A 144,179-nucleotide genomic window follows, 5' to 3' on the forward strand; every position below is an offset into this window, starting at 1 on the left:
GGTATGTGCCACTATGTCCAACAGAGGCCATATTTTATCCATCTTCCAATCATGGCATCTTCCTTGTCTCACAGTAGGCAATGAACACTGAGTAGATGAATAGATCATTTGAATTAACTGAATTACAATGACATACCACACAAAGATAACTCAAAGAATTAGCCTGAAATGTACAGACCACTAAAACAAGACAGATCACAATTTGATCTTTTCTTAATGATCTTCTTACCCCTATATTTGTAAGCAGTAATTATTGTTGATAATAATTCCTTTGCCACAGGATGCTAGAAGAGTTTTCTGTGTAGGAGTTTGGGTACATCATACATCAGATCATATTCAACTTGACTTGTGTCCACCATAATAAGAACCTGTTTTAGTGCAGCTTATTCTTACAATGGAATTCTGGTCTGTTTTCCTAGTGTTGAGAAGGGATTTGGTTGTAGCTGTAATGCTCTAAAGCTAGTATTTAAAAAAAATTTCAGGCCAGTAATAATTTTCTCTTTACAGAAAGATTCATAAGACTCTTCCAAGTAGTAAACGTTTAATATCAATTGAAACAAGAGTTGACTTTCATTTTCAAAATTTTAGGTTTTTTTATGCTGGGGATGGAACCCAGGGCCATGTGCACGCTAAGCATGTGCTGTACCACTGAGCTCTGCATCCTACCCAGATTTGATTTTTGAAGGTTAAGTAATTTAAGTCAGCTATGGTGGCACATGCCTGTAATCCCAGAGGTTCAGGAGACTGAGACATGAGGATTGTAAGTTCAAGGCCAGCTTCAGCAGTTTAGTGAGGCCTGCAGCAACTTAGTGAGACCTTGACTCAAAATAAAAAATAAAAAGAACTAGGGATGTAGCTCAGTGGTAAAGCACCCGTGGGTTTAATCCTCAATACAAAAAGCAGAAAAAAAAGTAATTTAAAATGCCAAAAATGAGTTGACTTATGAAACTTTGATTTGTATTCCCTGATCATTTATATATTCTAGAGAAAAGTTATTGAGAAGGGTGGGTCTCTGGTTTGGGGAACAGCAGGTGGACAAGTCAAGAGATCATGAGCTCTAAGGAGTCCGTCTCTAAGTTTAGTCTTGAAGCACCTGGTTTATGAACCCTTCTTTCTCTCTGTTCTTCCCACTGTATGAGTAGTTAAGTTCTGGAACAGGAATTATTCCAGGTAAAGCTGAGTCTATTTGTTCACTCATTCAACAATGATTTATTAAGCACCTACTGTGAGCCAGAGTCTGTGCCATGTTCTGAAGATATAACTGAGCAAGATCGTAATGCCACACATGGTTCCTGTTCTAGGAAGCCATGGGCTAGCATGTAAGACACAAAAAACAAGGATCAGGCATGGAAGGGTCAGGAAAGTCTTCACTGAGATAGCAAATTTCCCTAGAGGAAGGGCAAGGGTCACGTGCTGTAGACAGAGGGATCTGGAAGGAGGAGGAAGAGAAGTTTAGGGAATGATAGGATTTAGAGTGTGGAATGGGGAATACATGGCACAGAAAAATCATGTACTTGATAGTAGCTCCAATTTGCTTGCTTTCTGATAGGCACAGCTTTTCTTCCTCACCAACCTGCCCCCTTTAAAAGAACAAAATTTAATTTAGAAGAATCGGATTTTATTTCATGATATGAACATTAAGAATTTGCCTACATGGTTGAAAATATTCACAAAGAACTCGATCATTTGCACTCATACACACAGTCTGCTGAATAAAAAATGTTCCTTTGCCCATCCAACCCATTGTTAGGGACTGAGAAGTTCTTGCCTAGTCCACTGTGGCCCTTCAATCTTCGTGAATATTGAAGAGTTTGGCTACTTCATTGAGATCTTCATGCTGCTCACCATCCTTAATGATCTGAGGGAGAGAGTAACAATAGGTCTCTAACTCACTCCATGTGCGCCAGGCCTGGCCCACACAATAGGGCTGTCTGGGCCAGGCCCCAGCGCACACTGGGCAGGAGTTGTGGGAACAGCTGTCTGCTAACCCCAAATGAACAGCTTACTAACTCCCAGGCCACCCCGCCAAGTCCCAAGTAAAAAAGAAATGTTCCTGAGCCAAAGCTATACCTTTGTTCTGCTTAGGCACAATGTGAACTGGGTAGACAATGCATCTCAGGGCACTGGATGAAGTCAGAGTTTTTCAACCCAAACTTCCCACCTTCCTCTAAGAGTTCTGATAGACACCTACCTTCCTTGCTATTGGCATTCGGTTAAAGATGTTCCACAGCACGATCCCCACTACCACTTTGTCCCTGAGATAGAAGATGACACCTTTGCCATAGTCTTCTCCTTGGACAGGGGCCTGTGGGACCGCAGGGGTGGTGGGAGGAACAGCAATTTCAGATGCCTCTGCCTCTGTTTCACTCTCTGAGCGGATACCAGTCCCTGTGGACAATCCCCCAAACGCACATACAAATAAATCCAAAATTCAGTTATTATGAGCTTGGAAAATTCTAGAAGGCAACTGTCTTTCGAGACTTGCTTCAAGCTATTTTCAGATGATTTGCTTTTCTATGCCCCTCAGTGCACTCTGGCCTTCTTCAGCCTCGGTCTATTGGCAAAGCCAAGGGAAGTTCTTCCTTGCCAGCTCCCAGGCACTGGTCAGTCTGACCCTGAACTTCCCTCACTATCTCATTTTAAATTTATGCTATGGGTATTTCCTGGTATCTGGATTCCTTCAGAATGCAGAAGACTTGCTCTTGTTCTGTGAGAAATATTCTAGAGCTGCATGGTTCAGTTCAGTAGCCACTAGCCACATGCAGCTATTTATATGAAATTGTGTCAAATCGAATAAAATACAGAACTCTGTTCCTTGTTTGCACATGCCACAGTTCTTCTTTAAACCAATTTTTGTGGTACTTGGGATGGAACCTAGGGCCTTGCACAAGCTAGGCAAGTGTATCACCACTGAGCTATACAAATCCCTACTTGTTGTATTTCAAGTACTCAACAGCCACACATGGCTAGTGGCTAATGTCCTGGACAAAGCAGAGATGGAACACTGCCAGCACAGCAGAAAGTTCTACTGAAAAGAGCTGCTAGAGGAACACATTAGCCAAAGCAGAAGGCACTTCCATGTGGAAAAGCACAGTGGAATTATGGGGACGAAAGGGAATCAGAGCACAGGAAGCAGCCACTTTGTCTTCTGAGAAGCACGAGGCTTCAGGTAATACTGCCCAATGGACAGAGCTGTGACCTAGAGTTGATAAGTATCTGGGCCTCTCTTTTGGATCCACTCATCAGGAGAGAATGGAATTAAGGAATACGGAATACACTTGAATTACTCAGGAAGAGGGCGTACAGATCCATAAAACGTCTTACTTTCTCCTTCTTAAAAAGCAACTTGCCCTTGAAACACCTCTGGCAAAAAGACACAGAGCCAAGGTCACGGAACAATGCTGAGGAGTTAATGAATGAGACCTGTGTGGGAGGGAAGTCCATTCCAAGAGCGGTGCTCCTGCCTGAAGCAAACCTGGCATTCAGATCTGACAACTGGAACTGGAAGTAGTTCAAGAACTACTCAGCCCAGTGCCTCATTGCCTAGGGCCCACGAGAGACAGAAAGTCCTAAGTTAGGGTTCTCAGGCCTAGTTCTTGAGATTAGTGTGAAGAAAGAATTAAAAAAAAAAGTTCAGGTTTACTTCATCATTGAGGTCTTTTCATCACCTCAAGACAAACCAAACAACAGAGGTGCTGAGTCAGTTGCTAGCCACTGTCTAGGACTGATACAATATTTGAGTCTATACTTTGACTAGGATACCTGATTTTGCCAGACTCCAGACCACTGAAGAGTAAGGACTTTGGGTTTGGTTTCTTTTAAAGCACAACATGAAGAGAAATTTTGCTGCCAGTTCCCTCTGGCCAATACAGAATCTTGTTCAGGAAAACTCAGGCCACTGTTTATGAATATTCTTCTAAGAGAAGGGGCTACGTTTTCTTACCTGACTGCTCGGTGGCAGATTTTGGGTTATCTTGTGCAGTTGCTTTTGCAAAAACACCAACTGTGGGTAAACTACTGTCCACAAGACCAATAGCTTCATAGCCAACATCGGGGCCCAAATCACTCCTATGGAAGGATACAGAAGACGGTGTTCTGTCAAGGGACTGTAAGGAATGATATGACAGCACATATATTCCACAATGCTGCACTCTCATGTCGAAAAGAACTTAGGATGTGTAACAATAAGAGAAATGCCAAACTGATCTGCTGCCACTAGGACATCTAGGGACAACATGAAAAAGCAGGATTATCCCAAACAGTCTTTATTTTTCCTTAAGAAGCTGCTATACATATCACATATCCATACGATGATCTTTCTGAAATTTATTTATGCTTTCAACTTGTGCCACATTTGGGGAGGGATGGGTTCCCCATTTTTGCTATTCACTCCCTTCCTTTAACTTATCCTAAAATTGCCTTTTTTGTTTGTTTTTTCATTCCTGGGATTGAACCAGGGGCTTTATACCTCTGAGCTATATCCCTGTCCCTTTTAGAAACAGGGTCTTACTAAGTTATTGAGGGTAGCCTGAAACTTGTGATCCTCCTGCCTCAGCCTCACGAGTCACTGGGATTGCAGGCTGCACCATGGCACCTGGCCTAAAATTTTCTGTTTTTGTTTGTTTTGATACCAGGGATTGAACCCAGAGGTGCTTAACCACTGAGCAACATTCTCAGTCCTTTTTATTTTTTGAGACAGGGTCTTGCTGAGTTGCTTAGGGCCTCACTATATAGCTGAGGCTGCTCTCAAACTTGTGATCTTCCTGCCTCAGCCTCCTGAGTCAGAGATTAGACGTGCATGCCACTGTGCCTGGTAAAAATGCCTTTTGGAAGCTTAGAAGAGTATTCCATTTTTGTGGAACTTAGAATTTGAGATATTTTATGGTTTAATTAGGTATTGTATTTACCCTTCACCTTCATTTTCAGAGATTAGAATACTTTCTATAGAGGCCCTGTTTATCCACTTGGCCATTTTATTTTAATTGTTCTTCTTAGAAACTTTTCCTATCATCATCACACCTTTCTTAATATGCTAGGAACTTCTCAGAATATTTGAGGAATAGACACATTGTCACCATGGTTTCAAGTGATAATCTAAGATATTCTGTTTTGTTTCTGCAGCTCTACATTTTATCTCCTTGGCCACAGTAGCTCATTGGACTACTATGTTCAGGTAAGAGTCTCCAATGCCTCCTTGGAATCTGTTCCTAAGCCCTAACTGATAACTGTATTTTTCTTGACTGCACTATCTTATGTGTTGACCCTGAAATTCATTTGTTATTTTTTTGCTGCTCACTCATAAAACTGTCTGTGACTGTCCCAAAATGTGCTTCCATCAGCTAAGAATATCCCCAATAGCAACCACTTAGAGGCTTCTGAAACCTTGAAGTTTTTTTTATGTATTCCATCTTTTAAAGTAATAAGATGAAAGTGTATTTAAAAGGCCAGCTTTGGGATTCAGGACTGTCCAGTGCTAACCTTTATCCAAAGAACTGCCCTATCTGCCTGATTTTGAATCGCTGATTTTAAGGGTTACATATAAGTGGACTCTTTTTTTTCTCCCTTTGTATTGGGCTGATTAGGGTTCCAGTAAAGAATAAACCAAAACATACTGTTGTCTATTCCTAATACTGCACTTTTGTATCACCAACTATAATTCAAATTCTGCACTCTTGCCAGAAGTGCTGGTGCTATCTCCATCCATTCACCTCATCTAATCTATGCCAAACAGGATACTTTTACCAGATGGCTACTTGGGAATGGATGTATGAGCATGAGATGGACCTTCCACCCATCCATATGACGCTAACTGGTCCACAAGGAAACTAAACCATAACTTTGTGTTATGACCTTATTAATACCGAGTTCTAAGCAAGGGAGTTCCCGAGGCACAGAACTATTACCAGAACATTGATTGATGCCAGTATGGCTTAGCAGCTCCAGTCATATTTTCTCCAGCCAATCTTCCACTCACAACAGCATGATCATGGTGTTCTACTCGCCTCCTACCCAACTTTATATCATAGAAGCATGCAGCATCTCCTGCCTTTGGAAAAAATATATAACATGGACACGTGATCTTTAAAAAATCAAATTAAAGGTAGAATAAACTTCGGGGGCTTGTAGAACCTTTGCGAAATTAACTAATTCATGTTTTACATCTTAAGGTTAGAATCATACCTAAATTATTAAAAATAGTTGAGATTTCATTTCCCCCCAGTATTAATGATTAAACCCAGGGGCACTCTACCCCTGAGCTATATCCCCATTCATTCATTCATTTATTCACCGTAGTACTAGGGATTGAACCCAGGGGGCACTCTCTTACTGAGCTATACTCCCAGCCCCTTTCTTTTTTCATTTTGAGAAACGGTCTTGCTAAATTGCCCAGGCTGGCCTCAAACCCTACTGCCTCAGCCTCCCAAGTTACTAGGATTACAGGTACCATGCCCGCAAGATTCTATTTTTTTTAAAAGAAGACCTAGTCTATGCATTCACAAAGCTAACCTAAATCTCCTTTGCTTCAGTTTATGTATATCTGGTTTTTTTTCCTCATTCTGTCTTTAGCAGACAGGCTCTTTAATAACCATGATTTGCAGAATATTCTTTTCTATATGTGGAACCAGGTTTAGATGTGACTGCCTCTTATTAGAAATACTTTCTAAGATAAGGATTTTCATCATTTAGTATTCATTCGTTCATTCAACAAATATTTATGGAGTGCTTATTATGTACAAAAGCATTATGCTGTCTGGGTTGCTGAGATGAAACTGACATGGACTTTGCCTATGAGGAGTGTATACCCTAGTACAGGAAAATGCAGTACTATTCATAACTACAGGGCAATGTAAACAAGTGAAGTTTCCTACAACAGGTAGAGACTCAATGAGCTAAGTGTTTCAGCCAGAGGAAGGGAACCCCCAGCTGGGGGTGAACAGGGCCAGCTTCATGCCCGATGTGGTATTTGCACTCTTGAACCCTTGTTCATCTTTATGGCTATTTAGCCTTCCCCAAAGCAACCTAAAAATCCAACAAGTGAGCAATGGCAAAGTAAACTATGAAATCCACTTAATGGAATATTACATAGTCATTAAAGTGTTTACAGAGTCTGAAGCAACATGGGAAAATGCTTACATTTATGATGTTAAGTAAAAAACCAGCAGAATACAAATTTTATATATAGTATTCTCATCATGACTGTGCAAAACAAAGAAAAAACTTAAGTGCAAGGAAACAAGGGAAGGAAATACACTAAACATTCATGGTTGCTGCAGGTGATTGTTCTCCTTTCTTCTTGTCTGTGTCTTCTACACTGAGCACATATCGCTTCTATTACCAGTTAAAAAATATCCAGGGGCTGGGGCTGTGGCTCAGTGGGAGAGCACTTGCCTAGCATGTGTGAGGCACTAGGTTCAATCCTCAGCACCACATAAAAATAAATAAATAAAATAAAGGTATTGTGTCCATTTACAACTAAAAATATTTTTAAAAATCCAGTACATTTTTTGCAGTTCTGGGGATTGAACCCTGGGGCACTTTACCTCTAAGTTGCATTCTCAGCACCCCTCCATTTTTTTGATACTGAAGATTGAACCCAGGAGCACTTTATCACTGAGCCACACCCCCAGTCCTTTTGAAAATTTTTGATCTTGAGACAGGGTCTTGCTCAGTTGTTTAGGGCTTATGTTGCTGAGGCTGGCCTTGAACTCATGATCCTTCTATCTCAGCCTTCCAAATTGCTGGGATTATAGGCCTATGCCACTGTGCCTGGCTCTCCAGCATTATTTATTTTTGGTTTTTGTAATTTTGAGGCAGGGTCTTGCTGAGTTGTTGAGGCTGGTCTCAAACTTGCAATCCTCCTCCCTCAGCTTCCCAAGTTGCTGGGAGCTTAGGTGTATGCCACCACCCCTGGTAAAATCCAGTACATTTCATCTTTAAAAAAATAAAAGCAGTCTTTGAAAGGAAAAAATCCTTCCAAGGCTCCCATGTCCTCAGTTGCAGAGTCCATAATCAAACACAATACACTTGTAATGATTTAGTAAAGGGGAAATTACCTCATGGTTCCTACACACACTAGAGTCTTGTTTGTGTCATAATAGGTTTTTAAAAACAGCTAAATATAGTACTCAAGGAAAATGAAAACAGAGTGATTTTCCTTTCCAGGGAACATGCAGAAAATTGCTTCATCTTCCATTCCCTAGATTCACGTTTGAGCTATGGGAACAGCAGATCCATCTGTGTTATGCACATGCTTGTCAGGGGCTATGCCACAGTTATTGCCAACAAGTAGAACTGGAAGAATTCTATTTCTGTAGGTGCACACATTATTCTCATCTTCTAATAACTTGCAGATGAGGGCATAGTTCATCTTCTGTTTTTTTTTTTTTAATTTCTTGATCTTCTAAATCAAGCAGTTCACAAGATTCTATTCTCTCCCCTTGGCCTCCAAACACTTCAACCCTATTTGGGTAAGCTGTCAATGAACTTGAGCACACCACCTGGAAGACTTGCCCACAGACTGGAGACAATGACTTGTGCTTGGTCATGCTATAGCACACTTACCACCCAGATGTTGGAGCGTGCTTGTAGCTCTGCATTTACCCTGAAGCCACCAAAATCTGAGTCTATTTCTAGGCCACCAGTTTTGGCCAACTCAACATTGGGCTCCAGGCCCACAGCTGCTACTATGTGGTCAGTTTCTACCTGAGGCAAAAAAAAAAGAAAAAAGAAAATTCAATTACCACAGTTGCCATTTATGCCTATTGACATAACAGCTATAACCATGCCACTAAAAACAGAGGCTTTAAAAAGTCATGGGTTAACTTACCTCTGGTAAATAGATTTTAAGTTCCATTTCATAAGCACCCCTCTCAGTCACACACACACATACCACACATCATCTGAATGGAAATCTGCTACCCTAGCAAGGACTCAAATGATACAGATAGGAAGGGGGTAAGAGAAAGTGGTTCACAGGTGCCTACTCTGGCTCTCATCATTCATTTTGTGTGTGTGTATGTGTTGCTGGGGAGGGAACCCAGGGCCTTCTGCAAGCTAGGCAAGTTCTCTACCACTGGCTACAGACAGTTTTCATCATCTGTTTTAATGAAGGGACAGTTAAATCTACACAATTATCACAGTTAATGGTGGCTGCCAAGAAAACAAAAACTAGTGGTGTCAAGTGGAGTTAGAATGAGGAAAGGGAAACTTGAGGCTGAGGTAGGAGGATCCCAAGTTCAAGGTCAGCCTCAGCAATTTAGTGAGAGCCACAGCAACTTAGAGATACCCTGTCTCAAACTAAAAAATGAAAAGGGCTGGGAATGTGGCTTAGTGGTAAAGTATGCCTGCGTTCAATCCCCAGTACCAAAATGAAAGGCAGGGAGGGAGAAAGAGAATGAATCAGTGACCAAAAGGGAGGGGAAGGTTGGAAGGCTTTCTGGCTGTCTGTCTTCCCCTCCTTACCTTCCTGCCATCTTTCAGCTTGATGAGTAACTTGCCACCACTGACTCCAACTGATTGCACAATTGCATTGGGCATCACCTTCACCCCCTCTGTAGAAGCAAATGAAAGAAAAGGCTGAGTCCAAGGCCTATCACCTTCGTAAAAAGTGGGGAGCCAACTAGAGGTCTCCCCTGTAATCAAATCAGTCATTGTAAGTATGCAGGCAGCCTTGGAGAGTCACAAGAACCTCTACCAACAATCTGTTTTTAGTACTTCTGGGAATCTGGTACACCAGATTCAGAATCCTGGGTGAACTTGGCTGACTGGGGAATGGTGAAACACTGCATCTGCCAGGTGATAGGCCTTATGTCAAGGGAGTTCTCAAAAAAGCTGACTTCCGCTTGGCCACTCTCAAAGGAAATGGAACAGCAGCATATGGAAACAGTCTCTCTACCTCGTCTGACTTTTTCCATGGTCCAGTTGCTGAGGTATTCGGGGAGGATCTTTCCCATATTTCCTTTCTCAGGGAAGAGCTGAATCACTTCTGTTCCCAAGGCTCGAGCTGGGAAGAAGAAAGGGAGTAGTTATAGCAGGAGGCAAAAGCCAATCCCAAGATGAAAGAAAGGGAAGTATAGGAGCAGTAGATAGCTCTTACTAGAAACAGGGCAAAGCTGCCAACCAGGCCAGAGCCCTTGCCTATGGGACACTGTGGCATGAGGGCCTTGGTGCTTCAGTTCACTCACAATGCAAGAACAACAGGTACCAGAAATGCTGTCCCTGGATGAAGCTACCAACTGAGAACTCAGTACATTTCCACCCCCGCAGACACTTGAGGTTTACACAAATGCTTTGTGACCTCTGAACAGGAAGTACCCTCCTGAGAAGTTACCTGAGCTCACATAGCTGAAAAATAATATTAAGAAAAACAGGTGCCATGAAATAAACATTCAAACTGGATCTCAGAGACCTGTCAAACTGGGAACCATCATATGCCTGTATTTGGCTTTTACAGGGGAAGCAGTTCAAATATACATAGAGTTCTATAGTCTGCACTGCCCTTGTCATCATAATAACTGACTTCCCTTGATATTTTATTTTTAAAGTATCCTGGCATAGAGACTTGAGGAAAGGAAAGGAGGTACTGCTGTCAAGTTGCTCAGATGACAGCTTTTTGGTCACCTATTTCATCCTCATTGGGACTAATCTCAGTGCTTAGCTTTTCACTCTACAAACTTTAATCAAACTCGTTTTATTCCTCCTTGCAAATACATCTCTGAAATTTGTGACAGTCAGTCCACCAAGATGCACGTGATGTAAAACTAAAGAAAGAAAATCAAGGTCACTCCCCAATACTCACCCTTTCTGCCAAGAGCACAGGCCAGTTCACTACCAAGGAAACCCCCACCGATAATTGTAATTGACTTGACCTCCCGGGAGATCTTCTCCAAGGCTCTGAAGTCTCCAATCTGCAAGATCATACCAGCTTAGTCCACTGATTTCCCAAAGGGGCAAAGGATAATAATCCAAGGAAATATTTTCTTCTAAATCTTTCACAACAGTAATTTGCACATAAAATCTCTTTGTATAAAGTGGTTCAATTATAGCCTCTGTTATTAATGCAAATTCCTTTCTCCTTTGTAACATGCCTTCTAGTAACAGTGGTTCTCAACTGGTGGGGTTTGCCCTCTCTTCTCCAGGGGGACATTTGGCCGTGTCTGCAGATATTTTTGGTTGTCAGGAGAGAGAAGTACTCCCAGCATCTAGTGGATAGACAGGGATGCTGCCAATATCCTACAATGCACAGGACCCCCCCACACACATACACATACACAATTATTCAGTATAATGTGTCAACAGCGCTGAGGCTGACAAACCTTCTTCTTTCAAGAACTTGAAAGGATAGCACAAACCTTACCAAATATCCCAAAGTAAACCACCCTGCTTCCCTTCTACTTGGGCATTCCTTTTGTGGTTTTTTCTGTTGTTTGTTTGGTACCGGGGATTGAACCCAGGGTAACTTAAGCACTGAGTTACATCCCCACCCTTTTTTATGCTTTATTGTGAGACACGGTCTTGCTAAGTTGCTTACGACCTTAGTGATCCTCCTGCCTCAGCCTCCCAAGCTGTTTGAATTATAGGCATGTGCCACCACATCTGGCAATTTTGTTTTTTAAGTTTTGAGACAAGGTCTTGTTAAATTGGTCAGGCTGGCCTTGAACTTGCAATACTCCTGCCTCAGCCTCCTGAGCTGCAGGGATTATAGACATGTGTTGCCATGCTTGGTAACGTGGGTATTCTTGATCTTTCTACTCCAAGTCTCTACACAGCACTTGCAATGAAAAATGCCAAGAGGCTATAAGGAGTTCCAATGAATCAAATCCATCAGGGAAAACCAACTAAGGATGGGCAGTACAAAGGAACTATAGCAAGCAATAAAAACACTGACTATATTTTCTCCTAGGACCTGAAAACCCTTGAGTGAGGGATTTGAGGGGCACAGAGAGGAAGTGACTTGCTCAAGGCAAGCTAACAAGTCTGAAGAAGAGGTATACACTGAACTCAGATCTCCCAATTCCAGGGTGGGCACTTGGGGACTACAAGATTGTATTACCTCTTCAAAACAACACAATGAAAACACCGAAGCAGACAATTACCTTTCTGAAAAGTGTCGTTCTGCTCTTTACTTCTGCTCCAGCCCTATCAATGGCAGACAGACTCCTTGGAGTGCCTCCTGGAAATAAGAGGAGGAAAAACCTTTAGTGCAACAAGCAGGACTTAGCCCAAACACCTCCCCAGGTACAGCTCTTTCTTTAGGACTGTGGCATAAGTGTGCGCCCTGCTAGTACTATGGCAGCCACTACAAGATAAGATGGTTTTGTGTTCTTTCAACTCTCATCACAGCAGGCTTTTTGATCAAATTCCTTTGAGGAGCAGATGTGAGTGTCTTTTTAGGGGCCCTCCCTGCCCATAGCAGGCCTGAAAGCCTCACTCTCTGCTTCCACATCCTCTTCTAGCTTCTCCGGCATGCTCACCAGCTTGCAAGGCTACACTGCTTGCAGTAGCTGCTTCAGTCTCCTTTTGATTTCTGATTGGAAAACTGGCAATGACACCACAAGGCTATATCACTTTCAGGGCACAGAGTGACTGGTAAGAAGGGAGAGGGGAAAAGGGCAACCTCTTCGTGCCTTTATCAGAAGGCAAGGCAAGGTCAGTATAGAAGGGCCAACCATCTAGGATGCCTGGAACTTAGCCAGGTTTGGCATCAAGAGAAGACATCCACTTCAGGGATGCTAGGTTCCAATTTTCTTAACATGAAGTAGAAATGCCTTCTATGGAGAAGGCTGAAATCTAAAACTTAAATGAGCTACTAAAGTTGGGAAGACAGACATCTCCAAAATACTAACCTGTTGCAATCAAGCACTTTTCATAGGTGATCTGAGAGCCATCATTAAGTTTCACCATGTTGCCTCTCACGTCCAGCTGTACCACCTAGGACAGTCATACACAGAGAAGAGGTAGAGATGGAATTAGTTTTGAAAAGCATTTTATTGAGATGATATTCACGTAACATAAAATTCATCATTTTAAAATATATAAATCAGTGGCTTTTACTATATTTATAGGGTTGGGCAATCATCACCACTATCTAATTCTAGAATATTTCCATCACTCCCCAGTCCCCCAAAACTCTGGACCTATTAGCTAGTTGGCCCCACAAGGATTAGTTCTGGACCTAAAGTTACCCTTAAAAAACATTTCTTAGGGCCAGGCATGGTGGTGCACACCTACTGTAATCCCAGCAGCTTGGGAGGCAGAGGCAGTAGGATTGTCAATTTTGAGGTTAGCCTCAACAACTTCGTGAGGCACTAAGCAACTCAGCAAGACCCTGTCTCAAAATCAAAAATAAAAAGGGCTGGGAATGTGACTCAGTGGTTAAGTGCCCCTGGGTTCAATCCCCAGTACCAAAAAAAAATGCTCAGTAGTTACTAGAACCATAGATTCTAGTATGCAGTTTCTCCAAGTTGTCATAAGTTACTAAGTGGCCAGCAATAGGGCCAGTGAGTCCTCAAGATTCTAACCTGACTTTTGGGAGTGGAGAACAGGGACCACCTTTTCTATTTGGCTATTTGGAAGTCTTATTTCTTTGTTAACAATTCCCCTTCACCTACAACATCTTAATAGAACGCTTTCTCCACTGAAACTCAGCTCTCCCTCAAGGATCACATACAGAGAAATGGTTCAATCACCCACACTCCACATCACAAGAGCAGGAAGAAGTGTTGGCATCTTGCAGGCTTCTTGAGGTTGCCACTGCTGCTGCTTCCAGATTCCTGTATTTTTCCTCTGATGGACAACAACCTATATCCCTAGAATCGGTGTTAATGAGTCACCTCACGGCCACTCTCCCTCATTCACCAAAGACCTTGGGACCTGGTTTATTCTTTTCCTCTGTACCAAATCCAGTTTCTTGTCATCTCTGAAACCACTATTCCACCTTAAATATATTATTCTTAGACCACAATTTTCTATCCTTCCAGTTTTCTCCATCCCTCTTCTATACTTGCTTCCAATTTTCTGTTTACCTGGCTGGATGTTTCATTCCAACTAATCTGGACAAATGATAGATCATCCAAACTTTTTTCTTTACAACACCCTTCATTCCTTCACACCCTTCTCCTTCTCAAGGTTAAGAGCTTGAGCTCTGGCTAGGCATGGTGGTACATACCTATAATTCCAGTGGCTTGGAAGGCTGAGGCAGAAGGATCACAAGTTCAAGGCAAGCCTCTGCAACTTAGTGAGGCACTAAGGAACTTAGTGAGACCATGTCTCAAAATAAAAAAATAAAAAGGGCAGGGGATGTGGCTCAGTGGTTAAGTGCCACTGGGTTCAATCCCTGCTATCAAAAAACAAAGCTTGAGCTCTGGAGTCAAAGACTAGGCTCTAGTCTCTGTTCCACAACTTACTAGTTGTGAGACCATCCATTAAGAAATTTCTATGTGTCAAGGGCAGCGCTAAGTGCTGGGGACACATGGGTAAGCAAGATAGGTATTCTTCTTGCCTTCAGAGTTCAAAAGTCAAAAAATAAAATTTAACAAGCTCTAATAATAATCGAGAGTGACAAATATGACCTGAGTAGTCAGGGCAGTGCAGGTAGGAAGAAGAACATAGGACAGGTATAACACTCTCTAACCTGAACTCTGATGAATGAGTAGCTTCTTTAGTCTCCTTTGATTTCTCCTTGGTAAGCCCCTCTTCAGTTCAACCCCACTACTCATCATCCACACTGCTCAAATAACCACCTTACATCCTGTTTTATTGAGAATACTAGTGAAGTCATTAGATGTGATCTTCAGCTTCCCATAAAGGCTCTACTCTTCCCCATTCTCCAAATAAAAACTTATATCTATTGGGATGAGGTGTCCTTTCTGTTCTATTTTTTGAGCCTGATCCCCAGACCTCCCTTATCTTCCCAGAACTTTCCCATATCAATCATCCACTCATTCCCCAATCTCTTTCTCACTTCTGAAAATGGATATCCATATCTTGTTAACATGCTTATCCCCTCCAGTAAGCCCCATTCCTGACTCTATGTCTTCTTTATGCTTTGTTCAATAACATCTCCCTTTTCTCGTTTATTTTTCTTCTGGTACCAGGGATTGAACCCAGGGGTGCTTAACCATTCAGTCATATCCCCAGACCTTTTTATATTTTATTTTAAGACAGGACCTCACTAAGTTGTCAAGGTTGGCTTTGAACTTGCGATCCTCATGCCTCAGCCTCCTGAGCTGCTAGGAGTATAAGTATGTGCTACAGCTCCTGGCTCATTTAAAATTTTTAAGAGTAGTTTAGCCTCATTTGTAACTTTACAATGATATCTAAACTAGCAAATCAAATGGGAACATTTTAGAATTCTTATCTTTTCCTGGTGCTGGGGATTGAATCCAGGGCCTTGTGCACACTAAGTATGTGCCCTACCACTGAGCTACATCCCCAGACCTACAGTTCTTTTCTTACCAGATTCCTCAATCATAGTAACACTGTGGATCACCTCTCTCTTCTTGCAGCTCTGTACAACCTTGGTTCCTGCCCTGGATTGTCCTTATACTCCTCTGTAAACTCTGTCCTTGACTCCATTGTGGATTCTCCTTCTTAAGCGTGCATTCTAAAGGATGAGATTCCCCAGGGCCCTCTTTTTTTGCCCCACATTCTCACAAGGTAAATTCCTCCTTGAGAGGCTTCACAAACTCATGATTTCAATTCCTACATGATTTCTGAATTTTGAGTTTTTTTGTTTTGTTTTATCTGTTTTTTTGTTTTTTTTTTTGGCACTAGGGATTGAACCCAGGGATGCTTTATCACTGAGCCACATTCCCAGCCCTTTAATATTTTATTTTGAGATAGTGTCTCGCTAAGTTGCTTAGGGCCTCACTATATTGCTGATGCTGGCCCTGAACTTGCAAAAACATCCTGTATGGGCCTTCAGAGCCTCTGGGATTATAAGTGTGCACCACTGCACCCAGCTGATTCCTGAATCTGTGTGTGAGCCCAGGCCTTCCCCAAGTGTTACACCCATATGACTGCCCAGAAGACATATTCAGATATTCCAGCTCATACTTAGTAATCCCAAACTTAACTTTCTTTGTCTTCTTCCCTTAAACTAGCTCTTAACTTTTTTTTTGTACTGGGGCTTAAACCCAGGGGCACTTTACCACTGAGTTTTTTTTTTTTTTTTTGAAACAGGTTCTCACTAAGTTGCTTAGGGCCTCATTAAGTTGCTGAGGCTGGCCTTGAACTTGCCATCCTCCTGCTTCAGCCTCCTGAGTCGCTGGGAGTACAAGCATGTGCCACCGTGTCAGGCTAGCTCTTCCTCTTGTAATGTGTTTCTCACTTGGGGGTCCACCACCATCCATTCAGACACATAAGCTAGAAATCAGAAAGTCATTTTTGTCACTTCTCTCTCCTTCAACTTCCACCTTCAACCAACCCCCAGGCCTTGTCAAGTCTGCCTCCTAAGCATGCTTCAAGTCTATTCCCCACTATTCATTCACTTTTTTTTTCCTAGTACTAGGGATTGAACCCAGGTCCTTGCAGATCATCAGATTTCTATCAGGAAGTAATACAACACTGAGAATATGATCTCTGGAATCAGCAAGTGTGAGTTCCAATTCTGCAGTCAGACAGACCTAGTCTCAAATTCATTTCTTTCTTTTCTTTTCAGTACTGGGGATTGAACCCAGGGGTGCTATACCACTGAGCTATTCCCAGCCCTTTTTCCTTTGAGACAGCCTCACTAAGTAGCTGTGACTGGCCTCAAACTTGTGATCCTCCTGCCTCAGCTTTCTCAGTTGCTGGGATTACAGGTGTGGACCACCACACCTGCCTTAAATTTCTGTTTTTGTTTGTCTGGGGTAATAGGGATTGAATCCACGGACACTTTACTACTGAGGTACATCTCCAGGCCTTTTTACTTTTTATTTTGCAATAAGGTCTCACTAAATCACTGAGGCTGGCCTCAAAACTTGCAATCCTCCTGCCTCAAGTCATTGGGATTACAAGTGTGCCAGTGTGTGCACCACTGCACCTGGCTTCAAATTCTGTTTTTTGTTTTTTTGGTACCAGGAATTAAACCCAGAGTTACTTAACCACTGAGCCATATCCCCAGCCCTTTTGCCCATCTCAAATTCTGTTTCTGTCACTTATTAGCTGTGTGAATTTAAGCAAATTATTTAACATTTATTTAGTAAAACATTCAACTGCTTTCTCTGTAAAATGGAAATAATACCTACCACCTCATAAGATTACTGTGAGAATAAGAGGAGATAATGCACATTTGAAAACTGTGCTTACAAGATCAGAATAAGTACTATATAAATGTTAGTTCTTATTTTCTTTTTCTTCTTCTTCTTCTTCATCATCATCATCATCATCATCACTGCCCTACTTTGCGCCCTAATCATCTCTTGCCTGGATTGTTACAATAATCTTCAAAATGGTCTATCTCTAGTCTTATTCCTCTGAAATCTATCCTTGTCATAGTGAATAGTGATTATTGAAAATCCAGTCCAAGTGTTTTATATCCTTGCCTAAAACTTGAGAGCTCACTACTGCAGATAAAACTCAAGCTTATTCACACAGCAAACAAAGCCCTTAATAACCAGGGTCCTGAGTAACTTCTGTTTCATCTGGCAACTCCCTAACTTGAATTTTCTGCTCTTTTAGTACCTAGTAACTTATTTTTCTTATATCCAATATGCTTTTCCACACTCTTCCATATTTGCTTATGCTATTTATTTTTACTTGAATGGTTTTTACTTGAAAGTTCTTTGCTCTTCTTTATCTCTTCATTCCGTAAGACTTCGTATTCTATAAGATTTCCTTTTCTAGGAAACCTTTCCATTGCCATACTGGGTATTCTTCCCATGACACACTACATCTCTCTCTTATACAAATCTATGTCTTTTGATTTGTTCCTGCCTATTACCATTATCCCCTAGTGAGCAGGGTCTGTGTGTTATTTATACACAGGGGACACTTAACATATAATACCTCATTATCAGTTTTTCCACAAATCTATATCCACCTTTTCTGCCTAATGCCCCCTGAAAGGAGAAGTCTGCCTGTCCCTGTCAAAGATAAAATCCTCCACTTGTGCTCTGGATCCTACACACTGAACTTTGTTCCTTCAGCAATATATTGTCACCAATAATCCCAGAGAGAAGTTAGTATGGGAAAATAGGAAGGAGGAAGAAGGGCAGAAAAGTAAATAGCATCAGTAACAACTTTCAGAAATATGGTTCCCCAAAATCTAACTTCCTCAAGAAAGTTTAGCCAGCCTGATTTCCTAGGCTTTAATATTAGTGTTTTCCCCCAGATAGAAATACTAAGCAATATTAATCCTAAAATGACTTGGTCCTTCTTTGATTAACTCAATGGTAGGACACACGTGGATGACAGTGGAAATACACATGTGCCATACTTGCTGGTTGGCACCTACACAGAGCCTGACAAAGGAAGCAGCCTACTAGCTCACCTTCTTCCCAGTGAGGACGGCCACACCGCCATTCTCAATATGAGGCAGGTCCTGAGCAGAGACATAGAAAGAAGGTGGCTGGAAATATATGCTGTATGGAAAAGAGGCAGAAAAATGTTATAAGTACCTGGAACTGCTCTAGGTTCGCCCTACAGTTTTAGCAAAAAATTATGTTTATTATGAAAAGATTTTAGGAACATTTTTCAGAGCAAGACTTTGCCTGATATCTTCATTGTGACTTGCATATATAGAGGTATTCTAGATCAGTGGTTCTTAATTGGTCATAAGTTTGCCCCCAGGAGATATCTGATAATGTCTGGAAATATTTTGCTTGTTAATGACTTGGGTAAGGATGCTACTGATACCTATTGGGTAGAGGCCAAGGATGCTGCTAAACTGTCTTTGATGCACAGGACAGCTCCCACTGTAAAACAAAGAATTATCCTGCCCCAAATATCAATCAATGGTGCTGAAGCAGAGAAACCTAGTTCTAGATTTAGATTATTTCAGACAAAAAGAGGGACACCTAAGGAGCTGGTATTCACAAATCCACCAGAATAATTTGTTCAGAATGGTGCTGGTCAATGGAACAACAAGGATTAGCTCCTAGATGATTCTGTCTGAAACAATCCAGCTGAATGTGGTGGTGCACCAGGTAGTTCCAGCTACTTGGGAGGCTGAGGCAGGAGGGTCATGTGAGCCTAGGAGTTCAAGACCAGTCTGGACAACACAAAAATATCTGGTCTAAAAAAGGGCAAAACAAAAACCAGTGAATTAATTGTGATATATTAATTAAGAGGTGGTTAATTTATTTGGAAGCCTGCATCCTGCTTGAAAATGGAACATGAAAGTGAGAAAGGGAGTAGGTAGGTTTGTAAAATTTAGTTCAGTGTCAAGGGGATTACTAATGAGAAAAACATTGAAACCAAAAGAATATAGTACTGGAATCAAGAGATCTAAGGAGTCCTTTGTAAGGGAAAGGCTTCTGGACCTGTAGCTCCAAGTCTCTTAAGCAAATATTGTGATAAAGAGGCTCTTCCTTTCTGTCTTCCCACCCTATTACTGAAATTCTGAATGCAGGTTAGGGTGTCAGAGAAAGGGCCATTAAACAATTTCTTTTCCTTTTATGGGACATGCCCAGGCAAGTATGAAGAAGTGGTAACAGAGGCCAAGTGGATCATCACTCAAGAAATCTACCCTAAAGGTCCCAGAAATAGGAGCATTAGTATTTCAGAGACTAACATTACACTGCCAACTGTTGGCAGATCTGGTAACAGTATCCAGAATGTACTTTGTAGCCTGTTGCATCTCAACTGGATCAAGTATATACCATAGCAAACTCCAGCATACAGCCAAGTCATCCTTCCTATTCATTGCACACAGTGGCAAAATCCTAACCTGCTCCCTGTACTCAGCTGAAGTGGCTAGTTAGGCCCATTTTACATAAGCAAACACACCTTCTTTCCTTTCCATTCCACTGTTTGAATCGCAGTGTCTTTGTGACATTTGGATCATCTGAAAACCACAGTTCTTTTGAAAGAGGAGGTCGCATGTATGGCAACTCAGGATCTTCAGATACGATTAGTACCTTTAGACACAAAAATAGCAATACTTATCAGAGCCAAGTTACTTAAAAAGAGGCAAATGTCAAAGTATTCACATAGGCTGAGTGCTAGCAGACTATACCTCTGTGCCAAGCAAAATAACATGCAACTTACCCTGGCCCCAGGATCCCGAGCCCGGATGGATCTGGCTGCAGCAAAAGCAGCAGTGCCTCCACCGATTAGTAGGAAAGGAACATGACTTGGTACTCTGACCTGAGGAACCGGCTCGCCTTCTGGAGCTTTAAGCAACAGACCAAACAGGGTGAATCTTTTGGTGGTTGTTGTTACTGGATATTGAACCCAAGACTGCTTTACCACTGAGTCACCTCCCCAGCACTTTTGGCTTTTTATTTTGAAACAGGGTCTCTCTAAGTTGCTTAGGGCCTTGCTAAATTGCTGAGGTTGGCCTCAAACTTGTAATCCTCCTGCCTCAACCTCCTGAGGTATTGAGATTACAGGTGTGGGCCACTGTGCCCAGCCAGGGTGGATTTTATAGGCTCAGGTGACTCTTTTCTATTATTAAAAAAATCAACTTGTCTCAATCTTTTACATAAAGGTAGCAAACAGCTGGGTATGGTGGCACATGCCTATAATCCCAGCAGCTCAGGAGGTTGAGACAGGAGGATCACAAGTTCAAAGTCAGCTTCAGCAACTTAGCAAAGTCCTGTCTCAAAATAAAATACAAAAAAGGGCTGGGGGTGTGGTTCAGGGGTTAAGTGCCTCTGGGTTCAACCCCCCAGTACCAAAAACAAAGTAGCAAAACACAGCACCTACAATAAATAAACTTGCTGGGGTGTGTCTAAAGCACTTGCCTAGCATGCTTGAGCCCCTGGATTCAATCCCCAGCAATAAAAAACCAAAAAACTTCACAGTAGCTGGGTGGGAGAGGAAAACCAAGTATTCCTTTCATTTCACAAGTGAAAAATTACCATAAAAAGGTCAATGATTTGGCCCATGTCATTCATTCATTAGGTCTGTAGTGAATAAAGGATCTAGCTTAAATATTTCGGTATTTCTAAAATATATTAGAAAGTATATATTAGAAGGCCTATACCCTGCTCATTAATTTCCTATTGACCACCAAGAAAATTTCAAGTTCAGTTTCACCTTTTGTTAGCAATTGAAGGAAGTCAATTGGGGATTATTTCACAAGGTTCAAGAATAAGGAGGTGTTACTGGAGAAAGCAAGGCAAACCACCCACCTACAGCTGAGGGGTTTATTAAAGGATTAAAACAATTCCTCTCTGAAAAACCAAGACTCAAGAGGGGAACATAACAGACAAAAAATTTTTTCCTTAATGAAAAAATGACTTTCATCTCTTTTCCAGTAGTTTCCCTCACCAAGCTTGTGTTTTAAGAGTCTAATATATTAGGCACAGTGGCATATGCCTGTAATGCCAGCCACTCAGGAGGCTGAGACAGATAGACTGTAAATTTGAGGCCAGCCTTGGCCACTTAGTGAGACCCTGCCTAAAAATAAATAAATAAATAAATAGTGGGGGATGTGGCTTAGGGTATAGTGCCTCTGGGTTCAATCTCCAGTACCCTGCCCCCAAACAGTCTAATATAAAGAAAAACAAGCAATCATAATCACCACTAATTTTATCATCAAGCCCAAATGCCAGCCAAACACTTTAACAAATTGCTCCTGGTTCTGGGGTAACACCACGGTTTCTGGAAGTTATGATCTTACACTATCATCACTTCCAAAAGATAATTTATAAATCATGGCACCCAAACCACTTATAACTTTCTCTTCATGAGTTTCACATTACACATAGTGAGACCTCAGGGCATACTCACCAGATGATGTGGCCCTTCTCTTTTTCTCTTCTGGTGTCAGCCCTAACCCTGATATTCTTTCATTATATCTTTTTTTGTCATCTTTTATCGTTTTGTAGGCCTGCAGATCCAAATACAGAGAAAAATTATTTTAGCATAAAGTTAACTCAAACCATAAGGAATATCATCTTTCAATTAAATGAGAAGCTTTTGTCTACATGAGGTTAGTTACTCTCTGTTAAAAATATTGGGTATACACACACTTAGTGTTAAGAATATTCAAAATCAAATGAAAATATGCCAGTTTCAGAATTTGAGGCTCTCTGTAAAGAACTCTCCTCATATTTAATTCTGAAAGTACAGATAAAGGAAAAAATAATTGATACTAATAAGTGCTAGAAAGGGCTAACCTTTATATCAGTATAGAAAAGGGCTTTGGGCTATTGCTGGACACTGGTTGTGATGTCAGTCTCCATGGTCCCAAGCAGAAGTTGGGAAATAAAATTTTCCTGGTAGACCTACCTATTCCAGGTTTTGCTAAGGCACTCAGATAATTGCTTGGACATGTGGCCACCTGTATCCTATTCTTATAGAGGAACTCATCTGTCCCTCAACAGCCTATCCTTTTCCTAAACTGGTGTAGTAGGAGTCTCACTGAGAAATACTATACACATACATTACGAAGGTTCAAACACCTTGCCTAAACAATTGTTATACCAAATAAACTATCTTTTCTACCCTTTCATATTGAAGAAGGGTATCTTAGTATTATGAGTAGGTTTTGTTATTGTTGGTTGTTTGTTTTATAACACACAACACCAGAGAGTTCTTATTAGTGACTTTTTATTTTTAAAATTTTTATATGCTTATTGGTACTGAGGATTAAATCTAGAGCCCTGCACATGCTAGGTAAGTGTTCCATGACTAAAGTACATACTCCAGCCCTAATAGTGACTTTTTAAAAAGTAGTAGGCAAGAACATGAATTTAACTGACCATATGTCAAATAAAGTCCCAGATTAATTAATTAATTACAGAAGTAAAAATCAGAGTATCATCAAACATTCTAACAATATTCCTATGACCCCCTTGCAGGATAGCCTGTTAGATGACATGTTAGAAGTGGGGAACTTGGACCTTAAGAGTTGAATTTAACATCTATCAATCTGAAAAAACTTAACATGAGACAGATGGAGGAGAAAGTAATGTATAAAAGATAATAGGTACTCCTTCAATTTACCACTAAATTTATCAAATAAGTAAACTGAATTCAATTAACTTAATTTCAGGAAGGAAGGTGTTTTTATTTTTTAAATCTTGGCATCAGGTTACTATCTATACACAAGTCCAGTATTTATCCATATTTAATTTTTTTTTCTTTTTAAGAAAGGGACTTTTGGGCTGGAGATGTAGTTCAGAGGTAGAACACATACTTAGTATGTACAAATTCAATTCACAGCATCAAAAAAAAAAAAGAAAAACTGTTACCAAAAGATGGTTTAATCTGGTCAACATGAATGAACAGATAAATAAACTAGGGTCATGTTCATATTGGGAGAGATAGCCAAAAATGGCCTAAATCTGGCTCATACCTCCTAATGGCTTCACATGTGGAAGGAAGAGCAGAGCAAGAAACAGAGGTTTAGTAGGAAAGGGGCAAGAATGAAGTTATAGCTGTATGTGTATCGGCTCTTAAGCTAAATGTTTTAACATACAAATAAGCTTACAGGCATACTAAATAAAAATTTACCTTTCCAAGGGTTTCTATAGTCCCACTTTTGCACACATTTCCAATTAGTGACATAAATACATACTGGGTTAAGAAATACTACAAATTTGTGAAAAGTATTATTGGAGACAACCTTTCTAAAAAGATGAATGTGGTGCTATTTATGTGTCTTAAGCAGATTTGGAACCAAACAGGTCATTTTTTGGATGAGGTAATGTGCTCCTGTCAGTTGAGTAATGGCAAAGGTCCAAACACTCAATCTCATTAAATATTCTAAAGGCCACTTCGGCTATAGCAGACTGAGATTAGGGGATCTGCCTGGGGTTGGAGAGAAAGTCACCAGCAAGAGGAAGAAACACTCTTTAAGTGAATGCCAATCAGAAGTTCATGTTTACATCTAGGCAGCAGAAATGCTGTTCAAGCCAGTTTCTTAGATTGTGGTTGCAAACCATCAGTGGGTTGTTAAATCAATCTGTAGGTTACCCCCAACTGGCATTAGGAAAATAAGGGAAAACATTAGAGGATATCACACTTAGTAAAAGTATCAGTGCTTGAAACTTGCAGTTTTATATATTTGTAGCTATATAGGTTGAGTTGCAAGACAAAATTCATTTTTTACTGTGGAACAATGTGAAATTCTTTTAAAAGATTCCTTCCTTATTGGGGGAGGAGTAAAGTGGGAAGATGGTAAAGAGCTTCCAATACAGGAATTGCTAAAGCAGTGATTATATTCATTTGTTTGTTATTTCCACAATCCCAGAGTACTGGGGACTCGAACCCGGGCCTCCAGCATGAGAGGCAGGCACTCTACGAGATGGGCTATATAGCCTGCACTCAGTGATTATATTCAAATTAGGAACATTTTATAAAACAAGAGAAAAAAGTTATGAAGGAATAGTTAAGGACTGAAAGTTTGTGTCCTCTCCCCAATTCATACTCTGAAGTCTTAACTTCCAGTGTGACAGTATGTACACATGGGGCTTTTGGGAAGTGATGAAGGTTACATGTGGCTGGTGCCTTTATAAGAAGAGAAGAGCCCTGCATAGTGACAAGGGAAGCTAAGGAAGAAGGACTGCAAGTTCAAGGTCAGCCTCAGCAAATCAGGAAGACCCTGCCTCAAAATAAAAAATAAAAAGGGCTGGGGATGTAGCTCAGAGTGTCCCTGGGTTCAATCTCCGGTACTGGGAGTGGTGGAATACAGATAGACACACCAAAACTACCTAACTTGCTCTCTACCACCTTCCACCATGTAAGGACACAGCAAAACGGTGGCTGTCTGCAAGCCACGAAGATAGCCCTCACCACAGACTGAACCCTGTCTGACCAGGATCTTGCACTTTGCAGCCTTCAGAACTATAAGAAAATAAACTTCTGTTGTTTAAACTATGCAGTCTGTGGTGTTTTGTTATGGTAGCCTGAGAAACTAATACAAACAATAAACAACTTGCAGTCATATCTCACCAAACCTGGACTCTAATTTTAAGTGAACAGTTCCTTTGAGACTAAACAATTTCAGAGAAAAAAAATCTAAGTCACTTCATATCAAGGTTTCAACAATTTCAAAGCTAAAACACCAACTACCCAGAAGGCTGAGGCAGGAAGATCACAAGTTTGAGGCTAGCCTCAGCAACTGGTGAGACCCTGCCTCAAAATAAAAAAATAAAAAGGACTGGGGATATAGCACCCCTGGGTTAAATTCCCAGTATTGGATAAAATAATTAAACAATAGTGTACAAAGTAGTTCAATAACAGTTGTAGGTAGACAAGAGCTTATCATTTAATGTGGTTCTACTATAATATAATAACTTTATTACCACCAGTGTTGGATAAGCACAGAGGGAAATGAGGCATTTAACTGAATGGCTTGAGAGGAACTTGTGTTTCTTTGCTATTTCTAACACAGGAGAAAGCAACAGTGATGGTCCTGTCTCAACATGGCATCAAGAAAATTTGCATGGTCAACTCTGTGGAGGCATCCAACCCTGGTAAGGCAACAAACCAGAGGTTTAAGAGGTTTAAATTATTACAAACACATCTGTTGCAAACACTTCCAATCTATTGTTGAATGAATGGAGTGGAACTGATGGGAAAAGCAGAGACATGAAATGGAAAAGTTAAGGCTCAGAGGGTAGTATCTGAATGAAGAACAAGATGAGAGGCATTTAGGAAAGCAATCTACATGAACATGTTAGCTTGTACCACTTTAGCCACTAGTTTGACCAAATTAGAGATTACAAAAGGGACACTGCCAAATGCATTTACTTGGAAGTAGAGGCTGTGGGTGGGGTGGGGAGAATATTACAATTTCTATGGCTTTTTGGCCCTCCTCAGAAGCATTCAATAAAATGCCTTTTCACAGTAAAAGTCAAGCTGATCATTTTCCACAAACCACAAAAATTACATTTTACCTAAAAAGATCCAAAAAGGATGGTTCTCAAGTTAACTTTATTTGCTTATTAACATTTACTCTTTGTGACTCTTTTTAGATATGCAGCACTAAAGCACAATATATTTAGTAATAAAAATAGGTATGAAATTGGCAAAAGTTTCAAAAAGTGTTGATGATGAGGATTTGGCTTTAAATTGATGGTTTCAGATCTATACAGGAGGACTTCAATAGTTTAAAGAATGAGATTTGAGGACACTCTAGTGACTGACAATGTCCCTTTAATAAATACCTACAGAAAGCACATGCTGTGAATATTTTACTACATTTTAATGGATAAAGTTTTCATTAGTGCCATGGTCTCACCCGCCCTACCCCAAAATATATTTTAGTGTAAACATCTTACATAATAAACTCCTGCCCCAGTGACTGTTGCTCCTACAATTAAGAAGTATACTAGGCTGCTGCCATCTTTCCCAGAAGCACCTGTAGACGCTAGTGATCTAGAAGGGGATCCTAGGTGATGACACTGCATAACTGTAGGTAAAAATAAGGCCAAGAAAGAAACAAAAGGAAATAGAAAATGCACTAAGTATTAATGAAGAAACATTCAGTATAAAGGCAGGGAAGCATTTTTGATTATTCTGTGCTAAAAAAGGAAAAATAAAAAGTGCTGTACCAGGATTGGAGAATATTATCTTTCATCAAAACGTCATCAGAGAGATCTCACTTATTTCTTACTAAGTTGACTCACAACTGGCAAGTGCTGGCTAATCTTGCACATCTGAGAGTCAGGTCAGATAGGAAGACAAAGGCAACTTCAAATAATTTTCATGTCCCCTTCCTTTTTTGGGGGGCAGGTGCCTGGGATTGAACCCAGGGGTGCTTTACCATTGAGCCACATTCCCAGTCTTTTTTTTTTTTTTTTGAGACAGGGCTTTGCTAAATTGCTGAGGTTGGTCTTGAACCTGTGACCCTCCTGCCTCAGCCTCTCAAGTTGCTGGGATAACAGGTGTGTGCCACCATACCCAGCTGTTCTTTTTTAACTTAGTGGCCAAGGAACAAAGATATGTTTGCTGTCTTGCCAATGGAGAAAAAACTAATATGGCAATGGCTTCCAACCACTCACTCTTAGTAAAACAAACAGCTTTCTTCAATCAAGTGTGTTAGTACGTGTTACCTGAATTGGTTCACTCAACCTTACAGGATCCAACTTTAGACTGATCTGCTTAGTCACAGTAAACCCTGCCAAGTAAAAAAAAAAAAATCCAAACACCCACAGAATAATTCCTTTGTGACCCGCTAATCTGATTAGAGTTCATTTAAGGAGATATAATTGTGCTAATACTATATAGCAATTAAACACCGTATTTCTCACCTCACAAAAACTCCACTATAAAATTGAAGATACCAAGCCTGCTTCTAAAATTTAGTCTTTGGGTGAGATTCAGGGATAGTGTTCCTTTTAGTAATGCATATGTTTTATTGAAGGCTGTTGCTGGTTTTTTTTTTTTAAGTGTCAAGCTCAAGGTGAGGAAAAATAAAATATTTGACAAATGGATCAAAATCAAATATTGTGCTAAGGAGCTGCAATGAATTTTTACTTTGTTCATAGGTTAGTGTGTTACGTCCAAGAGAACAGGTACAATTTCCGGGTTAGTCAAACGTAAGAAAACAGTGACTTTCAAATAAAGAGTAAAAAGACAAGTGAAAAGAGTGGAGATCATCAATCAACATGAAACAAAATTTCAGTCATTTCTGAATTGGCTCACATAGGATATTAGACAGTAGGCACTTTAAAGAAGGCTTTTTGGAAAATTTTCCAAAAGGAGAAAGGAGAATTAGTTGCAAAAGTTTTAAAGCAGCATAGTATTGATCTATCAATGGGAGCTGTTTGGCAGCTTCTCTACACAAGCTGCTTTTCTACTTACATATGCACCAGCTCCTATTGTTGATAAGCCCACAATAAGGACTAACACAGAATTATCGATTTTGCCCCCTGATGCACCAGAGCTAGCCATTTGTCTTGTCATCTGGAGTTCCAGTGGAACATGCCATCGCTGGATCAAGTTGCCTAAAGGAACACAATTTATTAAGACACACACACATACAAAAATAAAAGTTAATACATGTTTATGATCTGATTAAATGTCAATTAAATGTCAAAGACTTACTGTACATTATGTTGCATGGTGTTTAGTGTTCAATGACCAAAATAATACAGTTAAAACTGTACACATAAATACTACAGATACCTGAAATGCACACTTTTAAGTTGTTGGAGTTTTTAAGAGTAACATTTAATGCTACCCAATGAGGAAACAGACAGTTTACAGAAAAGTTCATTAAAAATATATGAACAGTTCATCAAATACTTCTCCCTTTACATCTTCACTATAAGTGAAGAAAATACAGAGAAATGACTGGGTAGATACAGTCATCTCTTGGTATCTGCAGGAGAGGGGATTGATTTCAGGACCCCTGGAAGATACCAAAACCTCTGGACGCTCAAGTCCCTTATATAGAATACCATGGTATTTGCATATAACCTACATACATCCTCTTTTATACTTTAAACCATCTCCAGATTATTAATGTAAATAGTAGTTATACTGAATTGTTTAGGGAATAATGACAATAGCCTGAACATATTCAGCACAGATGTAATTTTTAAAAAAAATATTTTTGATCTGTGATTGGTTGAATTTGTGGATGTGGAACCTGTGGAAACAGAGGGCCAACTGCATAAAGTTAACCACAAGCTACCTGGGACATTTCAGGAGTAATCTAAATGGCTCAAACCCTGCACAAATTAAACCTTGAAAAACAACCTAACTAGGAGACAGTTCAGTCTGGTGTGAAAGGTGATATGTCCTAGAAGAAAGTGTTAAAACTCAGAACAAAATCAGAAAAAATATTTTCATATATGAATTTATCTCCCCAAAGGAACTGAAGAATTTCAGACTATAAAATATTTTCCTGAATGACAAAATTTAAAGTGTCCACCAATGATCTGGCTCTTGCTCCTCCAAAATAATACAAGGTCATTTTGATGTAAACCTACACAGACCAATATAATACATAGAGCTATGTAATTATCTAATGGTCATCATAATCCTAGATTTCACTCTCCAGGGGGATCCTGACATTTTCAGATGAAGGAAGGTCTCAGTACCTTCTTTGTGATTATTCCTCATGGTTGTTGACCTGGAGCAGCTTTTTTTTCTGTAAATGACCAAACAGTAAATATTTTCAGCTTTGTGGGCTGTTTGGTCTCTGCTATAACTATTTAATTTTGCTGATAGTGCATAAAAGCAGCCATGAATAATATATACACAAATGGACATGGCTGCATTCCAATAGAATTTTACTTATAGACACTAAAATTTGAATTTTACATAATTTTATATGCCACAAAATAATCTGTATTTCATGCTTTTAAGCCATTTTAAAAATGTTGAAACCACTTTCAGCTTGTGGGGCATACAAAAAACAAGAGGCCACAGACCAGGTTTGGCCTGTGGTTGTAGTTTGCAAACTCTGATATAGAATAATGCTTCTCAAACTTTAAAGTGTGTTAGAATCCCCTGGAAGGTTTGTTAAAAAGTAGCTGCTCAGGCCCCATCCCAAGGATTTCTAATTCTAGGTTTGGGATGAGCCTCAAGAATTTGCATTTCCATGGCTGGAACTGGAGAATATCATGCTAAGTGAAAGAAGTCAGTCCCAAAAAAACCAAAGGCCAAAAGTTCTGACATGTGGAAGCTAACACACAAGGGAGGGTAAGGAAGGGAAGAATAGAAGTCCACTGGATTAGACAAAGGAGAATAAAGGGAAGTGAGGGGGGATGAGAATGGGAAACAGTGGAACGAATCGGACATCACTTTCCTATGTTCATATATGAATACACACCAGTGAAACTCCACATCATGTACAACCACAAGAATACATGTGTATATGTCAAAATAAATTACTGTCACGTATAACTAAAAAGAATAAAAAAGGCAAACAAATTTTATTTAGAATTCTAGGACAAAGAATTTATATACAAATGTATGCATGATTTGGCAGTAATGGAAGAGTACACACTAAAAAAATTTGCATTTCTAACAAGTTCCTAAAATGAAGATAACTACTAACCTTGGGTGGGGGACACCACAGCTTGAAACTCCTAGTCTAGATGCTGGTAGATATGCTCCAGTCCTGACTAGGTTTTTTTTTCTTAATTTTATTGGTTCTTTTAAGTTATATATGACAGTAAAGTTCATTTTTGGCATAATTATACAAGCATGGAACGTATCTTATTCTAACACTAGTACTGCTTTCCCCTTCCCTTTCCCTACACCTCTACTGATATTTCTGCCATTTACTATTAGTTATTTTTTTAAAAATTAGTGTCTTGTGGATGTACATGATGGTGAGATGCACTGTGATATATTCATATATGTACATAGGAAAGTTATGTCAGATTCATTCCACTGTCTTTCCTTTTCCCATCTCTGATCCCTTCCCTTCATTCCCCTTTGTCTACTCCACTGATCTTCTAATTCCCCACCCCCTTAATGTGGGTTAGTGTCCACATATCAGAGAAAAATATCCATAAAGACAAACGGAATGGGCCCTGGTAGTGGCATTTCACTTGTACTTGCTGAGATTAAAAATAAGGAGCTTTCCCTCTTGATTTCACAGTGTCAGGGCACATGGGGGTAAAAACAAGTCCAATACAGGTCTGCAGCCTCTTATCTAAAATCCTTGGGAACTCCAAATTGTTTGGTCTTAAGCATGTAGTGCACATACCTCATAGTGACACCTAACACAATAAGAGGTAGCTACCTAGAGTCAAGCACATTAATATTTCTATGACAAACTATACTACATGGGATCAAAAAATTATAAGTAGCCTCTCTCCAATTCAAGTTTTATACCGACCTACAAATGAGTTACAAAACCCTGAGAGTTCTACTGGGATTTCTGAATTATAGATAGAGACCTTGGATCTAGACTCTTAGAAAAGGAAATGTATTTTTCTTTACTCTTCTTATTTCTTACCTGCTTTAGAAACTTTCATCACCACACGAAATAAAATGGTTAATATTTGTAAATAACAACAAATCATGAAAATAAAAATGTGAAAGATGGGACGAGGTTATCTTAATCTGGACAAGGTTTTGATTTTTAGAAACCCATAAAAATGATAAAGCATTGGAAATAGAAATGAATAACTTGAAGAGCTTAGAAAATGAAACTGGTTAGTAAAAGTGCCATGAGGTTAAGCTTAGTTCCCATCTATAGCCCAGAACATAAAATGTTCTTTTAAAAAATTCTGTTTATCCATCTAGAACATACTAAATAAAAATACCATAGCAACTTGAATTTAATACTGCTGTGTTTATTATGTTTTTTTGCTTGCTTTTCAGGGACTGATAAAGTAAAGCATAGGTTGAGGAAAGTTCCGCAGTTTCTGCCTCAACTTACCCTGAAAAAAGATATGTAAAAGTAAATTGACTTTAAAAATTGATTAACATTTAAACTACTGCTTGAAAAGAAATATAATACACTACTATCATAATCAAACCAACTTTTTAAAAATATATTCTTTAGATCCTGATAGACCTTTATTTTATTCTTTTATTCATATGTGGTGCTGAGAACTGAACCCAGTGCCTCACACATGCCAGGCAAGTGCTCTACCACTGAGACACAACACCAGCGCCCACAAACCAATGTTTTAGATAACTATCAAATGACTTTAATTTTGTAAAAGGTATCAAGATAAGTATTGTATGGATGTTTATATTTCTCCTCTGATTTTCTTTTACCTATGAAAGTACTCCTATTCTCCCCAGAGTTTCAAACTTTAGAAAAATTTCCATCATGATCAAACATGCCTTTTCACTTGTCTTACTAAAGTGGGAAAAGTGAAGTTACTTATTGATTTCTCATTATTGTACCAGTTCACTTGTTTGAAATTTTCAAGCAAGGTGCGGTGACTCAGGCCCATAATCCCAGTGACTATAATCCCCAGGCTGAGACAGGAGGATCACAAGTTCAAGGCTGGAGGCAAATTAGTGAGACCTCCAGCAACTTAATGAGACCCTGTCTCAAAATTAAAAAAATAAAAGATCTGGGAATGTAGCTCAGTGGTAAAGCATCCCTGGGAACAATGCCCAGTACCAAACAAATAAAAAGAAAAAGAAAAACTGCAGTGGAACTGTACATAGACAGGTTGAGCCTTCTTCCTCACACTTAGGGTTCGATTCCCAATAAGCCAATTTGTCTGTGTAACAGCGCCTGATACACAGCAGGTATTTGCTCAATAAATGTTTGTTGAATGAATAAATGCAGGAAGGAGATAGAAATTAATATCGACTGAACATTTAAAAACAATTCTTTGCAAAGTCCTTTTAACAAGATTCCATCTATTTTCAGGTTGCTTAATAATAAATTAGCAACTTTAAACATCACAGATTAGCATCAGAACAGTTCCTAAACCAGTAAGCTCATTTCTGTAGGTTTCATAATCCATTTTTCCATACTCTCTGAAGGCCTGTTCTAGAAACACATCCACATATTGAGGCACCTAGGAATCCTAAATGGTTAAGAGGTTTATATATGCTCTTGAGACCCGATTCCTGAATGTCAAACTGATTTTTCTAACATGAATAAAACAGAGGGCAGGACAAGCCTTCAGAGATAGCCTATTTATTTTTTGATACTGGGGATAGAACCCACGGGCACTTTACCACTGAGCCACATCCTGAGCATTTTTTTCTTTTTTGTTTAATTGTAAACAAATGGGATACAACTTATTTCTCTGGTTGTACATGAAGTAGAGGCATACCATTCGTGTAATCATACATTTACATAGGGTTATGGTGTTTGATTCATTCTGTTATTTTTTCCTTCCCCCCACCTCTCCCATCCCTCTTTTCCCTCTATACAGTTCCTCCTTCCTCCATTCTTGCCTCCCTCCCACCCCCCATTATGTATCATCATCTGCTGAGCATTTTTTTGAGACAAGGTCTCACTAAATTGCTTAGGGCCTTTCTTTCCTTTTTTTTTTTTTGATACTTAGGATTGAATTCAGGGACACTGGACCACTGAGCCACATCCCCAGACCTATTTTGTATTTTATTTAGAGACACAGTCTCACTGAGTTGCTTAATACCTTGCTTTTGCTGAGGCCGCCCCTGAACTCAAAATCCTTCTGTCTCTGCCTCCCGAGCCACTGGGATTACAGGCATGTGCCACCACACCTGGATGAGTGCCCATTTTAGCTAGATGCTTCTTTATATGGAATCTGACAACTATTTATCAGTCTTTTTTTTCAACAGGGATTAAACTTCCACTGAGCTTCATCCCCAGCCCTTTTATTTTTTATTTTGAGATATGATCTTGCTAAATTGCTAAGGCTGGCCTTGAATTTGGGATTCTCCTGCCTCAGCCTCCCAAGTCACTGTGATTATGGGGATGAGGCATGCCACATGGTTATCAGCCTTTTTAAAAAGTATCAACTCTTTTTTTTTTCTTTTTTTGCAGTACTGGGGATCGAACTCTTGCTGGAATTTTAGAAGAATCAGAGTGGTAATAACTATAGGGCAGCATGAACCACTCTGATGAAAGGCACAAAAGGAAAAATTATTTCAGTGACAGAGGAAGAAATCTAACTCTATGCCACAAAGTCTTCCACAGAACTACCATTTAGCCATGGAGAATTTACCATGTGCCAGAGATTGTATAAGACACTGAGTCACAAGAATAGATAGGACATAATCCTTGTCTTCAGGTAGTGTTTAGTTTAGGAGGGGAAATGACTCTGAATATGAGAAAATGAGCTTGACACAAATCACAAGAGTTGCTCAGTTTGGTTTTATAAACCTTGGCTCACTGCAGCAGAATGTTAAGAGTCAGTACTCATCCAAAACACTATTTCCTAGACTTTTCTGATCATATGAATTACATCCAGGACTCTATCCTGGAGATACTCATTCATTCTCATTCCCAGGCACTCCTAAAGTAGGTTTGGGTTCTGTCATCCACTCAATTCATAAGACCCAGCAACTTTTGGAAACATGATCTAGAAGAATGTTAAGACATGCAGTCACTCCCTTAAAAAGTTACAAACTTTCTAGAAAATCTAACTTATTAACTCGTTATAGAAAAGGCTTACTTGCAAAAGATTTTCTTCTGAAAAGTCCTGTCTAAGCAAAAAGAGTGAAGGAAGACTCATCTTCTAGGCTTTGCAAAGTGTCATTTGGCAGTGTCTATAAAGCTAAGATCCTAGCCCATGAAGAACTCAGTTTCCTCTTTAAAGAGGTGAGAAGGATTGCAATTAGAGAAAAGTATCAAACATTTGAACTTCGGGTCAGGGAGTCAGTGATCAGTTTGATCACATGGGCAGCGCAGTGTTTGGTTACCAAATAAAATGTTACAGAACAGAAAATATCTATTATCTAACTCATCTGCTTCTCAGTGCTGAATGTAGACATAGACTTGTAACTATTAGTTACCTTTAATCACTTCTGGAAGGAGGCAGAACATCCAAATAAATAGAGCACATAGTAGTTTACTACTATGGTTTTAAGGCAAAATGCAACAAATAATGGAAATGGAAATGAACCCGACAATGGTGACAGATGTAGATGAGATGGGTTCCAGGCAGGCTTAAAGTTTGTTGACACAAGAAACAAAAACTGAAGAAGAAAAATTTCTAACAACCTGGCAAAGAACTAGGTGAGGGGTAGAAAGGAGAGGAAAGTGGCGTATAAACCTTGCCTACCTCTGCAAAAAGATACGGCAAATGCCACTACGTGAAAAAGAATCAGATTAAAAGCAATGGGTAATCAAGCCTCAAAACAGTTAATCCCTAAAATAAGAATATCATAATTTCTTTTTGAAATTGTAACCTATTCCCACCCATTTTTAAAGGCAGGTTATGTCATACTCTGGTGAATGACCAAAGGACAAAGAATAAGTGTGTGCAATTAGATGGATATGTCAGGAACTCAGAATATTTTCTACAGTAGACTGCCTTCAAACAAAGTCATGCACTGGAAAAAACATTTGAGTCTATATTTTTCAGCATTTCTAAATACTGTCAACCCCTTAAAATGTTTAATAAAACAATTTAACTTTGCAAATGCATATTTAATGGGTAAGTACTTTTCATCAGACTTCAGAATGCTGGTAAAGGCTGAGAGTCTTTTGTCGGTGTGTGTGTCATGCTGGGAATTGAACCTAGGACCTTGATCATGCTAGGAAAGTGGTCTACAACTGGGCTACATCCTCAGTCCCTTTTACTTTACTTTTTGTTTCAGGGTCTCTCTATGTTGCTCAGACTGGCCTCAAACTTGTGATTTTTCTTGCCCCAGCCTCCCCAGCTACTGGGATTACAGGTGTGCACCAACATGCCTGCCTAAAGCTGTGAGTCTCAGTAAAGTAAGTTCACATTAGAAAGGTCAAATAAGTTCACACTACACAGGCCAGTGTTGATGAAAATCTTTAGGTTATCTGAACTTCTGTGTAAATTTCTGTGTGAATTTACATAACATACCATCATTCTGATGCACGAAACCCCTGTAAAAGACACCCACTGTCAGGACATTAGTTTAAAAGTAAGGCAGAGAGTTTTTGCCAAAGCAGAGATAAAATTCCAAGAGCAATATGCCCTAGGACATAATGCCCAATACACCTATCAGGAAACATTTTGACTCTCAGCAACTGGAAAAACTATTCAAATGCACAGTATTTTCCATTTTTTTTTTTTACTTTTAAATCACCCAGAAGGGTTCTGGGGATGTAGCTCAATAGCAGAAGCCTTGCCTAGCAAGGTCCTGGGTTCAAATCCCAGCACCACCAAAAAAAAAAAAAATCATCCAGAAGGTGTTTCCACAGTATAAAAGCCTCAAGGATAAATTCTGATTTTGTCAATGCAAATGCACTGGGATTATTCAAATACTGTTGATTAAAAATGCACCACATTATTTTCTCCATGAGGTTGTGTAAGTAGACAGATGTAAGCCATGCTCTGATAAATTAATGGATATCTGATGCACAGTGAACTAATTAACAAGAAGGGAACCTAATTCATTCTTAACTTTTTGTAACCTCAGAAAGGGAGGCAGGGTGGGGTTGTAGAGGATTAGGGGCCTAGATACTGGCAAACTATCCTTAGCTCTACCTACTAATTATATGACCTTGGGCAAGTAATTTCACCTCTGTGCCTCAATTTATTATCCATAAAATGAGTGGGTTGAATGTTACCACAAAAAAAAAAAAAAAAAAAACCCTTCCAGCTCTAAAGTTTGATGAACTTAATTCATGGAGGACAAATACAATGTGTTCTGCAAACTCTCTCTGAAGCATTAACCACCACCAAGAATTAAACTGACCAGGTATCTCAAATTAATTTTGAGCCAATTCTTTTGGTGTCCGGTGCACAACAGATTGACACTTTGCATTAAACCGTTTCTGTTTCACAGGGCATACAAATCTATAGATCTCATCTGCGTTTGGAAGGTAGAGCAGGTATTAACCTCATTTACAGGAAACTTAGGCGTATGACTTTAATGTCCTGCTTAAAGTCTCACCACCAGTAAATGATTTGTCTTACTTGACCTCATTGCTTCAAAAAGGCGAGGTGGGGTGGCAAGAAGACTGGGGTGGACAATGAGATGCCCAGTTTTTCTGTAATCCCTAAACAGAAAACCCTCCCCAGAAAAGGCCTCAAGCCGACTACTGGGGTTCAAATCTCTTGAAGGTCAGGTCGGCACGGCTATGCAGACTCCTCTGCAAACTCAGGGTTTGTATCCCGCCAATTTGGAATTAACGCGACAGTGAGCGTAACATTTTCGAAGGGTAGGGGAGCGTTGTGAGGAATGGGTAGCCTATGACACCCAGGCCCTTGGATATCGAGGTGGGGTCTGCCCGGGATGGGTCAGTCAGTCACCTGGGAGCCGGTTCCTCTGCCTGGGGCTTCGGACGCACACCGTCCGCACCAAGGGCACCAATTTCTGCTTGAAAGCACCCGCCGCAAGGCCTCCATACCGGAACATTTCGGCAACCGCTACTCCGGACCTCCTCCTTCCTTTTCCTCTCACTCACCGACGGCCGGGTCAAACACCACGGGCCGCGGTGCGCTCCCCCCTCCTTTCACACGCACACTACGCAGGCTCCTCCCCGCAGCTGCGGGTGGACATTGGACAGTGAAGCCCGCCCGCCAGAGCCAGGAACTGGGAACTGCGACCAGAGCCCTACTGCGCAGGCGTAGCACTCAGCATCGCAGTGCGATTGGTCCGCAAGGTAATAGGATTTGCGCACGCGTTTGTGTGCACGCACGCTTTGTAAAGACCCGGGCTCTGGCTGGGGTTAGCAAGTTTCTGAGAGTTAGTGGGAGTGAGTTGGGGCGAGCGAATTTGGAGATTTGTCTAAGGTGCTGCCGGTGGAGCCATTTGCCTACCGGCTGTGACTGGTACCGCCGCTGTGTCGGTGACAGGAACTGATAACAGCACCCCGCTGACCCCTGAACCGTATTGTTTTTCTGTTTTAGGTTACTAGGCACTTAACCCTTCCGGATTCTCTTGCTGTGATCCACTTCCAGTCTTTCCATGGGTCCGAAACTGGACCCTTGATTTCCCAGATCCGGAACGTGCTTCCGTTTTTTACAAGTTTCTCGCTCTTTTTTCCACCCAACTTGTTTCCGGGACTAGTAATCGTCACACGCTCTCTTTCCCCTTACCAGTTTTATACTGTGCCTTTTTATGTTCTAGACACTGTACAAGGTGCAGCGGATAGTCTCGTGCTATTATGGCTTCTGCGCTTGAGAGCAGGAGGCTGGTAAAAGTTTGTGCTTCCCAGAAAGGACTTTGAGTTGTGGGAGGAGTAGGGTGAGGGGCTGACTCTAAGTAGGTATTTTGACTTTGCAAAGTATAAGCCAAATCGGGAAGTAACTTTTTTTTGACTGTATCTAGAAAATATATCCCCTTAATTTAACATATTTATTGAGCACTTGCCTCTTGGGGTGTACTACGAAAGTTACTCTAATTGGATATAAAACGTATTGGAAATGGTTACTGTCTAGTTGGGGAAACGACAGATTCTGGTCATTTAAATAATAATCCTATGTGGCACCGTGCCAGAGCAAGAGAGAAGAGCTTGGGATGGAATCACTAAGGAAAAAATTCGTGTGAAAGTGTTATTGGAGTTGTATCTCTCCAAGGAGAAATAGTAACGTTCAAATGGTGAAGGAGGAGAAATGATATTTCAGGTGGCGAATACATTGGGACCAAAGGTAACATTTTTATTGGCTAAGCATGTTGACTTTGGATCCATAGGAACCCAGGTTGAATCCTGGCTGGTCCACTTGGGCAAGTCACTTAATGATTTCACTTTCCTCATCTACCAGTCTCACAGGGGCATTAGGAATATTAAATGAACCAATATTTGTAAAGTGTCTTAGAGCAAGCACCAGGCTATTTATTAAATTAAAAGGTCTCGAGGTATGAAAAGCAAAATCCAGCACACTTTTGTGGGACAATGACAGTACATAACTGTACTAGGAAGCAGTGATAAGGACAGGTGGTGGGTCAAGATTTGAACTGGCAGAAGAGTTTGGTCCTAATTTTGTAGGTGATGAAGTTATTTTTTTTGTTGTTGTTGAATGATAACAGGAAGTGAAATTACAGGTATTGTTTTAAGAAGTTTTTAACCCAGGAAGCAATCTTTATTGGATGAAAATTATCCAGGGTTTCCTTATCCATTCAGCAAGACTAGATCGGTGTTCAGAAGTACAGTCAATGGGTGACATTTTACCTACAGATAAATATTGAAAAAACAACTCCAGAATAAGGAAATTATTTATAGTTATTTAATATTTTGAAGGCCTTACAGTGGGGCTGGGGAAGACTTGGATTCAATCCGCAGCACTGCCAAAAAAAAAAAAAAAAAGAAAAAAAAAAAAGCCTTACATACATTGCTGTCTATTGATATATCTAAAAACCAATAATATACTCAGAAGGCTGAGCCCAGCAGTTCAGGGCCAGCCTGGACAATGAGACTCCCATCTCTTAACAGCAACAAGATAATGATGAAAATGATAATAAACATGGATTGATTAAATACAGAGTTGATCACTTCTGTTGGTGGAAAAAGGTGTTGGAAAACACTGCCAATATCGTGACAATCAGGGTCTCATGAAACAACCACATAAATTCAAAAGAATTCAATGATCCAAAATTAAAAAGCATTTGTAAAGCACATTTAGTTTTGCAACAAAAGCAATGAGGTAGTTTTCTTGTCCTTTTAATTAAAAACTATATTTTACATTTTATAAAAAAGCAAACTACCCATCAAACTGATTCCAAAAATCTTATTTGAAAGCCCCCCAATATCTTGTACCACACAAGTAACACACCCCTTTTTATTAGGACAATAGCCCATTTTGTTTTGATTTTGCAGTACTGGGGATGTAACCAAGGAGCACTCTACTAGTGAGCTACAACCCAGCCCTTTTTATTTTTTTATTTTGAGACAGGGTTTCACTAAGTTGCCCAGGCTGGCCTTCCAAGTTGCTGGGATTACTGACACCTTGCCTGACTAAAAAGCCCATTTTAAAATACCATATTCCCAGAAATCAATATCTCTGCCTTACAAAGGTAGACTCAAGTAACAAGTTTTGCCAGAAGCATACATCTAAATAATCTTACATGGTTATAATGCTTATTTTTATATTTCTTAGGAAGCTAGCATTAATTTTAGGTATGAGTTGGCAAAGACCCTTTCCACTATATGTACATGGCGTGCCCAATGTTCTCTTTCCCTTCCCTTTTACAGCTATTCTATAGGTAAAGATCACCAAAATACTGTGTAATGGTGATTGATATGCTGTAGCATGGTGATTGGTATTCAGGATGATGACCTTGGATTAGCCAACTAAGATTAATTCCTTCTCTGGATGGTTTTAACGTTGAATAGTATGATCCAGGGTTTTAGAAATGGGTGACCCACATATATGATAAAGGGGTTAGCTATAAATATATCTGCTAACTCAGTTAATACATTTAATAACTAGAGGACCCCATTTTGAGAAACTTAACTGAGTAGTCACTTCCATTTTGCTCACAGACATATCACTGATACATACGCTGATTTGTTTTTCTCTTGGTGGGAATGGATTTAGTCACATTTGTCTCTTCCTGAAGCTCAGACTCACATACAAATAAGATGTCAGCTTATGTGTGCAGCTGGAATCCTTGATGGTATTATCAATATCTCATATGTTGGTGCTATTGGCATATGTCACTGTCACCTTAGCCTATGAAATGTAGGGAGGAGTATTCTTTAAAGCAAATATAAAATGGGTGCTCTCTATTGTATGCAAATTGTACCCCAGGAAAGTTGATTTCAAACACATTATGAACCTGCAAATCACTTTCAGAAGAGGGAATATGAGTCTTGACCAAGATGTGTGATGATTAATAAGCTTTGGGAAGCTGCCCTCTAATACCATAAGAAAGTTGTGTTCATTTATCAGCTTCCAAGCATAATCTAGGCTTCTGGCAAATTAGACCCAACCACTTTGTTCTACATTCAGTTGCAGAGGGGGTAGTGAACCCTCCTAGGGATTCCCAATTCTCCTTGAAACTCTGTCATCCTGGAAGGATTAATGGTTATATTTAAGGCTCACAAATGCAAGGCACTGTGGAACTTATGCCACGTCCTAAGATCCCTCACCTGGACCTGTAATGGCTAGCCCCAGAAACAAAATCCCCTTTTCCTGGAGCTGCCACCACCAACTCCCCCTCTTCCCCTATCCTCTGTACGTCCCTCTCCCGCTGCGGGCCTTCCCCATTGGCCAGCCAAACACAACCGACTGCGGCAGCCAATGGGAACCGCTCTCCTGAACATTCAGAGGATGGGTGCTCGTGGTGTGATGAGGGGAGGTTGGCGCCTGGTACGCGCCCCCCTACATCTGGCAAGTCTGTGACAGAAACTGTAACACCCCCTACACACGCACATCCGCACCCCCTATCTCCCTTCTTTCAGTTGCGCTGGCTCCCCCTACAACCCACTGCGTGTCTTGGCAGCGCCTTCCCTGGCTCCTTGGTCTCCGCCAGAGCACCTGCTTACTCAATAAGACAGAGCATCCCTTCATCCCAAGGCTTGGTGGTGGTGGTGGTGTTGGGGGAGAGAGAGTGGACCAAGGAGGAGTGGCGCAGCTGCCTGCCGCTCCCGAAGTGAAAGAGGTATCTCTGACACCCTCACCCCCACCCCTGAGTTGGCTGCACTGAAGCCAAAGTGCTCCAGTGATGCCTTAGGGTGCAGCTCTCTTTGTCCTCCCCAGCTATGCTCCCTGCCGACTGACTTTGTGCGCTCCAGGCAAGCGGGGAGGGGGTGCGGGGTGGGAGCTTAAAACCTATAAGACAAATGGGAGCAGGGAGAAAGGAAGACTACGCCGGGGCGGTGTGTGCCACTCTCCCCACCCCCTTCCTTTCCTCAGTAGTCGTCCTCCCTCCGGTGTGTCCCTGGGGTCCAGACAGGGGAGGATCTATGCAAAGGCATGGCACAGGATCAAATGCCCTGGCGTCCGGTCCTAGGGCACACATGGGCAGAAGGCTCGCGGTTTGTTCACTCTCCTCCATCTCTCCTCTCCTTGGCTTTTGTGTTGGTGCCTCAGAGCTGTAAGGAGGGTGCGCTGGAGGAGGAGGGGGCCTAGGGCGAGAGGCACCCCCTTCGCGCGCGCGCACACACGTTGCCGGCGCACGCACACACGGGCGGACACACACTCACAGACACGCACACACACGCACAAAGCTCGCTTGCCTCGAGCGCACTAACGTGGCCGTTTTCTTTGTGTGGAGCCCTCGAGGGGGGTTGGGGCCCCGTCCGGTCCCAGGGAGATGGCGCAGCCCATCCTGGGCCATGGGAACCTGCAGCCCGCCTCTGCCGCTGGCCTAGCATCCTTGGATCTCGACTCATCCCTGGACCAGTACGTGCAGATTCGCATCTTCAAAATCATTGTGATTGGGGACTCCAACGTGGGCAAGACCTGCCTGACCTTCCGTTTCTGCGGGGGAACATTCCCGGACAAGACTGAAGCCACCATCGGTGTGGACTTCAGGGAGAAAACCGTGGAAATCGAGGGCGAGAAGATCAAGGTGATCCGGCTGGTCAGGTCTGGGAAGGGAGGGAGGAGGGGGAAGGGGCTTTGCCTGAGGTATAGCTCTAGTGGTTTTAAATGTCCAGCCTTGGCTGCATCGACCTTGCTGAGCCCCAAGACCCTCCACACTTCCTCATCCCTTTTCCTCTCTCTCACTAGCCTGGTCCCCACCTCACCCAATTTTTTAGGGCAAGTGGGAGTGGTTGCATTCTTACTATTTGCCCCTGCTTGACAGCTGCTGCCAGGAAAAGCATGTTTGATTTCATCCTTGACCCTGACCTGCTGAGCGGGAGCAGCGGCACCTGTGGGCAGAGGGAGGCAGGAGGCATCCCTTGGCTCTAGTCTGTGGGATGGATCCCAAAGCACTTTACACAATCTTGAAGTCTCTTTTACCTCTTGAGTGCCAATAGGCTGCAAAAAACACCACTTTTGCTAAGCATCAGAGGGGAGGAAATGCTGGAAATCCACAGAGAATGAAAGCTGCTTTATTTAAAATTGCACTTTATTAGTCAGTGTTAGGGCTGAGTTGGGATTGGGGTGGAGTGGGGTGGTTATGGCACAAAGCCATGAACCCTTTTAAAGATTGAGACTGGGTCACCTGCTGGCCCTTTAAAATTGGCAAAACTTGTTCTTTGGTAATAGTCCTTCTCAAATGATATTTTCTTTACTTGTCTGGGGGGTACCTAGTGAACTGCCCATTACTCATTCTGTTGGTATTGTTCAGAAGGCCTTTGTAAAAACTGCTCAGCACCTTAACTGAGGGTCAAGGAAAGTGCTTGTTCCCCATTAGTTTATCAAATAGGCTAAGTACAAATATTCTTGTCTGATCATTTGTTTAGTTCAGAAAAGGCAGAGACTCAATAGGACAGAAATATGTCAATGTGCAAAGGGTGAAAGGAGGGAGGACATGGCAAGGGCAATTTGCCATAGGAGGAGAGGGGGGCAGGATGGCGGGAAAAGAAGCTCCTAAAAAGGCACTAGGGACACTGGAGACCCTCTGGACTCACAGTTGGCCATTTCCTGAGCTTATGGTTGAAGGAAAACCTCTTGCTGGTAAAACATTCAAAGAAACTGCAAGGCCACTGTTCTTGGTGAAGTGGAGAGGAGGACTGAGCAAAACGGGAGACTGATGAAACACTCCCAAATATGCAAGACTCCTTAATTATTAAAATGAACTGCTTTTTGTACCAGGGATTGAACTCAGGGGCCCTTAACCACTGAACTACATTTCCGGCCCTTATTATTTTGTATTTTGAGACAAGGTCTTGCTAAGTTGTTTAATGCCTCCCTAAATCGCTGAGACTGGCTTTGAACTTGCAATCCTACCACCTCCCAAGTCCCTGGGATTACAGGCATGAGCCACCATGCCCGGCTGAAATGAATGTGTTTCAAATGGCTTTGGAAACCAGGTCAAGGCGCTAGATGGCAGGAAGATGGGCAGCTCAGTATTGATAAGGCAGAGTACTAGGGTCAGAAAGATAGAGTATTCTTTGAACTTGCAATCTTTTTTCTCCTTGCATTTTGTGGGGAAATTGCTTCATACCCTTTTAAAGTCATGGTAGTTAACCATCCCTATCTTTTCCTGGGGCTCTCATGTTGATGTTTGCATGGTTAGGACTTTCTCTAGTGTGTCTAGCTTCTTTAATGTAAGGCTGTAAGATTCTGTTCTGTAATGTCTAAAATATGCTTTTTTCCCCAAAGTGGAAATATGTGGATGGGCTCTTAAACCCTCAAAAATCCTTAAATGATGATACCCTGGATTTAAAAGTGGGGAAATAAATTCATCTGAAGTTTGGGTGGAGGATAAAGGAAGTATTAGGGAGTCTGGCGGGGAGAAGAGGAGAAGGGAGAAAGAAGTGTGAAAGTGAGGAATGGGAGGTGAAGAATGGATCCCATTTGCTACCCAATGGCCTTGGGGAGATTATTAAAAATTTTCTTCCCTTCTAATACCCTTGTGCTTAGCCCAACTAGGTTTCACAGCCTCTGCCAAAGATTCCAGACTTTTTCCCAGAGGGTAGAGCCTGTGACAGTGTGACTCACTAGACACACAGCTCAGCACAACACCATGTGCAGATAAGTGCTTAATACGGGGCTTTTTTGGGAAGATGATATTTTCAAGAGGACAAAGCCTTGTGACACTGCTGAAGGAGGAGCCCTCTGAGGGCAGATTCTGAAGGAACTCTGGGCGGAGTATGGGAATGGGGAGATGGTGAACGTGCTTCTTGTAAAGTTGCTGCAACATCAAGGCCAAAGCCAGCAGGCGAGAGACCAGCATGTCTGTGGGAAGATAGAAGAGCATGGCAGCTGGCACATGATCTAGATAGGAGAAGATTTTGCCTCATCCTCTGGCTGACCTGGAGTTTCTCAAGGAACAAGTGCCAAAACCATGCTAAGAGATGACTGCCAAGGGCTTCCCCCTTCAGGGGAGGGAGAAAAGTCCAGTGTGACAAGCTGATAGCCCTAGACCACAGCCAGCAATAGAAGGCTGTCAAGTCATAAAATCCCAGCCCTGGCAGGAGAATGGTAGAGAAATCTTAGGAAGCTCTTGTCCTCTGCCCAAGGGTAGGGTGTGGTCTCTCATGGACTGCCTCCCTGTGTCCCAGGGTAGCGCATAAGACAGCCCCTACTGGGGAATGACTGATTTGCTATAGTCGAAGCTACACTCTTAATCACCAGGGCCATCCTTAGGGGATTGAAGCCCCATTTGGTCTCTCCTCTCACTATGACCCCACCCCCAATCCATCATAGCATTTACAATTTAGTTTCCTGGTGAAAATGACCTCAAGGAAAACCTCCAATGATTAGGCAGTACTAATAAACAACTTCTGTTTATTGAATAAACCAAGAGCCCAGGCTAGGTACTTCACATGCATTGTCTTATTTGATACTCACAGCAACCCTATGAAATTAGGACTGTTATAATCCCCATTGTACAGATAAGGAGATTAAAGTGGGAAAAGATGAAATAATTTGCCCAAAGGCACATGGATCCAAGTTTATGTCTTTGACTTTCAAACCCAAACACTTCACCATCTTTTTATCTCCCTTATGATGGGGTCAGAGTTTCAACCCAGATTCAGAGCCCATGCTCTTTACCTCTGTGCTGTGCTCTAGGTGGCAATATTCAGTCCCTAGGTTAGGGGAGTGTGCTCAGGGGGAGGCAGTCAGTCTTGCCATCTCTTTTAGACCTGGGACCCAGGGATATAACCCAAGGACCCAGGAGCCTTCAAGATGTCTCCTTCAGGACTGGGCTTGTAGCTCAGCTGAAGAGTACTTGCCTGGCAAGATTGAGGCTCTGAATTCCATTTTCAGCAGTGGAGAAAAATAACCCAGAACACTTAGAGTTCCTTGGTCTTGCTTTTTGTACCTTGGACATAAGAATTAGAAAATATTCAGAGACAGAAGAGAACTTAGAGATTCTCTAATCCAATGTACTCATTTTATAGATAGAAAACTGAGGCTCAGAGAGGGAAAGAGACTTGCCCAAGATTAAACAGGAGCAGGCTTACAACTCAAGTCTAATTCCCTTGTGCTATTTTCATGCATCATGCTACTAGGCTTAGATGAGCACATAAGTCACCACTAGTCCATCCAACCCACCAAGGTTACCTGTAACAGCACACGGAGGGACATCATATGGGAAAGCTGATAGCTTTGCCTGACATCAGTCTAGGAAGGGTGGAGGCATCCCCTAACCCTGAAAGGAAGGATGGAACTTCCCTAGGTGTCTGTCACCTACAGTTTTAGCTAAACCATATTGAGTCTGCCTCAGTCTAAAGAACTGGACAGGGCTGGGGATGTAGTGGTAGAGCACTTACTTAACATGCGCGAGGCCCTGGATTCCATCTACAGCACCACAAAAGAAAGAAAGAAAAGAAAAATGAGGAAAAGCCTCAGAAAACATTTCATAAGGGTTGAGGGGGTAGGTAGTAGAGGGAAAACTCAGAAACTAATTTTTAAGCCATTCTTGATAAATTCTCATGGAAGCAGCCCTCTTGTTTAGTTCAGTTCGTCACCCAGGCTGGGTACCCTTTATGCCCCAGCCCTCAGGGTCAGGCAAACTGCAGGTCAGTTGTGGCTGTGGCAGGTGCAGCCTAGGATTGTGGATTTCTCTTCCTCTGCTGATCACTGAAAACAAACACTGTCCTGGGTTACTGTAGCAAATGGATGGAGGCTGGGCTCAGTGTTCCTCAGAAGCTGCCTGCAGTAAGAATGACATCATGTCTTCCTTAGGGCTTCTGAGCTTCCTCCCATCCTCTGCCAGTTAGCTTAATGGTTAATTATCCATCAGTGTGTGTGTGTGTCTCTGTCTCCCTGGCTGCTTCTTTTTCTGTGTGTGTTTCTCTTTGTCTCTGTCCTCCTTTGCCATTCTGTATCAGCTTTGTGTGTTTATCTTAGATGCAGATGGGACAGTCCAGCTAGTTAAAAAAAGGATTTCTTTTAAACTTTTCCCATCATCCACTGGGGTATCCCCCAAAGGTTACAGATGTATTTGTCTCCTGTTTTTGCACTTCTACCCTCCCCCATCAGTCTCCAACAAAAGGACATTCATGCCTCATCTATAGAAAGATATGTTCCCTAGAGAAAAGAAATACCCATGTCAGCTAAGAGCACGTGCAGGGGATGCAGGGCTTGCTAAAACTTGCAAAGGCAGGGATAGCCCCAGGAAAATGGTTAAAAATGTTTGAATGGGGCTGGGATTGTGGCTCAGTGGGAGAGCGCTTGCCTAGCATGTGAGGCACTGGGTTCGATCCTCAGAACTGCACATAAGTAAATAAAATAAAGGTCAATCCACAACTTAAAAAAGGTCAAATTACTTGTGGCAGTTCCCCATGCTGTGCCCCGCAACCCTCCTCTGGTACCCACCTGCCTCCACTCACCCATGGCATGTTGATTGAATTCCTCTCTCTCTCCCTCCCCACTGGACTGCCCTTGCCTTGGCTCTGTTTCAGCTTCAAGAAGCCAAGCTTTCTGTACTTTCCAGGGTGAGAACCAAAAGATTCAAGGAGCAAGACTAATGGGGAGGGCTGCTGGGCTTTCAGAGAATAACAACTGATATTTGCAGAGCACTTTACATTTTGCAGAAGCTCTTTCTCATACGTTATTTCATTGGCTCATCCCAGCCACTATGAGAGAAGGAGTTCCCATTGTGCAGAGGAGGAAAGTGAGACTCAGTTGAGGGTGGTTAAATTACTTGCTTAGTCTTTTACTCAATACTAAGGAGAAGAGCTAGAATGATGTCTTTCCAATAGCACCCAATACGTTGTCCATCCAGATTCAGTGGTGGGGGTTCTGGTCTTCTCAGGCAGTTGGCCCTCTATATCCGTTGGTTTCACATGCAAGGATCCAACTAACCAAGGGGCAAAATTATTAAAAATAATTGCACCTGGGGCTGGGGCTGTAGCTCAGTGGCACAGTGTTTGCCTGGCATGTATGAGGCACTGGGTTTGATCCTCAGCACCACATAAAAATAAATAAGTAAAATAAAGGTATTCTGTCCATCTACAATTACAAAAAATTTAAAAATATTTTTATTAGTTGTTGATGAACCTTTATTTACTTATTTGTATGTGGTGCTGAGAATCGAACCCAGTACCTCACACATGCAAGGCAAGCACTCTACCACTGAGCCACAATCCCAGCCCCCAAAAATATTTTCCAAAAAGGGCATCTGTATTGAACATGTACAAACTTTTTTTGTCATTATTCCCTAAATAATACATTATAAAAACTATTTTTATAGCATTTACATTGTACTAGGTATTATAAGTAATCTAAAGATGATTTAAAGAATATGGGAAGATGAGTGTAGGTTATATACAACTACTACACCATTTTGTACAGTGGACTTGAACTTCCACGATTTGGGCATCCTCCAAGGGTTCTAGAACCAAGCCTCTGGGGATAATGAGGGATGACTACATTTAGTCATAATGTCATGTACTTACAAGGAATGTTACTGCTCACATGATAGCTATTGCTATCTTCATTTATGCAGATGAGGACACTGAAGATAGTAAAAGTAACTTTCCTAAGAACACCCAACAAATACATGATTTGGGCTGAGAACTGCATCCAAGTTGGTTTGACTCCACTATATGTCACTGGCCCTCTGAGAGAAATGAGGATCTGGTGTGTGTGTGTGTGTGTGTGTAAGGGGTTGTGTTCAGCCCTGTGCACTGGGTAGAGGTGGTACTTATGGAAAGGACAGGGGCCAGGGGTTATAAGGATGCTGAGAAGAATTGGAACACTGAACCCCCAAACACAAAGAGATCATTTCCCATATCTGATGAACCTGACTGCTATCGCTCCTTCTCCAAGGGCTCAGAGGCTGCACTCCTAGGAGCAGCCTGCTTCCAGGTTTACCTCTCACTACAGACAGGGGTGCAAATAACTTAGATGAGGTTTATAAAGAGCTGGATTGGGAGCAGTGCCTGCTGTTGAAATTCTGAGCCTCCAAATAAAAGCTTCCAGAAGGAGGCTCTTGATAGCAATACCCTTGGAAAGGCAGAGGAGGTCTCCAGCAGAGAGGGCCCTCCCTGCAGTTCCGGCAACTTGGGTGGTGTACACAATTAGGAAGCCAAAGAAAAGCCAAACGGCCAACCTTACTCAGCCTCAAACACCTCACACACTCCCACCAGTGTTCCTGCTAGTGGCAGGTATTTTTAGAGTCCTGAGCTCATGGTGTTAAAGCATCTGCCACAAGCCTGAGGGATGATAGGGATTCAACGTTACTCAGAGGCAGGAGGGAGAGTTAAGACTACTGGGGGTGGGGTGGGAAGCAGAGATCAGGAGCCAAGTGGTAATGATATTCCTGGGATAGACCTGCTCCCTTCCCCATGACCTCCAGTCCTCTCTCAGCCTACTTCCCCTTTCATCTGTGCAGAGCACCAGAGAGGTGGAAGAAATGAAAATCTTTTGTCTCTGAAAAAGCAAATCCGTCTTTGAGGTCTTTGGTTTTTCTGTGTAACCAAAGTCAGATGTTCTCTCTGAAATGGCCCTGGCAGATACCTAGACTGCCGGACTGCTTGTAGTTTTGGTGGCTCAGGCCAACAGTGCTTTTGATGATAATGAAAACCTTGATGGTGAGTGATTTGATGTAGAAAAAGACTGCTTACAGTATACCTGGAGAGGTGCCCAGAGCACTGACAAAACAATCAGAGAAAACACACACACACACACACACATATATTCTAAATGGTATGATACAGACTCAAAATGCAAAAGAAATCCCTAAGAAAAGAGAACTGAATAGAAAATGGGAAAAGTAGTCAGATGTAGTGATTCATGCCTGTAATCCCAGCGGCTTGGTAGGCTGAGACAGGAGGACTGCAAGTTCAAGGCTAGCCTCAGCAACTTAGTGAGACCCTGTCTCAAAATAGAACATAAAAAGGGCTGGGGATATGGCTCAGTTGTTAAGTGCCTCTGGGTTCAATCCCTGGTGCTAAAAAAAAAAGTTTTGGAAAGTTTGAGGAAGAAGATGGAGATATGAGCTAAGCCTTCAAGAATGGGTGGGATTTGGATAGGGCAAAGCAAATCTACAGTGGAAGGGTGGACTAGCAGGATCGAAGGCACAGAGGAGGAAATGAACCAAGGGGTAGCTAGCTGAATAGTTTGAATCCAGGTTGGGAAAGTCAACTTATGACAGACAAAAAATTTTCCATTTGAAGTCACACACAGTAGAGGGCCACTATAATTTCCTAAAGAATAAGATGACATGCAGATACAATTGGATTTTGGAAGGCTAGTCTGAAAGTAGCATTCAGGAGAAAGTGGAGTGGATATATCCAGAAATCAAAAGCATACTGTAGTCCAGGAGCAAGGAGGTGAAGTTCTGACCAAGGGACATGCAAACTGAAATACAAGAAGGGGTAACTCAGAAGGTTATGCTGAAGACACCGGAGGCCATGTCAGTAGAGGATGATGAAGGGGATCCAGGACAATGAAAACTGATGTTCAGAATGATGACTCTGGGGCCCTGTAAGATCTTCACTTAGCAAAGAGATTCAATTATATTTACTAGATTATATTTATGGATCACTAACTTCAAACGAAGGCTATACATCGTTTTAAGAGCCAGAGTAGTCAATTAGTGGCCATAATCAAATTTTATTTGATAGCTGAGAATTGTATAGGGCATTGGGACCATCACTCTGAGCATGAATGTCTCTTGTCCAAGATATTGGATATATAAAGGGAAAAAAGATTGGGTTTGAATATTTATTGACTCCAGAGTATTCCCTGGGCATTTTCTTTGCACATGTTACTGATACCAGCTTTTTTTCTTTCATAAGTTGGTCTTCATAAAAAAAAAAAAAAAAAAAACCAGCCAGGCACAGTGGCACATGCCTATAATCCCAGTGACTCAGGAGGCTGAGGCAGGAGGATAACAAGTTCAAGGCCAGCCTCAGCAACTTAGGCCCCAAGAAACTTAACGAGACCCTGTCTCAAAATAAGAAATAAAAAGGGTTGGGTCATGGCTCAGTGGTTAAGTGCCCCTGGATTCAATCCTTAGTACCAAAACAAAACAAAACAAAACAAAAAACAAACAAAGGCCAAAGTGCAGAATAAATCCTGTGACTTAAATAAATTGAGCGGAAAGGTGAGATTTTAACACTAACTTTGCTTTCTTTAAAAAGCAATGCAACAGGGCTGGGGATGTGGCTCAGTGCTGGCCTAGCATGAACAAGGCCCTGTGTTCAATCCTCAGCACTGAAAAATGAAAAGAAAAAGAAAAAAGTCCAAACAAAGCAATGCATATTTATGGTAGAGGATTTGAAAAATACAAAAAAATCACCTACCGTCCCACTGCTCATAAATAATCACTAATGTTCTAAAGTATACATTTCCATTCATTCCCATACATAATTTATGTTTACTGTTTTATTAAAAATTGAGACAATAGCATATGATTTTTTTGGGTGGTGTTGGGGATTGTACTCAGGTTTTCTACTACTGAGCTATACCTCCAATCCTGAAAAAATTTTGTATCTATTATTTTCCTTGTACTTCATGAGCATTTCTCTTGCCATTTATTCTTTGGAAACATTACTTTTAATGGCTGCATAATAGCTCATTGAATAGATAAATACTTTTGCTTCCTAGTGAAGATTTAGGTTGTTTCCTATTTTTAAAAAAGTATAAATAACACCATGATTAAGATCTTTGTGCAGAATTTTTAGCACATCTCTGTTATGTCTTTTGTATAGATTTCTGGAAGTAGGATTACAAATTCCAAGAGTTGTGAACATTTCTTGATAATATTGCCAAAATGCCCTTCAGAAAAGTTGACCAATTTATGCCCTAGTGTTTAAACTAAAAACCTTCAGATTTTCAACTCTGTTTTCAACTAACAATCTTAAGAAAAACTTGACAAACCCTAAAATTTTTCTCTGTACTTCGATAAGTCCATTCTGCTCATCTGTCAAGAACCACTTCCTGTGTCAGGGCTTGTAACCACATTTTCTTTTATATTTTTATTTTTTAATTGTAGATGGACACAATACCTATATTTTATTGATTTATTTTTTTGTGGTGCTGAGGATGGATCCCAGTTCCTCACACATTAGGCAAGCGCTCTACCACTGAGCTACAACTCCAGCCCGTGTAACCTCATTTTCTTATGCTACAGAACCATGTTTTCTCTTGTCTGTTCGTGTTTCCTTTTCTGACTCCACATATGGGTTTTTGTATCTTCCAGGTTCAGGTGTGGGACACAGCAGGTCAGGAACGCTTCCGTAAAAGCATGGTTGAGCATTACTACCGCAACGTGCATGCAGTGGTCTTTGTCTATGACGTCACTAAGATGACATCCTTCACCAACCTCAAAATGTGGATCCAAGAATGCAATGGGCATGCTGTGCCCCCACTAGTCCCGAAGGTGCTTGTGGGCAACAAGTGTGACTTGAGGGAACAGATTCAGGTGCCCTCCAACTTAGCCCTGAAATTTGCTGATGCCCACAACATGCTCTTGTTTGAGACATCAGCCAAGGACCCCAAAGAGAGCCAGAATGTGGAGTCAATTTTCATGTGCCTGGCTTGCCGATTGAAGGCCCAGAAATCCCTGCTGTATCGAGATGCTGAGAGACAGCAGGGCAAGGTGCAGAAACTGGAGTTCCCACAGGAAGCTAACAGTAAAGCTTCCTGTCCTTGTTGAAACCAAATGTTGTAAATACAAATTATCACTGGAGTTTTTTCTTTCCCTTTTTCTGTGCCTGCATAATGCTGACACCTGCTTGTTTCCATACAAATTGATATCAAAATAAAATTTGTATAGATTATCACATGGCTTTATGTCTTACTTTCCTCCCAGAAGACATTTTTTCTTTCTTTTTGTGCTACTGGGGGTTGAATCCAGGGCCTTGGTGCATGATAGGCAAGTGCTCTACCACTGAGCTACACCTTCAGCTCCCAAAAGCCAATCCAGATTGCAACGAGTGGAAGAGGCAGCTTGCCCTACTAGAGTGAAATACTCATGCCCATGCACAGTCCGTTCCAGACTTTCGTGCTACCTGAAATACTCATTGAATCATTCACTGGGACTAATTCATTCTCTTGCTCAGTGTCATCAGTGGGCAGAAACACCCAGAGGGAATGGTGCATAAGCCAGATATGTTTTTCTAGAGAGACAAAGCAGGCGGTAGGGTAGACAAGTCTTGAAAGGAAATGTGGACTCAGTGTTTCCTAGGACTATGCCTTGGATGTCCAGATAGACTGTTCTCTTCTTATTTCCTAAAGTTTAAAAATAAAAAGTATAGGTTGCCCAGCAGGCCCAGTTGCTTCCACAGTAGTTAGATCCTGCTTCCCTTTTTTCACCAAGCTGGCTTGGACACCAAAGGTGTACCCCTGTCCTCCCTTGCCCTTTCTTAGATTGGGCAGGGCTGAAGCTAGGAAATAGCTATTATGCTCCCAGCCTTTTTTTTTTTTTTTTTTTTTTTTGGTACTGAGGATTGAATCCAGGGGTGCTTAACCACTGAACCACAAGCCACATCGCCAGCCCCTTTTTATATTTTATGTAGAGTCAGGGTCTTGCTGAGTTACTTAGGGCCTCACTAAGTTGCTGAGGCTGACTTTGAAATCACCATCTTCCTGCCTCAGCCTCCAGAGCTGCTGAGGTGTGCGCCACCGCACCTGGTTGCCCCCAGAACTTTGTTGGATGGTATGGAATACATGTAACAAGAGGACATGTTCTCTATGTTCAGAGGCCCTATGATCTAGTCACAGGAAAAATGTACAACACTAGAACTACCTGAGAACAAGAATTAGACAACATCAAGTGCAAGGTTGTACTTTGGGGATTGAAAGTATTAAGTACTCAACATCAGGGAAGGCTTGCAGAAAACCAAATGGACTTACTGTGTATATTGAATAAAGTGTGATGTTTTGATTGGTAAAGAGGAGGGTACTGGGCAAAATTAGGGAAATAGGAATGTCCTTGGGTTTGAATGGGAGGACAACTGGGATTCTGGTCCAAGAGAGCCCTAGTGGAAAGCTGAGTTTGGGGAGGACCTGCACATCGGGGAGAACTGTTTGCGCCTGGCTTTTGAGACAATGAGAGCTTTGGGTGGTCCTTATAAAAACTGGCTAGTAAAGGCATATCCTCAACAGCCCCAGGAAGATGGGGGAGGGGTGCTCCTTTGGGGGCCCTCTTGTTGGAATCTCACTGTGAATTGGTCCTGGGATGGCAGTTCCTGAGCTCTTTCCTGTTAAGAGTATGCGGCTGTGCTCCCAGACAGCAAAGGGTAATGCACACCAGATGTGCTTCCCACCCAAACAAAGAGCCTGTCTGGTCCTGCCTGGCTCATCCCTGTAGCCCTCTTCCATGCTCATCTAGCCTTAGGCTCAGCTCAGTTCCCGGTCTGGTTCTCATCTCTTGACTTCTGCCTGGATTCCTCTTTGGAACCTACTTCATACCCAGGTTAGAGCTAGTCTTATCAGTTGTCTGCACATAATTCCTTGCTCCTGAATCTCACCAAAAGGGGAGGGGTTCTTTTGACTGTTGATATGCTAACTGATGAAACCCTAGTTACTATGCTTCTGCTGGAGGGGACACCTCATTACCTTGTCTCAGACTCTAGGTGCTGACTTCATGCCCAGGACACAACCTGCTGTTGTGGCACACTTTGGCCCAGCTCTGCAGCTGGGCCACCTCTCAGTGACTTCCCTAATGGGTACATTTTGGTCTAGTTCCTGGTTCCACTTAGTCAGGAGCTCTTACAGCTGTCGCAGAACCAGGATGACAACATTCCAAGTCCCCTAACCAGGACTGCCTCTTCTTTGACCTGGATTGCCTCCAACACCTTTCAGGCAGTTAACAAATATTTACCATGGACCTACTATGTGCCACTATTTTAAGCCCCAGAGATACATATAAAGTATACATGAAAGTGAAATCCTGCTGTCAGAAAGGAGACAGACACTAAACAAGAAATGAGATATATGAGAGATCATTTGAGAGAGTGACAAGGACTCCAAGGGCCATAAAACAGGGTAAACTTGGGGAGGGAAACAGATAGCGAGGTCACAAAAGGCTTCTTTGAAGAGAGAACATTTGAGCTGAGAACTGAATGAGGAAAAGCAAATATGTGAGATCATGGGGATGAGAACCCCAAGCAGGAGAAACAGCAAATACCAAGACTGCAAGGCAGGAGTGAGGCTGGCAGGTTTGAGGGACAGAAAGGGCACTAGTATAGCTGGAATAGAGCAAGCAAGGGAGATAGTGGTGGGAGATGAGGTAGAGAAGTACATAAGGCCAGGTCTATTTGGGCTCTGTGGCCTTGACTGGGATTTTGTTTTTGTACTGGGAATTGAACTAATAGGAATTTAACCAGTGAACTACATCGCCAGTTCCCCCCTCCTTTTTTGATCAGTTTTTGAGACAGGGCCTCACAAAGTTTCTTAGGGCCCCAATAAATTGCTGAGGCTGACTTTGAACTTGTGATCCTCTTGCTTCATCCTCCCTAGCCACTGGGATTACAGGTGTGCATCACCATGCCCAGCAGGATTTGGATTTTTTAAGTGCAATGAGAAGACAATGGGTTTTAGTACCATCTAGACTCAGTAACCTTCAGAAAGATTCAGCAGGCTTGCTGAACTGCAAGAAGGAAAAGTCTCCACTTTTTAGCTCCCCTGAGATAGACAGACACCCCTTTCTGGGTGATTCCTGAGTGTGTGCTTTGGGGATGCCACTTCCATGCTGCCTGGCTCCCACCTTAAAAACCAGACTCTGAAAACTTCCTCTAGACTGTCAAGGCCCTTGTCATTGTGCTGTGAGCAGCAGGTAGTCACTGACCTGCCCATTGTATCTTCTGAGTCTTACCTACCTGATCTTATTCCTCCCCACAGTATGAGATTGTTCTCCTTCAGTCACCTGGGGACAGTCAAAAAGTTCTGGGATTCACCACTGTGGTTTCAGGAAAACTGAGAACCTCCAGAATCCACCCAGATCTCCTTCAGTCCATTGCCAAGGTCCCTAAGTTCCACAGGGTAAGATGCAGGGGAAGGTGGGACCCTAGTTCTAGTAAGGTCCCTTTCCAGGTCCCAGGACTGACTCATGGTAACAGAAGGTGGCACGATGGTGCTCAGGTATCCCTCAGGTTGAGGGAAAGGATTTGGGAACAGGTTGGATCCAAAGCATACCTGACAGAAGGAAACCCAGAAGGCCATAGAACCTTGTTGCTGTGAGGATGGAGAGAAGTGGAGGCATTCAAAGGAAGTAGGTGCTTCCAGGTTCCTCATTTGGCATCACTGTTTGTGCAATTAACCATGAAGGCCACTCTCTATCCTCTACAGTTCTTCACTATCTAGACCTGTAACCTTGGGATCTTTGCTTGTATCACAGTACAGAACCAGGAGAATAACAACTAATATTTAAATGCTTATTATGTGCTAGGCACTGTGTTGACATTCATTATCTCATTTAATGCTTCTTTAACCCTATGAGGTAGGGACGATGATTTCTATTTTATAAGCAAGAACATGATGCACTGACCAGATACCTCCAAGAAGCCTGATTGGCTGACTGAAGTGTCAGTTCTGGGTCAAACGGAGTCCCTAAAATGTCCTTGCCTTGCACAATAGCTGGGACCACACAGCCATCAGGACTCTGCTGCTCAGGCTTTGGGGCAAAATCTTGCTAACAGCCCTCCAGAGCTGTCCCTCCCCCCAGTATCTGCTCATTTGCTCAGGCCCCCAGGTCCAGCCTGAGGATTTGTTCCGGCCAACTCAGTGAGGCCCAACATGCTCTCTGCAGGGTCCTGCAGTCTGAGAGCCCAAAGCCAGAAGCTGCTCTGAGCACCGCTGCCTACAGCAGGGCCAGGAGGAATCCCCAGCCCAGAACAGCTGAAGGTACACCCTCAGAAGAGATGCAGCCCACCTGAGTGTATGCTGGGGGTGGGGAGGGTGTGGACGTGTGCTGAGAACTCCCTGGAAAGCAAGGCCCGGCTTCTTCTGAAACTCTGACCCAGAGATGCAGACAGAGGCCAGCATTTACTCTCTCATAACACCTGGGGGACAGAGTTGCTGTCTTGCTTCATAGAGGCCCCTCTCCACTGATCATACCTCATCACTTCACTGGAAGGGGCCTTGTTCCCTCTTGAAAAGCTGACCTACTGTCCTGAACCACCTAAATACCCCTGAAGATGTCAGCACAATTCAAAGGGAGCAGCCACCTAAGTTACAATCTTGTTCTGACTCTAAGCCCTGTTGCCTGTACATGCTCCTAAAAGTTGGTGCTGGGGTATCAGGACTGAGATGGGGATCCCAGAGATACCTTTGGACTAATGATTGCCAAATGCTGGTTCATAGCCAACTTCAGGAAATCTATGGGGCACTTGTTAACAAACATTCCTGGGGCACCAGCCCCAACCACTGTGATGTATGGGGGCAGCAAATTTGCATTTAAAAAATGTCCACAGATGATTCTGCTGTGCCTCCAGGTGTGTGTGTGTGTGTGTGTGGTATTAACCCTCAGGAATCAGAAACTGTTTCCTGAGTCAGAGCTTCAAAACTAGCTGTGTGAATCTCAGGATAAGCTGCACGACCAGGGAACTCAATCTAGTGAGGTAGATCCTTTCAGGCTCTAAATAGAATAAATGAAACTGTTCCTGTTACGCCCATTGTCCTTGGGCTGTTTGCCTGAAACTAGTAGGTAAGAGCCTCTTAACTACAAGAGACAACTGAAGACCAAACCTGAGTATAAACACTTTTTCAAACTGAGTACCACTCTGGATGCAAGGCAAGAGACAGGATTAATACAATGAAGAGATTGCACGTCTGCCATGCGCCTCCTGCTGGTAAGATTAGTGAAGGCAACAGTGTTTACCTGAAGTTTTTCTGACCAGTACTGAGCATTCCATTTTTTTTTTTTTTTTTGTGGTGAGTACTGGGGTTTGAACTCAGGGACACTCAACCACTGAATCACATCCACAGCCATATTTTGTATTTTATTTAGAGACAGAGTCTCACTGAGTTGCTTAGTGCCTCACTTTTGCTGAGGATGGCTTTGAACTCACGATCCTCTAGCCTCAGGCCCGAGAGCCAGGTGTGTGCCACCATGCACGGCAGTACTGAGCATTTTCTCAAGGAAATAATCCTAGTCCTTATTTGGGCACTGAGACACCTGGAAATGGAATGTTACTCTTATAAAAGAAAATGGGCTGGGTGTGGTGGCACATGTCTAATCCCAGCAGCTCAGGAGGTTGAGGCAGGAGGATCATAAGTTCAAAGCCAGCTTCAGAAACGTAGCAAGGCCTTGTCTCAAAATGAAACATAAAAAGGGTTGGGGATGTGGCTCAGTGATTAAGCACCCCTGGTACCTAAATAAATAGGGAAATGGGCTGAGGGTGTCCTGAAACTACCTCTGCCCAATCATGAGGGCTGAATTCTCCTGAGGGGAGCTTGAGAACCCTGTTTAGAACTACAAGCCCAGTAGGAGGGCAGAAGGGGAGATACTGAGAAAGCACCTCACCTGCACAGGGAGATGTATTTGGGAAGCCAAGGAATTAAGTAGGCCTGATACATTGGGAACACAGAGATTCCCCCAAGTCATGATGCAGTTGAATTAGATGAGAGATGGACTTTGCTGGGGGTGCAATGGTGCACGCCTGTAATCCAAATGACTCAGGAGGCTGAGACAGGAGGATCACAAGTTTGAGGTCAGCCTCAGCAACTTAGTGAGACCTGGTCTCAAAATCAAAAAGCACAAGGACTGGTGATACAGCTCAGTGGTAAAGCACCCTTTTGTTCAATTGCCAGCACACTCACACAAAAAAAGACAAGAAAGAAGGAGGAAAGGAAGGGGAAGGAGAAGGGGAAGGAGAAGGGGAAGGAGAAGGGGAAGGAAAGGAAAGGAACTTTATGCCAAGCCTGGATTCAACTTGGTTCCTTGCACTTAATCTATTTCCCAGCAATAAAGTATTGTGGCCCTCTGAATTTAATCTTACAATGTGTGAGTGTGGTGCTGGAAACTGAACTTAGGGTCTCACACATGCTAAGCAAACACTCTACTACTGAGTTATATCTCCAGTCCTTTCTATTTTGAGACAGGTTCTCACTACATTGCCCAGGTTGGCCTTGATCCTCCTGCCTCAGCCTCCGAAGTTGTTGGGATTATAGGCATATGCCACAGTACCTGGCACAAGATATATATATATATATATATATATATATATATATATATATATATATTAATCATTTCAAAGTCTGACAAAAGGACACACTTACTTTACTACTGCTATTACATATTTTCATTAAATTAATAGTATTGAATTTCAAAAAATTAATAGTATTGGATAAGTAATCAAGATTTCTGGGTGTGAATTTCTGTAAATGTACATGTGTTTGTGCTTGAAATTGAATCCACGGCCTTGCACATGCTAAATACACACTCTACCACTGTGCTATGCAGCCAATTTATAAAGTATGGACATTAGTTCTAGATCTAGATACCTTATTTTACAGAAGTCAAAGTGTTACTTTAATGAGAGTCCATGTAGAGTTAACTGTGCCTACAAGTAATTGGGATAATTCACTTCTCAGTGTCTTGTTTCTGTTGTTGGGAATAGTAGTATATGGCCCTTTCTTTCCTCCAACTTTACTGAGGTATAATTAACAAATAAAGTTATAAATTTTAACATGTACAATGTGATATTTTGACATATACACACTGTTAAATGATTACCATTCAGAATTCATTTTCTCCTAACAACAAATTGTAAGTGATGTGTAGGTATAACCAAAATAGAATCACAGAATCCAAAAACTCTAGAACAAGTTAGCATCCATGGTTTACAAACAGGGCACTTGGAATTTTCCAGACACAGCCACTTCTCTGGTGTTCCTCTCACACTACTGGCCTCTCAGTTTCTATTTGCTGATTCGTTTTCATCTTCCTAACCTCTTATTGTCTGAAGGCTCCAAAACTTGGTCTGCAGACTTTATTTTCTCTATTCCTTGGTGGTCTCATATAGTCTTGTATTTTTTTAAAATAAATTCAATGTTATTGAGAGTATGGAACTCTTCCTTAAACTCATATATCCAAATGTTTATGACACTTGGATAACTAATAAGTATCTCAAAATCAAACATGTCCCAAAGTCCTAATCTTCTCTTGCAAATATGCTCTCTTTAAAAGTCTTCTATGTGTAAGTTAATATCAACACTTTCTTTCCAGTTGATTAGGCTAATGGCCATGCTGTCCCCCACATTTTCTTTCTCTCTTTACATTGAAACCATCAACAAAATCTGTTGGTCCAACCTTCAGTACATACCCCAAATTGAGTCACTTATCCGGCGCTCTTTCCATCCTAGTTTAAGCCCCCATCATCTCCCATCTGGATTATTATAACCCTAATTACACCCTTGGGTTGCATGCAGCTTTTTCTCAAGACAGCAGCTTGGAGTGATTCTATTAAGACTGTACTTGAGAAATTTTTTTGAGGTCCAGGGGATTGAACCCAGGGTCTTACTCATGCTTGACAAAATGCTCTACCACTGAGCTACATCCACAGCTCTTCTTAAATTTTGAGATGGTCTCACTAAATTGACCAGGCTGTCCTCAGATTTGTGATTTTCCTGCCTCAGTCTCCAGACTAGTTGGAATGACAGGGGTGCATCACCATAGCTTGCTAAAATGATTCTTTATCCTATTCATCAACATTCCTTGTTTGAAAGTAAGCCTGGTTTATTCTCAAAATAACTAGAAATTTGAAGAACATTCATACTTCTCTACCTGATCCCGCCTTTTGATTACCAGGAAAACATCTAGTTCTGAGTTACACTTCCAGCCCTTTTTAATTTTTGAGACAGGGTCTAAGTTGCCCAGGCTGACTTTGAACTTGTGATCCTCCTGCTTCAACCTTCCAAGAGGACTTTTGTTTTCATTGTTTGTCAAGGTATAATTTGTATTACCCCATTCAAAATCTACTAATGGCTTCCCAAAACAGAAAAAAAAAAAAACTAAATACTTTAAATTGCCTGTAAGGCTCTGTGCTACGTGGTCCCCATGACCTCCCAGGCTGTCTCCTATCTGCCACCCCTTAGCCTCCAGATCTACTGCAGTGCCATCAGTCTTCTTGTTTTTTCTTTAATATATAATTTTAGTTGTAGGTAGACACAAGACCTTTCATTTTATTTATTTATTTTTATGTGGTGCTGAGGATTGAACCCAGGACCTCACACATGCTAGGTGAGTGCTCCACCACTGAGCCACAACATCAGCCCCCTTATTATGTTTTATGAGCCAGGCATGAGCCTGCATCAGGGCCTTCTCGCCAACCCTTTCTCCCATCATAATCATGTTAACTACAGATTTTTATTAGGTTAGGTTAAGGAGGTTTCCTTTATATTCCCAGTTTAATTTAAAAAGTGATATGAGATTCACATATCATAAAATTAACCATCTTAAAGTGAATGATTTAGTGACAGTACATTCACACTATCATGCAACCATTTCTATTTAGTTCTAAAATATTTTCATTACCCCCAAATAAAGTCCCACACCCATTAGGCAGGTGCTCTCCATACCCTGCTTCTCCAATTGCTGGAAACAACAAATCAGCCTGTCTGAATGAATTTGCCAATTCTGGATATTTCACATAAGTAGTACATAAAACAAGTGATCTTTAGTGACTTTTTCTTGCACTTAACATGTTTAAGAGGTCCACATGTTGCAGGATTTATGAGTACTTCATTGCTTTTTATGGCTTAATAATATTCCATTGGATATTCCACAATTTATCCCTTTATTTGTTGATGACATTTGGACTGTTTCCATCTTCTGGTCATTGTGAATAGTGCTGCTATGAACACACATGTGCTGGTATGTGTCTCTTCTTTAAATTCTTTTTTTTTGTGTGGTACTGGAGATTGGACCCAGGGGCACATTTCCCACTGAACTATATCCTCAGTTCTTTTAGAAACACAGTCTCACTAAATTGCTGAGGCTGGCCTTGAATCTGGTGATCCCCCTGCCTCAGCCTCCAGAGTCACCAGGATTATGGGTGTCCACCAACCCTGGCTGAATTCTTCTGACTATACACCCAGGAATGGAACTGCTGGGTCCCATGGTAATTCTATACTTAATATTTTGAGCAACTACAAAAGTGTTTTCTATAGTTGCAGACCATTTTACATTTGTACCAGCAGCATATGAGGTTTTCAATTTCTACTTCAGGGCTTTCGCACTTGCTCCTTTTTTCTGGACTGTACTTCTGATACCCAAGTGCCTCACTTTCTCATCTCTTTCAAGTCTATTCAAATGTTGTCTTCTCAGGGAGGCCTACCTTGATAACCAAATTTAAAATGGCAACCACCCAACCCCCAATCCATATTTACTATTGTTCCCTACTTAATTTTTCTCTATAGATCACCATTTAGCATACTATGAAATTTTCTTTTTTTTAGTTATGTAGGTTGTTTATTTTTAAAATTTATTTTTATTGATACACTATAATTATACATTAATAGTGGGATTTGCTGCTACATATTTGCACATGTACTTATTTAGGTTCTATCATCTTTCCCCCCACCACTACAATGTAAGCCCCATGAGGGTAGATTTCAGTCTGTATTTCCAACACTTAGAACAGTGGCAGGTACATAGTAAATGCTCAATAAGTATAATATGAACAAATAAAGACTGAAGAAGTTATGTTGTCAACATGTGACAAAACAAAGGGCAAGAATCTAAACCTATCAGTGGTTATTTTTCTAACAATGGTAATAAACTGAAACTGAACAAATTATAACTTTTATTCAGCTGAAACAAAAAGCCAGTATATAGGTATGCAAGAGATGGGTATTTCTGAATGAGATGAAAAAACTTCAGGACAGCCTGAAGGTAAAGAGGGATCAGGGTGTGAAGATAAAATTCATTAGCACCAATTAAATCACAACTGTAACAGCCTATAGTAAATAAGCTTAATACTGACTAAAATGTTTAAATATTTAAACAAATTAAAATGATGTTACGGGGCACAGAACTTTAAGAGTATTATATGTATATTTTAAAACTTTTAATAAAGAGTATTATAGGGCTGGGGTTGTGGCTCAGTGGTAGAGTGCTTGCCTAGCACATATGAGGCACTGGGTTCGATTCTCATAGCACCACATATAAAAAAATGAATTAAAAAAGGTCTATCAACATCTGAAAAAAAGTTAAAAAAAGAGTACTATCTTTTTAAGAAAAAAATTCTGATGTATAAGAAATAGAATTCTATGGAAGAACACAAAGCTGTACCCCTTACCTAAAGTACTGCTATAGCATGTGGTGTTTCATGTTTTTGAACTATGGCAGAGGCAGAGAACATATACATAAATAAAAAGAGAACCTATGTTTAAAATGCAAATTACTTCTGGGTGAAAGTTTAAAACTTAAAAAAAATGAGTGTCATTAATTCCACTCAACTGTACACTTGCAAATGGATAAGTGGCAAATTTTATATTATGTATATTTTAGCACAATTTTAAAAAGTTTAAGAAAATTGAGTAGAAAGATGGCAAACTGAAAAAATATCCTAGAGATAGGTATGAAAATAATGAAGTTCACTACTGTGAATCAAACCACTTCTAAAAATTTTGGAAAATGATTCATAACAGAAGTGAATCTTGAAGTTATAAATGATAGATCCACTCTTTTGACTATGAATTGCAGGGAGTATACTACAGAACAAGCGACCATTGAAACTGGCATTCAATATGTTTCAAAGTACATCCACGAAGTTCTGATTTTAGAGTTAAAAAAAACACCCACTCATGATTGAGTCAAATGACTTCAGAATTTATCCACCTTTATGTTTATTAAGATCACAAAGGGGGCTTTTGCTAGCTTTTAAATTTCAAGAAATCAGCCAGATGTACTGGTGCATCTCTGTAATCCCAGCTACTTGGGAGGCTAAGGTAGAAAGATCATAAGTTCAAGGCCAGCCTTGGCAACATAGCAAGACCCATTCTCACCATAAAACATAAAAAAGGCTGGGGATATGTCTCGGTGGTAGAGTGCCCCTGGGTTTAATCCCCAGTACTGCAGGAAAAAAAGTGCAAGATGCATTCAGCAGATAATGTTCTTGATCTGCAGGCCAAGGAATCAGGTTTCCATGTGAGAAGCAAAGCAATGCTTCTAGTTATATGATACAATCTAAAATTTTATATGAAGTTATTTAATAGAAAACAATTCCCAAGGCCCTTTAACAATACAAATTTTATTAAAAAAATAAGTAACATCAAAACTGTTCAGCAAATCTATATTCAATGTAACCAAAATAAACAAACACCAAATTAAAAAAAATATACATCTATATATATATATGGGCAAGAAACAAGTGCATTTTTTGGTCCCAATATTTTTTGAATATATTATCTTTATCCAAAGGAATTACATTAATGGCTAAGAAGATATTATGTATTAGATGAGCAGAAATGTAACTTTAAAATTTGTTTTAAGGTCTGAAAGAGTTTTTGCCAATTCTTTGTCTTTGAACTCACAATCCCTAAGATGTTAATGATAGTCCCAAGATAGAGCATGTAATAATGTCTAGTGAGCTGAACAAGTATCAAATTAAGAAGCTACCAGTAGGTAGCCACATGAAATCTGTGGAGAATTAAGAAACTTCTTGGAGTTCTTAACAAAACAAAACATACACAAAACAAAAGTTTAAGGAGAAAAGTACAAAAATAGACATAACAAAATGGACATCAATAAACTTGATGAAGAACAACATAACACCAAGCTACTAAAATTTAATGAAAAAAATTTAAATTAAAAAAATCTAAATATTAGTATTGCTGAAAACTCCTAGGATTAATACTGGATAAAACTTTAAATGACAATGCAAATAATTGTTACTTTGGAGCTGTAAATTTAGAAAGTTTACTTTTCCAAGAACATAAAAGCAATCTTGGTTCTCTATACAACAGAAATTTCATATTCGTTAGACTGCATGCATGCTACAGGAAGATTAAAGGGCAGCAGCCAAAATGATTCAACTTCAACTTGGATGTTGAAGCATTGATTTGATGGGCTTTTCTTGGTTAGAATCAACCCATAAGCTTAAGATCAAGAACAAAAGCCCCCAGTGGGGAGTTGTGCTCAATTTGGTGGGCCTTGAGGTCATCTCTGGCCAAATCAGCATCAGCGTTATGGGAGGCCAGTCAGGTAGGAAGGGACTCTCCCCAAGATCTGATTTCTTAAGGCCACAAACTAGAAGAGGTCTCACAGTCAAATAATTCACATTCCTTGGAAAGACAGAACAGGCATCAGTTGTGTCCATCGAAGGGGGACACTGTCCAGGAGTACACTGGACAATTTTTGAAATTTCTGTGTTGCTTCTGCATCTGAAAAATAGGAAAAATAGAACAATGACAGACAAGGAATGAGGGAAAAAACAGCTATCTGACCTAAAAATGTAAGACTTATAAGAAATTAAGAAAGCAGACAAAACAGACAAAAAAGATGAACAGCCATGTCATTTGGAATGTAATATTCGGAAGGCAAGTACAGGAGAGAAAAACACAAATTATTTTAAGCAAAGCAAGAAAAGACCATAGCAACAAAAGTTATTTTTGGAGAGAGCCAACTGGAGAAAAAAAACACACGTTAAGACATGTTAACCCGACACAAAGATAAGGTGGAATAAGAATCTAGTGCCATCTGAAAGCTGAAAAGAGCTGAATAATGAGATCTAATGTCATGAACTTTAACCGCCTTCATGTGAGAAAACACTTCACAACTTTGAACTTAGGAAACTGCCTTTGTGTAAGAAAACACTTCAGAACTTTGAACTTAGGAAATTCCAACTTGTCTTGCACCAGGTTGCACGAGCTCCATAGAGCAGGAATCTATTTCAACAAGCGGCTTTAAAAACAAAAACAAAAACAAAATACTTTAATATTTTTCATTTCTATTAATTATGCATTTTAAAATTGCAACAGTGCTTAAATCCATCAAAATAAAATGCACTGAATTAAAATTAAACTTACTCAGAAGTGGGTTCAGAAGTTGAGGTACTTTCGGAAACTGTAACCAGAAGAAGAGTTTTATGTTTAAAACAGCATATATGAAGACTGAGATTATCAACCTAATACCTAAAAGCCCATACTGTGGCTGATTGAAAATACTGGATTAAATATCTAAAATTCAAATTAACACCATTATATATACATACCATTCTCTATTACAACTTGGCAAGTATGAGTTTTACGCTGACTTAAGTGTTTAGCCATACGGTCTAAGCCAGAAGAATCAGTAAGGAAATCACACTTAAGGCACACTAGAGTAATGCCCCTATGGAAAAAAAATCAGACTGTAAGAGAGAGAAGGATCTTATCTTGTATAAAAATCAATATAAAAGTTCAATGATTACTGCTCCACATAATTTTTTATTTTATGTATCAAGATTATTATTTCCAAATTTTGTCATATGAAATAAACATTTGCTGAGGACTTCCTCTGCACATTGTACTAGTAGGTATCATGGACACAAATAGTGAAAAAAATAAGGGTACAGGCTATGCAGTCTATAATCTTGTGTCTAATTTAAGACAAAATTAGAAAGGAAACATGAGAATTTAAAAATAAATCCCTTAATGTAATTATTACCAGTTTATTAACAAAGTATAAATATATTTTGAAGTTCATCAGATACTTTGAATTGGAATATCTTTCCTGCAGAGGAATAAAAAACAGTAACATACCTTAGACTGATTCTCCCCTGAAGTTCTAGTCTTAACAGTTTGTTTTTATACCTAGCTGTTATTCAGATGAATCACATATTATCTTTGTAAAAGTGAAATTGTGTGCTTTCCTCCCCCAAATCACCCTTCCTGTCTTTTGCTTTTATGATGCTGCTTCTCTGATAACTGACACTCAAAACAGTAGTTATCTTTTCCTTAAAATATTTCAAACATCTAAAACATTAATAATTTATTGGGTATTTATTCTGTGCCAGGTTGAAGGTTTTAGACATATCAGTTGATTTATATCTTCTAATAGCCCCAAGAAGTAGGTGCTATAATTAGCACTTTTCTATAGAGGACAGGATCAGGTTTACTAAACTACCAAGGCCAGCATTAGATTTGAAACAGCCCTATGATTCCAGAGCTCGTGTTCTTTCATATATATATGTATGTATATATTTACCTTTATTTTATTTTTATGTGGTGCTGAGGAACAAACCTAGGGCCTCATGCATGCTAGGCATGCACTCTACCACTGAGCCACAACCCCAGACCCCAGAGCTCATGTTCTTAAACATGATGTGATAACACCTTACTGCCTAGGTCATTATTAAATCAATTAAATTTTAACTACCACAATAGCCTTTACCAGTCTATGCCTCATGCAACTACAACTTACCTTATATATCTAGTTTTCCTTTGGTACCCTTGATTCTACTCAAAACATCAATGGTTTCCCCAATGTTCTCCAGATTAAAATTAAGTCTAAAATAAGAATTGTTTTCAAGGATTCCAAACTTTGGATCTAAGTTCATAACTATTCCCCCAGACACTGATCTTAATACTACATCATATGAACTTTGTGTTCTTCCCAAAATATACTACTAATTATTCACTGTGACTCAGAAGAATGTGTATGCCTCCTGTTTTTCCTGTTATGCACTTTTATTCATGATATTTCTTCCAACTAGAATGCCCCTGTGCCTCTTCTTAGGAACAGAAACCTCTCTCTCCTTTGAAATCAGTTACTATGATTGTACTTATTACAAACCTCCTTGTATTACTGTAGATATTTATGTTCACACCTTTATATCCCTCCAATAAACTGTACATTCCTTGAAGGGTGGTACCAAGCTGGACGCCTTCTTTATCACTGTAATCTGTACAGGACCTGATACATTGTTATATACATGACAGATGCATAATAAACAGCTAAAGAATGAAGAATTCATTTTAATAAAATAGTAATTACAAAAATATTGTTCTATAGAAATATAAATACACTAAGTACCATATATAAAAAATTGACCAATTTTCCTTTTAAAATTGAGACCCATCCAAGTTAGGAAAAAAGCACCTCAGATTTTAAAACCATACAGTTAATTAATTAATTAATTAATTAATTAATTTTTAGGATGGGTTTAAAAAACAAACTTAATTATTCCAATTACCACGAAAAGTATGTTAACTCTGAAACATTTAACAGATTTAACTCAGTCACATAACTCAAAACAGAAAATAGTTTTGTGTGCTTAACCACTTTAATGATAAAACTTTAAGAGGGAACAGACCCCCCCACACAATTTGGGAGCTATTTAGGCAAGCAAATATTTATTAAGCCATATGGTTAATTTAAAAACCAAGCACACAACTGAACTTAACAACAAGATGAAAACCAAATTAAAATCTCGTCTTCAGCATTAAACCCACTTTCATTCTTTAAAACAAAATTCAGTAAAGGTATTTCCCCCCTAAGTCGCTGAATTGAGTAATATTTTAAAATAGCATGGCTATATTTTAAAAATGGAATCTAATGTTCCTCCATTTCTGAGCTGTTGGTTCAACATCATCCACATGTTGTTTTTAATATGTACATAAACTTCTTTAACAAATATTTACCAAGTGCCTATTATATGCCAGCCACTATTCAATGCCTGGCAAATGTTTACAATATGTGCAAAACAATTAAACCAAGAAAGATGAGGTAAAAGGAATCAGAAAACTGAAAAACTCACAATGCTTAGCAGATTCTAAGTATTTGTGATATAACCAAAGTTAATTATCAATACCTGTAGAAATATTAATCAATAATTCTTTCTGTACAGTAAGTAAGCTATGTACTTTTATTTCATAAAGAAAACTAAGAATTTTGAAAACTATATATTAATTTTAAGTATTGCAGTGTATTAATGAACTTATTTCTATTCAAATATAATTAGCCTAATTTTTTTGTTTGACATTGCAAATGGATGAAGGTTTTATTTCAATGCCTGGCACCACCAAAAAAGTTCAGTCAGAGATGATAGACTATTCCCTGCTATGATCAAAGAATACAGTGAACAGAACCATATTATGCCCAGTAACCATCACTGAGATTTTCAAATCAGGTATCACGTTTTAAAAAGTTACTATAATTTTTCAGTACAAGAATGGAAAAAGATCAACTAGTTACCTGAGAATTCCTGAATGCTTCTTGAAAATATAAAACCGTTTACTTGGGTGGTTGCTATGAGAGCTGGAGAGAGAAAAGACAAACAAGATTTTTTAAACTTTCATTATATAAGAAGTCATATTAATTCCATGACCACATTTCAAGTCTATTCTTAATTTCTTAGTTTTGAATAAAAGATCATGATTAAACAATAAGATTCTGTTGATCACTGCTATGGTCTGAATTATTGTCCCTCCCCCCAAATTCATATGTTAAAACCTAACCCCCATTGTGATGCTATAAGGAAATAGAGCCTTTGGGTGGAGGGCAGAACTCTTATGAATGGAACTAGTACCCTTATAAGAGAGACCCCAGAAAGACCCTGGCTTGCCCCTTTCACCACATGAAGATGTAGTAAGAAGGTGCTATTAGGAATGGGCCCTCAGCAGAAACCTGTATCTGCAGGCACCTTGATGGTGGGTTTCCCAGCCTCCAGAACTATGAGAAATAAATTTCTTTTGTTTAAAAGCCACCCAGTCTATGGTATTTTAGCTCAAATGGACTGAGACCATCATTTCTGTTTAACTTAATATTTTATCTTGCATTCCATTTTACCTGTAGTATATTTTCTAATGAATATTTCCCTGAGAACATTCTTAAGATGTTCAGTACTTCACCACTATAAGAAAAATACTCAAAAGAGTTAAAAATGCAAACAGCATCAAATTAATTTTTTTCAACTATTAAGAGTAAAAACAATTAAAAAGTTACTAGCTACTAATGTATTTTGCTATAATAGAAACTGCTATGAATAATAATTATTTATTTTCTAATATTAATACATTAGGGAGGGCAAACAGTCTTGATACTAGAAGTAAATGCTACCTGAGCTATATGATATTGCCTCATATCAGTAAAAATATTTAAGAGACTTTTACAATGACTGGGAGAACTTTAACTTTTTATTTTTATTTTTTGTGGTACTGGGGATTGAAGACAGGGATGCTTTACCACTGAGCTACATCCCCAGTCCTTTTTAAATTTTTTTTTTTGCAGTGCTGGGGATTGAACCCAGGGCCCTGTGCTTGCAAGGCAAGTACTCTACTGACTGAGCTATATCCCCAGCCCTTCCTTTTTAAATTTTTAAAAAATTTTGAGACAGGATCTCACTAAGTTGCCCAGGCTGGCCTTGAACTTGTGATCCTCCTGCCTCAGCCTCCTGAGTCCTGGGATTATAGGCAAGTGGTGGGGGGTGGCAGAGTGCTGAAGTCATCAAAAAGTGAGGGAAAATCCTTCGTATCTAGAACCAAAAAGTAACATAGAGGTCTTGCTATGATCTTTAATAAAACTACTTTTATTGGTTATACCTTATTACTAACTGAAATAGAAATACCTCAATATTTACATCTGATTTTTTTTTTTGCTATTTAAAAAGTCCAACCTGAAGGAATAAAACAAGTCCCTACAAATGAAGTCCAAGTGAAAGTAATGTGGACTCTGAAGTCTTTCTTCTAGGATGGAGTCCACAGTAGGTACACAAATTATGTCAGTTGAATCAATATATGAAAAAGAATTCCAATAGCAATAGCATGACTGGAATATCCCTACAGTTTCTCATTTCATATTTCACTGAATGAATGTAAACATAGATGGATGGATAGAGAAAGGAATGGATAGATGGATAGGGGAAGAGAGAGAGAGAGGGAGAAGAAGAGGGAAAAGGAGAGGGACAGAGAGGGTGGCAGGTAGAGTGGGAGGGAGGGAGAGAAAGGAAATAATATTCTTAATATCACTGAAAAACCTGGAGTTTCTCACAGTGATAATTTTAAAGAGGATAACTCATGTGGTTACATGTATTTATTTGATAAATATATTGAAGACATTTAAAATTTTATATTTGAGTTGGGTGTAGTGGCTCACACCTGTAATCCCAGTGACTGAAGAGGCTGAGACAGAAAGATTCCTGATTTGAGGCCAGCCTTAATAACAAGGCCCTAAGCAACTCAGTGAGACCCTGACTCAACTGTAAAAAGGGCTGAGGATGAAGCTCAATGGTAAAGTGCCCCAGGGTTCAATACCTAGTATCAAATTAAATTAAATTAAAATTTTATGTTTAAAAATAACCACATTTTTACTTAGAAGAATCCATAGAAAAACATATTTCACTAATAAACCCATTCTAATTTCATTAGTCTAACTGTTCTTACAATTTGTCACAGAACTTTTCATCAGTTACTACATTGAAAAGCAGTACAACGAACATCGTTGAAGTTTTCTTCTGCCAGACTTTTATCTCCTTGATAAGACAAACTTGCTTCTAATCTGGCAACTTTGTCTCAAAAAACTGACTTTTTGAATGGATGATATTATTATTATTATTATTATTATTTTGGTGCTGGGGAGGAACCCAGGGCCTTGCAACATGTTAGGCAAGTGCTCTACTGCTGAACTAAATCCCCATCCCGGAATGATAATTTTGATCAATAATTTACATATTTAACTTACCTCATCATATGATTTATAAAGGCTTTGTTACAGTTAGTGTTGTATTTGCAAAAATTACAGTGGATATATATAGAAAAGTGACTTGCAAAGTCCTTTATTTTGGAATGACATTCAATGCACTTGTGAATTCCCCGACGACACCTTATGAAGGCAGAGACAGAAAACAAAACAAAATAAAATGATAAAAACATATTTAAAACACAATGGTAAGTCTTATTAAGAATTCATTAATTGAAAAAATGAGTACTTACATTCCATTTATGTATGTATCAAAATGCATTCTACTGTCATGTATAACTAATTAGAACAAATAAAACATTTAAAAAAGTATTCATTAATTAAGGGGCTAGGGTTGTAGCTCAGTGGTAGAGCGCTTGTCTACTATATGTGAGACACTGGGATCCATCCTCAGAACCACATAAAAATAAATAAATAAAGGTCCATTGACAACTAAAAAAATATTTTAAAAAAGAACTTATTAATTGAAGCCAAGATATTTAAATTAATATCCTTATATAGAAACCTAAAAGTTGAAAAAGTACATTGAAAGAGTACAAGTGTATAAAGTCAAACACCAGTTAATATTTTCCTGGAATGAAATGAATCAGATTAGCTGATTCAAATATCACAAGATAAAAAGCACAAAATATAACCTTGGTGTAAAGGATTAAAATTATGGAATAGACACAGTAATTCAAATTCTGCTCAGCAAATGTAAACAGTGTACCTTTTTATCATGTAAAAGGTAATAAAAATGTACATGTTTTACATTTGCTTTGCTTTTATGCCAGATAAATAATTATCATGTAAATGTGCAACAGAGGGTTCTGGGATACAGTAAATTATATTAAAATAAACTTTTAGTATTTAAAGTTAGATTAGTATTTTTAGCAGGACTAATCAGGATAAAAAGTACCTTAAGTTTTTCAAAGCTATGCTGATTTTATTTTTTCTGTTGCGTTGTCTCTTCTGCTTGTAAGAGTGTTTGGCTTTGCTTTTAGTTGTAACTCCACCTCCACTCGGCTTACTTGTGTTAGGTTTACTTGCAGTGGAGGCAGTTGCATTAGGCTTACTTGTCTTAGATTTACTTGCATTAGATTTTGTGAGACTTTTAGCAGTTGTGTTTTTAGACTTTGGAGGTAAGACCTGAAGAGAAGAAGTACTCGGAGGACAACTGGAAGGTGTACTTGATGGTCTTGGTTGAAGAGGTCCAAATGAAGCTCGAATAGTAACCTATAATAAGAAAATCAATATGTATTTTTAGGAAAATGAATTATCATAGTAGTATTAAAATATCACCCATAAGTTCTCACATTTATGATCATTGCGTTTTTGACAAGCTGCCAAAACAATTCCATGGGGGAAAGAATACTCTTACCACCAACATACAAAAGAATGAACACAAATCCTATGTCATACATAAATACAAAAATTAACTCAAAATGTACCAAAGACCAAATTTTAAGAGCTAAAAAGGGAGAACTTTTAGAAGAAAATATGGTAGTATATCCTCATGGCTATAGGTTAGGCAATGGTTTCTGAAATATGTCACTCAAAGCACAAGCAAAAAAGCAAACAAAAACAGATGAATAGGCATTTCTTCAAAGATATAAAAACTTGTACATGAGTTTTTGTAGCACTATTATTCATAACAGTCAAAAGAAGAAACAATTTAAATGCCCACCAAACAATGAATGGATAAATAAAAGGTGGAATATCCATAACATTGAATATTATTCACTCTGAAAAGAATGAGATATTGAAACATGCTACAATATGGATGAACTTAGGAAACATTATGGTAAAGAAACTAGTCCCCAAAGATCACATACTATATGATTTGATTTATATAAAATCTCCAGAATAGGAAATTCATAGGGACCGAAGGTAGATTAAAGTTTGCATGGGATGGTGGAGGTGAAACAGAGAATGACTGCTAATGGGCATGGGGATTCTTTTGGGGGTGATAAAAATGTTCTAAAATTGTGGTTATGTTTAAAAAACTCTGAGAATGTGCTAAAATAAAATCACTGAACTGCACACTTTTAGTGGATGGTATATGAATCGTATTTTCAACAAAGCTGTTACAAAAAAATCACTGCAATACAAAGAGTTAAATATATTTACTTTGAAAATACTAAATTAAACAATCACTTGATTCTCTCATTTATTCTAAATGGTCATACCAATTAAATGAAATTCACCTTGGTATTAATTTCCTGCTGTAATATGTGTGCGGGTGTGTATTTCTATTGGTAGCAGTTATATGTTAACACAGATATTAATGGATAATTAAGAGTGTTAGTGTAATTTTAAGAATATTAAAAGAGCACATTCCCTGGCTATTTTTATGCTTCAATATAACTAAAAAGATTTCACAAATATAGAGATCAAAACTTAAGGGTTGAGGATATAGCTCACTGGTAGAGCACTTACTTAGCATGGAGAAGGCCCTGAGTTCAATCCCCAGTACCTACCTACCTACCTTCTACCTACATATATACACAAATAAATCTCACAGCCTAAAATCATTCTGTAAAGGACTGCATTATCAGATCTTTAGTAAATGTGACCTCTTTCTGGGGACACGCTGGGCATGATTTTTGCTTCCAAATATCACAGTGAAGGTTTTATCAATTTATCAAACAGCATGGAAGGGCTGGGGATATAGCTCAGTTGGTTGAGTGCTTGCCTCGCAAGCACAAGGCCCTGGTTTCAAATCCCCAGTACCGCAAAAAAAAAAAAAAAAAAAAAAAGACCGTCAAACAGCATGGAGATTTTAATAATGCTCAATGGTAGCTAATATAAAATTTATCACCTAGCATTTGGAAAAATAAAATGTTCAATTATATCCACTGGTTAATGATGGAAGTCAGTCACCTATTAACATTATCTTCAATCACGTGACTATCATTTCCCCCATGTACTTGAGGAGTTTTCTATGTGAAGCTCTGTGAAATACATGTGATTTGGTATCATACATAAGCATTGGACTAGGAGTCAAAAGACCTGAGGTTAAATTAAATTGCACTACTACCTGTTCCTAGCCATGTGACTGTGGGTAAAGAATTTATCCCATCTAAGCCTCCTTATCTGTAATATGGGGAGAAAATTTACTGTGCCTATTTCATTAGATCACTGCATAGATTAAATAATGTATGAAAAGGCACACTGATGGGCTGGCGTTGTAGTACAGTGACAGAGAACTTGCTTAGCACGTGTGAGGCACTGGGTTCAACCCTCAGCACCACATAAAAATAAATAAATTAAATAAAGGTACTGTATCCATCTGCAATCAAAAGAAAAAGAAAAAGTACACTGAAAGCTTAATTCCAAATACTCTAAGACTTTAATACTAATATCAGGACATTGATATTATCATCATTACTGCTTTGTTACTAATAAGGGAAGATATGTGAAGACTATACTGCTTACATTAGCATTCTGCATGGAATGAATGGATTGCAGAGAAGGACACTGGATAGTTTTTCTCATTCTAGATGCTCAGAGCATTGCTTTACATTATTTTACTTAATTCAAATAGCAGATACATTCACATTCAAAGGTATATACTCAAAGTCAAATATCAATGTCTGGGGATTATTTCACTTTGGATTATCCACCTCTCCTCTGGAGCAAATATTCAAGAACTAACTTTATATAAGTCACAGAAAACCTATGTATATAAGGCAAAAGGGAAAAAGGAAATTTGTAGTCAGATATGTGCTTCTTACTAAAAGCAGCAATGCTATCCAGGAACAGAACTTATTTCAACAAATGTATGGCATTCAAGGTACTAGGACAGATGCTTGGGAAACAAAGATAAATGAAACATGATTCCTGACGAACACTTTATAGTCTAGTACCTGAAACAGACACATATACTGACAACTGGAATAGCTCAAAAACAGCCTACACAATACTGAAACAACAGGCTGACTCAGCCTACAGTCAATCTAGTTGCATTCTCTACAAAGTAATACTGCTTCAACAAAGCACATGTTAATCAACTCAAAAAACTATGTTGAAATTTTTCTTTTCAGGATAGGAACAATAAAACCTAAAATTAAGGTCTTAGTTATAATCACAAGTCATTCTGCATGTTATAGACAATATATGAAACTAGGCAGGCATTTATTTCTCTTATACAAAATGTTAATACAACTTATGTGATACTCACTTTTGTTCCAGGAGGCAATCCTTCCAGTTCTTTAGGCTTTATAAATGTACGATGCTGGGTCTTATGATCTGTTTTCTCCTTGCAGGTCAAAAATTGTAGCCTGCATTTTGTACAACGATGAATTCCTTTTTTCTGTTTACATAAAACAGTAGAAATAATAGTAGGAACAATAACTTTTACCCATAAATCCTGGGGCCTTAAATTCATCTTAATTCTAATAACTAAGTCATTTTAAAACCAGTATTTTATCATCTCTCACCATAAATAATGTCAAAATACCCTCTTTTTTCTGGTGCTAGGGATCAAACCCAGAAAATTGTGCATGCTAGGAAAATGCCTTATTTCTTTTAAAACCACTCCTTACATTGGCATTTGAATTTTAAAAAAGTTTTTGTTATTATAAAAACATCCAATATAAAAAAATTGGGAAAACCCTAAACCAACTGTAGTGGGAAAGTGCTTTTAATTATAAATTTGAAGTATATACTAATCAAACACATTATACTGTGAAAATGAATTACACTATATTTTTATCCTTAGAAAAGTTAAATTATAATTTTTGCTATTTCCATTTGTCTTGCAAAACTTGGTAAAATAAATTGAAATTTCTAAAATCAAATCTAAGAAGAAACTGCCAAGAAGGTTATGCTACTGAAATAGTTAAATAAAGCAATCCTGTCCAATAGAACCTTCTGCAATGATGATGTTCTACAACTGTACTATTATTTTGACTACTCATATGTGGTTACAAACCACTTTAAATGTGGATAATTGCAACTGAAAAGCTGATTTTCTAATTTTACTTAATTTTAATTAGTTTAATTTTAAACAGACACCTGTGGCTAGAGGCTATAATATTTGGCAGCATGAGTATGGAGGCATAAATGAGCACTGGTTTTTTTTTGTTTTTTTTTTTTGCGGTGCTGGGGATTGAACTCAGGGCCTTGTGCTTGCAAGGCAAGCACTCTACCAACTGAGCTATCTCCCCAGCCCTGAGCACTGTTTTCAATCTACTGTTTGAGAACCACTTGACTGAGTCCCTCCTCAAGTATAGTCCTATTATTATTTTATTAATAAGAAATAGGACCTAAGAAAAATTTGTCACTTGCCCACAACTGGTAGGTGTTCTTTCTACTATATGTTATTAAGTGTAATCTTTATGTGTATGCTTGGACTAATTAAAATGTTTTCTACTTGTATGTAAATTGAGAGCATAAATGAAAAAATGTATTCTCTAAAGCTGTATCTTCACATCACTATATCTTTATAAGATACAATCTTTTAGAATAATCAAAATGAGCTGACATATATTAAAGTACCAGCAGTTTCGGATGCATGGCAGGCATGTGATGAATAAAAGTTCTTTAAAAAGTTCAAAACTACACATTATATAATGTATTTTATTATGTTACTTTTATCTTCAGACTATTTTAGAAGTGTGGTGCATTGAATTATATCATACATACAGTCAACATAGATAAGATTCACCTATATGTGCTCAAGAGAGAGGTGGAAGGGGAAAATTCAGCCAAGAAACAGACATCGAGATAATAAGACAGAAAATCCCCCAGAGCAGAGTTCCTAGAAATCTTTTTTCTACCTATACATCATCTAGTTTCATGGCTTTATTTATTTATTTATTTATTTATTTATTTGGTACTGGGAATTGAACCCAGGGAAGCTTTACCACTGAGCTACATTTCCAGTCCTTTTTATTTTTTATTTTGAGACAGGGTCTTGCTAAATTGCTGAGGCTGGCCTTGAACTTGCAATCCTCCTGCCTCAGTCCCCAAATCCCTGGGACCACAGGTGTACTGTCAGCAATGGATCAGTTTCATGGCTTTAAATAGCAACCGTCCAACTACCTACTTGACATCTTTATTTGTTTTTTTTTTTGTGTGTGTGTGTGTGTGTGTGTGTGTTGTGTATGTGTTGTATGTGAAGCGGGAGTGGGGGAAATCTGTTCCTTCCCTAGTTTTCCCAGTGTCTTAGTATATGGGAATTCTATTTCTGCAGCTGCATAGGACAATGGGAAAAAAGAGAAAGAAAGTATGGTTACTTTTAACTCCTTTTTCTTATAACTTATATTCGACCCATTAATAAGCACTTCCATCACGTTGGGCACACTGGTGTGTGCCAGTAATCCCAGTGACTCAGGAGGATTCCAAGTTCAAGGCCAGTCTCAACAACTTAGTGAGGCCCTAAGCAACTTAGTGAGATCCTGTCTCAAAATAAAAATTAAAAAGTGTTGGGGATGTAGCTTAAGGGCAAAGCATCCCTGGGTTGGGTTCAATCTCCAGTACGAAACAAACAAACAACTCATCACCTCCAACCATTTCTACCACCCACACTAGTCTAAAACCACTCACATGAACTCTTGCAATAGGCTTCTATTTTTCTCCCTGTTTCCACCCTTCATCTCCCTACAGTCAATTCTTCCCATGGCTGCCAGAGCAATCTTAAAAACAATGCAGATCTTTTATATACTTAAACCTTCTAGTGGCTTTCCTTAATACTCCAGAATCCTGACTCTGGCTTATAAGGTCCTGGCATGATCTGGCTTACTTTCTATTGCTGCAACCTCATCTCTTAATACTTTTCTTCCTACTTGTTTACTGTGATCCAGCCACATTGACCTCCTTACTGTTTTCTAAACATCCTAGGTATATGCTCACCTTATTATCCTTTGCCTGGAACATTCTTTCCCAGATAGTCACAAGACTTACTGTCTTATCTCCTTTCAAGAGGCTCCCCCCCTTTTTTTAAACTCATATAAAAAACAGAAATCGCTCCTTAACCTAAGCCCTGGCAGATTCCTATCCGTCTGTATTTTTCCCATTGTACTTGCCACCAGCTGGCATACACATACATTCAGATCTTCCTCTTTCCTCGCATGAGTGTGTGCACACACACAAACACACACACACGTTATTTCTCCACCACAATGCAAATTCCAGAGGGCACGAACTTTGCTTTTCTCGCTTCTGTATTCCCAATACCTAAACCAATCCCTGGCATTTATTAGGTTCAATAAATATTTGTTAATTAATTTGTTAATTATTTTTTAATAATTTGTTAAATATTTGTTAATAATTTGTTAATTATTTTGTTAGTGAGGCAGACAGCAAGAGACTGACAGACAACACGAACAGCAGCAGTCACAATTTAACTAGTTCAAAATGTCTGTCGTTCCATTCAGCGAGCATTTGCACAGAGCCATGAAATGGGAGACATTAATCTACCATTCCCTTAATTACATTCAAGTCTTCTGCATCTCTCTTATGCATGTATACTTTCGAGGTGCTAAGGATGATGATGATGATGATAGTACCTTCTTAAAATAACATGATGTTCAACCAAAGAAACAGTAATGTGAAGTTCCAAGAGTAAAGAAAAAAGTTTTCTGAATTGAACTTTTTGACAAGCATACTATGTTTGGGTGATGTGAGTGCTTTTTCAAGGCTAATGACTAATTTCCCCCTTTAGGCCTCATATCACTGTGGAATATGAGTTTGCAGTAAATGCTTGGACTCTTAAGTCAATTTTTGGCTTTGCCATTCATTGGAGAATGTGATATTAGGCAAGTTATTCTCTATAAAGCTTTATTTCCTCATCTATAAAATGGAATCAATCACATACATACCTGCTTAATAGTGTGGCTTTAAATATTAAACAAAATAGTGCACATACAAGTACCAGTGGCTATCATATGGCAATTGACTAGTACATGGTAACTACTTACTCTTAATACTAAGGAGTTAATGAAGACATTTAACACATCTGAAATCTTTCATCCTTTCATAAAAGTTATACAAACTGGATTGCTAGCACTAAAATTACTCAAGACATGATAATGTATTCTTTTTAGAAAAAAGTTACCAAAGTCTTCAAAAATAATAAAATGATCTACAGGTTTAACAATTTTTATTGTCTAAAATTGCACTAGTAATGTCATTTCCATTATAAGATTATAAATCCTGCTCAGCTCTGGTTTTTGAATCTGTGGTGAATAATTATACATACTGAAAATAACTTGAGGGATGCCTGATGATCCTTTGATCAATAGATTTTTCCCTTTTTACTGCTGATTGCCTTCCTCTTAGGAAAGAAACTGAGCTCCTACGATGGGCCAAATGTTTATGTCTCACCCAAATTCACATGCTGAAATCCTAGCCTCTAATGTGATAGTATGGGAGGTGGGGTCTTTGGAAGGTAATTAGGTCATGCAGCTGAGGCCCTCATAAATGAGATTAGTGTCTGTATAAAGGGGACCCCGGAAAGCTCTCTTGGGCCTCCTTTGCCATGTAAGAATACAGTAAGAAGATGACCATCTATGAATCAAGAAGCAGGCCCTCACCAGACATCAAATCTGCTGGTGCCTTGATCTTGGACTTGCCAGCCTCCAGAACAGTGAGAAATAAGTGTTTGTTGCTTCAGTCACCCAATCTATGGCAGTGTGTTATAGCAGCCTGAACAGACTAAGAGAGTACCCATGGAACGTCAGTGGTTCCAAGACTACTTCCAAGTTTGGTAATTTGGTAGAAGGACTTCTGGGACTCAGTTGTTAGACACATGAAAGGATAAAGTGCAGGGTTAATTAAGGAAGGAGGTGCATCAGGTAGATTCTGGAAGATACCAGGTACTAGCTTCTAATAGTTCTCTTACAATGAAGTTGCATAGGACACAATTAATCCAACCACAACTAACCACTGCAACATGTGTAAAGTATTGTTTGACCAGGAAAGTTCTCTTTAGTCTAAGAGACCAGATTTTTTTATGAGGTAAGTCACCAAATTTTCAGACCCCCCAGGAGAAAAGCAAGTGGTCATATAATCATATTTTTGACACAAATTATCTAGACCAGCTGGTACAATGTGGTTCATCATTCCAGGCATGTAAAACACTCTTATTATTTAATAACACAAGAAAAATTTTAAGAGCTCAATTTTTAGACATTACACAAGCAGGTCCTTTGGAAAATGTGCCAGATTTGAGCAACTCAGACCTGCTGGAGTAACTCTTTTCAACACACATGGGATGTCAGGACATACCACCTAGGGCATGAAGAATGACTACAGATGAGATAAAGAACTTAAGAGATACAGTCCACATAGCCACCTATCAATTTATACCTTTCTAAGTATGTATCACTCACTCCATGTCTATATTCACATACTCTGGAGCCTAGTAAAGCAGAGAAAAGAATTATGTTAAAAGCCTCATTATGAAACAGTGAGAGTACTGTTTTGTATTTCATTCTTTTAAAAATCAAAGGCCAAAAGTTGAAATATGAAGCACAGAGAACAGTGTTTCTCAATTTCTATTCCTTAAGAAATGTTAACAGGTATTATACAAATAAAGGGTACAATGGTCAAATAAGTTGAGGGAACATTATGTGTCCTACTTAAAGATTTATATTTTCCTTTTTTTTTTTTTGGTACTGGGGATTGAACTCAGAGGTGTTTTACCACTGAGTCATATCCCCAGACCTTTTAATTTTGAGACATGGCCTTGCCAAGTTGCTGAGGCTGGTCTTGAACTTGCGATCCTCCTGTCTCAGCTTGCTGAATCATTAGGATTACAGGCATGTTCCATTGCACCTAAAATTTATATTTTCTTCTTTTTTCAGTTGTAGGTGGACATAATACCTTTATTTATTTTTATGTGGTGCTAAGGATCAAACCAGTGCCTCATATATGCTAGGTGAGTGCCTCTACCACTGAACTACAACCCCAAACCAAGATTTATATTTTCTATTAGCATATTAAAAGCTCTAAAATGTCCTGATTTTAAAAATAGCAAAAAATCCTATCGGGCTAGTGTTGTAGCTCAGTGGTAGAGTGCTTGCCTAGCACGTGTGAGGAACTGGGTTTGATCCTCAGCACCACATAAAAATAAATAAGCAAGATAGATAAAGGTATTGTGCCTATAATTTAAAAATTTTTTAAAAAATCCTATTAATTTTATAAATCCAGCCACATATAAAATTTCATTTATCATGAACAATTATTGAGAATACCTATTAATACCTAATGGAACACTGTTGGGAAAACCCTAGAATGGGAAGGTTTTGCCAGAGTGTCTTAAGGACAAGGAAGCTGGCCAGGATAAAAATATAACTACACTGGTACCATGGCAATGGTAACATTGATAATCCTGAAGGTGTTTGAAAATTCTGCTTTCACGATTTTTTCCAATTAACAACTACAAGTTGATTTCACGATTATCTAATGACCATAACCAAAACTCATGTTAGCACAAGTGATTAATACACTGGCCATCACAATGCTGTCAATAATAAGAAAATATAATGAGCTTATCAGTGAGGAGGCAAGACTTGATTACATAATCAGATTCTGTAAATCCACTGACTTCTGATTTTGACAAAGGCACTGTTGCTCTTTCAAACACTCAAGAACTGGCTCACTGCTTCATGAAAGTTTTCAGCCCAAGGGATAGTCTAATTGTTTCAGGAAAAGAACCAGGGGGGAAAAAAGAGAATTCAAGGGAAAGGTACAAGCACTAATACTGGTATCACAGAAACTACATAGCAGAACTGTAAAAAGTCATGCAGGAAAGAATTTACAACCTGAGTATAGTTCTCTGGCATAGTTCATGTATCTGGTAATAAGGGTCGCTGCTGTTTCCTTTGCTGTCAGTTGCTACAAGAGACCATTCTGGGTCTCCATTCTTGATAACTACCTTCATAATCATTCCCATGTCTGCCACTCTTAGACCCTAAAATATCTAACCTAAATATTCCCCTCATCTTCCCCTTTCCCTCTACTCTGAGGTCCCTATTTCTAACCACCCTTCTGAACTTTTACTGTACATGAGACTCAGCATCATCAGAAAGCAGGCAAGGAAAAGAAATGAAAGTTTCACAAATAATTCAGCATAAACTGTAAATTAATCATGTCATTTGGAGCAACTTGCTTTCTGCTCAGAACAAATCTAACCAATGTTCTATGTATGTCTATCTTTTCATCAAAACAACACAAATACGAACTACTAAATCTTACCTGATGCTTCATGTAATGATTCATATAGGGGGTTGCCATTCTACTAACTTTGAGGCAAAATGGACACAGCAAGTTCTTTGTGTTTTCATGGGATGCTCTAAAATGAGTTTCTACGTCAGAAAATGTTGAAGATCTAAACTGGCAAACCTAAAAATATAAAGAAGTTTTAGTTTAACCTGAAGCTTTGTAACTTGCACAAAATGGCAACAAATTAGCCATGATGAGGTATTTGTTAAGAACATTCTGTACTACTAGTTGAACTCCACTGCCTATGCAACCAAGAGTCCTATTAGTACAAGTAATAAAGATAACCTCTGAAACTGAAAAGTTATCTTTCAAAGTTTAGGGGTATGTTCCGAAACACAGCTAGACTCCCTTTCTTTTCAGATCCACCGTCCCCATCTTGAATTTTCAAGCTCTGATGCCTCTTGTTCTATAAAGTTTTTCCTGCTATATAAAAGAGTATTTCCTTTTTTAGATGTTAAAGGTTATCCATCAGTGGCAATTTATCTTTATCTTGCTTTCTTATTACTGAGCGTCACTTCAAATTCTGGAAAAACAATGGTCTCAGAGCATTTAATTGGGTTCTCTATAACTAGAAGCATTTCCTATTTTCCTGGAATGTCTACATTCTCCCCTAATATGATAAACTCTTAGGTTTTTCTTTCTTCAGTAGGATATTTCTTTGCCTAGCACAGGGGGTCAGCAAACTATGGCCCACAAGCCAAATCTAGCCCACCACACCCAAGGGAGTTTTCAGTAATGGAGAAGTCCTTCAATTTTGGGACAGTAACTACTTTAAATGGTCATAAGTCAAAAGAATAACACTATTTCATGGCATGTGAAAATTAAATAGACACCTAAGTATACAGTAAAATGTGTGTACCTGGCAAATATATGGCATTTCACCGGGTTTATGAGTATCCTTCATATGTTGTAAAAGAATATGCTCTGTTTCAAATGACAATTCACAGATTTTGCAAATGGCTGCAAATGGAAAAAAAAAAATCACAGAATTTTAAGGATGTATATTTAAAAAAGATGCACTTTTTACATCTATGACAATGACAACAAGTAATAGTAATAGTGGTAGAAGTAGTAGTGAGGGTGTTCTAATAATTCTATCACTATGACTTACCATTGTTCTAAGGACCTTATTTAGGTTATTTAATTCTCATAACATCACTGAAGGAAGTGTACTGCTACTTTTATCCACATTTTTCAGATGAACCAAAAATACAGAAAGATTAATGAATTATTTACAAGAGGCATTTCAATTTTAGTAACAAATTTTATTTAAGTTATAAGAGTTAAAAACTTATAAAAACTTGTCTTTTAATTTTGCCCTTAAAGTCTATTTCTTATACTTATCATCAGAATTCTTCAGGTTCCCTGATTAGTTCAGATGACTGAAATCAATAATATTCATAATCTCAATGAATATCACTTACTAGAAAACTCATGGGGAGTGTGTGTACTCTCAATGTGACACTGCAACTGGAAGGGCGTGGGATACTGCCTGTAGCAGTGCTGGCAGGTGGTGTGGTTTTCCCAGCTCTCACTGTTCTGCTTCTCGAGTTCCAAATGGTGTTTCATATGGTTCATGAACCTATAAATGATTGTCAACAGGTGCAAAGATTCAGATCTATAACCACAGAAAAGTCTCACAAATATCTGATTGTAAATTTTTAAAATGCAGTTGTATGACTAAATCAAAATAATATCTCTAAGGCCTTAAAGTCCTCTAAAAAAAAGTGTGCTCTTTAGCGGGGCACAGGGACATGTGCCTACGATCCTAGCTACTCAGGAGGCTGAGATGGAAGGATAACTTGAGCCCAGTTCAATACCAGGCTGGGCAAAACACAGGACAACATCACACACACAAGAGTGTGTACCTTAACTTTCATTAAGTGGCTCACTGAACATTTTTTTATTTTCATTTTGTTTCAATATATAATTAATGTAATCACTAATTTGCTATAACTCTACATCATTATTTTAGATTTAAAAAGTTTTGGGTAAAGAAAAATAGCAGGCTTCTTTCCCACACATGAAATGCTATTTACATTTCAAAATAAAATACTTACAGAAAGGAAACTACCACCAACAGTAACTATGGAGTCATGAAAGAAATCTTTTGAAGGTCTATCTATCTATCTATCTATATAAATCTTTTGAAGATATACATGTATTTGTGTCTTGGTTTCAAAAATGAATGTAAAATAATAATTATAAGAACCTTTTGCATTATTTAGTGATACTGACTTACTGTTGTTACAAACTGTTCATTTTTCCTTAAAGAATGTCATTTGAGGCACTTTCCATTTTTCAGTTTTATATTCTGCTATTTTGACATCGCTAAAAGGTTTCTTATGAAAAGGAACTATGGTCTTCAATGGCAGAGAGTACACAATAAATGGGCATACTACTTTAAAGAGTTTACCAAAGCTTTTGGCTAAATTTCAAAGTAAAGTTTTTTAATCAAAACAATTTTAAGACTGGGTCAACTACTTAAAATAATTCATTATAAAGTTCCTAAAGAAAATCTTGAAATGGGGTGGACTAGATAGCAATCATTGTGAAAATTTTAACATTTATCTCTTTTCTACACCTTCAAAACACTACTTCTTTTTAGAGTTGATTATGGTACACATTGTAATATCTTCTTCACTCCTTTGGTTTTGGTAATGGCTGCAATTTACTTTGAAAAGTATCCAAAAAAATCAAATGATTCTATGGATGAATAGATATATGGTAAAATAAGTACAAGTTTAGCATTCCTAATCTGAAAATCTAAAATTTGAAATGTTCCAAAATCCCAAACTTTTTGAGCACCACAATGTGAAAATTCTGCACCTTATTTCATATATATGATGGGTCACAGGCAAAATTCAGGTACACCATAAATATTATATAAAATCACCTTTAGACTATGTGTATAAGGGACATGAGAAACAAAAACTGATTTTTGTGTTTAGACTTGGGTTTTATCCAAGACATCTCATTATATATATATAAATATTCCCAAATCTGAAAAAAAAAATTTCCCAAATCTGAAACATTTCTTGTCCCAAGCATTTTAGATAAGGGATACTCAACTTGTATAGTAAAATATTAATGGTGGAATTGAGGTGATCAATAGATGGTCACTGTAAAAATTTTTAATTTTATTGAATATTCAAAAACTTTTTATTATAAAACATTGGAAAAACAACCTCACTTAATATAAATGTCAGGTTACACACACAATGAAAAATGTTATGTCTTGTTACTTTGTTTTGCTACTATCTCACTTAAGATGAGATGACAAGATACATAATGTGCCACATAACTCAAAGATTACAAAGTATATGTTTTTAAAATTTAAAGCATACATGTGTAAAATCTTTAAAATTCCACTGGAAATTAAGTCTTAAAATTAAATCTTAAAATGTATTAAACTACAAAATCAAAGGAAACATGTTTCGTGGAACTTGAACTTCTCTAAAAAAGACCACTTCCTCTATAGGTCAATCTGTTAAAAATTTTAAGTATGATCAGGAAAATTTGAGCATTAAATAAGACCAGTAGGGAGGTTAGATTGGATAAAGTGTTTTTTCTTCTGATACAAAGAAATGTAAGGGGCTGTGGATGTGGCTCAGTGGTAGCACACTTGGGGAGAATGTGTGAGGCACTGGGTTCAATCCTCAGCACCACATAAAAATAAATAAATAAAATAAAGGTATTGTGTCCATCTACAACTGAAAAAATTATAAAAAAAGGAATGTAAGATTCATAAGCAAGTAGAAAATAAAAATATATCACAAAACTCCTAGTTCAATCATATATAGAGAGCAAAGAAGTAATTTTCCTTATGTTAAAATATATTTTGTTCTTTCTTAAACTATCTGAAAGAATTACAACTGTGGAGATCCAGGAGTAATACTACTAAAATATAAGAGAGGGTAAAAGGGTTAGGGTTGTAGCTCAGTGGTAAAGTGCTTGCCTAGCACATGTGAAGCACTGAGTTTGATCCTCGGCACCATATAAAAATAAATAAAATAAAGGTTTTATGTCTATCTACAACTAAAAAAATATAAAAATGAAAAAATATAAAGACAGGGCAAAAGTTTTTCAACATAATAAATAGCCTGCCTCTGTTCTTGGCAGAAGGTGTTAAAACTGTTTACCTAGGATGGGAAAGAAAAATAACAATATAATATTCATATTCAAAATTCAGGATGTTATACATGTTAAACAAATATAAATAAGTATTTACATACCTAATATTATTTTTAAGAACTTTCAAGCAACTGAAGCATTTAAAGGTTGTGTAAGTCTTTGGTTCTTCCTCCATGGCTCCTTCATGTCTTCCATAGTAAAAGTCACTAACTAACATGATCAATTTTCCTTTCTCTGAACCAGTATTAGTTTTATCTTCAGCACATGAAAGTTCTGTTTTAATACTTTCCATAAAGTTATTTACCATGTCTGGGCAACAACGCTAAAAAGAAGAAAAAAATAAAAGTCTTATTTATATCTCTTTTAAAAATGAGATGTCAAAAATGAATTCTGTGTTTACATCTAGGGCCAAGATCATACAAAACTGCATGGCAATATATCTGGAAGGACATTCACCAAAATGTTGGCTTCCTTTCTATTATAAATTTTACACAATTCTAACAATAAATACTATTTTGATGAAGAAATAACTTCAAAAATAAATGGAAGGGCTGGGGATATAGCTCAGTTGGTAAAGAGCTTGCCTCACATGCATAAGGCCCTGGGTTCAATCCTCAGCACCACAAAAAAAAAAAATCAGGAATAGCTATATATGTGATCTTTTCTTTTGAGATGTAAATACTTAATAATTTGCTTCTTGGCCCCAAATCATACATTTCATATTTGCAGCAAGATTTAGCTGAAAAGGAAAGGTAATTTGATATGACTATGACTATGTATAAGCTTAATTATTAAATAACATAGTAGTACGTTAGTAAGCTTGGTTGGAAGTAGACTCTGAGCACTGCTAACCTGCCATTATCCAGAGTCAAGGTGCTAGGAGATATGTGGCTCACAAAGAAAGAAGCATCAATTACATCTTACAAACTTCGACACATTCTATCTAGAATGCTTAAATAACTGACCAGGAAATCTATCTCATGAATAAAATCAAGACCTCATAAACTGATCCTACTGTGGAATACTTTCATACATGAGCCATTTTCCTCAATAAGAAAATTTATTTATTGTCTCTTAGAATAATTTAAAAACAAAAATAAAATAGGAGAAAATATTCGCAAACTACAGATCTGATAAAAGGTTAATATCCAAAACATACAAGAACTCTTATAACTCAACTGAAAAAAATAAACTGATTTAAAAATGGGTACAGGAACTGAATAGACATTTCCCAAAAGATACAGAAATAGGTAACAGGCAAGTGAAAAGGCACTCAACATTAATTATCAGGGAAATACAAATCAAACCACAACGAGGTATCACCTCATACTTTATCAAAAAGACAAAAGATAAATATTGGTGAAGAAGTGGAGAAAATGCAACCTTTATACACTCTTTAATGGGAATGTAAACTGGTGCAGCTACATATGGAAAACATATGGAGGTTCCTCAAAAATTAAAAACAAGTACCAAAAAATCCAGCATTGATACCTCTGGGTACATATCCAAAGAAAGTGCAATTAGGATCTCAAAGACAAATGTGCAATCTCATGTTCACTGCATCATTATTCATAATAGCTAAGACATGAAAGTAATCTAAATGTTTATTAATATACAAATGGATAGAGAATGTGGTATATACATACAATGGAATATTATCCAGCCTTACAAAGGAAAGAAATCCTACCTCTTGAACAATGGATAGACTTGAAAGATATTATATTAAGTGGAATAAATCAGTAACAGAAGGACAATACCACATGACTCCTCTTATCACAAAATAATAAAACGGGCAGTTTGAAACTTTTAAAGTGATGGATATATTTATGGCATAGACTGTAGATGGTTTCACAGCTGTAAACTTATCTCCAAACTCACTGAATTGTATACATGAAGTATGTACAGCTTTTTGTATGTCAATCATACCTCAGTAAATTGGTTTAAAAAAGGGACAAGCCTACATAATAAAACAAGTTATGGTGGAAAACAGCAACTTTCCTGAAGTCTAAGCTACATACACATAAAACAAATACAATGTAAAAGACTTAAGAAATAAAGCATGTAACAAAAAAACTGACAAAACCAAGATTAATTAAACCTATCTTACCAATTAAATCTCTCCTATCAATGAATACAAATGGGCTTAAATGAGTGAAAAAGAAATAAGATTTTCATGTAGGATCACAAAAGAAACTAGTGAAAGTAAGAAATCTAAAAGTGCTTTGGAAAGGTTGAAAATAAAAGGTTAAATAAGAAAATAACAGGTAAATGTAAACAATAAAAAGCAAGGGTTGTACGCTTGCTATCATATAAAATGGAATTTAGATGAAAAGCATGAAACAATAATACAAAAAGAATACTTTATAAAAATGCTAAAGGTACATTCACAATGACACTATAAAGAGAAAGAGATATACCTATATCCTAAAGAGCAGTATCACAAAACATAACAGAAAAATATCAAAGAACATATTGATGATGTGGGACTTGGATTCACCTTTCTCAAATACACTCTGGGAGGTAAGTGTAGTGATCAACTCAATAGTTTTACCCCAGAAAAAAGAGATTTGTATTTGGAATTTTAAAACATGTCTTTCCCCCCTAATTATTTGTAAAATGCTGAATTTCAGTAAAAGTGTGCCAATCTTCAGAACAGTGAAGCAGTACCTTTTCTTAGGTTGCTTCTTTGCTTTGCACTCTTCTCATCCCTTCTTCCCCATATATCATCTACATTACCTTTTCTCTTGTTTCCTTTCCCACTTCGTGCCATTTACACTAGGTATGCAAAGAGAATACAGACTATCTTTTGTTTTTTTTTTTTTTGTTTTTTTGGTGCTGGGGATCGAACCCAGGGCCCTATGCTTGCAAGGCAAGCACTTTACCAACTGAGCTATCTCCCCAGCCCCAGACTATCTTTATACAGACAAAACAGAGTACTGTAATACCTTCTAAAATATTTTAAGTGGAGTTTCTCCTAAATCCCACATTTCATTAGTACCTAAAACCTAATTTCAAGAGTTTCCTATACCAATATAAAGCTAGATTTCATTTGAAACTATATAAAGTATATTCCAGATTGAGTTAAAACTATCATTTCATATGTTCCATCATTAGAAGTCTGTTGATAATTAAATGGGAAAACTAAGATTTCCATCAAGTCATGTGACATGTATTTGTCACCAAGGATAAAAAAATAAATTTTAAATTTTATGAAGAATTAAGTGCCTAATAAAATGCCTGCTTTACAAAAAGTTTTGATTAACATTATTTTCATTTAAAATTAAAGTGCAGTATGAACATACTGTGGCATGTATATGAACTTAATTTTTAAAATTTTTTTAAATTTTAGGGCTGGGAAGATTTTAAAATCTTATATAAAGACAATCATTACAAATACCAATTTTCACTTAAGTTATATAGAAATAACAATATGAGATGATTTATTATCTAAATATTTGTACAAACCAGCTTTACTATGGATCAATCCTGAATATCTTCATGGATCTGTAAACATTAAAAAAATCAAATTTTGAAAAAAGTTTTACCTTCATGTGGTATTTCAAAGGATCCAAAAGATTGAACTGAATATTGCACTTTGGACAAGATCTTAGGAAAGGTACTCCAGTTTTATTTTGAGTTGAGGTATTTGAACCTAAAACAGATTAAGAACTTTAATGACTCTAATTCATCTTTTTTTTTAAAACCTTAATCACTAACAACAGTTTTGAAATTCATCATAATTTCTAAAATTTTATAAATAATACAATTTCTTTTTCATATGCCAGATTTCATACTTACCCATTGTTGTTGATACCATAGCCTGGGAAGATGCCTCTGAAGGGGAGTTATTTAAAGACAATGAAGAGGAGGGATTTATTTCAGAAACACTTTCACTGGCCTTTGGCTTTTTTGGATTAACACTGTTTACTTTAGAAGTAGACGGACGTTTTAATCCAAATGAAGTTTGATCCGTGTCTACAAAGATTTAAATAGTGGGAAAGATATTTATAAATACTTTAGTATAGAATATTACATAAAACTGGTACTAAAATGACCTTATACTTAAAAGTACATAGAAATTACCTTGGGGCTAAAGATAATACAATTGAATTATAATATTATACAAATGATAAAAATAATGTTGAAAATTTATATAAGTAAAAGGTAGAAATTGTACAAACAGCTTTTATGAACTATGTATATTTGGCAAATTCATGAAATAAACTTTATACAGGAAAGTTCTAAAGATACTTTCAGAAAAAGAAATATCTGAACAGGTATGAAAGGAGTCAGACCCCAAAATTCCGAGTCAAAAGAAAGAAAAATAAAAGCACAGAGAATACTCTAATTTCCTAAATAAATTTCTTTTTTTCCACTGAGGCATTTTATTTTTAGGTACATTTTAAATCCCTCAAAATAGAATCCTAGGATTTTCCTGCTGTGAGTTTTCATCTTGCTTCTTCCTGGTCCATGATGCCAGATGAGGTTGTTAATACAATGAAACCAAACTTTTGGGATGGGAACAGGTTATTCTGTCATTTTTCTAAGTCTTTTAGGGGCACATCAAATGTAGTGCAAATCACTTCACACATTTTTAACCTGACTGTGAGGTTCACAATAATTTTTCCAGCTTAGTGATCATCAATGATTTCAAATTTGCCAATATAACCATGCTTCATCATCACAGTTAGAAACTAGGTGATGACTTCAGAGCATGGCCTAATAAGAACATGGTGCTTGCCTCTCTTCAGCATTATTGATGTTCTTGAGAGCATTTAGTCAGGACATTTATATACAACATTATGGCAGCGTGGAAAGATGGGAGAAAGGAAATGAATTTATCTTTTGATGCTTAAGAATTGAGCTTGAAAAATTATTTATTCTAAAAATGTAGAGATTTAAGATGCTTTATAAAACTTGAGGTTTTTGTAAAAAATTCAATTTTGTTCTTTTACCAACTAACAACCTGACAGATGGCTTAGATTAAACTATCTGATTATTCCCTAAGTACAAGGGAAACAACTAATCTTGAATAGCAATACCTCACTCACTCATATGAAAAGGAATTAATAAAATGGCTTTCAAACTATGGTCCCCTGAGTCTAATGCAATAAAATGAACATGTCAGATAAACTCTCTTTTTATGTTTTATTTATTAGACTTTTACATGAACTTTTGTTTGAATGGGGATTTCCTTTCTTAATAATAGTTTTGTGTTTGAAAATCATCACCTTAAAGGCCAAAGGATTATATAATTCAGAGTATATAGAGCACAGTATTCAGAGCAAGTGATAGTTTAGGCTATAAACCAGACACAGCAAAAGTGATTTTTAAAACTAATAATATACAATTGTACTTTACTGTGATAAAGGTTCTAAAACTACATATATTTTAATGCTCCCAACTGTACACTTATAAGAGAAACAGAGTGGGTGTACGTTAGGAAAGTAAGATTATGATATTAGCAGGCTCATCTATCAAATCTGTTTTATTCTTTGAGATAACATAATTTTTTTTCCATCCTCAAAGCACATCATTGACTGCTATACTATACTAAGGAACTTGGACCAACTTTTGTGTAATCATTTTAACATTCTTTTGAGGTACTTAGAAAATCTGAACAACCAATGAATATTGATATTTTGGATTATATATAATGGGCTGTATATTAAAAACAGACTATTTTACTATATAATATTTAAAGTAGGAAGAAATCTAAGTTAAATAAAAATAATTCTGTGCTCAATAGTTTTGTATTCTGATCCTTATTTCTATTGCCTCTGGTCTCTAATATTCACTACACTCAACTGTTCTTATCTGTACCAACAAAAATTTCATTTTCATTTTTCAAAATCAAACCATTTTTTGGCAGTGTTAGGGATTGAACCTAGGGCCTCATGCATACTAGGAAAGCACTCTACCAGTGAGCCACATCCCTAGCCCTCATTTTTCAAAGTCAAGTTCATATTCAACTCCAACTTTGTCTAAGAACCTACCATGATCATCTTGGACACAAGTTCAATAATCATGCTTCCAAATACATATCACACATAAACATTCGTAATTATCACTGTAACAACATTTTAAGTACTTTAAAGCTTATGATGCAGTTTTCACTTATCACTTATGTGGGCCTCAAAAAAGCCATGCGATAACTAATTTTATCTACAAATGGCTCATTTCAGGTCTGGAGAATAAATGCATTATGTGAGAAAAGTAAAAGTATCTGTTTTAATGTGAGAAAACTAAAGTATAAAGAGGTTAGGTGACTTGATAAAGGCAACAAAAATCATTAGAAGAGGTTTAAATACATATCTTCATAGCCAACTATAACAGTGTTTATCATTCAGGGCAAAGTTCCAATCTCTGCAGTATAAAAACTTTTAAAGAATAGGAGTCACTTTTTTTTTTTTTTGATACTGGGGACTGAACCCAGGGGCACGTAACCACTAAGCCACATCCCCAGCCCTTTTTATTTCTTACTTTGAGACAGGGTCTTGCTAAATTCCTTTAGGGCCTTGCTAAATTGCTGAGGCTTGTCTTGAACTTATAATCCTTCTGCCTCAGCCTCCCAAGTTACTGGGATTATAGGTGTGTGTCACTGCACCCAACTAGGAATCTCTGTCTTTAACTACTATTAGTTTCAGAAATTCAGACTTTTCCTATGAATAAACCATGTGCTTTGTAAATTCATATTTAACACAACTATTTTATCTCCCTATTTATTTTGTTTCATGGCTACTTAACTAGAGACCTAGACAGGTGAATATCAAATCAAGTATTATCAAAATGGGAAAATACTTTGGGCACTAATATTACTATAAATTTTCAGTTTGGGTTTGATAAATGTTGCATACTAATTTGTTAGTAAATAATTTTAAAATAAAAAAATTGTGAGCTGGGTGTAGTGGCTTATACCTATAATCTCAGCTACTCAGTAGGAGGTATAGGCCAGAAGATCCCAAGTTTGAGGCCAGCCTAAGTATCTCAATGAGACTGTCTCAAAATAAAAAATAAAAGGGCTGGGGATATAGCTCAGTGGTAGAGTACCCCTGGATTTAATCAATGTACTGAAAAAAAGTCCTGTTCTCCATTAAATGAAATACATCAATTTAGCTACTACAGAAATAGTAATTTCTTTGAATATAGATAAAATGATTTCACTGGCACAATAATTTATTTTGGTTAATGAAGAACCTCATTATGGCAGACAAAGAACTGTAACTATTATTCAATTAGAAAATTTTACTATTCCCTCAATGGATATGTACTGAGTATTTACCATGTACAAATCACTATTTCTTTAGTTCTGTCATTTTATTATACTACTCTATAATGATATTTAACTACAATATCTACATCATTCATTTGAACAGAAAGATAATAGTCTATTAAGAAATCAACTATAACCATACATTTGTTCTCATACTAATGGACTTCCAAATAATATTTTATTTTTTAAATATTTAGAGCATTAGAAGACTTCTTTAACTCACAGAAATTGTACCAAGGTTTTTAAACCCATTGCTGGTTCCATGTGAGAATATACTCAAAGAATACATGCTAGCCAACTCAGTAGAAAAAATATTCAATTATTAAATATTATTTTATATAAAATCACCAAAGAAAGAATGATAAAATTATGGCATTTTCAGGCAAATGGATGAAACTGGAGAATATCATGCTAAGTGAGATAAGCCAATCTCAAAAAAACAAAGGACGAATGATATCGCTAATAAGTGGATGAGGACACATAATGGGGGGGTGGGAAGAGTTAGTGTTAGGGTTAGAGTTAGGTTTAGGGAGAGGGGCAAGAATGGAGGAAGGAAGGACTGTATAGAGGGAAAAGAGGGGTGGGAGCGGTGGGGGGGAAGGGGAAAAAAATAACAGAATGAATCAAACAACATTACCCTATGTAAATTTATGATTACACAAATGGTATGCCTTTACGCCATGTACAGACAGAGAAACAACATGTATCCCATTTGTTTACAATAAAAAAAAAATCACCAAAGAAAGGAATTCATAAATGATTAGGTCTAGCCAGATGTGGAAGTTAACACTTGTAATCTCGGTGACTCAAGAGGCTAAGGCAGGAAGATCACAAATTCAAGACCAACCATACACAATTTAGTGAGACCTTAAGCAACTTAGTTGAGACCCTGTCTCAAAATTAAAAAAAAAAAAACAATTAGATCTATTCTATTTTACAATGTATGAAAAAAAGAACACAAAGGTATGACTTCAAAACAGAATTTAATTCCCTATGTATATTCATCATGCCTACTTCTGTAATTTTTATTAAAAAATTCTGAATCAAACCTTCCAAAATTTTTTCAGTATACCTGAGGACAGTGGTGTTGTATCCTGGGTCGAGTCAAACAATAAGACTGAAGAATCATCTGATTCAACTTGTGACGAATTCTTTGAAAAATCCTGTAAAAAGTTACAGTTATTTTGTTTCATAAATTTTTATAACGGCAAATTTAACTGTGTGCCAACATAATGAAGAAAACCTTAATGATTAAATTACTTTGAACTATAAAACAAAAAGGTAATTACTAGTTTCTGCCAAAATTAGCCCCTATTAGGTAAGGATATATGGGAACTGTTTGCATTAGTTTTGTAATTTTTCTGGAAATTTAAAATTAGCTTGAAGTTAAAAGTTAAAAATTAAAAATTGTGATATTACTGGCAAAGTAGAGGTTATATTTTGGTACAACCTTTCTTTTTTCTTTGGTACTGGGAATTGAACTCAGGGGCACTCAACCACTGAGTCACATCCCCAGTCCTATTTTGTATTTTATTTAGAGACAGGGTCTCATTGAGTTGCTTAGTGCCTCGCCGTTACTAAGGCTGGCTTTGAACTCTTGATCCTCCTGCCTCAGCCTCCCAGGCTGCTGGGATTAAAGGCGTGTGCCACCACACCTGGCTTGGTACAACCTTTCTACGAGAAAATTTTATCAGTATCTTTCAAGGGTTTTCATAAGTTCATATCCTGTGATCCAATTATTCTACTTCTAAGATCTTATGATAAAGAAATGAAAATATTTACTGGAGAAGTATTTATAAGAGCAAGAAATAAAAGCTCATATCTGATAAAGAAGTGGCTAAATAAGATGACAGACTATCATTTGCCATCATACTTTTAAGAAATAATCTTTTTCTTTTGACAAAGAAAAATGTTTTCAATTCAGTGTTCAATGAAAAATGAGAAACAGGTTATCAAATCAATATTAACATGGCCCTGATCATGATACTCTATATACCACACTAACCATCTGCTGGAAACAAAAATCAGACAATAGGGTTTCTTTGTTTTCTAATCCCTTCCCACATTACATTACTTTTATAATGGGAATATAAAGATTTTGTTTGCTTGTTTTGTGCTTAAAAGTCGAGTTCAGTAGGTCATAAGAATTTTACTTGCTACTGTTTTATAACAACATTAATTTGTTAAGAAAAATATTGTGATCCAAACCATTCCATCCCTAGAATTTGAGGCATGACAAGCAGATTTCTATATGAGCCTTTATATTTATAATAGAAAAGTAATAATGGTTAAACTTAATTTTAACTGAGCACAATCTTATTGAAAGGTAAGTATTTTCTCTAAACAGTTGCAGTTAGAAATGGAAAATATTCTTTTGCAATTTCTAAAAATAGTTCTCTAACTGAAGTTCTCAAAGTTAATACTTTAAACCATTTCTGAGGTGACAAATCTGGTCAATTAAGTACCATAATTTCAGAGAACAGACACATTATTTGACAAATAACTTGTTAAAATAATTCTCCAATTAGAAATTTCTTATGTCTCATAATATGGTTCAGAAAGGTACCAGAAGAGGTGATGATTGGGATTTAGAACACCTGTCTATTTACTCAACCATGTAACTTTGGAAAAGTTACTTCTTAGTTTCAAGTCATTTACCTTTTCAACTGAAATAATAGCCACCAATAACTTAAAATGCATTTGCCTTTTTTCTTTCCTTTTCTTTCTTCTTTTTATTTTTTATTTTTGGCAGTACTGGGGTTTGAACCCAGAGGCACTATACTACTGAGCTACATTCCCTGGCCCTTTTTATTTTGAGAAAGGATCTCTAAGTTTGAGGGGATTACAGGGATGCCTAAGCTCCCAAATTCCTGGGATTATTGGCATGTGCCACCATGCTCAGTTGTACTTGCTTTCCTCATAGTACATGTATTATATTAAGTAGTTGTTACAATAATATTAATAAAGACCTTATATTATCTCCTATTTTATAAATAGGTAAGCTCAGACTTACTGTGATTAAATATGGTTCTTAGTACAACTCAGATTTTTGTTGATAAAGTAGCTGGGACTAGAACCCAGGCCTGCCAAAATGCAAAGCCTTTGCCCATAAGCTATAGCGCACTGACTTTATTTATTCATTCATTCGTTCATTTGTTTATTTTGTGCAACTGACTTTAAAAGTGATTCTAACCTCTATCATTTTCATTCTTTCTCTCTGTACCAGGGACTGAACCTCGGAGCACTTAACCAATGAGCTGCATTCCCGGCATCTTTTATTTTTCATTTTGAGACAGGGTCTCACTAAGTTGCTTAAGGCCTCATCAAGTTACTGAGGCTGGTCTTGAACTCACAATCCTCCTGAGTCATTGGGCTTACAGGTGTGTACTACTGGGTCCAGCTGAATCTAAAATTCTCAACCCTGGCTGTACAATATAATCGCCAGGAGAATTTTAAAATGTCAACACAGTAAAAAAGGCAAGTTTCTTAGTGTCATGACAATAGCTTTAACCTCCTGGACCCTTTAAAGAGTCTCAGGAACCTCAAGGTTCTGTGAACAATACCATTGCTTTATAGCAATGCTTCCATTTTTAAAAGAATATACTTAAATATACATAAAGATTTGTGAATAGGCACATTGTTAAAACTCAGGGTGAAATTGGACTGAAATCCCATTATCTAGCTGTGTGGCCTTGAGTGGATCATTTAGCCTTTCTGTGGCTGTTTCCTCAAACTTAAAATGGGGATAACAGTGCCCACCTCATAGGAATGGTCTAAGAAGTAAGACTAATATACACATATAATATATATATATATATATATATATATATATATATATGTATCTCAATACCAATGTCACAAAGAATTATACATATTACCATCCCCTGAAATGGTATTACTTTACCTATTTTAAGTTTTAAAAACTAAACAATGAAAGTATGTTCAGAATAAACAACTTTGGAACAATCTTCTCAGTTAAGAATACTTGTTTACCATCTTAAGTTGATTTCATAGAAGTAGAAAGTAGAACAAACATCACTAGAGGCTGGGAAGAGCAGTGGGGAAAGAGAATATTCAGAGGTTGGTACAAAAATACAATTATTTAACAGGAATAAGTTCTGGTGTTTTATAGCACAGTAAAGTGACTACACTTAATATTTCATTGTACATTGCAAAATAGCTAGAAGAAATAATTTAAATGTTCCCTACATAGGGAAAGGATTAATGTTTAAGGGGATGGATATGTTAATTGCTCTGATTTGAGCATTACATGTTGTATGCATGTACTGAAGTATCACATTATATCCCCAAATATGTACAACTATGTATTAATGAAATAATATTTTAAAAATTAAAATAAATAAAAATTGCCATTATATAATATTCATCACTAATTATACCTTTTTATTCTTATTTAGATTGCATAGTTTTCAATACTGTGCCTATTTAAACTTCCTGATTTAACCTGGTAGATAGTTTTATAGTTATTATTCTGGGTATTGGTTGAAGTATATCATAAAAGTGGGCACACTTTCTGAGGCAATTAGGCTTGTAATGGAATGGTAACTAGCTATGACAGTTCATAATTTTAACTTGGTATCCAATATGTCCCTGAACCCATTGTGTATTTTCAGAAATACTTACAGGTTTAGATGTATTCTGAACAACAGCAGAGCTTTGTGAAGATTTAGATTCAGGATGAAATCTAGGCAAGGCAGCCACTGGATTTGATGCTGGGTCTTTGTAGTGTTGACTTGTAGACTTGAATATATCAGGAATAGCTATATGTAAAATTATACCATATATTGAATATATTTTTACACCATCAATTTTGTCAAATTATTTCATTTTAAAGTTAAAGTAGTACATTAATACTGTACCTGAACCGAGTGAGTCATTTTTCATTCCCTTTGAAGATGAGCTGGAATTACCTCTGTTCAAAATATCTATAAAAATAATATTTCCTTTAAAATTCAATATTTTAATGAAATATATTAAAGTAATAAAAAACTTTCCAAAAGTATATCCATAAAAAACCAACAACAGAAATACATTTCTTTCCCTTAATGGTGACAAGCTTATGCTCAGTATCAAGGCCTTCCCCAATCTCTATGCCAAATTTACATTGCTAAATGCCTGGAAGTTTCATTAAGGGTGAGCTGACTGGACTACTCAATTCTTGATTACTCAGTACCATGACTCTTTTTTTTTTTTTTTTGGTATCGAGAATTGAACCCAGGGTTGCTTAACCAACGAGCCACATTTCCAGTCTTTTTTATTTCTTATTTTGAGACAGGGTCTCACTAAGTTGCTTAGGATCTTGCTAAATTGCTTTGGCTGGCCTAGAACTTGAGACACTCCTGCCTCAGCCTCCCCAGTCACTGGGATTACAGGCATATACAGTACCAATACTCTTGAGTTCTGAATGATAATTCTTTTTGGTACTGGGGATTGAACTGGGTGCTTTACCAATGAGCTACATCCCCAGCCATTTTATATTTTTTAAAATTTTTGAGACAGGGTCTCAATAAGTTGCTTAGGGCCTTGCTAAATTGTTGAGTCCAGCCTCAAACTTGCAATCCTCCTACCAAAGCCTATAGTCAGTGGGATTACAGGCATATGGCACTGCAACCAGGTGAACAGGAAATTTTCCTTTTTCATTTCCTAGTAGAAAGGAACCAAATCTATAACCAAAAAGAACAACAATAAAAGAAAAAGTAGAAGGCAGGTTGGGTTTGGCTGGCAGGCTATAAATTGCTGGCCCTTATTACAAGGATTAAAGACTATGTTCAACAGAATATTAAAAATATTCATTAAAAAAGAAAAGAACCAAATCTCATAAAATAATTATAAAAATTAAAAAGTCACAAAAAGTAGGGTTAGTTTTTGATCACTAGAGAACTCCTTCAGGAAAATAATTTTCTTTGTTGATTCAAACAACTTGGAATTGTTTTCATTCAGAAATTTCAAGGCAAGTATTTACTCAAATCATTAAAGAGTTATTCCTGCTGACCCAGTGGCACATGCTGTAACCCCAGAGGCTTGGGAGGCTGAGACAGGAGTATCACAAGTTCATGGCCAGCCTCAGATATTTAGTGAGACCCTGCTTCAAAATAAAAAATAAAAAGAGCTGGGGATGTAGCTCAGTGGCAAATTGCCCATGAGTTAAATACCCAGTATCCACTCCCCCAAAAGAGTTATTCCTACTTTATCAGTGGCTGTAGTCTACTGAACATAAGCTTTTAATACCTTCCCCCTGTGCTTTATGGTACTACTAAATTTTAGTTCATATTCCATTTGTTAAAAATATTTTATGATTTACACATAAAACATCAATAAAGTTATTTACATTTAAATTTTCAGTTAATAATTTAGAAATTCCACTGTTGTCTAATTCCCTTTTTGTTAGAATCATTTAAAATGAATAGGCACTATTCTAGTTGAATACTGTTAATAGTCATCTACAATTGATTTGCTGGAAGATGGGTATAGTCAGAAGGTTCAGCACATGTAAGTACACAGAACAGAGACTGTATAATCATGCAGCACCTATGCATTTTATAGCCATGAATCAAGATGACACTTTAATGAGGCAGCTGCCTATTATGTGAGAACCACTATAAGAAACTAACACAAACTTATTCAGTATATTCTGATATTTTAGGCAAAGCATTTCAAACACTTTTCTCTACATATGTGCTGAAGGGAGAAAAAGAAAAAATTCCAGACTACTTGGCTCCATTAATTAGCATTTCCCAATTAAGAGAATAAAGAGAGAGACTACAGAATGGAAGAAAATATTTTTGCCAGCTATTCTTCTGACATAGAATTAATATCCAGAATACATAAAGAACTCAAAAACCTTACCTCCAAAAGACTCCACAAATAACCCAATCAATAAATGGGCAAATGAACTAAATAGACACTTCTCAAAAGAAGAAATGTAAATGGCTAAGAAATACATAGAAAAGTATTCAATATCATTAGACATCAGGGAAATGCAAATTAAAACTACACTAAAATTTTATCTCACTCCAGTCAGAATGGCATTCACCAAGAATACAAATAACAAATGCTGGCAAGGATGTGGAGAAAAAGGAATACTTAAAGACACCTTTGGTGTGACTGTAAATTAGTGCAGACATTATGAAAATCAGTATGGAGGTTCCTCAAAAGATGAGAAATGGAATCACCTAGTGATAGGAATGACCCACATACACTTCTTGGTATTTATTCAAAAGAATTAAAGTCAGAATGTTATAGTAATATATTCATATTCATGTTTACAGCAGCATAATTCACAAAAGCCAAGTTATGAAACCAGTCTAGATGTCCATCAACAATTGAATGGATAAGTGGTATATATAGACCATGAAATTTTCTTCGGTCATTAAAGACCATTATGTCATTTTCAGGAAAATGGATAGAACTTGACAGCATTATGTTAAACTACACTCAAAGTCTAGGGTCAAATGTCTTCTCATATGTGGAAGCTAGAGAGAAAAAAAGGAAAAAGAAAATCAGGGGTGGTTTCCTCATGAAAATAGAAGGGAAACCAGCAGAGAAGAGAAAGGGAACCAGGGGTAATGGGGGGCGGTATACTGGTGAATGAAACTGACTAAATTGTATTAGTGAATAACAAATCCCACTTCAATATACAATTATAATATATCAATAAAAAATAGGATTTCTGGGCTGGGGATATAGCTCAGTTGGTAGAGTGCTTGCCTCACAAACATGTGGCCCTGGGTTCTATCCTCAGCATCACAAAAACAAAAAACAAAAAACAAAAGTAGGATTTCCAATCTCAAAAGGCCTATAATGTTGTCAAGTGATTTTAATCCTTAGTTAAATTATTTCTTCTCTTCTCACTTATGATATTTTAACCTCTCAAATCATTAGTCCCATCCCCAAACTCATCCCCATCAGGACTAACACAAGCTCTTACTAACCTTTACACTCCTTATTTCCAGCTCCTACAAAAAGAACATGTATATCAAGGACATATAAGAGCACCCACAGTTTTTTCCATTTGAAACAAAAGACAGACACTTTATGAAACCTCACTGAAGTAAATGCGTACTTGAAATGGCTGGTTTTGAACTTGATATCTCTCCAACAAAGATCAGCTCATCATCATCATCTTCATTTCTAGCTTCTTCTACTTTCTTCTGCCATGGTTCCAGCTCTTCTTCTTCACATTCCATGAAGAGTTCTGCCATTTTTGAATTATCTAATTTTCAAGCATTGAGAAACAACTCTTATTTTTGAAAAGAAAAATACTTGTTTTGCAATACAAAACATTGTGTAAGATATATTTAATAACCCTTAAAGCAATTACTGAATTTATATTTGTTACTGGTACATGGTAGCAAAAGTAAAAAACTCAGAACTCAATCTGCAAGATCTAAATTAGTAAACTTGGCTAGCTTAACAGATGATAGAGGACAGTAGCCAATAAATTTTAAAATCAAATCCAATCAAAGTTAGTTTGTTATATGATCAGGATATGATAATATCTACAAAAAGGATTGTACGTAACCATTATCTGAAAAAAAAATCCACCTGTATTAACAAAAGGGAGATAAACTAAGAATAAGGAGCGATAAGTAGGAAATACACTGATACAGATTCAGGAATACTAGGCAAAGAGCAAAGCAGGGATAAGGTCATAGACTGAAAATAGGGAAATTAAATGAAGCCTATTCCATACTAGGACACATTAGATATTTCTCAGTGGAAGAAATTAAGCAAAGAACATACTGTGAATACCATCAGGTTTTAAGTTCTGACTAAGAACACAGAGGGTCTTAGGAAGCATTTTAGTGCCTCATTCTTAAATATGAATATGGGCAACTCGTGTTGGCGCATACTTAGGAGGCTGAGGCAGGAAGATCCCAAGTTGAAAGTCAGCCTCAGCAACTTAGGCACTAAGTAACTAAATGAGACCCTGTTCCTAAATAAAATACAAAACAGGGCTGGGGATGTGGTTTAGTAGTTAAGCACCCCTGGATTCACTCCCCAGTACCAAAAAAAAAATATATATGGATATGGACTACCAATGAGCACCAGAAATGTGAGGAAAACCTCCAACAGAAAGACCCAAGCAACAAAACACATGAAGAGATCTTAAAGAAAACAGAGATAATACAAAGGAGAAAATATTAAAGAGAATAAAGTTGGTATCTTTATAAAGATAAGAATATAATAAAAAATAAAATCCAGGAAAAGATTAAAAATAAGACAGGAAAAATCCAGTACAAAAAACCCATATGCCAAAGTTGGGTAAATGTGGAACTGAAAAACAAAATATAAATATATATCAAATAGGGAAACCAAGATTATTAAAAAACCAATTTCAAGTGTATAACATTCATCTAATAAAAACACCACCAAAAGAATAGAGAGAAAGGAGAGGGGAGGGAATCAAAGGAAAGTATAAGAAAAATCCCCAGTTCTAAAGAATAAAGGGCCCATCATCAAGCAGCTCAATGATCAAGAAAAAATACACTGAGGGACATATCATGAAATTCAGAATGATGGAAATAAAGAGCATATACTAAAATTGAAGTGGATGGAGAAGAAAGTTAAAATCATGACAAAATAATTTTCTATACTCAATCTTTTCATCAAGCATAAGGTACATATTCTTTCATCAAGAATAAAGATCAGCAACATCAAAAAACTGATTTCCCCTTTGCCTTTTTTCAGGAAGAATCCATCATAATATGAGATTTAAGAAGGAAAATAAAGTATGCAAAAAGCATGACATTCAACCCAATACAAAAATAAAGGAAAGTCCTGGGAAAATTGTTTTTTGTTTGTTTTGTTTTGTTTTTCAGTGCTGGAAGTAGATCTCAGGGCCTTAAGCAGGTTAGGCAAGTGGTCTGCCATTGAGCCATATCCCTGGTACAATCAGGACAATAGTTGTTTGGTACTGGACAACCACCCACAGTAAATAAAGCAGAACATTATTTCAAGGGTTGACAACGTTTCCTGCAAAGGATTAAGTATTAAATTGTTAGATTATCTGACAGGTTTTACCATGTAAAAAAATCTAGCTAAGAGGGTATGGAAGGGTGTAGGAAGACTTTGCTATAGATCTTAACAAACAGCAAATTTAAAGGCAAAAAATGTTTAATTGCAGGATATGCAAAAAAGAGAAAAGAAAGTGTATCTAAAACATATTGATACCATGGTGCTATGCTCATCAGTGAACAATATTTATTATGGTCATCATAATAAAAACGTTGAATATGATTAAACTAAAACTTTAGATATAGCTATACTGGGAAATGCTTGGGGAGAGGGCTAAAGTGTAAGAAAAATGAAATTCTCACCTTCCTTTACAGAAAATCATTCGATAATGGCAAAAATTGACGTTTCAGGGTGGTTTTATACATATGTGATTTAAAAACTGAGTAATATGGAAATAACTATTGGAAGAATAGCTAAACAATTGAAAAGTAGATGCCTCAAGGATAAAAAAGGCGGTGTGTGTAGGTGTACATACAAGAGTACACACCCCTATCTCTACCCACACTTTCTTCAAGAAATTGTGGTTATGGCCAGGTCTTTTGGCACAGACCTATAATCCCAGCTATTCAGGAAGATGAGGCAAGAAGATTACAAGTTTGAGTCCAGCCTTAGCAACTTAGTCAGACCATATCTTAAAAAGTAAAAAGGTCTGAGGATATAGTTCCATGATAAAGTATCTCACTCTCTCTCTTTCTCTCACACACACACACAGACAAACTGTAGTGACACAACTTAAAGCCTTTTTGGATTGCATGACATAAAAAAATGGTGCATACTATTATGGTTTTAAAAAGTATTAGAGGAAACCTAAACTAAAATAATAACAATGGGGATAGATATATAAGTTATTTAGTGAGATATGGATGGGGAAAACAACTAATAAAATAAAAACAATTTCAGAATTCTGGTTTATACAAGGACATATTTATCTTTTAAATGTAGTGATTTGTAAAGATAATTACATTAAAATAATGTCATTTTAACTTTTGTTCCAAAATTAAGACTTTTAAGACCATGCTTTAGGTCAAGCTTATAAGCAATGATTTGGGAATAGCATACAAAAAAAATCTTAACAAACTGGTGCCATTCTTTTTTAAATTTCATTTTGTTTTATTTTAATTTCCAATTCAATTCAAGTGTGTCACAAAGCACTTGTGTGCATATGGTTGCGCACAATGCTCTCTCCCTCTCTCTTTTTGTGGTCACTGGGCTGGAACCCCAGGCCTTAAAGATGCTAAAAGCAAATGCTCTACCACTGAGCTATACTACCAGCCCACAAATCTTTTTTTGTGGTACTAGGGATTGAACCCAGGGGTGCTTTAGCACTGAACTATATCCGCAGTACCTTTTATTTTTATTTTGAGACAAGGTCTTGATAAGTTGCTGAGTCTGGCCTCAAACTTGTAATCCTCTTGCCTCCACCTCCTGCACAGTTGAGATTACAGGCATGCACCATTGTGCTTGGCCCCAGTCCACAAATCATTTCTTAGCATAAGTTTGTTTAATGGTTAGTATCTCAGTTACCATCCCCCCCCAAAAAAGAAAAACACCATCCTGTAGTCTCAAATATAACCAATATTACAAACTGATCCCTGCTTTTCTAAATGATATCTCAAAACAATACACCGAATGTTCTAAGTTAAATAATTAAAAACATAATTAATGGTTTAGCACTAGCATATTCTGAATATTTGAAAATACCATCCTCATTATGTTTCTTGGAGCTCTCATTCCTATTTCATCTACCTAGAATATCCTTTCTCCTCACCTTATACTGTCCTTATCATTCAAGTATAGTGGAAAGAGCAAGGACTTGACATCAAACTGAACATAGTATTTCCCCCTTATCCACAGTTTTGCTTTGCATAGTTTCAGTTACCCATAGTCAACTATGATCTGAAAATACAAATGGAAAATTCCAGAAATAAACAATTCGTAAGTTTTAAATTGCAATCTATTCTGAGGAACATAATAAAATCTTACACTTTCCTGCTCTGTCCATCCTAGAATGTGAATCATCCCTTTGTTCAATATATTTACAACTACCTACACTACCTGCCTGTTGTCACTTGGTAGCCATCTTGGTTATCAGTGGTATCACAATACTTGTGTTCAAGTAACTCTTATTTTACTTAATAACGTACAAGAGTAACAATGCTGGTGATTCAGATATCCCAAAGGTAACCTGCAAATTGCTTCAAGTGAAAGTTATTGATTTAATAATGGAAGAAAAAATTGGTATGCCAAGATTGTGAAGATCTGTGGTAAGAGCAAATTTTCAATGTGTGAAATTATGAACAAGGAAAAAGAAATGTGTGCTAATTTCACTGCTATAACTCAAAATACAAAAGTTACAGCCATGGTGTGTGGTAAGTGCTCAGTTAAGATGGAAAAGAAAACAAATTATAGGGTTTGATACAATCTGACTTCGGGCATCTACTGGGGGTCCTGAAACATATCCCCTAGAAAACAGGTGACTACTAGAGCATAAATCTTCACTGCACTACTTCTAATCATGTGAATATGGAGAAACTGCTTGAGCCTATTTCTCTACTTCTAATATGCTTACAATATCTACTTAACAGAAATGATAACAGAGATTCAGGAAAATGCCACATGAAATAACTAAGATACTCAACAAAATATTAATCCCCTGCCCTTTCAGTTCAACTGTAACTTCCTCAAAAAAACCACTAGACCTATTTTTCTTCCACCACTTACTACACTGACAGTTCTATGCCATGCAATTCAAAGCTTAATATGTATTATTTCAAATTTCTCCTTATTTTTAAGTGTCTAAATTGTACATATTCAACATTAAAGTAAGCTCCTTCAGAGTAAAGAACATATTTTGTTCCTTTGTATTTCCTTCTATATTCAGTAGTCTATTTGGTATGTAGTAGGCACTTAACATATGATAATCTAGAAGCTAAGAATCTTGGTAAACTCAGGCAAAACCAAATTTAAAGAAATGAGGGAGATTCATGTATACTGACAATTTAAAAAATCATTTATATATACATTGATATCATAGTGATACCATGTGGACACACAGGTTTTCCTCATTCTTTTAAACTAGGTACTGCCCTTGTCAATGTAGTCAAGATGTACTGAGTTAAAAAGTTCTGAAGTTACATAATAGCAAGTATAGTATGATCTTATTTAGAAATAATTTATTTTTTGTCTATAATTTTTTTTGTGATTTATATACACCAAACCTGTAAGTTATCTCTGTGGATAGGAAGGAAACATTTCACTTCTACTTTACTTTCATTTTTATTGCATACTGTTCATTTTTTAAAAAAATTTTTTTGTGGTGCTGGGGATTGAACCCAGGGCCTTGTGCTTGCAAGACAAGCACTCTACCAACTGAGCTATATCCCCAGCCCCATACTGTTCTTTTTTACTGAATATGTATTACTTTAATACATCTACGTATCCTTACTTTTATTTATTAAAAAATATTTTTAATTGTTGATGGACCTTTACTTTATTCATTTATTTACATGTGGTACTGAGAATTGAACCCAGTACCTCGATTGTTAGGCAATCGTTCTACCACTGAGCCACAACTCCAGTACAGTATTTTAATTTTTACCAAAATATGCCCACCTGTCTCTCACCTTTACTCAAGAAAGGTTATCAGTACAAAAGTCATGCATACTAGTATCAACTGCAGCAGCAATACTTACTTTTTTGTTGAAAAGAGTTGTCGTCATCCATTAAGTTGCAGAGTCACCTAAGAACAAACACATGACATCAATCAATTTTATGAGTCACTTTAAGTAACACCAAATACTGAAACATGAAACTTGATTCAGAAATCTTTGGGTCTAATTTCAATCTCCAGCAAACTCATGTGACACCAGACAAGGTAGCAAGTTAGGTCTTAGTTTTCCACCCTATAAAATAAAGAGACCTACTATTAGAGTGAATTTTGTTTAATTAAATGTATACATATCTAATCTTTTTCTCCAATAAAAGCTTACCTTTTGAGTTTGGTTATGTTTAATATACACATGTTAACTCATTTGCATAATTGGTTCATTCCTGAATGAGTGCAAATTTAGTGAATAAAATGCTGAATGCTTTATTAAATTACAAATAAATTTTAGAAGACAATCTTATGTAAAAAATGAGTAATTACCCTGTAATATGTTTTAGTAAATCTGAATTTTGAAATGCTAAGTGACATTTACATTTAACTGCTATCTCTTTTCTTCACATTTAGGGAAAATGCTATTGTTACTGAAAAGAAAATACATAGTTTTTATTTTATATAATTTATTACATTGTTACTTCTTATTGAAAAATAATAGCAATTAGTTGGATAAATTTCATCATAGATTAATTCATTTAATAAAACTACTCATTGCCTTCTGTGCTCAGGGTAATGTGCTAAGTTCTAAGGAAAACAACCAAGAAGAATGAGTCATAGTTCTAGGGAAAAAAACAGATGAATAAGTCACAGTCCTTTCCTTGGAAGTTCATAATCTAACATGTCTATAATTATTTGGGTTTTTTGTTTTCAGTGCTGAGGATCAAACCAAGGGCCTTACACATGCTAGACAAGCACTCTACCACTAAGCTTCACCCCCAGTTTTATTTGGGTTTTGTAAAAAAAAAAAAAAAAGCTATTATATTAAACACCAAGAACATTTGAATTGGTTTATTTAAAGCGAGAATTTTGAGTTGTATTCTGCTTCCTCATGCAGATAGCATATACTCTACATACAAAATATTCTTTTTTTAAAAAAAAGCTTTCATTTACAAAACAGAAAAGGTCAAAACTAGGCATCAGAAAACTAAAGCAGCAGGCTACATAGAGCTAATTCAGTCTTCACATTTGTCTTTATCCTCAGATTTGCAAAAGCATACTTTCCCTAATTCCAACTTATTTGGCTTGAATCCCAAGGAAAAGATATTACTTTAACTCCACAAAAAAGTTACTGGCACAAATTCCTGAATTTCTACTATAAGAGTGAATTTTGTCCTTGAATAAATTTCCTTAATTCTGAGGTCTATTTAGTGTCTGACTCAAACTATTTTGAATAGTGCTTGTCTCTAAACTAGAATTAAAGTAATACCTATGTCAATTAGATAAATACATGACAATTCTTGCTCAACACTAAGGAAGGACACAGCATATATTTTAAGAGTTATAACTGCACAGTATACAAACTCAAATAACACTATTAAATTATCATATAAAATTAATAATAAATGTGTAAACAGTCTTTATGAACAAGCTGTATTCACTGCTTGTGGCTACAGAGATATCTTGAGGCCCATAGCATACACCAGGGAGTTTCAACTGGTACATTCATAAATGCTCTAAAAAGTCAGAAATCCTCAGATGCTATTTGAACCATAACTTCATTTTAAAGTTGTGTTATCCAATGAGGTAGCCACTAGCCACATGTGGTTACTTAAATTTAAACTAATTAAAATAAAAAATTCAGCTCCTTAATCACACTAGCCACTGTTCAAGTGCCCAAAAGCTACAAGTAGCTAGCTACTGTATTGGACAGTGCAGCCACAGAACATTTCCATCAGAAAACAAGTCTAAAGGATCGCTAGCATATTTAGTTCCAGTTTTAAAAAATAAAGAAAATTTCATAGATTCCTTTAGGGAAGGACTAGAGGCCACAAAAACCTCTCAAGTGACCACTTCAGAGTTTTGGTGGCAGGGCAAAAAACTGTATGGGGGATTAAGACAGCTGTCAGAGAAATGGAATATCCAACAAAGATATGCAGTGGGCATCTTAGAGCTCTGATAATAGCAACTCCACAGGGTCTCTACATTCTGCAACTAAGAGTAGTTCTCAAAAAAAGAAGAGGAAAGAACTTTTCATTTCAGCTACTGATTCAGGTAAATAAATATGCCCATGTTTAATATATTGTTCTTATGGAAGAAAAAAATGAATTCCAAGTAATGACACACCTCTTGAACATAATCCATTCATATTTGGGGGACCCTGTATAAATAATCACAATTAGTATTTAGGTTTTTTTTTTTTTGGTTCTGGGCATTGAACCCATGGGTTCTTTACCACTGAGCTATTTCCCCATCACTTTTTATCTATTATTTAGAGACAGGGTCTCGCTGAGTTGCTTAGGGCCTCACCAAGTTCCTGAGGCTGGCTTTGGACTTGTGATCCTCCTGCCTCAGCCTACTGAGCCACTGGGATTACAGGCTGTTTCAGTTTTTATACATGTAAAATATAACTATCATTTAAGTACTTATTCTAAATTACAGATTAACATAATTTTAAAATATTTTAAAAATTAAGAGGCATCACTTAACACTGGGATGGCTGTAATTAAAAGAGATAGTAACAAGTATTGAAAAGAATATAATAAAACTGGAAATCTCATACACTGCTGGCAGAAATGTGAAATGGTGCAGCTACTATGGAAAACACTTAGACAAACACATAGACATGACTGAACAATCCCACTCCTAGAGAAACAATTGAAAACATAAATCCACATGCAAGCTTGTACACAAATGTTTACAGTACCATTATTCATAATAAACCAAAAATCGAAAACAACCCAACACCTATAGATTGACAAAGAGATAAAATGTAATACATCTACACAGTGGAATAATATTTAGCAGTAAGAAGAAAGGACACATTGACACATGTACAATATATATAGATGTTGAGAACATTATACTAACTGAACAAAGCCAGTCAAACAAACCAGATATTGTATGATTTCATTTATATGAAATGTCCAGAAAGGGCAAATCCACAGAGAGTAGAGTAGTGGCTACCAAGGGCTAATGGGTACATGGTTTCTTTCTAGGGTGATGAAAATGTTGTAAAATAGATTGTGGTGATGGTTACAGAACTTTGAGTGTACAAAAATCATTGAGTTTAAAAGGGCAAACTGTATGTCATATAAATTTTATCTAAATAAGGATATTAAAAATAATAAGATGGTAGCATTTGGGCCTAGGAGTAGCGGAGTCACTCTGTAGAGAAAGAGTACCTAAGAGAACAGTAAAGCTGTAAGATTTGGAGGTAGAGAAAGCAAAGAGGTAAGGTAGGGAGACATTTAAGCCCTAAAAATATCATTGAAACACCTGAAGCTAGTCATGTTTGAAGCAAATTATCCACTAAGGGGTTTCAGTTAAGAGAGGGGAAAAAATATTCATTTTCAGTTTACTTTACTTCAAACTAGATTTCAGCATTTTTATTCAAGAGTAAAAACACATTCACCAATTGTTTATCCCAACATTTTTTAAACCAGGGTCAACAGATCTCTGGGGAAAAGATATACTCCAGATGGTGCAAGAGAACTCTATTAACAATATAATTGTTTTGTTTTGCTGTCTATCTAAAAAATTAATATAAATGTTCCCTGGGATCATCTAGATGACCACTTTATAACTAAGTCTGGCCACAAAATATTAGTAGATATTTTGTCTGTATTTACTACTGCATTGTCACCAAGTACTATTACTTTTAATGGTACTGGCAATAATAAAATAACAAAGGGAGAGAATATCTAAATGATTTATCTTCACTAAAAGAGCAAATTACAATATGGTTAGCTACAAAAATGAAGGTATTGAAATGGGTGAAATAGGAAAATCATGCTGTTCATATGAGATATAGATACGAAAAACAAATAGAAGTAGGTAGTAACTATTTTAGTAAAATATATTATTCATTCAATACATTAAAATTGATTCAAATATCACTGATTTTGTAGTTTCAAGTATTTGTTTTATTTTAGGGTTGTATAAGAAATCTGGGAATATTTTAAATATTTTAAGTATGGGGTGCCTGTGAAAATGTTCTTTTTGTAATAGGAATTAACTAGTATAGTACTCAAACCCAAGATATATTAGTTTATGCCTTGGTTCCTTAGAGAATTTCACTGGCATCTAAACAATTCAAATTTCCAAACCAGGTTTTGGGAACAAATCACATTCAATTCCAGAAGGAAATATTCTCAAGCAGTTTTTATATTGACCAAATTATTCCAGGTACATTTTTTTTTTGCATTGCTGGGGATTGAACCCAAGGCCTTGTGCTTGACAGGCAAGCACTCTACGAACTGAGCTATATCCCCAGCCCCCAGGGTACATTTTGAGAAGACATTTCTTTAATAATTTTGCTATTTTTCTCCTAATTTATTTTTGTTTTTAATTGTGTCTTGATTTTTCACTTTTCCTATTTGAAAAATAGCTAGTTTATACTAGGATTTAAAATTCATTAGCCTAATATTTTGTGAAGTTGGCCTATATTTTAAAACATTTTCTTTTACATTAGTTTTTGGGATGGAGCACTACAGTAAAATTTAGTTTCTGCAAAACAATGTTTATATTATATTCTGGCTAAGACCTATCTACAGGAATATGGTTTTGGTGCAATTCATATGTAAAAGGTATAACCTGGGGAAAAGACTAATGCACAATTATTGGCCTCTTAAAACCAATCTACGTAATAAATATTTTACATAATTTAATAATATACCATAATCACTAATTCCTAAAGTAACACCTGAATTATGTATTATTAAGTCACATTTTATAGGAGTAAAAATTACAAGGAAAATGTGAATTAAGTGCACTGAACATAGGGGCTAAAAGCTTCGGTGGGAATTTTGGGTCTACCACTTTCTGGCTGTCAAATCTAGGAAGCTTAATCAACCTTTTTGAGCCCTAGTTTCTCTATCTATAAAAAAACAGGAATACCTTCCTTGTAGCACAACTGTGAAAAATTTAAAGCATATGAGATATTCTTGCCAAGTATTTTGAACTATTTTGCTTAACAATTCTTTACCTGAAGTCATACCACAAGTTGAGGACAACGCATTAAAAAAATAAAAATTCAGCTGGGCACAGTGGTACGTGTGTGTAATATCAGCAACTCTAGTGAGGGAAGCAGGAGGATCACAAGTTTGAGGCTAGCCTCAGCAACTTAGCAAAGCTCTAAGTAACTCACTGAGACCCTGTCTCAAAATAAAAAAAAAATACAGAGCTGGGGATGTAGTTCCGTGCTAAAGCCTCTCTGGATTCAATCACCAGTAACAAAAGAAAAAAGAAAGAAAATACTGTCACAGATAACCTACAACAGATCAGTAGTTCTCAAACTTTTTGTCTCAACACTCCCTTTCACTCTTAAAACTTACTGAAGACCCCAAAGAGTTTTATGTTTATGTAGATTTTATCTTATATTTAATAAAATAATTAAATCTACTATAAGTTAATATACTTTTAATGAAAATATTTTTTTAAAAAAATCTAGTTAGATATATGGCATTTACATCTTTGCCAATGTCTTTAACATTTGTCTTAAAAGAGAACTAGAAATACGTCTAAATCCTTTTTTCTTTTGGTACTGGGGATTGAACCCAGGGGCACTTAAGCACCAAGTCACATCCAAAGCCCTTTTTTTTATATTTTATTTAGAGACACAGTCTTGTTAAGCTACTTAGGGCCTTGCTAAGTTGCTGAACTAGCAATCCTCCTGCCTCAGCCTCTCTAGCTGCTGGAATTACAGGCTTGCACCAACAAGCGGGGCTCTAAATTCTTTTTAAATATGTAATAAATTCTTTTCATTATTCCTTCATTTTTATGTAAATTATTTGTAAATGACCTAAAAGCATAAGAAATAAAATTATAATGGTCCATTACACCCAGATGGTACACAGTGATGACTATTTTTCTGGATATACTGAAGGTGAAACACTCTTTAAAAAAGAAAACCACTTTGCAGAGAATGAATTTTAGAAGTCTAGAAACATTTTTATTTAAATTACTGAGCAAATCAAGTCTTTATGAATCATTACTTAAAACAACCTGACTGAAAACCAAATAAGAAGTCCCTCTCCAAAGTAGGAAGACAGAAAAAATATTCAGGGCTATATGGTCTAACTAGTGAATGTAAGTGATAAATATTTCTGGTCTTTGAATTGTTACTTTTGAGTAACAAAGTATTTTCAATATAAATTTCCAATATCTGGTTGCCACTTTTTAAAGCTATAGAATACTTTCTATTACAAAATTGCTATTCCATTTAGAATTTCCTCTTCCCAATTAGTATAACAGCAACAAAAAATTCTTGGTGGGCTGGGGTCGTAGCTCAGTGGTACAGCGCTTGCCTAGCAGGCACAGGCTCTGGTTTGATCCTCAGCACCACACACACACACAAAAATCTTGGAATGGTTCTAAATGTCCTCCTGAAAAAAAGAAAACAAAACAAGTGGGAGGGAAGGAAGGTATGGAATTATATAGCCCTTCTCTCTTACCTTTCTCTTCCCTTCTTATAAAAAAAAAATTTTGCAGAGTAAAAGGCTGAACTGAAAAATCAAGACCGGACTAGAAAATTTAACTGGAAGAAATAATGTTGAACAGAAAAAACTGAGATTAGGAGTTCTTCAATATCAGAACTTTTCAATATGTTTAGAAATATTTAAATACTAAAAAGCTGAAAAATCGGCATCTTAAATATATAAAGGAGAAGGGAATTGAAATTCAATAATATTTCTTAGGATTTTTAAGTTGAACCTTCTCGATTACTCTCCTCCACCCGCTCTCTCCCATGGAGTAGGGCATAATTTAGTGAACTGAGCACTGGATGAGGGTCAGAGACAATGGCTTAAGAATTAGCTCTGCTTCCTAACCAACATTACCCTACCCTGCTAAAGTCCTCTCCTTGAGGTTATTTTCTCACCTTCAAAATAGTTCTATTGCTAGGTGTGGTGACCACAGACCTGTAATCCCAGAGACTTGCCTGTAATCCCAGTGACTCGGGAGGCTGAGGCAGAAGGATCTCAATTTCGAGGCCAGCCTGGGCAACTTAGGGAGACCCTGTCTCAAAATAAAAAATAAAAAGGGTCGGGGATGTAGCTCAGTGGTAGAGTGCCCCTGGGTTGAACCCCCAACTACACACACACACACAAAAAAAACAAAACAAAACAAAACAAAACAAAACAAAAAAACCTACCAGGATCTAACCAACCAAAAAATAACAGTTCTGTCAACGCCCCACAGCCCATCTCAAAAGGGCATCAATGAAATATACAAATATGATATAATTATAATGGAATTTGTACTTATACTATAGTAAACTCTGCCTTCATAGGTTCAGTGAAGTTTCTGATTAAGGGGAAAGAAATTTGCACTGTGGCCCCCAAAGCAGGACATCTCACAAGTGCTTAAGAGATTTTTGTAGTTTAAAATTCCATCTCTAGGGTCTAAATTTATGTTTAATGACACTAAAAGACTTTAAAACTCATAGTTCAAACCCTAAAACAATACAACCGAAACTTTAATTTCACAGATTAAAATCCATGTATGAAACAAATATTTTCAAACAAAGAAATTCCATGGATGAAGGTCTCCCATTCTTGTAGAAACTGGTTCACTTGACAACGTCCTCAAATTTCTCCTTAAAAAGCATAAAAAGTTGAGATAAGTTAATAGGAACTCCCTCCATCTTTATAGGTTTGTGAAGAAAACCTTGGAATGAGATCATTTTTCCCATCTCATTAACAAAAACCTGCACAGCTCACTGTAAGAAAATCGTGTAACTCCACGTTTCTCCTCCGGGCTCTTATCCTCTAGACAATAACGGAATGGAGCACGATTTCTGTGACAGAGGAGGGCAGTCCCTTTAGCAAGAACATGGGTGTGAACCCGGAATTACTGGTAACCTGGGTCGACGGGAGGGGGATCCTCGGCAAAACCAAGGGGCCCGCAGGATCCCTGATGCCTGAAAGTTCAGATCCCCCCTCGTATTTCCTACCATTGAATAGACTTGGGGGTGGGCGGGTCTCCGTCAAACCTTGGCATCAACAGTACAAAAGACCAAAGGGAGTTGTCTCCAGAAAGAAAAGGCAAAACCAAGCTGGGGATGGAGAAACTCACAGGCCTCGGGAGGCGAGGAGGTGGCGACTGTGGCCCGCGCGGCCCGGTTCCACTAGACAGCTGCCCGCGAGACCGCGACCCGCCGCGGGCGGCCAAACCTCGCCGCGGAGCAGCTATCTTTCCAAGATCCCTCCCCCTCTAGGGCCGACGCAAGATGGTGGCCCACCCGCCGTCGCGCCGCCAAGCCCATCCCCTCCCCCGCGTCCTAATCAATCCCGGCTACCCGCGTCCGCATCATGACCCTCAGCCCGCTACCCTCGGAGCTGGGCAGCCACCGCTGCCCTCACAGACACGCCAGACAGCCGCTGCCGGTTTCCTCACGGCATAGGCGGGGGCGGGGGCCGCTTACCTAGAGCAGAGCAGATCGGCCTGACTGGGGCTCAGAGGAGGAGGAGGAGAAAGAGGAGGAGGAAAGGGAGGAGCGCGAAAATACTAGGCGACCTCCACAGCAACAACGGATGCCCTGGAGATTTTCAGCGCGCAATGAGCGCCTCAGCGAGCGCAGAGCATATAACGATGCGCGCTGCCTCATGGGTAGGACCGGCTCCGCCCCTGGACATCCGGGTACCTTTTCTAACGGTCCCTGGATGGCGGGTACAAACATGTGCACCGCGTTACACACCCTCGAAGGCATCTGTGCTGGAGCTGAGGGCTGTGGGCCACGGGCCTCGGACAAAGGAAGGGCCCAGTAAACATGTCAGTCTCCCCAATGAACCTGCCATCCAACCTCGGACTGCAGTCTAAAATTAGGGCTGCATATTGTATCTGATCACATGGAAATGCAAATTCTGATTCCTCCTTGTGTTGGGGTAGAGCAACCAGTTTTAGAAAGTCTGTATTTGACACATCTCTCACCTTTTACCAAAGAAATGTCAGTCAAGTTATTTAAGTAATTGGTAAATTTCACCAAGTTTGTCTTAAATATATGTTTTTGCTTGGCTCATTATTCTTAATTCTGTCATACTGGTGTCTATAATGAATACAACAAGGTTAAGAAAAAATGTATTTACCAGATAAGCACTTGCCAAAATATCGCTTGCACATTTTCCCTCCTTTTTTCTCTCTCTTTTTTTTTTCCTTTTTTCTCTTTTTTGTTTGTTTCTTTCTTTTGGGTCCCTTTCCCCCTTTTTTGTTGTTTTTTTTTTGGTCTTTTTATTTTTTGGTTGGTTGGTTTTGGCAGCAGGGATTGAACACAGGGGCACATTATCACTGAACTGCATCTGCAGCCCTTTTTATTTATTTTTATTTTTTATTTTGGAACACAGTCTAGCTAAGTTGCTGAGACTGGCCTTGAACTTGTGATCCTCCTGCCTCAGTCTCCCAAGTCTCTGGGGTTACAGGCATGTGCCACCATGCCCTGGCCACTTGCACATTTTCTAAGCATTGGGTTTTGTGCTGTAAAGAATGTTTAGTCTCCCAATTTTCCCATGAGATCTATGGCACTAGTGTTTCACTTCTCAACAGTTGCTCAGATTTAACTGTGTGTCTTGTTCTTCAGCACATCCACAAATCCAGAAAGTCCCTGAATCCTAATGTTTCCTATTTGAGCTAGTTTTTTTTTCTTTTTTTCCCTCATCTATACAGCCATTTGCTTCTGGCCCTACAAATGGGCTTTTCAGGAAATGACAGAGAATAAACACAATTATAAACATGAAAAAGTTCCCAAACCAGACAGTTTGATAAGAAAGCTCATGCACCTTCTCCTTTGGCACCTCCAGCAGAAAGTTTAAAACTGGCAGATCTCTCCCCAGCGACTGGGTAGGCTGAGGCAGGAAGATAATGAGTTCAAAGCCAGCCTCAGTAACTTAGTGAGGCCCTAAGCAACTTAGCAAGAACTTGTCTCTAAAAATAAATTGAAGGGGTTGGGGATGTGGCTTGATGGTTAAGTGGGTTCAATCCCTGGTACTAAAACAAAACAAAACCACCACCACAACAAAACCAACAGGCAGATCTCTAACATGCCTGCCATTTCCTTCTGTGCAGGTGGAAAATGCAAAGCTTCAACTTGCCAACTTACCCACCCAGGTGGGAAATTTAAACAGGCAACTCTCCAATCTGCCAGCCATTTCCTTTAGAATAGGCAGAAATTTAAAAACGAAAACTAATCTCCATTCTCACCCCCTAGACACTATAAAGGCCCAACTGATTTCTTTCTCAAGTCAGCCCAGACCTGTTTACATTCCCTGGAATTCCCTGGGTAATAAAAACTTTCTCAAAATCTCTTGGTGAATAATCATGTGGGGAGCTTCCACATCTGACTAAAATTAGAAAGGGGTAGGGTCCTGCAATAGGATAACAGAAAACATTTATACACCAAATTCCAATCTAATTTATTATTTTTTCATGAAAAATATTATTGCTAAGAAGACCAGAAGACTCTAGTTAGCAACTTGTGTCAACAAAGAAGAAAAAGAAAAGGAAATCTACATGAGAAGCCAACTCATAATGGAAAGGATGTCTGGTGAGAATGGAATTGACTACTCTATCCTTAAAACTCTTCCCTGTGTTTATAGAAAACTTATCTTTGGGTCTCTTGACTAATTGACCAGGGATTCTCTATTTTTTTCAGGATTGCCGTTAAGTAAAAATTTGCTTCTATATATCCTTGTGGGGGGATAATTTTTTAAATAAACATAAATTCACCTAAAAATTCATTTTAAAGTGTATATGATTTCTCATGTATATTCACAATACTGTGCACCCATCATCACTAATTCCAGAAAACTTTCATTATCCCCGCCAAAGAAAACACAACCTATTAGTAGCCATTCTAAATTCCTTCCTACCTCTCTTCCCTAGCATTGATTAATTAATTTGTGTATCTATGGATTTGCTTATTGTAGACATCACATATAAATGGAATCACACAATATGTAGTTTTCGTGTCTGATTTATTTCACTTGGCATATTTTTGAGGTAGATTCTTCCGTGTTGTAGCACTTACCAGTGCTTCATTCCTTTTTCTGGATGCATAATATTTCATTGCAGAAATATATAACTTTTTGTTTATCTATTCTTCAGTTGATGAACATTGGGTTGTTTACACTTTTCAACCATTATAAATAATGTCACTATAAACATTGGTATACAAGATTTTGAAAAACCAGTTTTATTGAGGTATAGTTCACATGCCACAATTCACACATTCAAAAGGTATAATCCAGTGTTCTTTAGTATATTCACCAATATGGTGACCATCACCATGGTCTATTTGAGAACACCTTCAACACCCCCAAGAGAAACCCCTATACATTAGCTATCATACTCTACCCACAAACCCTCATTCCCTAGCTATCTTCCAGACATACACAATCACTAGTCTACTCTTTGTGTAGATTTCCCTGTTTGGGACATTTCATATAAATGGAAATATATAATATGCCATCTTTTGTGACTGGATTCATTCCCTTAGCAAAATGTTTCAGGGTTCTTGCATATACTTCATTCTTTTTGTGACTGAATAATACTCCATTGTGTGGGTTTAGCACATTTTGTTTACCCATTTGTCAACTGATGGACATTTGTGTTGGTTCCATCTTTTGAATATTATGGATACTTGTGTGTACATTTTTGTATGCAAATATATTTAAATTATTGTTTGTTATATAACTAGAAATGTAAATATTAGAATATATAATATTAATAATTATGATTAACTAGTTAATGGACTGCTAAACTTTTCCCCAATGTGCCATTTTTTCAGTCCCACTAGGATTTCTTAAGTTTATAATTTCTTTACAACTGCACCAACATTTGCTTGTTTTTGCTTATTTTGTCATAGCCATCCTAGTGGGTGTAAAGGGGAATTTCCTTGTGGTTTTGATTTGCATTCCTCTGATGACTGATAGACTGATACTGTTGAACCTCTTTTAGTGTAGTGTATTTATTGGCTGTTTGTTACATATTCTTTGGATATCTATCAAAATTCTTTGCTAATTTTTAAAATAGATCTTTTTTTTTAAAGAGTAGTATGAAGTTTACAGCAAATTGAGCAAAGGGTACAGCAATTTCCTGTATACCCTCTATCCCCCACATACGTTGCCTTCCCCATAATCAGTATCCCTTACTAGAATGTTACATGTATCACAATTGATTAACCTGTGCAAGCTAGGACTGACACCCCAGAAATGATTAGTGAGCGATGCAATAACATGAATAATCAAGTATTCACTTTGTGTGGTTCAGACTGTCACATGCAGAGAATTCAGATAAATGAGAAGTTATAGTAGAGGAAAGTACATGTGCAAGGCCTGGTCTTAAGCTGAGTTTTGACTAAGCAGGTTCTTGAAGGATGAATAAAACTCGATAAGGTAAAGAAGAGGCATTTCAGATAACAGTAGGGACATGAAGGAAGGTAATGAGACATAAATGAAAAGTATGGTTTTATAAGACAATAAATGATCAATCTGATTAGAGGAGATGTATATTAGTGTTGGGGAAAATAAATGAATATTCACTTATTCTTTTACGTATTCACTCATGCAGCAAATGCTATTGACAACTATGTCATGTGTTGGGAATACTGAGATAAATACTTCAAAGTTTCATATATTCAAGTGGTAGAAACAGGTTCAGAAACACAAATACACCATGATAGTGATGTGTTCTATGTGATCTTCTTACTCAACCTGGACTGAGTCATATTTCACTTAAATGTCTCATTTCACTTCTGCTGCATCTACCTTCACAAATTCCTATTTCAGGATGGGCAGTCTGAGTTGGTTTACTTCCATTTCAGACATTATCAGGATAAACTAGACACCAAGGGTCCGTGATAGCATCTGAATCAGAACTGTGATTGGCATAAAGTAGAAAAGCTGTTTTGTATTTCCATATGGTGTACCACATTTTTTAAAAGAATCTGTTTTCTTAAGAGCAAAAATGGAATTGATAACCTTGAGTGGCTATTTTTTTTTTTTTTTGGTACTGGGGGTTGAACCCCACAGCATTCTTCCTGTGCTACATCCCAGCCCTTTAAAAAATTTTTAAATTTTGCCACTGGGTCTCACTAAGATGCCAAAGAGGGTCTCAAACTTCCAATCTTCCTGCCTCAGCCTCCTGAGTAGTTTTTAACACAAGCATGTGCCACCACACCCACCTGAATTTTAAATGTAAAAAAGAAATTAAAATTCTATTTTTCCATCTATCCTCAAGTACATGTAGCCAAAGGAATGTGACAGTAAATATTTTTATCTCTCTACATAGTATTTCTCCAAAGCATTTTGCTGAATAATCTGACATGTTACTGATGTGAGCAGAAAAGTTAACAACCCTGATACTATATAAATTCAGATCAGATACATCATTTTTGCTATTATCATCCATCCATGGCCTAGTCTGCTCAATTGACAAAGTATGTTATTAATACACCATACTCTACCATAAGTGCCCTACACAGTGTTTATCTTGTTGAGAACTGTAATTAGCTAAAGCAATCACCTCAGTGAAAAATGTGATATGAGTTGTGTAAAGATCAAAATAATTTAAACTAATAATAGCTATTGTTTGTAAAGGGTTAAAACATGAGTTATGCTGTATAGAGTTAATAACTCAGCACTGCTGTTAAATTTTGTTTCCATTCTGGTCCATGTGAGAGAGTCACCAATTTCAAACCAAACTTCATGGGAGAAAAAAGTTCCCCCACCAGGTTGGAAGTTCCATGAAGGCACAGAACGGTAGTTCACTCATTAATGTCTCCCTAATACATAGTGCTTGGAACAGTTTAATATATGTTGAATGAATAAATAAATAAATGGAATTGTAGGAAAGAAATGGAACAAGTTTCAGGTTCAAGCCAAATCATGCTCAGAGTTCCTCCAGTATGAAACACAGAAAATTAGAGTGGAACCCAATCTCTAGGCATTGGGATTGCCTGGTGAAAGTGGGAGATGGAAGAGATCACCAGTCAAGTATTTGAGGATACCACACATTCACGCATCCCAGAGTGGGACAAAAAATCCTTGGATATAGAATACTAGTGAAAAACACCAAAGCATGCTCTTGCCTCCCTATCCTCCCCGCCACCCCAACTAATAAAGTTTGAAAATTTTCTTGCCCCTTTTATTTTGGATTTTCCTGGAACAAAGAAAAAGGCTCCAGATCTCTGACTCTAAGGGAATGTCAGGTAAAATACTGATTAGAGACCACCAAGAGGGGCTAGGAAAAGAGCAAGGTTAAGAATTTATCAGAGATGATGGAGGGCCAGGCCTTGAAAGGGAAGATTACCTCTTCCCTAGAGGTAGTAAAAAATCTGGGTAAAAATAGAACAATTTAGAGGTGATGAAGATGTATAGCTGCAGAAACCTTTTGCAGTAGAGGTGAGTGTGTACAAACGCTTTGAAGTGAGGGAGAGGGAAAGCAAAGGAAATTGTTTAAACTACAACCACTTATTTTTACTTCTTTCTGGCAAAATTTAATGTCATTTGGAGCTTATCTGGCTCCATACTGTAGGAAAGCAATTTCCCTCCCCAGCTGTGGTGTGGATTATGATTTGTTTCATTCATCTTACCAAGAATTAGTTGAGGATGAATATGTGACAGATATTCTGGCAGAGCTCTTTGGGAAGCATGTCTCTTCCATTATTGAGAGAGAGAGGGCGGGGGAAGAATGACCCATAGACATGGAAGGCAATATCCTTTTGTTTTGCTAGATGCCCCCATTTGCATCTAATATCAAGAAATGCTGAAGCCATGTTGTAGCCACCACCGGAGATATTACAAACATGCTAAGCATAGCATAGCAGAAATAAGATATCCACCTGGGACTTTGATGATATCCTTAATTACTCAATTTACTAACCACCTTCTCCCACATTTATTTTATATGATGATAAGTCCTTATTTTTAAAAGTCACCATTATTCAGTGGTAGAGCACTTTTCTAATATGGTGAGGTCCTGGGTTTGATGCCCAGCGCAGGCATGCACGCATGCACACACACACATACACACACACACATACACACACACATACAGACACACACACACACACACACACACACACATAAGCCACCTCTATTATTCTGCTGCTTTTATACTTGAGTTGATGTCTTGATCTTTTCTAGTAAGGAAAGGAGTGTGTGTTTTAAATGCAAAATGTGGGATTTGAAAGGTTTGAAACAATTTCCACTTTTACCTACAGTTATCCTCCTTTTTCCTCTCCTCCATCCCATCTCCCACTGGACTCAGACAAGGGTCTGGAAACTCAAATGATCTCATCTTTCTCATAACCTAATCTTCGTTACTCTTTCAAGCCCATTGTGTTTGGTTCCTTCTTCCTTGAAGATATGTTTTCTCCCAGGAGGCTCCTCAGTCACTGACGTAAATAGGTTTCTGGGGTGTTATGCCATCAACTAACTAATTAGGATCAAGTACAAAACCCCAAATACAGCAGCATTTTTTGCATATGTCCAGTAATACTCTGCTGCCTTTGAGTGTAAATAGAGAATGAAAATGGCCTACACTTAGGGTTGGAAACTGATATGGGCATGGGAGGTCAGAGTACACTGGAGTTGCTATGCCTCCACTATATTATAACTCATATGAAGGCCACATAGCACATAGCACACAATGTTGCATGTTAAATGTTAGTAACTGAACAGATGCGTGTTGAATTTTTTAAATTTATTTTTATTGTAAACAAATGGGATACATCTTGTTTCTCTGTTTGTACATGAAGTACAGGCAAACAATTTGTGTAATCATACATTTACCTAGGGTAATAGTTTTTGATTCATTGTTATTTTTTCCTCCCCCCACCCCTGCCACTCCTCTTTTCCCTTTATACCGTCCCTCTTTCCTCCATTCTTGCACCCCTCCCACCCCCCATTATGTGTCATCATTCGCTTATCAGCGAAATCATTCGTCCTTTAGTTTTTTGAGATTGGCTTATCTCATTTAGCATGATATTCTCCAATTTCACCCATTTGCCTGCAAATGCCATAATTTTATTATTTTTATGGCTGAATAATATTCCATTGTGTATATATATATATATATATATATATATATATATATATCACAGTTTCTTTATCCATTCATCAAACGAAGGACATCTAGGTTGGTTCTACAATCTGACTATTGTGAATTAAGCAGCTATGAACACTGATGTGGCTGTATCTCTGTAGTATGCTGATTTTAAGTCCTTTGGGTATAGGCCAAGGAGTGGGATAACTGGGTCAAATGGTGGTTCCATTCCAAGTTTTCTAAGGAATCTCCACACTGCTTTCCAGAGTGGCTGCACTAATTTGCAGCCCCACCAGCAATGTATGAGTGTACCTTTTTCCCCACATCCTCACCAACACCTGTTGTTGCTTGTATTCTTGATAATTGCCATTCTAATTGGGGTGAGATGGAATCTTAGGGTGGTTTTGATTTGCATTTCTCCTATTACTAGAGATGTTGAACATATTTTCATATATCTGTTGATTGCTTGTACATCTTCTTCTGAGAAGTGTCTGTTCATTTCCTTAGTCCATTTGTTATTGGGTTATCTGTATTCTTGGTGTAGAGATTTTTGAGTTCTTTATATATTCTGGAAATTAGTGCTCTATCTGAAGTATGAGTGGCAAAGATTTTCTCCCGCTCTGTAGGTTCTCTTTTCACATTGCTGATAGTTTCCTTTGCCGAGAGAAAGCTTTTTAGTTTGAATCTATCCCAGTTATTGATTCTTGCTTTTATTTCTTGTGCTATGGGAATCCTGTTAAGGAAGTCTGATCCTAAGCTGACATGTTGAAGATTTGGACCTACTTTTTCTTCAATAATATGCAGGGTCTCTGGTCTGATTCCAAGGTCCTTGATCCATTTTGAGTTGAGTTTTGTGCAGGGTGAGAGATAGGGGTTTAGTTTCATTCTGTTGCATATGGATTTCTAGTTTTCCCAGTACCATTTGTCGAAGAGGCTATCTTTTCTCCATTGCATATTTTTGGCACCTTTGTCTAGTATGAGAAAATTGTATTTTTTTGGGTTTGTGTCCATGTCCTCTATTCTGTACCATTGATCTACCTGTCTATTTTGGTGCCAATACCATGCCGTTTTTGTTACTATTGCTTTGTAGTATAGTTGAAGTTGTGGTATTGAGATGCGCATTGAATTTAACCAAAACGATTGGTCTCTAAACTTAAATTCAAAATGGCTTCCTTTTACTGAATCTTCCATTCAAAGAGTACCACTCCCTTCCTATTCAAAGAAATTCTTCAGTGTTTTCATCTCCATTATTATTTATTTTGAATTTAGACATACTTGTAAGATGGAGAATGATGAGAATATTTTAACTTACCAGGGAGAAAGACACAAAAAGATGACCTGACTTGGATAAGATCCCAGAGGGTAACAATGGCAGAGCTGGGATAGCCCATTAAATGCTGGAACTCTCAAGCCATTATTCTGATGCCTTGGTGTGTACTTGTTTTGGTAGCACTTTCTTCTTTTTTGCATACTAACCTGCTAATCCTGCACACCTGTCACATTCAGGAAAACCATGGGCCTATAGGTCAGCCACAGTCTCAGGAGGATGTAAATCAAATGAGAAAACAAGATATAGCAACCGTGGCCTCATAAGTCTGAAAGTATGTTCAGGAGAATGTGGTACTGTTTTGTTGTTTGTTTTTTGTTTTCTCTGTATGTGAAAGAAACATGTAACAAGTGCTTTGAATGGAACACAGCTGGAAATTAGCTGAGAAATTAACCAATTTAACATTCTTTCCACAGGACACTCAAGTGTTGGAAGAGTTCTCCACAGTGTCTTAAGAAATCAGGAGGGATGCCTTTCTTTTCTCTTCACAGAAGAGTCTCAAGGACATCACTCTCCAAGCAGTTTGTGAAAAAGTCTGGACACTGGTGGAAGATTTAGTTATAAACTGACAGAAATACTAATTACTATTCACCTAACCAGCAATTTGACTTATTTCCTCATTTATTTTCACTTTACAGAGAGAAATCAAAGGATCCAGTCTTGGAGGAGGTGCAAGGCAGAAAAGTCATGGAAGAAAATAGGGCAGGGTAGAAAGAGGAGCATGTGTGAAGGAAGGTTGAGGCTTGGAGTGAGGTGATTGTGAATTAACACTAACCTCATGTGCCTCTACTCATCCTTGCAAGACAAAGATGCTGGGGCCACAACCTTTTGCTGTGGGAGACCACTTGGAAGGACAAATAGTCCCTCATGCAAGGTTTTGGGCACCAACCAGAAGCTGGGTCAGAGGAATGTGAGTGGGCTGGGTTCTGTTACTCTCTGGAGTGGATTTTGCACCTCTAGGAAAAACAGCCTTCTGTGATTAAGTGGGATTTTTTTTTTTTTTATCTTTCAGCATGGTGTTAGGGGTATGCTTTTGTAGCTGTTCTTTATCAAGTTGAAGAAGTTCTCCTCTATTCCTAGACTACTGAGAGCTTTTCTCCTGAATGGGTAACTGGATTTTGCCAAATGCTTTTCCAGCTTCAGTTGATAGGATCATAGGATTTTTTTCCTTTTTAGGCTGTTAATCTGATAGTTTATGTAGAATCATTTTTAAATGTTGAACAAGCATTTCATACACAGGATAAATCCCACTAGCTCATGGTGTATACACATCATTGGAATTGGTTTGGTAGGATTTTGCTGAGAATTTTGCATTGAATTTCGTGGGAGATATTAGTATGTAGTTTTATTTATGAATTTATTTTGCACCTTCTGTTTGGCTTCAGTATCAGGGTGACACTGAGCTCATAACATAGTTGGCAAGGGTTATCTCCCATACTGCTTTCTGGAGGAGATTTTGAGAATTAGTGTGATTTCAGTTAAAATGTTACTAAATTATTCAGTTAAAAATCATCTGATCCTGGAGATTTCTTTAGAGAAGGTTTTAAATTATGAATTCACAGTAGAAAAAATAGGACGTACTTTCCTACATTCATATATGAATAAACAACCAGTGAAACTCCAAATCATGTACAACCACAAAAATTGGATCCTAATTAGAATAAGTTATACTCCATGTATGTATAATATGTCAAAATACACTCCACTGTCAAGTTTACCTAAAAAGAAAAAAATCAAAAATTATGAGCTCACATTCTTTAATAGTTGCATCAGTATTCAGATGATCCATTTTGTCTTCAGTCCATGTTATTACTTTGTGATTTTCAAGTTGTTTGGCTTCATATAAGGTCTAAAATATATTTATAGAATCCTTGGTATTATTTTCCTTTTGATGGCTAAAGGATTGGTAGTGATACTCCCTGTTGCATTTTTTTGTTTTTGTTTTTGTGGTACCAGGGATTGAACCCTGGGGTGCTTAACCACTAGGCCACATCCCCAGACCTTTTTTTATTTATTTAGAGATAGAATCTCACTACGTTGCTTAGGGCATCACTAAGTTGCTGAGGCTGACTTTGAACTTGTGATCCTCCTGCCTCAGCCTCCCAAACCACTGGGATTACAGGTATGCACCATGGCATCCGTACTGCTCCATTCTTGATATCTGTGATCTATGTCCTTTTTTTTTTTTGTCAGACATGCTGGAGGTTTGCCAATTTTATTGATGTTTTACAAGATCCTGCTCTTTTTTATTGATTTTATTTATAGTTTTTCTTTCCAATTTCATTGAATTCTGCTCATAGACATAGGCCTTTTGGAAACTCACTATCTAGCAGAAAAAAAAAACTCATGTAACAAATAATTGTGATTGTATAACCCAATTTATTTGAAACAGTCAGAAAAAGAAAATCGACAGAAAGTCGATTAGTAGTTCCCTGGGCTGGGGTTGATATGGGGATTAATAATTGTAAATGCACCTGAGGGATTTGAATGAAGTGATGAAAATATTCTAAAACTGGATTACAGTGATTGTTGTGCAACTTGGTAAATCTACTAGAAGTCACTGAATTGTATACTTGAAATGGGAAGTTTGCACCTCAATAAAAGCTTAAAAAACAAATGATTATGATATGATATGAAAACATGCAATAATAATATTATGGAGACTTATCCTCCTTTAATAGCCAAGTAAATGGAATCAAAAGTATTTGCCTAAAGTCACACAACTATTTATGATACAGTTAGCATACAAATCTAGTGCTGCTATGCCAAGACCAGTCATCAACAGAGGTAATAATAAGAGACATAGGGGTATATATCTGGAAATAGATCTTCAGTGGAGGTTATTCCTCTCTCAAAATGGTTCATACCCTAAAGCATGCTGCAGATTCAGCCCAGTGAGAAGACTGCTTTAACTGATGCTGCTGAGTATGCTGAACCCTGCCCTTTTCTCCAGCAGTACCACTGCCCTGGGAATTCAATTTATCCACAACTGTGACTGTTGAAAAAGAGAGATAATTCACTGCTATCATAGTTTTTCTGGGTTGGTAGTTCCTGATGAAATTTCCTTTGTGGGAATTCTGATTGGTGGAGTTTAGTTCATGCAAATAGATTCATGCTGCAAGAAAGGTGAATTATTTGACATCTCTGTCAGTTTCCATAATGGGAACCATGTTCAACTTTCTTCCAAGACTCATATGTTGATGAATTTCCTTAGTGCAGAAAGTGAGTACAGGTGTTGGTGGAATGTATGCACATGCATGCTCACACTGCTCCCCTCCCCAGGACTACTTATGCTTTCACTCCAGCCTTGCTCAAACTGTAGTCCATACATCAGCATTAACTGGAAGCTTGTTAGAAATGCAGAACCTCTAGTCCTTCTCTATGTCTCCAGAATCAGAAATTGCTTTCTGAAAAATACTTCAGACAATTTGCATGCACATTAAAGTTTAGAAGTGCTGCTTTACATTACACAATAAGTAGTCCTTTTTAATTTTCAAAGAACAGTCACCATTACTCTTCAGTCATCAGTAGAGTTGCCAGAGTTAGCAAATTAAAAAACAAGACTCCCAGGTAGATTTGAATTTCAAGATAAACAGTGAATCAGTTTTAGTATAATTATGTCTTGTATTTTTTTTGACAACCCAACTCATCCACATATCCCTGTCCCTACAATTGCAAAGTGAACCAATCCAGGAGAAATGGGCATAATAGCCCCTAGGAATGCATGCACACCAACTTTTCATTGGAGTACTGGAGATTATAAATAGCATGAGAGCAGAACATGTAACCTTTACAGTTCCAAGCACACTGAGTTCTGCATAAGCATTCTATACCTGAAGTGCCTACAATTTGAAGGATTGTGGCTTCCTCTAATGATTGTTCCATTCAATAAGGTTGTGTTTTGAAAATATACTGTGAATTTCAATTACTTTTACTTAATTTTGACCAACAGTACATTTTTTTTTCTTTTTTCAGTGATGGGGATTGAACCCAGGGCCTTGTGCGTGCTGGGTGAGTGCTCTACAGATGAGATACAAAACTTATATCCCACAAAACCTTACTTTCATTCCTTCCAAATTGTAGACGAACTGAGTCTCTTTCATTTTGCTTATTTCTTTTTCCATATTGTTTATTGCTGTGAACCGAGTCCTAAAATAAATTTTAAAAATATGTGGTAAAATAGCTAAGCTATGGAATCAACTTAGATGCCCATCAACAGATGAATGAATAAATAAATTGTGGTATATATGCACACTGGAGTATTACTCAGCCATAAAGAAGAATGATTTTGTGACATTTTCCAGTAAATAAATGGATCTGGAAACTATAATGCTACATGAAATAAGCCAATCCCCCCAAACCAATGCTCGAATATTTTCTGATATGTGGATGCCAAACTACAATAAATTGGAGAGGGAAAGAATAGAAGTTCAGTGGATTAGACAAAGGGGAATGAAAAGCAGATGCAGGGGTAGGAATAGGAAAGGGGTAGGAATAGGAAAGACACTGGGATGAACTTGACCTAAATTTCCTATGTACATACGTGAATATATCACAGTGAATCTCACTATCATGCATATCCACAAGACTGGGATCCTAATTAGAATAAGATATGTTCCATGCTTGTAATAATATATCAAAATAGATTCAACTGTCATGTATAACTAAAAAGAACAAATAAAAAATGTTTTGGTAAGTAATATACAAAAATACATGCTGATTGCCCTCTGGAAAAGATTTCATTTTTTTCCCTAAAGATAATGAGTTTTTGCCCTTCTCTTTAGGAGTCTTAGAGAAAAATAGCTTTCAAAAATTCTATCTACGAAAAAGGCAGATTGTATGATACATCAATCAGAATTAGAAGCATCATGTTCAAAGATTAAAGAAAACATATAGGGCCCCAAGATATATATCAATTGCCTTTATGTGTAGGATGGCTTATAATTCACCTTAACATTTTAGCCAGTATGATTATTTCCAAGCAACAAAATGGTGAATTTTCAGTGCTTAGGAGGGATACCTTTCTGTTTATATTTCATAGGAGAAAAGGAGTAGTTTTCTATATAAAAACTTCTTGCATGGATGAACAAAAAGTGAGCCACTTCCAAGAAGCTTACCAACAAAAACCTTTCAGTTATTATATTATACTCCTACCAAGTTTTATCTTCTTGGCTGATGATGAAACGACCAGGAACTGTCAGAGTGATTACATTCCAAAAAGTAGAATATATTGAGGGACTAATGAGTATCAGGGACTAAATAAGCATATTTGTCTTCACAGAAGTTTTATTTTCATGTGTCCTACCACCTTTTAATTCAATGCTTACAAGCCTCACTTTAGAGGCACATATTCCTAATGGATGAATGATTCACCCTAGTTTACTTTTTTGGGTCAAGCCATAAAGGAGCCAATTGAGTATATTTTTGTTAAATATTAAATATGATTGCAGCAAGAAAGTACAAGATAATCCAGAAGTTAAACATTGAAGGCCATTAGGTCATGTCAAAAACTCAGGAGCCAACTAGAAGGTTCTCCTGCTGCTACAAGAGGGGACAATTTGAGCATCAGTTGGAATAATAATGAGAATGGATTTAAATAGATCAAATCGACTTCAAGGCTTTCTTCAGATTAATAATCTAAAACAATACTAGGGAATCAATATTGTTTTGGAAACAAAAATAAAAGAATAAAACAAGTATTTAGCCCACTTTTCATTTACATGATGTACTTCAGGGTAAGCATATAATTTAAAAAGGGATGTTTCTTTTTACAGAAATATTCCAACTAATAAATGAATAAGAAATGATAGAATGTCATAATTTTATTATCCCTAATGAAACAGTGCAGCTCAGACAGGATCCCCAATGGCTGTAAACTTCATGAGAACATTGCCTTGATGGCGTGTGTATCACACCACATATAGTGTTCTTATTTCATAAAGAAACTAAATCCCACCAAGCCTCTAAGTTTATAGAATGGCTTACAGAAAAAGCAGACAATAAATAACACATTAAATGACACGATAAAAAATCCTAGACTATTGAAAACTCCATAGGACAGACAACCTACTATTGTCTCAATAAATTGAAAGAGGAAAGAGGTACTCTAGATTAAAAGACAGTTAAGATCGATCAATCAAGTGTAGTGTGTGGAATGTATTTTGATCTCAGTTTGAGTTTACTCAAACTGTAACAAAAACATTCATGACACAATTGGGGAGGAACACTGACTGCTATTGCTATTAAATTTCATTATAACTTTTTTTGTGGTAGTGGGGATTGAACCTTGAGCCTTGAACATGTTAGGCAAGTGCTCTACCACTGAAGAAGCTAGACCAAATAAGGAAATAAAAGAGGGGAGGAACCCATGAAAATCTAAGAACAATCAGTGGAGCAGAGGAAGGGTACTTATGGGGAGGGAGGAGGGAGAGGAAAAGAGAGGAACGGTGGAAGATAACTGACCAAACTCTCCTATGCACATATATATACATATCACAGTGAATTTCACCTTTATGTGTACCTATAATGCTCTAATTTAAAAAAACTGTAAATAAATAGAAGAAAGACTGGTAGAATAGAGGAAAGGGAACAGGGGGAGGGAAGGGAAAGTGGAAATACTGAGGACTAGAGTAAATTATATTCCATGCTTGTATAATTATGTCAAAGTGAACCCCAGTATTACGTATAACTATAATGCACTAATAAAAATTTAAAATTTTCACCATAAAAATTACAGGTATAATAAAGGTATTATTATTATATTTTTAGAAATGCTCTTATCTTTTAGATAAGTGTGCTGAATCTTTACAAATTTATTTGATTCAAATTCATCAGGAAGTAAGGATAAACCAACATTGACATTGAGATAAATATTTGTTCATCTAGATGGTAAATACATAGAAGCTAATTATACTGTTGTATCCACTTTATAAAGGTATTATTTTCCATAAAATATAATTAGGCTATAAGGTTATATTTAGAGAAAGATGTTATTTTTATGTTGAAATATATATTTTATAGGCATATGAACATACATAAAGTATAGGGATAAGAAAGTATAAAAAAGTCCTTACTGTTTGGTAGGATTAGAAATGAAATATAATTTTTATTGGATTCTTGGACTTTCATTTATGGGAAATGTATTTTTAATTGAGGTCTAAAATTCATGTACCATACAATTAACTCTTGTAAAGTGTACAGTGGATTTCTTCTTAGTATATTCAAAATATTGTGCAACTATCACCAATCCAATGCCAGAATATTTTCACCACCCAGAAAAGAAAACATACCCATTAGGCAGTCACTTGCTAACCTCCTTTTCTTCCCTACCCATAAACAACTTCCATGAGACTTGGTATCTATATCGTTATAACTACTTGGAACATTTCAAGCATATAAATGGGAGCATATAATATGTAGTCTTGTGAGGTCTGGCTTCTTTTTTTTCACTTTTAAATTTTTAGTTGTAGATGGACATAATACCTGTATTTTGTTTATTTAGCTTTTTTATGTGGTGCTGGGGATTGAACCCAATGCCTCATGCATGCTAGGCAAGTACTCTACAACTGAGCCACAACACCAGCCCAAGTATGGCTTCTTTTAATTAGCATGTTTTCAAGGTTTATCCATGTGGTAGCACAAAATAAGACATCATACCTTTTTATTACTATATAATGTTCCATTGCATAGGTATATCTTCTTTTTGTTTAGCCATTTGTTAGCTGATGGACATATGGGCTGTTTCCATTATTGAGCACATTATCTTCCCTGAATATGTTGAAGAAATGAAGTTTTCTTGGAACAGGGCTTCGGAGGACAGATGAATTCACCTTGGTATTTCTTTTTCCATTTTGAGGTGAACATAAATAATGCTTCTGGGTATAAATTATTATATGAACATATGTTTCCCATTCTCTAGGGTATACATCTGGAGTGGAATGGCTGGGTTATTGAAGTGTTTTTCCAAGCCACTCTACCAGTTTACAATCCCACCATCAATGCATGAAGTTTCCCAGTTCTCAATATCTTTTTCAACATTTATTTTATTTATTTTTTGTCATGAGGATTGAACCCAGGGACACTTTAACACTGAGCTACACCCCCAACCCTATTTATATTTTATTTTAGACAGGGTCTCACTAAATTGCTTAGGGCTTCACTTAGTTGCTGGGGCTGGCCTTGAACTTGATATCCTGCCTTAGCTTCTCAAATTGGTGGGATTACAGGCATGTACCATCATGCTGGCTATTTTACATTTTTAAAACAAACTATAGCTAGGTTAGTAGGTGTGAAGTAGTATCTCATTGTGATTGTTGTGATGTGTATTTCAGGAATCCACCACTGTACATGGCTACAACTTTTATGTTTTTATGTATCAGTTTTTAAAAAAAAGCTGGGTCCAACTGTACATACCTTTAATCCCAGTGATTTGGGAGACTGGGGCAGGATAATTGAAAGTTTGAGGCCAGCCTCAGAAATTTAGGAAGACCCTGTCTCAAAATAAAAAAAAAAAAAGAAAAAAGGGTTAGTGATGTAATTCAGTTGTAAAGCACTCCTTGGTTAAGTCCCCAGTAATGCAATAAACAAACAACAAATAAGTCTGGCATGGTGGTGCATGCCTGTAATTCCAGCTATTCAAGAGACCGAGGCAGGAGGATGGAAAGTTTGAGACCAGCCTGGGCAATATAGTGAATAACAAAAATTTTTAAGATGGGATGAAGATGTAACTCATTGGTAGCAGGTTTGCTTAGTATGTGCAAGGCCCTGATTTCAATCCCCGGTACTGCAACAACAACAGCAACACCTTAAATTTGTACATATTAATGGGGAACCATGTTATATTTCCACATATGTATACTGAGTGAAGTATTAAATCAGGTTAAACATATTTATCTCTTCAAACACTTATCATTTCTTTATGTTGAAAACTCTCAAAATTCTTTCTTTTAGGTTTATGACACATAAAGTACATTATTGCTATTTATAGTTATCCTTGTGTATAACAAAATTTCTTGTTCCTATTTAATTATAACTCAGTACTCATTGATCAACCTTTCCTCATTCTTCTGTCATCCTTTCCCAACCTTCCCCTGCTCCACTCCACCTTCTGGTAATCACTGTTCTATTCTTTACTTCTATGAGGACAACTGTTTTAGATTCCACATGTGAGTAAGAATGCGTGGTACTTGTCTTTCTGTGCTTGGCTTATTTCATTTAACATAATGATCTCTATTTCCAATTATGTTATTGCAAATGACAGGATTTAATTTTTTTTATTTTATTTATTTTTTTTAATTGTATACAAATGGGATACATGTTGTTTCTCTATTTGTACATAGAGTCAAGGCATACCATTTGTGTAATCATACGTTTACATAGGGCAATGATGTTTATTTTTTTTTCCCTTCCCCCCACCCCTCCCACCCCTCTTTTCCCTCTATACAGTCCTTCTTTCCTTCATTCTTACCGCTCTCCTTATCCCTAACCCTAAACCTAACCCTAAACCTAATGCTAACCCCTCCCACCCCCCATTATATGTCCTCATCCGCTTATCAGCGAGATCATTCGTCCTTTAGTTTTTTGAGATTGGCTTATCTCACTTAGCATGATATTCTCCAATTTCGTCCATTTGCCTACAAATGCCATAATTTTATCATTCTTCATTGCGGAGTAATATTCCATTGTATAAATATGCCACAGTTTCTTTATCCATTCATCAACTGAAATTTAGGAAGACCCTGTCTCAAAATAAAAAAAAAAAGAAAAAAGGGTTAGTGATGTAATTCAGTTGTAAAGCACTAAAGTTTGAGTTCTTCTTTTCCTATTCGTATCCCTTTAATTTCTTTGGTTTGTCTGATTGCTCTGGCTAGAGTCTCAAGGACGATGTTGAATAGAAGCGGTGAAAGAGGGCATCCCTGCCTTGTTCCAGTTTTTAGGGGGAACGCTTTCAGTTTTTCACCATTTAGAATGATATTAGCCATGGGCTTAGCATAGATAGCCTTTATAATGTTAAAGAATGTTCCCACTACCCCAATTTTTTCTAAAGTTGAAGGGCATCTAGGTTGGTTCCACAATCTGGCTATGGTGAATTGAGCAGCAATGAACATTGATGTGGCTGTATCTCTGTAGTATGCTGATTTTAAGTCCTTTGGATATAGGCCAAGGAGTGGGATAGCTGGGTCAAATGGTGGTTCCATTCCAAGCTTTCTGAGGAATCTCCACACTGCTTTCCAGAGTGGCTGCACTAATTTGCAACCCCACCAGCAATGTATGAGTGTTCCTTTTTCACCACATCCTCGCCAACACCTATTGTTGCTTGTATTCTTGATAATCGCCATTCTAATTGGGGTGAGATGAAATCTTAGGGTAGTTTTGATTTGCATTTCCCTTATTACTAGGGATGTTGAACATTTCTTCATATATCTGTTGATTACTTGTACATCTTCTTCTGTGAAGTGTCTGTTCATTTCCTTAGCCCATTTGTTGATTGGGTTATTTGTATTCTTCATGTAGAGTTTTTTGAGTTCCTTATAGATTCTGGAAATTAGCGCTCTATCTGAGGTATGGTTGGCAAAGATATTCTCCCACTCCGTAGGCTCTCTCTTCACATTTCTGATAGTTTCCTTTGCTGAGAGAAAGCTTTTTAGTTTGAATCTATCCCAGTTGTTGATTCTTGCTTTTATTTCTTGTGCTATGGGAGTCCTGTTAAGGAAGTCTGATCCTAAGCAAACAAGTTGAAGATTTGGACCTACTTTTTCTTCTATAAGATGCAGGGTCTCTGGTCTGATTCCGAGGTCCTTGATCCATTTTGAGTTGAGTTTTGTGTAGGGTGAGAGATAGGGGTTTAATTTCTTTCTATTGCATATGGTTTTCCAGTTTTCCTAGCACCATTTGTTGAAGAGGCTATCTTTCCTCCATTGCATATTTTTGGAACCTTTGTCTAGTATGAGAAAATTGTATTTATTTGGGTTTGTGTCCATGTCCTCTATTCTGTACCATTGATCTACCTGTCTATTTTGGTACCAATACCATGCCGTTTTTGTTACTATTGCTTTGTAGTAGAGTTGAAGATCTGGTATTGCAATACCCCCTGCTTCGCTCTTGCTACTGAGGATTGCTTTAGCTATTCTAGGTTTTTTATTCTTCCAGATGAATTTCATAATTGCTTGCTCTATTTCTGCAAGGTACATCATTGGGATTTTAATTGGAATTGCATTGAATCTGTATAGCACTTTAGGTAGTATAGCCATTTTGACAATATTAATTCTGCCTATCCAGGAACATGGGAGATCTTTCCATCTTCTAAGGTTTTCTTGAATTTCTTTCTTTAGTGTTCTGTAGTTCTCATTGTAGAGGTCTTTCACCTCTTTTGTGAGATTGATTCCCAAGTATTTTATTTTTTTGAGGCTATTGTGAATGGGGTAGTTTTCCTAATTTCTCTTTCTGAAGATTCATCACTTATGTATAAAAATGCATTGGATTTATGAGCATTGATCTTGTAACCTGCTACTTTACTGAATTCACCTATGAGTTCTAAAAGTTTTCTGGTGGAATTTCCAGGTTCCTCTAAATATATAATCATGTCATCAGCGAACAGGGATAGTTTGAGTTCTTCTTTTCCTATTCGTATCCCTTTAATTTCTTTGGTTTGTCTGATTGCTCTGGCTAGAGTCTCAAGGACGAAGTTGAATAGAAGCGGTGAAAGAGGGCATCCCTGCCTTGTTCCAGTTTTTAGGGGGAACGCTTTCAGTTTTTCACCATTTAGAATGATATTAGCCATGGGCTTAGCGTAGATAGCCTTTATAATGTTAAGGAATGTTCCCACTACCCCAATTTTTTCTAGTGTTTTGAGCATGAAGGGATGCTGTATTTTATCGAATGCTTTTTCTGCATCTATTGAAATAATCATGTGATTCTTAACTTTAAGTCTGTTGATATGGTGAATGACATTATTGATTTCTGAATGTTGAACCAACCTTGCATCCCTGGGATAAAACCCACTTGATCATGGTGCACTATCTTTTTAATATATATTTGTATGCGATTTGCTAAAATTTTGTTGAGAATTTTTGCGTCGATGTTCATTAAGGATATTGGTCTGAAATTTTCTTTTCTCAATGTGTCTCTGTCTGGTTTAGGTATCAGGGTGATATTGGCTTCATAGAACGAGTTTGGGAGGGTTCCCTCCTCTTCTATTTCATGGAATAGTTTGAGGAGTATTGGAATGAGCTCTTCTTTAAAGGTTTTGTAGAACTCGGCTGAGAACCCATCTGGTCCTGGACTTTTCTTTGTTGGTAGGCTTTTGATGACCTCTTCTATTTCATTGCTTGAAATTGGTTTATTTAAGTTGTGTATGTCCTCCTCGTTCAGTTTAGGTAGTTCATATGTCTCTAGAAATTTGTTGATGTCTTCGAGGTTTTCTGTTTTGTTGGAGTATAGATTTTCGAAATAGCTTCTAATTATGTTTTGTATTTCACTCGTGTCTGTTGTGATGTTTCCTTGTTCATTCCGAATTTTAGTAATTTGAGTTTTCTCCCTCTTTCTCTTTGTTAGTGTGGCTAAGGGTTTATCAATTTTATTTATTTTTTCAAAGAACCAACTATTTATTTTGTTAATTTTTCCGATTGTTTCTTTTGTTTCGATTTCGTTGATTTCGGCTCTGATTTTAACTATTTCCTGTCTTCTACTACTTTTGGTATTGGTCTGCTCTTCTTTTTCTAGTGCTTTGAGCTGTAGTGTTAAGTCGTTTATTTGTTGATTTCTACTTCTTTTTTTGAATGCACCCCATGAAATAAATCTTCCTCTAAGTACTGCTTTCATAGTGTCCCAGAGATTTTGATATGATGTGTCTTTGTTCTCGTTTACTTCTAAGAATTTTTTTATTTCCCTCCTGATGTCTTCTGTTATCCATTCATCATATAATACTGTATTATTTAATCTCCAGGTATTGGAGAAGTTTCTGTTTTTTATTCTGTCATTTATTTCTAATTTCAATCCATTATGATCTGATAGAGTACAAGGTAGTATCTCTATCTTCTTGTATTTGCTAACAGTAGCTTTGTGGCATAAAATATGGTCTATTTTAGAGAAGGATCCATGTGCTGCTGAGAAGAAAGTGTATTCATTCTTTGTTGGATGGTATATTCTATATATGTCTGTTAAGTCTAAATTGTTGATTGTGTTGTTGAGATCTATAGTTTCTTTATTCAATTTTTGTTTGGACGATCTATCCAGTGGTGAGAGAGGTGTGTTAAAATCGCCTAGTATTATTGTGTTGTGGTCTATTTGATTTCTGGAATTGAGAAGGATTTGTTTGATGTACATGGATGAGCCAATGTTCGGGGCATAGATATTTATGATTGTTATGTCTTGCTGATTTATGCTTCCCTTAAGCAGCATGTAATGTCCTTCTTTATCCCTTCTGACTAGTTTTGGTTTGAAGTCCACATTATCTGAGATGAGGATGGATACTCCAGCTTTTTTGCTGTGTCCGTGTGCATGGTATGTTTTTCCCCATCCTTTCACCTTTAGTCTATGGGTGTCTCTTTCTATGAGATGAGTCTCTTGCAGGCAGCATATTGTTGGATTTTTCTTTTTAATCCAATCTGCCAGTCTGTGTCTTTTGATTGATGAATTCAGGCCATTAACATTCAGGGTTATTATTGTGATATGATTTGTATTCCCAGTCAATTGACTCATATTTGTTTTTGACATGATTTGGTTTCTCCTTTATTTGGCTATTCCTTTAGGCTAGCGCCTCCTGTTGCTGATTTGCATCGTTGTTTTTCATCTCTTCCTCATGGAATATTTTGCTGAGAATGTTCTGTAATGCTGGCTTTCTTTTTGTAAATTCCTTTAGCTTTTGTTTATCATGGAAGGATCTTATTTCATCGTCAAATTTGAAGGTAAGTTTTGCTGGGTATAAGATTCTTGGTTGGCATCCATTTTCTTTCAGGGCTTGGTATATGTTGTTCCAGGCCCTTCTAGCTTTTAGGGTCTGGATTGAAAAATCTGCTGATATTCTTATTGGTTTCCCTCTGAATGTAATTTGATTCTTTTCTCTCACGGCCTTTAAAATTCTGTCTTTATTTTGTATGTTAGGTATTTTCATAATAATGTGCCTTGGTGTGGGTCTGTTGTAATTTTGTATGTTTGGAGTCCTATAAGCCTCTTGAACTTGGTTTTCCATTTCATTCTTCAGATTTGGGAAATTTTCTGTTATTATTTCATTGAATAGATTGTTCATTCCTTTGGTTTGTTTCTCTAAGCCTTCCTCAATCCCAATAATTCTTAAATTTGGCCTTTTCATGATATCCCATAATTCTTGTAGATTCTGTTCATGATTTCTTACCATCATTTCTGTTTGGCCAACTTTGCTTTCAAGATTAAATAATTTGTCTTCAATGTCTGAGGTTCTGTCTTCCAGGTGTTCTATCCTATTGGTTATGCTTTCTATGGAGTTTTTAACTTGGTTTATTGTTTCCTTCATTTCAAGTATTTCAGTTTGTTTTTTTTTCAGTATCTCTAACTCTTTATTGAAATGATCTCTTGCTTCCCGTATTTGGTCTTTTAACTGTTGATTGGTGTGATCATTTAATGCCTGCATTTGCTCTTTCATCTCCTCCTTCAATGCCTGCATTTGCTCTTTCATCTCCTCATTAGCTTCCCTGATCGTTTTAAGTACGTACATTCTGAACTCCCTGTCTGACATTTCTTCTGCTGTGCTGTCATTGGGTTTTATTGATGTAGTATCTAGGTTTGTTTGGGACATTTTCTTCCCTTGTTTTCTCATATTGGTCAGCTGTCAGTGGGACCCTGAGATATTGCAGTTTTCCTCTATTGGCTTATAGTGTCCCTGTAGATTTCCAGTGTATTACCTCCCAGCCTTCAGTTGCCTGATGTCTTGGAGGAATCTGATAAAGCAGCACATCCGAAGAAAACTGCCCCTAGCCCCCTACTGGTTCCACGGTTTGGAACTGGTTCTGTGCGGAAATGCTCTCACTGTGGGCCTGCACCGTGCAGCTGGCCGTGTGGGAGGAGCCCACTGCCGGAGTGTGGAAGGCTACCTTGGGAAGACTCTAGCTGCCCTGCCCGGCTCCGATAAGCCACCTCTATCTGGGCCTGCCACCCGGCCGAGCTTTACCCAGTGGGCAGACTCACCTGTGGCTCTATTTCAGTCCGAGTCTCTCAATGCCTCCCCTTCTTAACTCCTGGGTTCTGGAGCGACTGGGGGTGCAGTCTCCCTCTAGGCCGCCATCTTGGATCGCCCCGTGAAGAGAGCCTGCAGCCGGAGTGGGCAGAGCCGCCTGAAGAGGTCTCTGGCTGCCCTGCCCTGATCCCAGAGGCTGCTTGCGGATCGAAGCTCTCCGTTGGTTCGGGGACTTGTGGCTGGTTCTATGTAGAAAACCTCTCACTGGGCGGTCTGGTCTGAGAAGCTAGCCTTGAAAGGCACCTCCCACCGCAGGGGTCCAGGCTACTTGGGGAGGTCTCTGGCTGCCCTATCCTGGTCCCTGAAGCTGCTTGTGTGCCGGAGTACGTTGCGCTGCACTGGCTCCGGGACTCGGAGCTTGTTCTGGTCAGAAAGGCTCTCACTAGCGGGCCAGTTCCGTTCGGAGAACCTGGAGAAGCTGGCTGTGTGGGCGGGGCCCACCGCCAGAGTGCGCAGGGCTGCCTGTGGATGACTCTAGCTGCCCTGCCCAGCTCCAATAAGCCACCTCTATCTGGGCCTGCCACCCGGGCTGAGCTTTACCCAGTGGGCAGACTCACCTGTGGCTCTATTTCAGTCCGAGTCTCTCAATGCCTCCCCTTCTTAACTCCTGGGTTCTGGAGCGACTGGTGGTGCAGTCTCCCTCTAGGCCACCATCTTGGATCGCCCCCGGATTTAATTCTTTTATGGCCAAATAGTATTCCATTATGTATGTTATGGGTTGGATATGAAGTGTACCTTAAAGATTTATGGTTGAAGGCCTATTCCCCAATGTAACAATGTCCAGAGGTGAGGATTTGGGGAATAGATTGGATCATGAGGTCTCTGACCTCATTGATGGAGGAATTCATTAATGGATTAATAATTTGATAGCATTAGTGGGAGGTGGTGGGAAATATAGGAGGTGGGGCCTAATTGGAGGCATGCCCTGGAAGAATATATCTTGTCCCAGGTCTTTTGTCATTCTCACTCTCTGTTTACCAGCTGCCATGAGGTGAGCAGCCTTCTTCCACCATGCCCTTCTGCCATGATGTTTCTTCCTTGCCACAGGCAAAAAGTAATGGAACCAGATTACCATGAACTGAAAACTCTAAAATCCCCAGTCAAAATAAATGAATACTTCTTTGAGTTGTGTTTGTCACAGAAAAAGAAAAGCTGACTAACAGTGTACACATTTTCTTTACCCACTTATCAGTTGTTAGACTTTTAGGTTGATTCCATATCTTGGCTATTGTGAACAGTGCTGCAGTGAACATGAGAGTGCAGCTGTCGCTTACACATATTGATTTCATTTCCTTTGGCTGTATACCCAGGAATGGGATTGCTGGATCATAGGGTAGTTCTATTTTTAATTTTTTCATCCCCCATACTGTTTTCCACAATAAGTATACTAATTTATATTCCCACCAACAGCATGTAAAGGCTCTCTTTTCTCCACATTCCCACAAGCACCTGCTCTCTTTTGTCTTTTCAATAATAGCCATTTTTACTGTGTTGTGTTGAGGTGATAGCTCATTGTGATTTTTTTCTTTTTATTGGTTCTTTTTAGTTATACATAACATTAGGATTCATTTTGACATGATTATAAAAGCATGGAATATAATTTGTTCTAATTCAGTTCCCAGTATGTGAATCTCACCATGATTGTGGTTTTGATTTGCATTTCCATGGTGATTAATAACGTTGAGCATTTTTTTTCACATACCTGTTAATCATGTGTTTGTCTTCTTTTGATTTTTTTTCTCGGTACTGGGGATTAAACCATTGAGCTACCTCCTCAGTTCTTTTTATTTTTAATTTTGAGAGAGGGTCTTGCTAAGTTGCCTGGGCTGGTCTCAAAACTTGGAATCCTCCTTTCTCATCCGCCCAAGTCACTGGAATTACAGGCATGAGTCATCATGCGCAACTTTTGTCTTCTTTTGAGAAATAGCTATTTAGGCCTATTAAACACTTAAAAATCAGGTTATTTGGGGGGGTTGCTATTGAGTTTTGGAGTTCCTTATGTATTCTGGGTATCAACCCCTTGTCAGATGTTTAAGTTTTCCATTATTTTCTCCCATTTTGTAACTTGTCTCTTCACTCTGTTGATTGTTTCCCTTGATGTGAAAAATCTTTTAAAATTTGATGTAATCCCATATGACTATTTTTGCTTTTGTTTTTTGTGCATTTGGGACCTTGACCAAAAAATCCTTGCCCATTATGATATCCTGAAGCATTTCCCCTATGTTTTCCTCTAGTCTTATAGACTAGTTTCATAGTTTCATAGTTTTCGAGTCTTATGTTTAAGTCTTTAATACAATTTGAATTGATTTGTGTAATTGGTGAGAGAGAGGGTACGATTACCATTTGACACAGGTACCACTTCTACATGTGTACCCAAGAGATATGAAAATGTGTTCACACAATAACTTATCAATGAATATTCATAGAAGTTATGTTTTTCATGTACAAAAGTAGAAAAACAAAAAAATGTTTATAACCTGATGAATAGATAGATGAAATGTGGTATACAGTAGATGTTACACAATCATAAGAAGAATGAAGCATTACTACAAGCTACCACATGAATGAACCCTGTAAATATATGCTGTGGGAAAGTAGCCAGACACAAAATGTCACATAATATGTGATCCTATTTATATGAAATGTTTAAAAAAGAAAATTATAGAGTACCAACAGATTAGTGTTAGTATATAGAAATAAGAGTCTTTTAAAACAACTTTACTGAGCTATAACTTACAGGCCCATAGTGAACATATCCAATAATTTTTATTTCAGTCGCCATCTTTTTTGGAGGCAGCTTCCATCCTGGGACACCTGCTGGAGACTAGAAGTTTATTATCCAGGTACCAACAGGTTAGCCACTGCTGCTGCCACCAACTTGGGACATGGCTGCTTACATCCAGGGATATCAGCCAGATCCTGAAAGATCATCACCAAGGGCCCTGCAGACTTGGTTTCATCTGAAGTATCCCTGCTAGGTGTACTAATAGCCACCATCTTGTTGCAGAGGGAGGAGAGAGCCTTGCAAGGGGTTGGTAGGCAGGAAAAGGGTGTGAGGGCATCTTGATCCCGGCTCATCCAGTCAACTAGTCCGACACCCACAAAGATCCCAGAGACAACTCAGGAGCACTTGTTGGAACCCAACATCAGCTTGGGCCATGATTTCACCGAGCACCTGGTCCCACTGGTTTGGCAATGAACAGGGCTCTCCAACTCCTCAATCCCCAGTCTCCTAACCATCCCCTGGCCACCAGCTGGCCCAGTGCCTGCAGCTATGTGGCTGATACACAGCTTCCAATGCCTGGTCCTGATTTGCCCAATACAGAACAACTTTATGAGATAAGCATGCAGGTCCTGGGGCTCAGCCCTCAGGACCTCCAGGGAGAGAGGTTCCTGACTGAGAAGTTGAAAGGGCAGGGGCAGGAGAGACACAATTTAGAGACCAAATGATAGACCAGGAATTATAGACCAGGTTGGTGTCCACAAGTGAGGGAAGGGGCCAGGACAAGGCTCCTGTGTCAGATGAGTGTACCCCAAAGGAGAGTCCTGGGGTGCAGTCTTCCAGAGGGACTGGAAATTGCTATACCCTGCCTCCAGGAGTCCTGCCTCCAAGTCTGATCCTCCCACCTCAGTAACTGTCATCATCCTGAGGGTGGAGTTATCAGCAAACTCCAGACAACCCCGCCTATCAGAGGAGAAGGGAGGCAGAGAAGATATTGAATTCCAACAGAAAACCTTTTTCACTTTTCTTTCAAGACTCTTTTTTTCCTTTTCCCCAATTTTTCTTTTTCTTTTTTTTCATTGCCTGCTATCACATCCCCCTCATCTTTGAAATCGAGTACCTTTCATGCATCAGGCTACTGAAGACGGGGAGGTTTCAATA

At 37.9% G+C, this 144,179-nt stretch overlaps 3 protein-coding genes and 1 pseudogene across 9 annotated transcripts; 1 reads left to right on the forward strand and 3 right to left on the reverse strand.

The window, feature by feature from the left end:
* Positions 1-948: 948 nt before the first annotated feature.
* On the reverse strand, positions 949-37,168 carry Aifm1 (apoptosis inducing factor mitochondria associated 1). 4 transcript variants are annotated; one of them, XR_007106363.1, is made up of 17 exons: positions 36,918-37,167; positions 27,904-28,046; positions 21,880-21,979; positions 20,191-20,315; positions 19,930-20,060; positions 18,473-18,563; positions 12,846-12,930; positions 12,096-12,172; positions 10,799-10,907; positions 9,896-10,003; positions 9,463-9,551; positions 8,563-8,703; positions 5,904-6,046; positions 3,944-4,068; positions 2,192-2,305; positions 1,769-1,858; positions 949-1,580 (listed from the first exon to the last, which is right to left on the reverse strand). XR_007106363.1 is itself a non-coding variant. In XM_047535558.1 (17 exons), exons 1-16 carry the CDS (start codon positions 37,021-37,023, stop codon positions 1,787-1,789), a joined length of 1,842 nt encoding a protein of 613 aa, XP_047391514.1. In that variant the 5' UTR covers positions 37,024-37,165; the 3' UTR covers positions 954-1,580; positions 1,769-1,786. The 4 variants fall into 4 exon arrangements, 3 of the variants coding, with proteins under 3 accessions (XP_047391514.1, XP_047391515.1, XP_047391516.1); XM_047535558.1 differs by having other exon boundaries at positions 954-1,580; positions 2,192-2,388; positions 36,918-37,165; XM_047535559.1 differs by lacking the exons at positions 949-1,580; positions 27,904-28,046 and adding an exon at positions 26,379-26,509 and having other exon boundaries at positions 1,588-1,858; positions 2,192-2,388; positions 36,918-37,168.
* A 3,841-nt stretch (positions 37,169-41,009) lies between these two features.
* On the forward strand, positions 41,010-52,390 carry Rab33a (RAB33A, member RAS oncogene family). Its single transcript, XM_047535561.1, has 3 exons — positions 41,010-41,211; positions 41,827-42,123; positions 51,826-52,390. Exons 2-3 carry the CDS (start codon positions 41,866-41,868, stop codon positions 52,279-52,281), a joined length of 714 nt encoding a protein of 237 aa, XP_047391517.1. The 5' UTR covers positions 41,010-41,211; positions 41,827-41,865; the 3' UTR covers positions 52,282-52,390.
* Positions 52,391-63,821: 11,431 nt separating this feature from the next.
* Positions 63,822-116,300, reverse strand: Znf280c (zinc finger protein 280C). 4 transcript variants are annotated; one of them, XM_047536397.1, is made up of 20 exons: positions 116,149-116,300; positions 114,664-114,740; positions 107,599-107,645; positions 101,952-102,101; positions 98,749-98,814; positions 98,513-98,649; positions 94,941-95,031; positions 90,394-90,570; positions 90,141-90,247; positions 86,697-86,917; positions 83,886-84,043; positions 83,321-83,421; positions 82,435-82,581; positions 75,413-75,544; positions 72,149-72,465; positions 71,233-71,373; positions 68,749-68,811; positions 65,786-65,904; positions 65,601-65,637; positions 63,822-65,475 (listed from the first exon to the last, which is right to left on the reverse strand). In XM_047536397.1, exons 3-20 carry the CDS (start codon positions 107,627-107,629, stop codon positions 65,460-65,462), a joined length of 2,211 nt encoding a protein of 736 aa, XP_047392353.1. In that variant the 5' UTR covers positions 107,630-107,645; positions 114,664-114,740; positions 116,149-116,300; the 3' UTR covers positions 63,822-65,459. The 4 variants fall into 4 exon arrangements, with proteins under 4 accessions (XP_047392353.1, XP_047392355.1, XP_047392354.1 ...); XM_047536399.1 differs by lacking the exon at positions 116,149-116,300 and adding an exon at positions 115,800-116,039; XM_047536398.1 differs by lacking the exon at positions 114,664-114,740.
* On the reverse strand, positions 90,849-91,383 carry LOC124972207 (40S ribosomal protein S15a-like; annotated as a pseudogene).
* Positions 116,301-144,179: the final 27,879 nt, after the last annotated feature.

This window comes from Sciurus carolinensis, chromosome X (genome assembly GCF_902686445.1).
Source record: "Sciurus carolinensis chromosome X, mSciCar1.2, whole genome shotgun sequence".
NCBI lineage: Eukaryota > Metazoa > Chordata > Mammalia > Rodentia > Sciuridae > Sciurus > Sciurus carolinensis.

Coding starts and splice junctions, on each gene's coding strand:
- Rab33a (XM_047535561.1), top strand. CDS start 41,866: ATGGCGCAGCCCATCCTGGGCCATGGGAACCTGCAGCCCGCCTCTGCC. Junction 42,124..51,825: donor TCGAGGGCGAGAAGATCAAG/GTGATCCGGCTG, acceptor TGTATCTTCCAG/GTTCAGGTGTGGGACACAGC.
- Znf280c (XM_047536398.1), bottom strand. CDS start 107,629: ATGGATGACGACAACTCTTTTCAACAAAAAA. Junction 98,815..101,951: donor TTCAAAACCAGCCATTTCAA/GTACGCATTTAC, acceptor TTATTTTTATAG/ATATTTTGAACAGAGGTAAT. Junction 90,248..90,393: donor TATGGTATCAACAACAATGG/GTAAGTATGAAA, acceptor AATCTGTTTTAG/GTTCAAATACCTCAACTCAA.
- Aifm1 (XM_047535558.1), bottom strand. CDS start 37,023: ATGTTCCGGTATGGAGGCCTTGCGGCGGGTGCTTTCAAGCAGAAATTG. Junction 28,047..36,917: donor GCAGAGGAACCGGCTCCCAG/GTGACTGACTGA, acceptor GTGTTCCTTTAG/GCAACTTGATCCAGCGATGG. Junction 18,564..19,929: donor TGGAATGGAAAGGAAAGAAG/GTGTGTTTGCTT, acceptor TTTTCCATACAG/CATATATTTCCAGCCACCTT.